Source organism: Cynocephalus volans, chromosome 2 (genome assembly GCF_027409185.1).
Source record: "Cynocephalus volans isolate mCynVol1 chromosome 2, mCynVol1.pri, whole genome shotgun sequence".
Taxonomy (NCBI): domain Eukaryota; kingdom Metazoa; phylum Chordata; class Mammalia; order Dermoptera; family Cynocephalidae; genus Cynocephalus; species Cynocephalus volans.
This window is the reverse complement of record NC_084461.1, coordinates 209,907,485-210,049,732: the sequence shown is the minus strand read 5'-3', so window position 1 is coordinate 210,049,732 and position 142,248 is coordinate 209,907,485. Positions and strand designations below refer to the sequence as shown.

Below are 142,248 nucleotides of genomic sequence, written 5' to 3'. Positions count from 1 at the left end.
CCCAAGGGGCTTCCAGTCCTTCTAGGATTTCTAGGTGTTCTTTGGTGGCGTTAGACCTATACCAGTTAATATCAAAGTTTGTCTCTGATCTGTGAGTATGTTCTGTGTTGGATTATTTGCTGTTCCCACCACTTAAACTGCACTGGAACTAATTTGTTGTCCTTTGCTTACTTCTAAAATGCAGGACCTTCCTGTGGGGACCATTACTTAAGCCCTGTTGTTGAGCTAAATTGCTTCTTTGCTGCTGATTCTCTGGGGAAGGCTTTTTGTGCAACTCAGGTTTTAATGGTTGGCCTTGTATGTACTTCCTGGTCTTGTGAAGTCTGATACACCTGGGTTGTGTGGAAACTCTGGTCTGGGCCTGAGTCTTTTCAGTAAACTGCACCCCCTGCAGTTCTATATTCCTGACCAGTCCCCACTGAGTGGGCCTGTGCTGATGGGCAGATCAGCCATCCTTGCTATGCCCCAATGTTCCCCTGGTGGGCCTGTCTCCCTCAGCCCCTGCACTCCAAACACTTCCCATGGGATGGGCCATGCACCAGTCCCTTGTGATGACTCACCGGCCTCTGAGTGACTTTTTTCTGTTGTCTGTGGCCCTTGCTCCTATGTGGGCCCACAGGAACCCTGTTAGTGGTCTTGCTGGCCTGGGGGCCACCAAGGCCCTCTTTTCCCCTGCAGCCTCCAAGCAACATCATATGAAGGGCACAGCTGTGGCTTTTGCCAGCTCCCATGTGCTCACTAGGGCCAGCCCTGAAGTGGCTGGGGCTTGAAATGGTGGGAGTGGTCCTTTCCCTTTCTCATTGTGGCTTCTCCTGTCTTCATGAACTCTCTAGGTCTTTCCTCCTCTTCCCCTGAGCTCTGGCAGCCCCAGCTTGGCTGTCGTTTTTTAATAGTTGTCAATTGGTCGATTGTCGGAGAGAGTGATGCTGGGGACTGCCTATTCTGTCATCTTGATCAGAAGTCCACCTGTATTCGGTTCTAGAAGATAATGCCAACAGGCTTTCCACGTGGTATTACCATGCACACTTCTGTCCGTAGCAGCTTCCATGACTCTAATCCTGGCTGACATTTCTGGGAACTTGCCTGCCTCACAGGGTGATGTACGTGCACTTGGCACAATTAGCTTGTGCAAATCGGGTTGCCAAAGCGCCCGTGATGCTTTCCCTCCTCTACCGGGTGGGTGCAGCTGCTCCCATGAGTACCGAGAGTTCTGGACTCTTGCTGGTCTGGCGGGAATACGGTTCTCTCTCACTGTGGTTTAAATTGCGTTTCTCTACTGTTGGGTTGGGTGTCTTACGTGTTTATCAACTATTCATGTTTCTTCTGTAAAATGTCTATTTTGTCTTTCGTCAATTTTTTCAATCTCTATTATTGATTTCTACTTCAATTCCTATGTAGCCAGAGAAGTATTGTTTGATTTCAGTCCTTTCCCATTTGTCGCACTTGTTATTGGACCCAGGTGTGGTTTTATTCGATGTTCCACATACGTGTCTTCCACCATGTTTTCAGGGAATGTTCTAAAAATCCCAGCCAGGTCAGCGGTTGACAGTGTTGCTCAGGTCTTCTGGATCCTTGCTGATCTGTCTACGTTTTCTAGTGACTCCTGCGAGGGGAGGGTTGATGTCACCCGTTCTTCTCCCAGCTCTGTCCGCTGTTGCTTTATATGCTTTAAAGCTCTGTGGGGTCACGGTTAGGGCTCTTCTGTCCTTTCGGTGGAAGGCTCCTTCTCACGTAATAATGTCCCTCTTCATCCCTGGTAACTTTCCACATTTTAAAGTCTACTTTTTCCAATAACAGCACAGCCACTCCAGCTTTTTTTCTGGATAGTATTTGCATGATCCATGTTTTTCCATCCTTTATTTTAACCTTTCTTGTGTTACTATATATGAACTGGGTTTGCTGTAGACATGTAACCACCGCCCCAGCCAGTTGTAGAACATTTCCATCACCCCAGAAAGCACCTCCGTGTCCCTCTGTAGTCCATACCTTCTGCACCTCAGGAAACCACTGACCTGATCTCTGTCTCTGCAGTTACTCTGCACGTGAATGAAACATGCCTTCATGTAAGGCCCGTTGTCCAGCATGCTGTGGATATGCACCCACCATGTTGTATGTATGTAATTCACTCATTTTTATGAATATGCTACAGTTAACCCATTCCTTGATGGGCACCAGGGTGGTTTCCAGTTTGAAGCTGTGTGGAGAAGGCTGCGTGAACATTCATGGACAGGTTGTTGTGGGAACATCTATTTTCATTTCTTTGGGGCAAATACCTAGCAGTGGAATTGCTGGGTCCAGGAAACCTGTCCCTTGTCTCTGGGAGGAACCGCTCTCTAACGTGACTGTGCCACTCCCACTCCTGGCACTGTGCTCGCCCGTGCCTGGTAGTTCCAGTCTTTCTGACATGAGCCACCCCAGTGAGCACGTGGTTTCAATTTGCACTTCCCTGGTGACTAGTGATGTTGGCACCTTTCCAGTTGCTTCCGAGCCATGCACACGTCTTCTCCTATGAAGTGTCTGTTGAAATATTTTGCCCATTACTTTATCAGATTGTCTTCTTTTAATGTGTGGGGGAGTTATTTATGTGTTCTGGATATAAGACCTTTATCAGGTATATGTGGCAGGACTGTTTCCTCTCTGAGACTATGATGGTGTCTTTTGAAAAAAAGCTTTTAATTTTGATGAAGTGTCATTTATTTTTTCTCTTTATGGTTATTGCTTTATACATCCTGTTCAAGAAATCTTTGCCTACCCCAAGGCTGTGAATGCATTCTTCTATTTTTCCTTCTAGAAAGTATAGTTTTAACTTTTATGATTAGGTTCAAATATTCTTTTGAATTGACTTTTGTGTGTGGCATGAGATAAGGGTGGAGGCCCAGCACTGTCTGTTGGAAAAACTACTCTTTCCTGTTGAAATGCCTAGAAACAGCCTCACCATGTTTTGCTCAACTTTACAGTTGTTTTTGGTCCAGGATTAGTCATACCATCATGGCTAGAGGCAGACAGCCATATCTTGTCTTTTAATGCAATTTGCAAAATTCATCTTTTTTTTTTTTTTTTTAAAGATGACTGGTGAGGGGATCTCAACCCTTGTCTTGGTGTTGTCAGCACCACGCTCAGCCAGTGAGCCAACCGGCCATCCCTATATAGGATCCGAACCTGTGGCCTTGGTGTTATCAGCACCACACTCTCCCGAGTGAGCCATGGGCCAGCCCCCAAAATTCATCTTTTAATAAGTGGAACTCATTTATATTTATTGTAATTTCTTTCCTTGGGATATACTTAGGCCATCTCTCTTCCATGGGAGAAAACTTGATCTAGTAACTGCTCTGCTGGCTGCTCCTAACTTAAAATAAATATTTATGTTTTTCAAGAGCTTAGTAAATTGATCTGAAAAATATCTGTCCTGCCCCCTATCTCCAAACAAAACCAGTGTCTTAGCCTTTCTGCAGGAATTCCACCCTTCCACATACCAGCCTTCTTGGAATGATCTAGAATTTTAGTCCTAAATTGCTACAGACATGATTTGTCTGGGGTGGGTGGCTTGATCATTCAGTCCATAGTGAACTTTACTAAGTTTTTTACTAACCATGGGATTTTCCTGTGTATCTGCTATAATTTCTGGTTGTTTTCCTTTTCTGCAAATATTTCCTTCATCAGTGTATTAGTCTGTTTATATTGCTTATAACAAAATACCTCAAAGTGGGTAATTTATGAAGAAAACAAAATTTATTGCTTACCGTTTCTGAGGCTGGGAAGTCCAAAGTCCACCTGGTGGTGGCGACAGTGACCCAGGGGTCTCACATTGCAAGACGGTGGAAGCAGAGAGAGCAAGAGGGACAGACTCTCCTCAGAACCACGCCCCTGACCGCCATTTTTAATCCATTCACTACTGCACAGTCCTACAATCCAATCACCTCTTCAAGGCCCCACCTTTCAATTACCATAATAGGATTTCCCACCCTCTTAACAGTCACAGTGAGGGGCTAAGTTTTTAATACATAAAACGTGAGGGACACAATTCAAGCATCAATGAGTTTTGGGGGGATGTAATTCAATCCACTACAAACAAGATTTTCAAGAAGGATCTTGTGAGTTACCTTTCTGAAGCTTGGTGGGCTTCAGAATATAGTTTTGCCCTGTTCACATAAGTGGTAATGCTGCCGGACAGAACATTTGAGTATTTTTAATTCGACATGCTAAAGCCACCGGCCTCCCACCTCCTACCGTCAACCTGATCCTTACTCTTCCTTAGCTAGGCTGGATTTCCCCCTGGAAAGATTTTCTAAAGAATTGCTCACTGTCTTCATTATGTGTTGTGTTAATGAATCTGTCCCATCTGGCACTGTGAGCCCTTTTAATCTGAGATCTTACATCTTTTGCCAGTTCTCACATCTTCAAAAACTAGTTATTGAAGTTTCCTTCTTCTTGGAGACCTCACATGTGGCTGCTAATGCTGGAATTTTCTGTCTTTATCCTTTCTTGATCACTTCTCAGCCTTTTGGCTAAACCAAGTGTATCCTTTCTTGAAGCCTCTTGGAGACTTCTCAAGCCTGGTCACAGAGCTCACTGACAGGTGCCGCTGTGTCCACTGAGTTCTCTCTCCTTTTATGTTCAAACACACGCTGTATCTCTGCTGGTTTTCCTTTATGCCTGTTAATTCTGGCTTCATGTTATTAATACCGCTCCTTGCCTCTGTGGAGATACTATGATTTTCTTGTGCGGCACAGATCGTCGGCATGTCTCCCTCCATGCTCTCGCTCCTCAGGTGTCTCATTTTCCCCATTAGTACATCCTCTGAACCTGTGTGTGTGTGAGCATACATGTGTGTGTGTTTGCAAATGCATGTGTCATGTAGGTATTTGGGGGGACAGTTAATTGTCATGTAATGGCTTCTTGTGGACGACGGTCTCTCTCACACACACACACACACACACACACACACATACACACACACACACACACACACACACACACACACACACACACACACACACACACACACCGTGGCCCCAGCTTCTCACAGATTTCATGCTGAGCTCTTAGACTTGCGAAGCCCCCCTCCTTGGCATCTCCAGGCCGGGTTCATGGAAGAGCAGGAGCCTCTATCAGGTGGCCGTCTTGTGGTCGGGGTCTTGGGGGGCTCTTCTAGAAATGCACGTGTCTTCCCTCCACGGTGTGGTCCTCAGCAGGTCCTCTTCATCGGTGCCTGCATCCTGCTCCTGCTCCTGACTCTGTTGGTGCTTCTCCATGTCCTTCTCCATGTGTGGCTGGCCATAGCTAGTTGCCTTCCTCCCCCTGAGTCCAGGATCCACGCTGCCCTCCTACCTCAGGGAAAAGCCCTTGGATTTTGTCCAGGCTCACCGCCACCCAGAAGAGATGCCATCCCTGTCCCCCTCAGGTGGGTTTGGCCATGTGACTGATGCCTGGCCAAGGGGCGGTAGCTAAAGATAGCAAAGACTCTTTTGGGGATGGTCCTTCCAGGTCAAGGCCAGACCGTCTCTTGCCCTTTTCTCTTTCCTGTGGTCTGAATGTGATCAGACAGCTGGAAGGAGGGCAGGTGTGCTGTGTCAAGTGGAACCTGCGTGGGGGACGCAGATCGTAGCTGGAAGGATGCACGGCAGCCCTCGCCACTCCCTGCACCTCTGAGGGCACGAGAACCAACTCCCATCTCGTCAGAGTCACTGCTGTTCTTACTGTCACCTGAAGCCACATCTAGTCCTATAGGATGCATTCAGTTTCTGTTGGAGGTGATAATGTGTTCAGCTAGAACCTCTATTTTCTAAGGAGAGTGCAGTCTTTGTCCCTGGACACAAGCAGAAGTCTCTCAAGTGAGACTCACATTAGCACTCCTGTTTTTCTAAATATAGAAAAGGTGGCTTAACTGGCATGACCCCTGCCCCTGCCCCCAAGGGGGCTGTGGTTTCTGGAGCAGCAGCAGCCATCTTGTAGTAAAGAAGAGCAGCCACATGCTGAGGATGGTCAAACAGCCTGGGTCCCTACAAGTGTCCATTTCAGCCCTTAGGACTTTACGTTCGATGGCAAAAATCCTATTTGGTTAAGACACTGCAGTCAGGTGCATTTAATTAAATGCAGCTAAGCACAGTCCTAGCAAGTACATGCTTCCTAAAGGTCTGTTTTCCACTATTTAAAATTTTTTGAGGTGGAGTCTGATGTGGATTGAATATCCCCCCAAAACTCACTGAAGCTTAACCCCCATTGTAACAGTGCTAAGAGGGTGGGAAGTCCTATGGTATTTGAAAGGTGGGGCCTTTAAGAGGTGATCGGATTGTGAGGACTGTGCCCTAGTGAAGGGATTGATCCATTCATGGAGTGATGGGTGTGGTTCCGATGGCTTTATAAGGAGGGTGAGTGAGCAGGTTAGCTCTCTCTTGCTCAGCCCATTTCTCTTGCCATGTGACATTCTGCATCACCGTAGAGTCACCACCAACAAGAAGGCCCTCACCAGATGTTCCCTGGACTTTAGACCTCCCAGTCTCCAAACTGTAAGAAATAAATTTTATTTCTTTATAAATTACCCAGTTTCAGGTATTCTGTTATAAGAAACAGAAAACAGACTACTTCAAAAAATTGGTACCAAGAAGTGGGGTTGTTGCTCATAATGAAAATCTGAAAATGTGGAAGCACCTTTGGAACTGGGTGATGGTCAGAAGCTGGAAGAATTTGGAGGAGCAGGTTAGAGAAAGCCTCGATTCTGGTGAGGGCCTAGAAGACAAGAAGACCAGGGAAAGTTTGGAATGTCTTAGAGACTGGCTAAATGGTGGTGACCAGAATGCTGATAGAAATATGGACAGTAAGGGCCATTCTGAGGAGGTCTGAGATGGAAATGAGGAAGAGCTTACTGGAAACTGGGACAAAGATCACCCTTGTAATGAACTAGCAAAGAACTTGGCTGAATTGTGTCCATGCTGGAGGGCTTTATAGAATATGGAACTTAAAAGTGATGAATCAGTTATTCGGTGGAAGAAGTTTCTAAGCAGCAAAGCATTCAGGCAGCTGTGTGGATACTTGCAACAGCCTGTGCTGAGTTATGGCAGAAAAGGCATGAAGTAAAGCCAGAATTTGTAAGTCAAAAGAAAGCAGAGGGCAAAAAATTGGAAAACTCTCAGCTTGGCCACAAAGAGTGAAAAAACAAGCTCAGTAGAGAAAACTAATGGTGTACCCCAGTAACTGTTTGTTAAAATTAGTACAGAAGGAAGGGATTATCAAGAGAATGGAAGAAAGACCCTAAAGACATATCAGAGATCTTCGAGGCTGCAGTCCCATCATGGGCCCAGAGACCTAGGGAGACAGAATGGTCTTGGAGAACAGGCCTGAGGCACCCTCCATGGGCTCACTGCCCAGGGCCACCTTGGGAAGCTGCTCCCCTCACCCTGGCTGCTCCAGCTATGGTTAAATGGGCCACAGGTGCTGCTGGACCTGCAGCTTTGGAAGATACAAGCCAGAAGACTTGGCAGCATCCTTGTGGTGTTAGGTCTGTCTGCAGGCTCACAGAATGTCAGAGCTATGGAGGCTTGGGGGCCTCCACCCTGATTTCAATGTATGTATGGAAAAGCCTGGGGGTCCAGGAAGAGATCTGTCACAGGGGCAGAGTCACCACATAAGGCCTTCATTAGAGCGATGCTGGAAGAAATGTGGGGTTGGAGTTACAGCAGAAAACCCCCACCAAGGCCATGACTAGTGGAGCCATGGGAGTGGGACCACCATGGAGACCCCAGAATTGTAGAGCTACCAGTGTGCAACACTGGCCTGCAAAAGCTGAAGCATAGCCTGAGAGCAGGAAAGCCAGAGGAGCAGAGCTGCCCCAGGACTTGGGGACCCAACCTCTGCAACAGCATGCAGAGGATGCCAGACATGAAGTCAAGGTAGATGATTTACCAGCTTTGAGATTTGATGCCTGCCCTGCTAGGTTTTGGACTTGTTTGGGACCTGTTACCCTTGTTTTTTGGCCTATTTCTCCATCTAGGCATGAGAATTTCATCTTATGCCTGTCCCACCATTGCATCTTTGCAGATGGCCTCACCCCCAAGCTCTCCTGTGAGTAAGAGGGAGCAGGGAGGGGCATTACCAGGAATCCATCGCTCTGCCCGCAGAGGCACACAGGCTGCAGGGAGCAGCAGCCTGGCTCGGTCCCCATGGGTTCCTGGGTGGAGGTGACTGAGTCTGCCAGTGCTTGGGCCAGTCAGAGGGCTGCTGGGAGATTTGCAGCTTGGCAGGGAACTTAGGGCATGACTGGGTGCTCCGGGCAGCTGCCTTCACATAAAATGGGGAGCCAGGCATGTGTGGGGTGCTTCTGGGGGCTGCTCCACTGCACAAACCAGCTGGGGAGGGTGAGGAGCCTTAGGGGCCTGTCCCCAAGCTGTCCAGTACCACCCAGCTGCTGCCCTTGCTGTGCTATTTTAAGTGGTCTCTAACATAAAATCGGTTTCCTAAAGACACTAGGACTTACGTTTTGAGACTGAAAGCACTATCATTGACATCAGAGGAGTAGGTAGAGAGGCTGGGGGAGGCAGGGTGGGGATGAGGCTGACCTGTCCCCTGTGGCGCCCCAGGCTGCCTCCTCCAGCTGCCAGCTTGCTCTGTGATCTGCTTGGGCCCCAGCCCCAGAGGGAGAGCCCCATGACAAAGCCCATTCAGACACCCTCACTCTGCTGCTCAAGGAGCCTTCTCCATTCACCAGGGGACATTTAATTCCCTATGGTAGAGAAATGGAGTGGCCTGACCAAGCCGAGTCACTGATCACACAGTCTGGAGCTGGCTCCACACCTGGCGTCCTTCCTGGAGGACATGGGGCCAGCTTAGGAGGGGCTCCCACACCTGCACTTATGGCTACGACTCTTCCCCATTGCGGCTGGAGCCGCACCTCTACTTCGGCCGTGTGCTTTGGGAGAACCCATCTTAAGCTGCTCTGACTCCTCTGACCTGTGACTTGTCTGTGCATCTGTTCACAAACCTGTGAGAATTTCTGGCGGTTGCTTCTGTCTGTTGCGTAGTGATGGGAGCTGGCGTCTGGGCTGCTCACCGGCCTCGAGCGGGCGCATCTCCGCGTGGTGTAGGCGTTCTCTTCCATGTCAACGCTGCCTGTCATTCCGTTTGGTCCCCATGTTTGGGTTGTTTTGGAACAGGTGAGGAATCCTCCATGACAGTGAGTCAAGCCCTTGGCTGTGAGGCTGCCATGCTCTCACCTGTGCGTGTCCATGTCACTGCTGCTGTCTCAGCAAACGATCCTGTCATCAGCATCAGGGGGGTCTCTCCCAGCTCCTCCTCAATATGTTTCATTCTGCTTCCCCCAGTGATGTAGTGGGATGAGTGAACGAGGGTCCCTCCTGTCCCTGGCCCCTTTCTTGCTCAGCGCACAAAGGGAACAGTGCACCAGTTACTGGACGTTTGTTTGGAAAAGGAAGTGGAGGTTCCTGCTACTCCCAGCGGCCACCCCCCATGCTGTTTCAGACCCCTGTCCGGGACTTTGGCGGGGATACAGTGGAGAGGTCCAGGCTCACAGAGCATCCATGAGGGTCAGGGGAGAGACCCGGGGGCAGAGGCGCCACAGAGCACGGCAGTGTCGGGAGGGACAGTCTTGCTCTGAGACCCAAGGGCAAGGGGCTGGTGGCGTTCCCACATGGGGAACCCAGCACAGAGGCTGGCAAGTAAGGGACAGTCACTCCCATTCAAGGATCTGACTCCTTCCTGGGCTGGGGACAGAGGGGGTGATGAGGCCGTGGTGGTGCAAAGGGGTCAACAGAGATGTTCCAGGGCTGGTGGGGTGCTGCTCTGAGGGGGCACAGCAGGTGACAGTGACACCTGGGGAGGAGCCACCAGCAGGGGCACAGTGTGTGCAGAGGCCCTGGGGTGGAAGTGGCAGGAAACGTGCTGGGTCTTGGGGCAAGTAGGGAGGGGTCTGGGACTCGCTGCTGTACAGGCGAGGCGGGTGAGGGCGAGGGCAGCACAACAAGGGCTGTGTGTGAGCAGAGGCGAGGGACTGTCTGCAGCGAACTTTTATGTCTGCCCTGCTCCACCTGGGGTCATGGCTCCCAAGGGAGGAGGGGAGCTACAAAGTAGCAGGGAGCAGGGCAGAGACAGCCCTCCCCAGTAATGAGCAGCCACCTCACGTTGACTGATGAGCACCCAGTGGTTTATCTGAATGTGGAAATGCTGAAGAGAGAGGGGCTGTGGGGTCTGCCAAGGCTCCTTCGCTGCCCTCTCCTTCCATCTTCAGGTTCTTCCTGAGGTTTTCGGTTCCGGCTTCTTCAGGACACAGTGGCTCGTGGTGTCCACACAAACCCAGGGGGGCAGGTGCAGGTCACTTGGGGCAGCACGGGAAATGTCCCAGGAGAGGAGGGCAGACAGGTCTGGGCGCAGCCTTGGACAGCTGGCTGCCAGTTAAGGAAGCAGCAGCCCAGCTCATGTCCTGCTGGGTGCCAGCAGAGCCCAAGAGCAGAGAGAAGCATCTCCAGCTGGTCTGCTGAGCAGGGCGAGGTCTCTAACTTGGCCCTGGGCTCTAACCTCATCCACCTATTCCCTCCCCTCAGGAGCCCCCCCACCCGTCCACATGCCATGCCCACCCGTGCCCTGTTCCCAACCAGCCCTCTCAGGTGAGTCTGCACACAGGGGCTACCTGCTCGGGGCTCCTGAAGAAAGGCAGAAGTCATCTGCAGCCACAATCTCGACCCCCTAACCCCACTCTCTCACCCATACCCCCAGACCTCCCAGGAGCCCTCCCATGGCCCTGTGTACATCCCACATCTGTGCGGGTGTCCACAGGGTTGCATACCTGACTCTCCCCTCCCTGCTGTGCTAACCCATCAGGGCCTCTCCTGCCCTCGCTGGGCTCCTCCATGGCCCATGAGCCTCACACACGCCCACTGCACCGACCAACACTCCACAGCCCCTCTGTGTTCTGCTGCCCCAGTCCAGGGTCTGCTGGTCGACCTGCCTCCCCAGCACCTCCAGCGCCTGCCTACCTGCTGCCCTGAGCTCCTCCCACCCCACGTGCTCCTCCTTCCCCCGTGCCCCCAGGGCGCACGTGGATGGGACTCACCAGCTCCTCACAGAGGTCCTGGAGGCGGGCTCCCCTGTGGCCTAGGGCTGTCCCTCTGACTGGGGGCTCCAGGCTCACCTGGTGCAGGGGAGATGTGCTAGGGCCAAGGGTGTGGTAGCAATGGCTTTTGTTTCTCAGTGGTCCTGTTCTGACCAGTGAGGAAGGTGGGATCTGGGCCCCCCAGCATCCAGTCCTTCGGTTGAGGCTGGAAGCTCGTGGGCTGTGATGTGGTGGGTCCCTGAGCCCCCAACAGGGGCCTTATCATTGGCTCAGCAGTCGGTGTAGTGGAGATGGAGGGCCAGGAGGGGGGTGCAGGGTGGGGGCCTCGTGACCCTTGTCTAGATGGGGGTGCAATGGGGACACTGATCCTTGAGGACGTGATGCTTGTGGGGGGTGGCACGTGGGGGGAGGTAGAGGGGTGGGGAGGGTGGCAGGCAGCTCTTGTTTCCTGGGAGACTGGGTAAGTGGCTGCCTTGGACCCCAGGAGGCCAGGCAGCCTCCGATTCTCCTGCCACTGGGAGGGTGGGCGGTGCCTCCAATCAAGGACTGCGTGGCCAACACAGTGCGAGGCCCCACCCAGCCCCAGGGCCAGGGCAAAGCTGCACCTCTGTCCTTGCTGTGCTGGCCAGGAGGCCCCAGAGGCCCAGGCCTGCCTGGCTTCTTCTTTTCCTCCACGATGGGCATTGGGGGCCTGGCGTTCTCGTGGAGGAAGGAGTCGAGCCTCAGCACGTGTGCTGCAGGAGATGAGGCGTCAGCAGCTGGGCAAGCGTGGGCACGAGGCCTGTGGAGCCACGTGGGTCTCTGAGCAAAGGTGGGGGCGGGCGAAGCCGGGGCATGGGCCTCACTCACTCTGGATGGCAGACTCACAGGCCTGGCTCACCAGCTGGTACATGGAGGTGAGGGATGGCGGCTCGCCCTGGAGGGCAGATGGGTCGGCTCTGGGACCCACACAGCTGAGTGCCAGACCAGCCACCCGGTGCCATCCCCTGAAATGCCCGACCTCCAGACTGAGTCAAAGACCCCAGACTTGGCCTCACCTACCTTCTCTCCTTGCTCCCCTTTGGGCCCCAGCAGCCCCTGTTGCAGGAGGAAAAGGAGAAAAGCACATGGGGCAGAGGTGGGGGGTGGAGGGTGGTCTGTGACCCAGCAGGGCAGGCACAGAGCAGGCAATGAGAGGTTCTGTCGTGGTGGTCTCTACCAGCTGGTATACTGCCCAGAGGAGGAGACCCTCCCCCCAGCCTAGAGCCAGACACCCCAGGCCCAGAAGCCAGGCTTGTGCCTGCCACCTGCTGCCTTCCTCCACCTCCCCAGCTCCCGCAGGATCCTGGGGCCCACTCAAAGGAGCCCTATGGAGCTGTCGAAGCCCCCCTTGCTTGTAGGCCAAGGTGGTCTCCCAGGGGTGCCAGCCCCCAAGAAGGAGCTGCTGCCACCTCTCCAAGGTCTGTCCCCCCCATTGCCCTCCAAGGAGCCTGCAGCCCCACTCCCTCCCCCTCCACCCAGTTCTGTCCTGCAGAATCAGCCCCAGCTCCACTCCGACCTGCACAAGTTCCAAGATGGAGCCCTGAGCAGCTGACTCTGCTCACACAGTTCTTTCTCTGCCGCTGGCTGGTGAGTAAGGAGGGGACTTTCCATGGGCCCCACAGCCCCTGGAGATCCTTGCTCCCCACTGGTGCCTCTGGCCCCTGCCATGCCCTGGAACCCCTGCAAAGATGCAGAAGTTGAGGCTTGACTTGAACCCCCAGTGAGTCTGCCCCTGCAGCCCTGTCTCCCGGCTGGGGCCCCATTGCCCAGACCCAGGCAAGACCCCTAGAGTCCCAACCTCCCTCAGGCCATTCCTCCTACGTGGGGTGCCTCAACGCCCACCTTCCCAACCTGGTCCCCACCCTGTCCACCCCCCCAGCTGTCAGCCAGTGCTCATTCTGTCCCCTTGCTGAGCTCCAGCTGCCCTGAGTGTGACCACGAAGTGGCCCCCCACCCAGGTGGCCCTTGCATGAGGGGCTGCCCAGCTGCCCACACCCAGGCACTGAGTTCAAAGCACAGACCCCTGAGAGGCAGAAGGGAAAGTGGGAAGGAAGTTACTTTCGAGGTGTGCAAAGGGGGTGTGGGGGGAGCTGCCCCTTCCTGTCCTGCTGCTGGGCTCTGACAACCCCAGAAGCAAAGAGGAAGAAGTTCTAACAGGATAGAGTGAAGCCCCTGCCCAGGCCCAACCGGGCACCCAGCCCCTGCCTGCCCCATGGATGGGGGTGCAGGTGTGTGGGGGGCTGTACAAGTGCTGCATTTCCACACGAACCTGCCCCATGGGGCAAGAAAGAGCTTCAGCAGGACGCTCCTGTGCACAGATGCTCGTGTGCCTGCAGAGCCCTGCGGAAGGGTCCAGCAAGCTGCCTGGGGTTATCTGCACAGTGGCGGGCGGTGTTCAGTCCATTCTTCCCAGACCGACCCTCCCCAGCCCCAAGGAACCGCAGGCTCACAGGCTCATGAGGAGGTGGTGCCTACCCTGGGGCCGGGGGCTCAGGGCAGACCAGCTGTCCCCTCCAGTCCTCTCATTCCCTGTCGGGCAAAGAAAAGGATGAGCGAGGGCGGCGGCTTGTACCCACACGTGCTCCTCCCACAGTGATCACCCCCCCCCCCCGCAGCACCCAGACAAGCAGCGTCACAGCAGTGTCTGTCGTGTGCTCTTGAGAGCATCTGTGGACTGCACGTGGTTCCGGTAACCACACCACTGGATTTTAGAGTAAATGGACAAGTGGATTCTGCAGTTCACTGGACAATGAACTGAGCAAGGAAAGCCAGGGAAGTTCTGGGGGGAAGGTGAAAGAATACCCCCTCCTGGATGTCGAAATTTTAAACGAGTCTGGACTAACATAGGTAGCGTGTCCTTGCCTGTAAACAGACAGATGAGCCAGAGGAACAGACAAGAGAGCCTGGAAAAGATGGAATGCTTGAGTGGCCCGGGGTAGGCACTCCTGCGTGCATGAGAAAATGACATGAGGAGGCACTAGTGACTTGCAAAGGGTGCCCAAGCCACTTGCAAGAGCCACGCGGACGAGCGGGACATGGTGCGCGTCCACCTGCAGGACCGCCCTAGCCGTGGGTGCACAGGGCTCGTCACTGGGGAGGGTGCCACGCCCGGCCCCAGGGGGCAGTTCGGGGGCACCCATGCTCAGCACAGGTGCCTTTGCCTTCAACCCATTATACTCAAACGCACTCAAATTCCAGCCACATTCGCGCATGCAGGGAGAGCTTCTCAGCGCTGTTGGCAATGGTGGGGACCGCACTGCAGCGCTTTGCTGACGGAGGGCAAGACCGCGGCTGCAGAGGGCAGACCAGCTCGCCTGCACAACACGCAGCTGTCCTGCCAGGCGCTGTGCCATGACCAGCCCGCACAGGACAGTGGGCAGCCGAGCTTACGGGCACACAGAGCTCCCTGGAGGACTGCCCGGGGGAGGTGGGCGGCTCACAGCACGTGTCAGACACGTGCAGTGTTGTGCCGCACTGTCCTTAGATGCCACCCACAGAGCCAGACCCTGCCCCCACACACCCACACACCCCCAAGCAGGCCACAAGTACCCTGAGGCTAAAGGCGTTTGAAAATGCTTTGCAAACGTAGTCTCCTCCATGCAGGCATACAAAAACATTCACATGTGTCTAGAGTGAGACAGGCCCAGGCCACCGACTGGACAGGTGACCTCGCTTCTCCAAGCCTCAGTTTCCCCACCTGTGTTATTGGGATGATCCAACCTATTCGGGGAGGCCAGAACCTGCCCTGATTTCATGGTGTATTGGGGTCCCCGCCTGTCTGCAGCTTAGGAAGACCCTGGCTGGGGAGGGTGACGTGCAGCTCCTGCTTTCTCATGAATGTGCTGGGGGCGTCTTCTCCCGGCAGGTGACATCCAGGACCCCACTCCCCAGGACTTCCCAAGTCTTACCCTGGGCCCTGGGAAGCCCTGCTCTCCTGGGGTGCCAGTCCTCCCAGGGGGGCCCTGTGGAAGCACAAACAGGGCTGAGCCCAAGCACCCCTACTGAGGGGCACAAACTAGCCCCTTGCCTTGTCCTGATCCTGCCCCAGTCTGCCCCCAGCCCCGCCCTGGTCCCTGGCCCCTGCTGTTGGGTGGAAGGGGAAGAGGCTTCCCAGGGCAAGGACACCCTGGCCTTTCTTACCTGTCACAGCTGGGCATGGGCTGCATTCAGGCAGATCTGGGTTCAAGCCCTGGCCCCCCCATGAAAAGTCTGTGGACCACCAAGCTCAGAGTAAGTGCTCTTGACCAGCGTTCCTGCCTGAGCTGGCCCTGGAAGCTCTGGCCCCAGGCTGCAGGGCAGGTCCTGGAGCCTTGGGGCTGGCAGAGGTGGATCCAGCCACAATGTTCATAGCATCTTCTTAGGACCTGTCCCATGGTGTGGTCCAGGGCCTGGACAGCAGCCTCCCTGGGGGTCCGAAGGACCCCTGTATCACCTGCAGCAGGTGAGTTGGGCCTAGGCAGAAGGGCCCCTGTATCACCTGTGGCAGGTGAGTTGAGCCTGGGCAGAAGAGCTCCTGTAGCACCTGCAGAAGGCGAGCTGAGTGGCCACAGCCCAAGATATCCAGGACAGAGGCCCCTGCATGGCTGTGACTCCCAGAGACCAGCTGGGCCTGGGATCCTCTCCCAATAGAACCACTGGAAAAATGCTGGATTCCATGCCAGAGAGGGAGTCAGCACCCCACCCATGAAGGGAAGGTCAGGGCTTGAGGGAGGGAGGCCCAGCCAGTGAGAAGGGGCTTAGCCAGGGCTCCGTCTCATGGGCTGCTGGTGGGCCTGGACTCTTGCTGGTTAAGGGGCATGTGGCTCCACAGGGCTCCACACCTGCTAATGGCAGCAATATGTTGGCCAGAAGTCCCTGGCCACCCCCTAGGGGAGCAGCTGCTGGACTCACTGGAGGGGACCTGGGGGTCTCTGAGGAACAGGTGTAGGCAGAAGGGAAGGTGGGGCATGTCTCTTCATCCCTCTGGAAGAAGAGACTCCCAGCTAAGTGGGCCTCTCCCTCGCTCTTGTCCGACCACGAGCTCACATAGCCAGGGACACCTGGGTTCTAGGGAGACCTCCAGACCCACACTGGGAGGCAGGGGGAGGGCAGGTCCTGGGCGCAGGCTGCTACCCTCCCGCATGCACAGCTGGGCCCAGTGCCCGGTACCCAGGGAGTCAGGATCCTGTGGAGACCCTCAGGATTGAGGAGCCTCTTCTGGCTGTCTGGATGTACCCCTTCCTAGCCTGTCTGTCCCCAAACTGGGCCCCGAGGACACAGCAGCTGCCATCCCTGCATCAGGGGCTTCTTGGCCTGCCCCAGGGCGTCCAGGACTATCCCATCCAGCCACCCTGGGCTCACCCTCTGCACCCTCAGGCAGCCTCCTCCAGGAAGCCTGCCCTGATTTCACAGCAGAGCCACGATCCAGACGGGCCCATTCACCCTGGACTCCGTGGTGCCTGGTGGGCACTCATCCTTCCCTCCTCGTACAGGACGAGGGCTGCAGCTGCGCTGCCACCTGCCATCATAGGGAGCTTGCAGCACCTGTCCTCGTCCGCCCAGGTGTCACTGCACACGATCTGCAGCGTCTGGAACTGGAACTGTGGGGCCGGGGGATGAGGTCAGCCAGGCTCGAGGCTCAGAGCCTCCGCCAGCCCCTGACAGGCCAGCCTGGCCCAGCAGGGCAAGAGCCAGGCTTACCGTGGCCGAGCTGCTCCAGGGGCCCCTGGCCTTGGCCAGCCTCCCTAGTGTGACAAAGCCAGTGGCAGGTGGGCTCCCTACCTACCCAATGGGCCTCTCAGCCACCCTCCTGCAGTCCACATAGGGCCCGACTTTGGAGCAGCTGACAGCCACATGTACCTGCACAGATAGCACAAGAAGGTCCCTCAGAGCCCAGTCTAGGACCAGAATAGGGGAGCAAGTGTCATCACCTGGGGCCTGAGTGCACAATCCTGACTGCACCCCACAGCTCATGGGATGCTAGGAAAACCTACCCACTGGGCCTCAGCTTTCCCTTTGTAGAATGGGCCAAAGGACACCGGCTGCAGGCACCTCCCAGGGATTGTGGGGCCTGAAGACAAGGGCCTGGATACTCTTTATCTGAGTTAAGATGGGAACAACCGGGGCAAAGAGATGGCAGGACAGAGGCCCCAGACAGGCCAACATTTACTCTCCAGGCAAGTTCAGGTGTTTTGGGGGAGGAAGCCACATGGAGATGGGCACAGCCTGCGTCAGGAGGCCACAGGTGGGGCGCATGCTGCAGCATTTCCAGAACCTTGTGGAAGCTCCCAAAGAACAGCCTCTTCACTTCCTGCAGGTTGAAGGTGACTTCTTGCAGGGCAGCCCTGGCGTCGTGGTGGAAGTAGGTCAGCGACTTCCTGCTGGCTGCTGAGGAGTGGTGAGGAGCAGGTAAGAACAGACCCTGGGTCAAACAATGGAGAAAGACAGAGTGTGGGACTTGGAGGACCTGTGGCCACACCACGCCCATGGTGGGCAGGGAGCAGTGCTGAGGACACAAAGCCAGAGGTGCCCCTCCATGTGGAAGGCGGCCCCCACTTGGGACACCTGCCCCCACCAAGGGTGGGCACCACCGCCCTGCTGTCTGAGGAGCCCCACGGGCCTGGCCCGGCTTTGCGGCTGAGCTTCCTCAGCCACCCACATGCCACAGGGCTCAAAGGGCCTCCTCCCTTCCGACTATTGAGTGATAGGGGCCCAGGCCACCATCCAGCAGAACCCCAAGGGTGGGCTAGAAGTCCTCCGCTGTCATCTGCCACAACATGAAGGCCTCACGGGGAGTCTCTGGGAGAAGGTGCAGGAGGAAGACAGTGGTGTACTATGGTGGGAAGGTGGCTGGGTAGATGTCACTGTGGGGGTGTGGGGCAAGAGTCGGCTGCTCTGAGGCTGCTCTGCCGGCCATGGTGGACCCCTGCACTTGCACCTCCTTGCCAGCTACACCCTGAGTGTGGAGGCCATTGGCCCCCCTGGGCCTGGACTGGTGAGGCTGCAGAGCCGGGATCTGTGAGGCCAAGCTGAGATCTCCCTGCCTTGGATTCCCCATGAGTAACAAGGACTATGTAAAGGACAGAATCCCCTCCCAGGCTGTCATGGGATTCGACAGGAAGTGCTCAGAGGCGAGGCACCTGGCCCGGGCACTGTCCTTTCTGACTCCCCTGAGGCCGGGCCAGGACTGCACTGAAAGTCATCCTGCTGGAGTAAGCAGGACTGAGGCCATGGGGACCTAAAAACTTCTGGACTGAAAGAAATTTTAAAAAGACAAGTACTGGCCTGTGGCTCACTTGGGAGACTGTGGTGCTGATAACACCAAGGCCACGGGTTCAGATCCCTACATAGGGATGGCCTGTTAGCTCGCTTGGGAGAGCGTGGTGCTGACGACACCAAGTCAAGGGTTAAGATCCCCTTACCGGTCATCTTTTTAAATAAATAAATAAATAAATAAATAGGATTTTTTGTAGCGTGCATTTCTCTGAGTTTCCTTTTTTCCATTGTTATTTGATATTTTGAATCTTGGTTATGGGGCAAGATGACATTATTTACATAAATGTAAAGTTGTTTTCCAGCCAGCCAGGAGCTGCAGATGTGCAGACACCAAGAAGCGTGTCACATGTCACCAAGTGACACTGTGCTGATCCCACCCCTCCAGCAGGACCCTGATGTAATAGCAAGGACAGGAGCAGAAACCAGACAGAGCCTCGGTGAGACCTTGCACCTGGCCCCGTGCATGTCCCCCTCCCTCCTGCTTTTCATATCCCACGTTCCATTCCCTCAGCCCCCTCTATAAAACCCCTCAGTAAATCTGAGTGTGAGATGGCTTTAGTCTGGCCATTCTCCTCAGGTTTACTGGAGAGGTGGGTTAGCCTAACATCTCTCTCTAGGTCACTGGTGTTCCTGAATAAAGCTGACTTCTGTTTTCACCAACATGTGACTTTTGAGTGGTTTATTTTTCAAAGGGGGCAGGCAGCCGGGCCTGTGTGCCCAGTAACAAACCCAAGACGCATCCTAGACTATCCCAGCAAGGGCTCTCCAAGACCCGTGTTTCTCTGCGTGGGTGAAGCAGGTACTGGTCCAGGAAGCCCCAGTGGGAGGGTCCCTGGGTCACTCCTGGGGGTCAGGAGCCCACAAGCCCCAAAACAGCTCTGCCCTTGGGAGTGGCTGGCACTGACCCACACATGTCCAGTGCTCAGACGGGTGGCCAGTGCGGGCCAGTGCTGGTGTCCACCCAGGCTCACTCAGGGATACATGAGGGGCAGGGAGCAGGGTCTTGGGTCACCCAGTAAGATTGTTCCCAGTGGCCTGCAACCTCCCTATTTTGCTTTCATCTGCTCTTAGGATAAAAACCAAGAGCCAGAAAGACGCAGCCCAGCTGCGTTCCTGCAATCCTTTAACACGCTGACCCTGGCCTTGGTGCCCACCCTCCTTCTTCCTGCGCGCCCCTCCCAAATCTTTTCCTGTCTGCTGCCTCCTCAGAGAGCCTTCCTCACCCCATCACAGAGAAGGACCCCTTCTACTTAGTGGCCCAAGTCCTCTTCATGGCAACTATCATGGTGGGGGCCACACCTGTGCTGGACGAGCACACCTGTGCCGAGTGGACACACTGTGCTGAGTGGACACACCTGCGATGGGTGGCCACACCTGGAGTGACTGAACACACCTGCGATGGGTGGCCACACCTGGAGTGACTGAACACACCTGTGCTGGGTGGACACACCTGGAGTGACTGAACACAACTGTGCTGGGTGACCATACCTGTGCTAGGTGAGCACACCTGGGATAGGTGGACACACCTGTGCCAGGTGGCCACATCTATGCTGGGTGAACATACTTGTGCTGAGTGGACACACCGGCGCTGGGTGGACACACCTGTGCTGGGTGAGCACATCTGTGCTGGTGGCCACACCTGCAGAACATCTGCCCCCACCTCTCGGGCCATGAACTCCAGAGGACAAGCAGGCCAGCGCAAAGCCCCCATTCACACTGTGAGGGCTCCGGGAGAAGTCAGTCATTTGAGAAAAGGACAATTACAGGAAATGATCACTGTGGCATTTAACAACTTTGGTTGCGTGATCTGCGTGGGGTTTGCTGTGAAAGTGAAGCCGGGGGTGAGAAGTAGAGAGAGGGGCACATGAATGGGTCCTTGGCTGCCCGGGGCTCCAGCACTGAGAGCACCCACCTCACCCACCTCAATCAAGCACAGCCAGACTGGACGTGGGGGCTGAAGCCCTGAGCAGAGATAGGCCCAACACCTGCACCAACAGCGAGGTGTCTCTGCTGCCTTAAGAAGAAATTAGAGCAGGAACAGACTGCGGGGGGACATTTGCCGCAAAGATCAGGGTGAAGGAAGTGGACGGTGAAGGAGATCGAGGGACGGTCACTTCATTCAGCTGTGAAGGTGCCGAGCAGGACAGGGGGACCAGACGTGCTCAAGACACAGCTGAGCACAACATGCACGGGTGGAGACACCCGTCTGTCTTAGTAGTGCCGGGTGGGATTTTAAATATAAGTGCACATGAGGGCACTTCAATAAATTCATGGAAAACAAAACTGAAAGTTGATACGAATCTTTCCACTACCTTTTTGAAGACCCCTCATATATTTTTGAAGTTTAAAAATTTCTTTTTCAGAGTGTGACCTATGTTTACAGTTTTAAACATTTTGACTTAAGAAAAAATTAGGCAGCATAGATCGCAGTCCGGGTTTGTGGTCAAAGGCATCTTTAAAAACAAGGCGTGGTGGCTGTTAGATATCAGGAATCACCACAAATCTTTCATGGCTATTCATAAGGCCATCATTTCTCATAAATCTAGGATACTGGCAGATTTGCTTAATCAAGTTAAAAGAGTGAATGGGAGGGAGAGATGTCACGGGAGGTAAGCGAGGGGGCTGCAGGCCAGAGTGCTGCAAGTGTGAGCAGTCCTTGGCCCCTCAGGAAAAAGACCCCTGCTCGGTCGCAAAACTGTGCCGGGGGGTCTCGTTCCACCCGCGTGCGAGTGCATCCATTCGTAAAATGCAACTCCTGGAGCGCACCTGCTGAGGCCCATCTGTGGTCACCAACATGGCATTTAGGGGCCCCATAAGCCACTGGGCCTGGGGCACGTCCACCTCACACAGCTTTCCAGGTGGGGTTGGAGTGGGGTGGGATGGGGTTGGGGTGGGGACGTGTTTGGTCTCCTCCCCGTGCCCACCTTGTGCCTCCCGATCCCAGCTCCACCCCACCCCTCGCACCTGGCCCTGCGCATCAGCTGGGTGTCCTTGAACAGTGTGAAGGTCCAGGTTGCACCCAGTGCCGAGGGCTCCATGGCCACACCTCTAATGGAGGCGTGCTCCTTCACCAGGCCGAAGGCACCATCAGGTCAAACCCTAGAGACCAAGGGAGAGGATCAGAGTTGGGAAGTGGGGAAGGGAGAGGCCGGAGCAGAGAGCTTCACACAGAGACAGAGGGGAGGCAGGAGATGGGAGGGGGCCTGGCTGGGGCCTCCCAAGGAGAATCCTCACTGGCCATGCCCGCTCCCACCGCAAGCCACGCCATCCCCTTGTCCCTCAGCTCCAGTGCTGACACTGGGGAAATACCCTAGCTTAGGAGGCCCAGAGATGGACAGGGCTGGACCCCTGGCACCCAGCCCTGCACATCGAGCCCCCGGCAAGCAGAGCCCCGCAGTGCCTACTCTGCTGCCACCCCAGCCCTCGAGGTTTGTTTTTCTCTCCAAGGAAGATTCCGCTAATGAGTTCCTCTCATGGCACCGCAGCCTCAGGTGGGCCCTTCTGTTCCACGCAGTCTGAGGACACACGATGGCCCCAGTTATCCACCAGCCTCACGTGCCTGGGCCAGCAGAGCCGCAGGGGCCAGCGGCCAGTCCTCAAAGCGCCCAGCTCCTCCTCCAGAATTAATTGGTACAAAGTGAAGGGTGAAGTCCATTTACACTGGTGCTTAGCACTGCCAGCAGGCACCGGGGCAGGAGGTGGCAGAGGCGCCAGCCCTTTCAAGGCCTGTTTCAAGACAACAGCCCCACTGGCCCTGCCTGCCCTGCCTACCCCACTGTCCCCACTGTCCCTATAGTCCCCACGGTCCCCACAGTCCCCACCTTCCCGACCATCCCGTCTCCACCTGCCCCACAATGGGCTCAGAGAAGCCCCACAGGGGCCTCACTGATTGCTGGGGGCCCCAGGTGAGACTCACAGCCTTGAAGATGGCTGAGCCTGCCTGTTCACTCGGGGTGCCGTCCCCTGCTCAGGACATAGTTCCCTGGTCACATCCCTAGTCCCTCCAGCCAAGTGTCCACCTCTCAACCCCTCTCTCTGGGGAGGGCCTTGGTTCTCCCACAGCAGGTGTGAGGAGCCCTCACAGCTCGGCACCTCACAGCACCCAGCTCCTGGTCAGCAGGGAGCCTCACACGGGCACTGGAAAAGGGCCCCTAGCTCTGCCTCTGCTGTGCCACATCCTGGCAGTCACCTTGGACAAGCCTCAGTTCCCCCAACTGTGAAGCAGGAATAAAACCGCCCTGCCAACCTTGTGGGGACCGTCCTGTAAAGGTGCAAACCCTGCCTGAGCACCCTCTAACGTCCCCATGGTCTGGTCCCAGGCCACGACCCCCTTGGTCCCCACACCCCAGGAACAGCTCAAGAGACAGTGAGGCAGGCATGGGGGCAAGTGAGGGAGGGACAGCGACTGTCAGCCTAGAGCAGGATCCCCTGGGAGGGAGCTGTCTGGGTGGAGGGCCAGGCAGGCTGCTGGGAGGACACAGAGAGACCAGGTGAGTGGGGGGTGGCCTGGGCCTCTCTGTGCCTGACTGGACCACTGGGAGGGGCGGCTTCATGAACACTGCACTGCAACCCAGAGAAGGGTCCATGCCGCACCTGTCTGCCTGCCCCCAGCTGGCCCTCGAGGCCTGTGGTCCCCACATCTCCAGTAGGGGAAAGTGGACACGGGTGGCCTGCCACCTCTGGAATCTCACTGAGTGAGCAGGTGCCCCTAGGCCCACCCCTGGGGAAGACAGAGCACAGTGGGGTCCAGGGCCAACCAGGGGCTCCCACTGGGGGTCACACCCTGAGAGGGTACCAGCCACAGACGTGCCATCAGATGGAGGGCTGAGGAGAGCCTGGGTGTGTGTCTGAGCAGACTCAGGGGCATGCACCATCCTGGGGCCTGGGGATGGCTTGCTCCGCAGCCAGATGCAGCAGGTGCAGCATGCATGGCCACGGGAAGGCAGGAATGGCCCCCTGCCAGGAGAAGCAGCTCCCCCCTCACATGGGAAAGGCACCTAGCTGCAGAGCTGTCCACTGACTAGCGGGGACCCATCCCCAAGGCACTCAAGCCTAAACCAGAGGTCCCCATGGCGGGCACCAGAGGGAAGCTGGGGTGGTCGGGCTGAACAGCCTCTAGGGACCTCCTGCTCTGAGCATCTGCAGTTATCTGAGGAAACCGGCGTAAACAACAAGCAGCAGTCCCTCTCGGCTGCACCCCGGCCTTGGAGTGGACCCCAAGGATGGCTGAGACCCCGTCCACGTCCTTGGAGCAGCCAGGGTGAGGCCAGCTGGGATTCTCCTGAGTTATCTCTGACTGCCCGTGACCACTGCCCGCCCTCCACATCTGTGATCCGCATCCACTTGCTTGCTCCTGTGGGCTGGGCATCCGCAAGGAGGGGACAGCTAGCTGCTGGCCTGCGGGAGTGTTTAGTTTATTTGGCTGTGGTCTCAACCCTTAAACTAGGGGTCAGCATTCTAGAATGGGAAGGTTTCATGGGAAAACCCTGCTCTCCTGTTGCTTTGCCTCCCATGGATATGTCACGCCTCTTCCCCTGGATGACGGAGTCGAGCTGCAAAGGATTACTCAAAGCCCATCTCTTTCGAGCAGTGAGAAGCCCTGGAGGGGATAATCTCCCAGAACCCTCAAGAGAGAGGTATTCCTTCCATTTGAGAAATTAACCCCAATTTGGGGTTCTCTTCCCACATTTATTCTCCAGACCAGGAAGTTACAGGAAGAGAACATAGGTGGGGTTTTTGCTAAGTATAGTTTAACAAGTTTAACAATAGAAGCTGGTAACATTCAGTAAAACAAGCAAGATGACATTCTATAATGTAATTTGCAAGATGTTAAGTCGATCCACCAACAAAAGCTTGATCTTAGCAAACATTGTCTCTCCTTACAGCAATTTCCCAGTATCTTTACATATCAATCAGTAACCTGTCTGTCCTTTGAGGCATCAACCTTGCTGTGTCACAATTCTTTATCTTACAACAGAGACTATAGCCTGGGGAAAATTTCCTGTCTTTTGCAAGGTCAACATTTTATACGTACTTTTAAGAAGGTAAGCTAAACCTGAAATTACAGGAAACTAGGCCCTGTGAAATATATTTGCTTTAAAAATGTAAATACACTCCACACTCTCCCTCCTCTTAGGTTCTGCAGTGCTGGGCCGAGTGTGGGGAGTGAGCAGTGATCACCCCCAATACACACAGGCCCCAAGCCCCTTTCCCCATGTCCCCACTGTGTCCAGCTGGGTGGCCCCACAGGTCTGGGCTTCTGGAGGGCTGGCTGGGGCTGGTACCTGGTGGGTCTGGGGTCTGGCTGGGGCTGGGAGCCTGGCTAGGTCTGGGGTCCAGCTGAATCTGGGGTCCTGGTGGGTCTGGGGTCCTGGTGTGTTTGGGGTCCTGGTGGGTCTGGCAGGGCCTGCTGGATCTAGGGTCCTGGTGCCCACTCACCTGTCTGGCCCATGATAGACACTGTCATGCTCTCCCCCACTGCATAGATAGCTGAGACCAGGACCCTGTACTTGGTGGCCACCAGCAGGTTGGGGATACTCAGGGCTCTAGGCCCAGAAGCTGGGGCGTGTGAGGGGGTCTCCTCTGAAGGACAAGCCCACCACTCTCCCCCAACACCTCGTGGGCTTTCCCCTCTCCCAGGGTTGTCCACTTGATCTGGTAGACCAGCATGCCAGATGAGGTCGCCCATGTCACCGAGAGCTGGCTCAGATTGGGGGCTTTCTCTGAGAAATTGTTGTAAGATCACTTAACTGTCTTATGGAATGTCATTGACTTGTTTCACTGAAAGTTACCAGCCTATATTGTTAAACTATAACCCCACCTATGTTCTCTTCCTGTAACTTCTTGGTCTGGAAAATAAATGCCGGAGAAAACCCCAATTTAGGGTTAATTTCCCGAGGAAGGGATGCCTCTTGCTGGAGGGTCCCGGGAAGATTAACCACTTCGGGGTCTCTCACTGCTCAGAAGAGATGGGCTTTGAGTAATCCTTTGTGTCTCCGTCACCCAGGGGAAGTGGGGTGACAAATCTGTGGGGGGCGAAGCAACACAAAGCAACACTCCCTCCATCGCAGACACAGAGGCTGAGGCCCAGAGGCCAAGTACCCACACTGTCGTCCAGCTGAGAGGGCTGAAGCCAGGATGTAAACTTCCCTCTGTGGCCCGGAGCCCGCCCAGGCCATGAAACTCACCCACAGCGAACATGTCAACACCCAGGTGCCTGAGGACGCGGGCAGCCATGTGCGCACCATCCTGGGACTTGCCGTCCGTCACCAGAATCACCACTTTGGCCACCTCCAGACAGAGACCTGCTGCTGGCTTCAGGTTCTGTCCCAGCATGTGGGTCAGGGCGAGGCCTTGGGGCAGCAGGATTAAAATGATAGGTGACTATGAGTCCCCTCCTCAGGGCACCCTCCCCAGGCATGGCTGCTCTGCTGGCGCTTGGCCCCAGTGCTCTCTGTCTGCCCAAGCCAGTCCTGCCCCTCCAGGCTGGGGGCATCAGGGGTCTGCCTGCGAAGCCCACAGAGCAGGGGCTGCCTCCAGGAAGGCCACGCCCAGTCCCCAGGTAGGCCCCACCCACAAGGCCAGCAGCCCAGCTGGGCAGGGGCATGGACCCAAGCAACAGCTGCTATTGGTCAGAGGAGCCACTCGGTCCAGCAAGACTGCCTGGCAGAGGCCCACATCTCTGCCAAGGACGGACAAGGGGCAGCCCCGCCCTTCTCACACGAGGCTCTGCATCCACAGCCCCACTTGAAGCATTGTCTGTACACAGGTCTTGAGTGGGAGGGCGTGCAGGGAGGCCAACTAGAGGAGGGTGAGGCGGGGCAGATGCAGGGCAGACCTCCCCCTGCAGGCCATGCCAGCCACACCTGTGAGCGCATTCCCTCCCTTGGCGCAGTGGCCAGCACCTCCTCCTTGGTGCTGAAGGAGTTCAGGTCCCACTCGGTCTGGGGGGTCTCCACTGTACTGAGTCAGGCCTGTTGGGGGAGCATGGCGTGGCCGTGGGTCTGTCTCTGTGTCCTCCATGGAGCCCCGCACAGGCCAGGAGCTGCCACTCTGCACACAGATGGCTGCCTGTCCCCAGGGAGAGGCATGAGTTTGCAAAGCCCAGGGCTTCCACACAGAGGAGCCACCAGACACCCCCACTTGGGGACAGCTGCTCCACCAGACCAGGTCAGGAGCCATGCCCCCATCCCCACCCCTGCCCTAGCCCACGCGGGGAACTTAGTGACTCAGACCACAGCAACCACAGCGAGGGGAGGTCTCTCGTCCCATTTGCGCTGGAGGAGCCGGCTGTCCCTCAGCTTGTAAGGAAGTATGAGGATCAGCATCCAGGTGGGGCTGACGTGGTGGGGGTGGGGTGGGCGATGGTACCCACCTACTTGGACTTTATTGGGCCCTATTTTAAGGAGTTCAATGACACTGGCCAGGAAGTCTTTGACCTGCTGGAAGTGACTGTGGCCAATACTCCAGGACCCGTCCACCAGGAAGACCATGTTGGCAGGCTTGGGGGTGTGCAGCAGAACTGGGGGCCAGCTGAGGCAGGCAGGGAGGGGGTGAGGTGCTGGTGAGGCCTTTTGGTGCTACAAGACCCCCAAGTTGCCCCGCCTGGCCCCTGCCCCCTGAGGTTGGTGGAGGGGGGGGGACACAGCATTCCAGCCTCAAGAGTGGGGTGGCCGGGGTGAGTGTGTGGGTGCAGAAGGGACTCTGAGAACCCAGTTCTCACCAGACCTGGACAATTTCGCACAGGCCCCTTCAGTGGTCTCAGCCCTTCTAAGCCCTTCCAGAGGAGGTTGATAAAAATGGCTGAAATGGCCACCCAGTTCTTGGGGCTGCTTCTGCCCTCTGAAGGCCGGGCAGTGCTGGCTGCTGTGCGTGGTTGTCTACGTGGGAGTCTGCCTTCCTCGCCGGACTGGTGGGGTCAGCACCACGGACAGCTCCAGGCAGCACCTCAGAGGGAGAACGGACTTTGGGCTGACCTTGGCTGCTTTGGGCTGGGGCCTCACTGTCCTTACCAGCCGGCAGTTCTCTGGAGACAAACTCCCCTCTCACCTGCTGGCCTCCCAGCATGGTCTGCACAGTGATACCACCATAGGCTGAGACTCCCAGTCTAATGGGAGAGGCACAGTCCCACCCGCCCTGCACTGGTGGGGAAGACCCCATCCTAGCGGCCCCAAGTCCACTGCGGAGACATGGCAGGGCCCTGTACAAGGAGGGGAGGATGGGGACCTGGACCTGAGGACCCCACCTGAGGAGGTGTGCCTAGTCTGAGGAGGGGCTACTTCCTTCAGCTCCAGGTCTGGTGGGGCAGGAAGAGGCCTCCCTTTGAAGACCCCAGTTTGACTGGGAGACAAAGTCACAGGCATCCAGCTCATGGGGAAACTAAGCCCAGCCTGCGGGGCCTTGTGGACTCTGTCTGTGCCCTGCCTGCGCCCCCCGCCCTGTCACAGAGCAGCCCCTCCCCCTTGCCCAGCCTCTCTCTCCCTCCAGCGGAGGCCATGGTGTAGCTCTGCCTCTCAGAGCCTGGGGTTGGCTGGGCAGGGGACTGGCCCCCGGTTCCCCTGGACTGGCTCTGCTCAGGCTCCTCCTGATCCCTGCTGGGCACTCCTGGGGTGGGAGTCACAGCCATCACCTCTCACCTCCCAGACCCAGGCTGGGGGTCCCTGAGGGGTTCAGAGGTGGTGTGACCACCTGCCCCCAGTGGCCTGGGTTTGAGTGAATCCAGGAGCATGACCGTCAAGCTTAAGTTGAAGCTAGAGAGTGAGTGGTCAAATATGAGGAAGAACTTCCCCACACAGTGAGAAATGCCCGAAGCTGAAGGTTGGTCCCTCTCCCGGTAACTTACTCTCACTCCTCGTTGACCCACCGAACATGGGCGGGTCTTGGCTTAGGGCAAAGGCAACCGGGGGTTCAGAATTCAGCTCAGGGTCTGGGCTGCCCACATGGGCAGGGGTGGGCTCTAGGCCTGCCCCAAGAGGCCTCTGGCTGCTCCTGCTTAGCTAGTTACACTTCAGATCCTCAGCTGCAGAGAGACACAAGAGGCCATCAGGACCCCTCCCTCCAGGGAGGGAGCAGTGGGCCTGGGGCTGGGGGCCCACACATACCCCTTCCCTCAAGGGAACATCATTGGGTTCCATGGACCCCTGGCCCCCGTGTGGGTGAGACAGAACTTGGACCCAGGCCTGGCCCCCTGCCCAGAGATGTCTCACAACCCCCCCAGGGCTGGCATCCAGCGTGGAGGACGGTGGACATATCACAAACTACTTCCGGGCCAGCAGGACAGCCCCAGAACCAGTGAGCTGGAAGATCTGCAAGGTGTACCCCTTAGAGGGACTCAGGCCTGCCACCGTGGCCTTGGGGGTCTTGGTGGTCAGCATTACCTCCTGCTCCGAGTCCCCTGGTTGAAGGGGTGAAAGAGTTACAGAGGCCACTGCAGTGGGCATGTGAGCGTGTGTGTGTGATTGTGCACATATGTGTCTGTGCCTTTGTATACACATGTGCGAGTGCGTGTACATGCATTACATGCATGGGTGTGTGTGCGTGTTGGCTGGGGAGGGGAATGAAGTCCTCCAGGCTCCCCTCAGTCCCTCCTCTTGAGGCCAGGGAGACACGGGGGCCAGGATGTGATCGGAGGGACAGACCCTCCTGGGTAACAACTTGAGAATGCATCTTTGTGGCAGTGAAAAGAAAATGTCCTTTATGAAGCCTCTGCAGAAGAATTTAGCACGATGAGATTCCACAAACCTTCAGGGTGCCTGGCCACGACAGCCTCGGGACACCCTCAAGTGTGGAGACAGGGGCTGCTCAGGGAGAGGGGACAGAAGAACCAGGACCCACCCCCCATCGACCGGCCTGTACGTATGTCCTGCTGTGTGACTCGATGAGTCTGAAGCTAGGGCTGGAGTTCACGCACGCGTAATGTTTTGGACTGACCGCAAATACGGTGGTGGTCCCATACGATGATAAAGGAGCTGAAAAATTCCTATTGCCTAGTGACATTGTGGCCATTGTAACATCTTAGCACAACACATGACTCTCGTAAGAGCCACGGGCCATGCCATGCAGCCCAGGTGTGGTTTGTGTAAGCATACTCTATGATATTTGCACAACGATGCATTTCTCAGAATGTATCCCCATTGTTAAGTGACACATGACTATTAAAAATGAACAATTCCAAAGGGTACAGTGTCACAGTGTCAGAGGAAGGAGCCACAAAAAACAGCCTTGAAATAGAGGTGGGGAGACAGCAATCAGGCTTGAAGAAGTACTGGGTGATTGGGTAACTCTCTGCATCTCAAATGCTAGGAAGGGGAGAGGGGAGAAAGGAAAGAGACCAGAGCATGGTCCTTCTTGTACAGAGGACAGTCCCCCACAGCCCCACGCCCACCCTGGAAGAGAGAGACAGGGAAACTGTTTTAGATGAAATAGTTTAGATGAAAATTACTTGAGACATAAGAACCAAATAAAATGCGTGGACTCTGTTGGGATCCCAGTTCAGACAATCAGTTGTAAAAGATTTTCATCAGACTAGTGAGAATATTTGAACACCCTAGATATTTAATAATAGCTCTGAAATATTTTACATTTTTGGTCATGCTAATGGTACTGGAGTTATTTTCGAGTGCTTCCTTTTAGAGAAACATGCTGAAATATTTATAGACAGACATATGATGTCTGGGATTTGCTTTACAATAATACAGTATATGGTGGGGATTGAGGCAAGAGACATGAACCCGTGTTGGCCAGATGTTGAAGAGCAATGAAGCTAAATCACAGGACCATGCAGCTGCATTATGCCAGGCTCACTTCCTTTGCATGTGTTCAAATTAAAAAATCAGTCCAAAAGAAGAGAGAATAAAAATTTATGATAAGTACAACAAAAAGAAAGCAAATAGGAAGAATATAGATTTAAACCCAAATATATCAGTACTTTTATTAAATATAAATAGACAGAATATTTCAACTAAAAGACAAAGATTCTTGCACTGGATAAAAACAATACCCAATTGTATGCTGCTTAGAAGACATATCTAAAAGGCTAGGGAAAGGTTAAGAGTAAAAGAATGGGAAAAGATATTTAATGCAAACACTACGTGGTGAAATGATATTGATATCACAAAAAGCAGAATGTAAGGGAAAAACCCTACTCCAGAGATAACAAGGAACACTTCACTGTGAAAAAGCTTCACTACACCAGGGAGATACAATAACTCTAAGTTCGTATGCACCTAGTAACAGAGGCTCAATATGTAAAACAAGGATCAGTGAGACGACCACAAAAAAGACATACCTACAATCATAGTGGGGGATATGAAATACTTCTGTCAGTAACTAATAGGATAGGTAGACAGACAAACAAACAAACAAACGAAAACTCAGCAAAGATATAAAAGTTTTGAAAAATGAGGTAAATAAATTTGGCTTAATTAGAACATTACAAAAATACACCTAACAACTGCAAATTGCATGTACTTTCAAGGTCACGTGGAACATTTGCTAAAATTGGCCGCATGTTGGACCAAAATGCAAGTTACTTTTGAAAGGATAGAAATCACATCATACATTTCTGACCACAATGCAATTAAGCATGAAATCCAAAACAAAAAGTAAGTAGAAAATTCCCCATGTTTTAAAACTAAGAAATACACTTTTAAGTAGCCTACAGGTCAAATAAAAATATCACAACAAAAATTAGGAGACATTTAAAACTGAATGATAATGAAACTACTGATATCTGCAACAAGAACAAGTTTCAAATGTACCATCCTGATGGAAAAGAGTCAAACCTCAAAGGCTGTGAACTGCACGACTCCATTGTGTGACATTCTGGGAAAGGCAGGACAAACAGAAAACAGTGTGGTGATTGCCAGGGTCTGAGAAGGGCTGGCTCTGGGGTGAGGGTGTCCTCCGCGTTGACTGCGCAGTGGTTATACACTGAATGCACGTGTTAAAACTCGTAGAATCAAACTCCAAAAGGTGAATGTCTGTGCATGTCAATCACACTGCAATAAAGAAACACACAAGATACTGCTAAACTTCCACCAGAATGGCTTAAACTAATGGTACCCCGCATCGGAGGGAAGCTGAGTGAAGGGAACTCCCGTGCACTGTTGGTGGGAGCATGAATCGGTACGAGCACTTTGGAAAATAGTTAGGCCTTCACCACTAACGCTGAAAGTGCAAACACCCCGTGACCCGGTCCTCTTCTCCTCGGTTATACTCAACAGGAACACATGCACATGGACACAGAAAACACGTGTGCGATTGGTACTAGCAGCATTCTTCACAACAGCCCTGAGCTGGAACAACCCAGACGTCCACCCACAGCAGGACGAGTCAGGGCAGTGTGGGAGACTCACACAGTGGAACTCTACACAGCAAAGAAAACGGGCTGCTCTTATGCCCAACACGGATGGACCCGCAAAATGCTGCACCAAAGACGGATGTGGAAGAGTACACGTGGTAGGTACGATTCCGTCAGTGGAAGGCTTTGAGACAGGCGGAACTAGCCTGTGCTGTTAGGGTCTTGGGGGCTGAGAGGGCAGACTTGGGAAGGGCACGGGGGCTGCCCAGGTGGTCTTTCTTTGCCCTGGGAGGTGCCCATGTTGAAGCCACGTTGTGCTACTTCATACAACTGCACGTTTACATTTGTGTGCTTCTCTGCGTGGGCTGGACCTCAGTTTCTGACGTGCTTTGGAGTTGGCAGCCACTGCTGTGGTGGGCGTGCTCTGTGGCTTGGGCCTGGGATGAGCGGGCACCACCCTGACCCCACTCCTGCAGAACAAGGGCGAGTGTACCAGGGACCAGTGCTCTTCCTGGCCCTCCTTGGCCCTGCAGTGCACCGGCTGCAGAGTCCAGGCCCTTGAGGCTCTAAGACTCATTCTGAGGAGGGAGTCACTGTTTCTTCAAAGAATTTGTGTGGAGTGTCTTCTGCAGGTGCTGCGTGCCGGGGGCACAGCGGTGGGGGCTGCAGAGGTTTGCCCCATTGTGTACCCTCCGTGTCAGTGGAGGCAGAAAACAGAGACTGCGTCCAGCAGAGGCACCAACCCAAGGCTGCACAGAACACCCCCTCACCAGGCCTAACGGGACAGGAGCAGAGGAGGAGCTGGTGCAGCGTCTCACCTGCCATGGGCTTCACCTGCACCAGGTAGCCAAGACCACTGCCCTCTGTCTCTCTCCACTTCATCTCTAGCCAGTCCTCGGGCAGCACAGCCAGCCTCAGGAGGCCACTCACTGCAGAGACAGGATGGGGTGGCCAGGAATGACCCCTGTGACCTGCCCACCTCCTCCTCCATCTGACCAGCTGCAAGGGGACCAAGCAGGACCTGCTCTGAGAGGTTTGAGGGGGACAAGTCTCCATCCTGGGTGACTCTGAAGAGTCACAGTCTCACCCTGTGTGTCTGAGGGGGACCCAGCCCCATGGCAGGGAATCCTAGGAAGATGAGACCCTGCCTGGGGGCTAAGGAGAACCTGGTCCTCTTAGGGGTGAGAGGAAGTCTAGTCCCACCAAGGGAGTCCCAGCCTGTCTCTCCCAGGGGTGCCCCCCACCCCAGGGGAGGCTCAGGCCAGCATCTGGGAGGGCAGAGACTGCCTGGCTGGTGACCAGAGTCACTGAGCCAACACAGCAGCTGCCAATCTGCCAGGGCCTTGCAGCTGCCTCAAATTTCCCAGCCATGAGTCCAGACCACAGGAGCAGCTATGCAGTGGCAGAGCCCCCCCAACCCCCCACCACCAAGGCCGCTGCTAGGCTGACACGTCCCTTGGGGGGCCGTTTGAGTGGAGAATCCCAAACTGGAAGCATGCGCACACGTGTGCGTGCACGTGTGTGTGTGTGGGCATGTGTGTGTGCATGTGTGCATGCATATGCCTGTGTGCTGCCTCAGCCCTTGTGCTTGGGGTTGGTCTCTGGGGTTGCCCACGGCTGTCTGGAAGGCAGAGAGGATAGTGGGGGCTTGGGCCAACCTCCTGGGATCTCCAAACAGCATTGGTGCTCCCCAGAAGCTTCCGGGGCTCTGTGACGGGGGTGGCTGTTTTTGGAAAATGGGACAGAGACAGGCTTCTTCTGGCTGCCCCACTGAGAGCTGGGGCATGGAACGGAACGAAGGGCAGAGGCTAGGGGGTGCCTGGGGCAGCCACAATGACCCATTCAGAACAGGAAGCAGCTGAGCTGGGCTTCCAGGTGGGGACCAGCAGCTCCAGAGTGTCAACTGAAAGGCCAGAGGGGGTCAAGGATGAGGTGGGGGCTCTGGAGAGCCACCTGTGAGCAGGGGTTCCCCTCTGCTCATGAAGAGCCTCCTGTTTCTCCACAGTGCCTGAGACAAGGTCCCTTCTTGGGGGACAGCACTGTCGGGGGTCCCTCTGGGCAGACGGCGGGGCCAGTGGGAAGGCCCCAACCCTCAACCACAGCTAAACCTTGCCAGGACCACTCGGGGCAGGGTGGCCCTGATGTGTGGGTTCCCCCTCCCTGGCCCTCCCTGGCCTGTGGACCTGGCAGGGACTTTGTGAGGTGCATCACATTGTGCAAGTCCTGAACTGGATGGAGCAAAACACCTGCCTTCGCCTGCACTCAGCTGCTTTTGAGAATCATGTAGCGACCTGGCTCAAATGACACTGGGGTTTCCTTCTAACTAAATCTCAGCCTACCCTGGCCCCAGCTTGGGTTTTCCTCCATGACCCGAGGGGACTAGGGACCCGCACATGTGACAGCCTTCGACCAGCATCTACGTCAAACTGAGCCCCTCGGTGGAGCGAGAAGGCAGCTGCGGTGCTCCACGCTGGGCCTGGGCACTGCAGATGTTCCTGCCCAGACAGGGTCAGGCCTGGTGGCAGTCTGGTAAACGCAGGTTCTGACAGTGACGACAGGCTACCTCTTGCTTTTCACAGTGGCCAAGAATAAAATCTTTGTCACTGGGGGGGAGGCAGGAACAAGCCCAGCAGGGTGCCCGGAGAGGGCCTGCAGGTGCCCAGCCAAGGGAGTGAGCGCTCAAGATGCTGTCCTTTGACACAGAATTTCACCTCCTAAACTCCAGTTCTTACCAGGGAAATGCCTCTCAGCACGGAGGTGCTCCCCACAGCATCCTCTGCCGCTTCCCCTCGGGTGTCACGACCAACACTGCAACCAGCGCTACCCCAAAAGGGAAACAACGTGAATGCCAGGCAGGAAGGGGCCATGTGAGGCAGCCCTCGGTGTGGCCACAGATGGCGTGCCCTGGACTCGCCTAGAGGGCAGCAGATGGGCGGAGCTTTCCTAGGGGAGGGAGGGGCTGAGGGTCTTCGCCGTCCACTCCAGATCTGTGCTGTTTGAGGGTCTTACACTGAAAAGGCGCTCGGGGAATACCTCCATGCAAAACACTGATATAACAGAGAATTAAATGCACAGTGTGTTAATAAAACATAGAAAAACAGAAAACACAGTAAAGCATCCCCAAGGCAAAGTTGGAAAGATCACAAGGCCAAAGGTCAAACCAAAAGCTCAAAGTGGGGATTTGGGCAGGTGCACCCTGTCTGTCCTGTCTTCTGGTTTTAATCATTGGAAATGCTCTTAATTAAGCACATGTTCAATTTAGGAGAAAAACGGCTATTGGGGAAGGCAGAGGGCTCATCCTGTAGTGGGCGCTGCCCTGGGCAGGTGTGGCCTGGGGGAAGGGGGTGACGTCCACAAGAAGCCCCCCATGTCCTTACCTTGTCACTGCCCACCTCCCAGGGCAACGCCGAGCCACAGCCAGAGGTAGAAGCTGAGGTAGGGGCACATGTGAGAGCCCATGGTGTGCAGCCTGTGGGAGAGGCCGTGGCCATTCAGCTATCTGCCTGTCCATCTGTCCATCCCTTGCCTGACCAAAAAGCAAGAGCTTCTCTGTCCATGGCCTCATGGCTGAGCAGCCAGAGGCCCCCAGACACCCGAGGCTGGTAGATCTGGGGCCAGAGCTGGGGCCATACTGGGAGGGCTGCCCCCACCCCCACCGCCATCCTGGCATTGACATCCACACATCTGGGCGCTGCTGAGAGTGACAACAGAAGCTTGATCCCCAGCGCCCCACGCCCAGCACAGGCAGTGACCAGGACAGGCATGTCCCTGGACTCCTGCTCATGGGTGTCCTCAGGCTGCGGGGGCTGAGGTCGTGCGTGCGTTTTGCAGGCACTGTCCAATCACTGGACACATGTGGAGTCCCTGCCAGCCCCAGCCTGGCTCTAACTGCAGAAGAGACATTGAGACCCTGTTGAGGTGAGCAGGAGCTGACTCACTCGAAGGGGTTGGGAGTCAAGGTTAGACTCAGAATGCTCAGAGGAGGGGCCGATGGGGACACGGAGGAGGCCGGGGTGACCCAGGACAGGTGCCCAAAGGTACCACTTGGAGAGGCAGGGAGGGTGGGGGTGCAGCTGAAGGAGAAACGCTGAGGCAGGCGGCTGCCTCCAGATGGGGCGCACCTGCCCGCGCTTGCTCACATGGGGCCCTCGGCCCAGCACACTCCGCAACTGGGCCCTACACCCCTCAGTGCTGAGCTGGGGGTGATGAGTGCAGCCCCTGCCCACCTCTGAGCTCCAGCCCCCCACATGGTGGGCTCCAGGGTCCTCCTTCCAGGCTCCTGAGCGATCCAGACCCTCCTGCACCCCCAGCTGAACAGAGGACCTCCCACCGCACGTCCTCTCCCAGTGCGTGCTCAGGGGTGTTCTCATGCGGGGACCAGCTCCTCCCTGAGGGGATGACCCACTGACAGCTGATACACCCCTGCCCCATATCTGTTCCCTTCCAGGGAGTTTGAATCCAGGACCCCCAACCTGGCCCAGTGACAGGCCATCCAAGGCAGAGACCCAGGCACTGGCAGCCTGGCCGCCCTGAGCTGACCACAGAGGCAGCAGGTGGACAGCCCCAAGAGCTCTCCTGGGTCCCTGCACCCTCCTGATCCACGCTCCGAAGCCAGATACCACCCTCCACCTCCCCACCAAACCCAGAAACCTGCCCTGACTCAGTGGGACCCCTCCTAGGGCCACGGTGGTCACAGCCATGAACGCAGCCCCTTTCTGTTCCCCCCTCCAGGAGATACAAGAACCTGGGCAGCCCAGGTCTCTAGGCTCCACCTGGTCCTATCCAGCCACAGCCCAACCTTCTACATCGAGTTCTGCCATTCCCGCAGGAGCCCAGCTCCCAACCTGACTTTTCTGACAGGCCCGGGTCCTCCTCAGATTATGGACCTAAGTGGGTCCTCAAGTGGCTCCCAGACTGTGGCGAGTCACTGACCTTCCTACTCCAAGGACAATGTCCCTCATTCCCCCGGTGCTCTGGTGCGCTCTAGTCCTGCTGCGGCCACAGGAAGGCCGAGCTTATGAAAGGCCCCTCCCCTGGGATGTCACCACCCCAGCCCACCCTGGCCTCCCCCTCCCCACGACCTCCCCCTCCCATCTGCTGCCTGGGGCGTCACTCCAAGAAAGTGGGCACAGAGGTCCCAGGATGAAGAACCCCATTGCAGGTGGCCGACACGTTTTTTCCTCCTCCGAGGGGGCCTGTCCTACAGGGGTCTCGCAGGGAAGAGCACTCAGGGACAGAGGCCACCATGTGTGGCCGTGGGCACTGAGCTGGTGGGAGCTGAGCACAGGGGGTCTCTGGTAGCCTGTCTGGTGGGAGCAGGCTGGAGCAGCATCTGGACCCCATGTGGCCATGAGGGGAGGGGCCAGGCCAGCCTCCAGCCCCTCCCCCCTCCAGTACCCCCACCAAGACCACCCTTGACATGAGGTGCCTGGATAGTCACACAGGCTGCCTAGGCCAGTGACTGCAGCTTCGCTGCGTGACCCCCAGTGCAATTCATTCTCTAGAGCTCACTCTGGACCAGGCCAAGGTGCCTGCTTCTGACACCCTCCCAAGAGCACCCAAATCCCCACCCAGCTTCTGCCTTTAGAGATCCCGACCTAAGACCCAGCATCCACAGGTACTTGGGAGTCACTGGAGGCCGTTGTCAGGCCTGGGAGCCCAATTCCCAAGCCCCTGCCTCCTGTGAACCCAGAGCACAGCACCAGAGGGGTGAGGGCAGGATGAGGTGCCCCCATGGCCCCTACACACCCCCACACCCCCAAGAAACTGATGGCCCTGGTCTGGTCAGCCTGGGGAGGCAGCAGCTGCCTTGGCAGAGGCTAGCACAGCACAGGACCCTCAGTGCCCTGCAGGGTGGAGGCGGCCACAGCGGGAGGAGTGATGCCCGCTGGAGGCAACGAATGGGGGCTGATGCTGCTGGAGGGGTGGGGCAACCTCCTGGGCAGGTACAGCCCTCTCCCGGCCCTCACTCCTGCAGCCAGACTCCAGCAAGCCAAGGGCCTCAGACCCACTGCCCCCTGGATCCCAGGGGCACTCAGCCTGGGTGCTGGGTCCCTGCAAACTTGAGCCAAGAATGGCTGACAGCACCTGGCCTGTAGGACAGTCACTGGGCGCGTGCAGGTGACACCTAGGGCAGGCACACACAGTCACGTCCCATGCACACAGGCCAGCCTCGGGGTCCTCCCAAACCCTGCGGCCAAGTTCTCAGCACTCCTGGCTCACTGGACTGGGAGCTCTGTGAAGGTGACCCCTCAGCGCCCCTCAGACCGCCTAGCAGTGTGGGGCACAGACAGGGCAACCGAACTGCCCAGGGTCACAGCTGAGAAAGGGGCAGGATAGAGCTGGGGCTGGCCACTCCCCTTCCCAGGGCACAGCGTCCTCCTCCAGGCCCTGGCCTTACAGATTCTGGTGTGGGAGCCCCATAAAATCCACCACCAAATGGGGGTCCTAAGCTCAGAGGCCCCACTTGCCCCAGCCCCAGCAATGAGGGCTGAGCCGTGAACATGAGGCATAACACCCATCCCGGCTTCTGCGCGGGACTTTGGAAGCCACGAGAGATGGTGCTTACGAATGCTCTCTGGGACATCGTCGAGGTTATGTTTCAGAAATAGTCACAAGTAGCAATGAAGACGGTACTCAGAATGGACACTGGTAGCTAACTGTGATTGCAAGTGCATTTACTGGTATCAGACAGCAGGAAATTTCAGGAAATAAGTCCTCATGGGTGGGGGATAAACACATGCACTAAAAAGATTTACTTGCGGGCTGGCCCGTGGCTCACTCGGGAGAGTACGGTGCTGATAACACCAAGGCCCCGGGTTCGGATCCCATATATGGATGGCCGTTCGCTCACTGGCTGAGCGTGGTGCTGACAACACCAAGTCAAGGGTTAAGATCCCCTTACCAGTCATCTTTAAAAAAAAAAAAAAAAAAAAAAAAAGATTTACTTGCTATTTTCATCATATCGTCTGATAAAACTGCCAGTGAGTTGACAGTTACTGAAGATAAATCAGTGCCTTTGCAAGTGCATGGCAGGAGAGGCAGGTTTGAGAAAGGAGCTCTGTTCCAATCACTGTTGCCTCCTGCCCTTCCCTCGCCTGGCACGGGTGCCACATCCTCTGGACGCTTCCCTACCACTTTTACTGCTCACGGTCATCACTATGGTGGAGAAGGAAGGACACGTCCCCCAGCATGGCTCTTCCAGGCACCTGCATGCTCTCCAAATGCATGGGGAGGAGGCCCCCTTTCTAGCATTTCTTCCCAGTAGATTTGTTTGATTTTAGTTGAGAGGTTTTCTTTTCTTACCAGCTGATGTTCTCACACCTCTCGTGTGAGTGTTGTCATTGGGAGAGTACCCGATGCGTCGGATTGCATGTGCCATTTTCATAACACGTGCTGCACAGAACAACTGGAACCAGGCCTGCACACAGACAGCGGGCCACCCCCAGGGCTGTCCTCAGAGGGGTGGCTCGTGGAGACAACCTGATAACCACTAAACTCACTGAAACTGGGTTTCTCTCCAGTATGGTTTTTCTATTGTTGATCTTGGTAGTAAATACAAATGCTTTTATTTCTTTTGTTTTGTGCTCACAGAGAAAATAGGTAACAAATTCAGAACTCATTTTAGTGCCCACTAAATTTTTTTTTTTTTTTTTTTTTGGTGGAGGATACGGGTTTTGAGTCCTGCCTCTCTTTTTTTTGCTGTCCCTACATGAGCCACCTTATAGCGTTCTTGGAGTAGGAAGAGCACCCACCTGCTGGTTCCCTGTGCTCCTTTCCCTTCCACCCTGGGGCCCGGAGCTGCAGCTCCTGGTGCTAAGGCGTTCTTTGAATACCTCTAGTTATTCGTACCACTCAGCCATGATGCATTTTAAAAGCATTTATATTAAAAATGCATAGGTATTTATTGTAATTTACATAAAGGCCCAGATCAAAATATCTACCAAAATCGGGCCGACCCCGTGGCGCACTCGGGAGAGTGCGGCTCTAGGAGTGCAGCAGTGCTCCCGCCGCGGGTTCGGATCCTATATAAGGGTGGCCGGTGCGCCCGCGGTGCGGCCGGTCACAAAAAGACAAAAACAAAACAAACAAACAAACAAACAAACAAAATATCTACCAAAATGGACTGTGGTTTGCTGCTTAGTTTGGCTATTATAGCAACTGTGATTCAGAGAAAAATCTAAATTCTGGTGTGTACAGGTCACCCCACAGTAGGCTGAGGTGTTTTGGCTGAAAGAATGGTTTAACTGGGTCCTCTTTGGTATTAGATGTTTTTGTTGGGAGTGGCGAGATACCGGCGAGAGGAGGAGACCTGCTGCTGTGCCAATGTGAAGATAGAAGGTCCAGCTGTCTCTACTGCAAACTCAATTCAGAATGTACTTGTGTGGATGTCGTTTCGGAGGGCATGTAGCCAAAGCCTTGACATCTGAATAAAATGTTCCTTCTTTGACCCCAGAGCTGCATTTTTATTTATTAACTACTCTCATCTTGTTTTATGGGTTTAACCAAAATTCAGGTATTTAGAACACAAGTCTCAGTGTCCTCATTTTGATACCAGAGAAGGTCGGCGGGGAGGCCTGATGGCCAGCCTCGACCCACTCCATCCTCTATCAAGTTCTTGACTCCACCAAAGGAAAGAATTCAAGAGCAGAGTCACAGTAGGAAATGAAAACAGGTTTAAGGTAAGGAATAAGAAATACAGACTTCACAGGGAAAGTGAGGCCTAACTCCAGAGACTTGAGTGGCAGCCACAGCAAGTTTAATACAAAAGAAATCCACACACACTTCACAAAGTGCAGGCTGGATCCAGAGTGAACAGCAGCCTGCTTTCTTCAGGGACTCAACTTTTATAGCCCGGCTATTTAAACATATGAGTGCTGTCTAATGAATATTCAACTGAGGGGGTGGTTCCCAGTTACGTAACACAGCCCTGCAATGCTCAGTTGGTCTCTCTGGAGCATGCTCGTTGCTCAAATTCCATCACATGCACGGAATACACTTAGAATATTCTGGGTGCTCTCTAGTGCCTCCAGCAGATGGTCATCTATAGGATAAACTCTCTACTGAGCATGCATACCTACTGGAATTACACAAGTCTGCCTCCTGTGGCCTCAGTCTCCACAGGCTGATACTGCAAATAGGTGGTACAAGCAGCAGCACCTTGGAACTCAGCCCAAGTCCCCAGGGAGTGGTTTGAGATGCATGGGAGTGGCCTGAAACCTAACCCCAGGGAAACTGAGCACTTCCTGTCTCAGTTCCATCTCGCCCAAAGCACAGGTTAAACAGTTTATCAGTGGTGAATCAAGAATGTTTTTCTCTATCATTTTCTTACTAATTTAATATGCAGAATTTCAGACAGCAAAGTAGAAAAAGTTGTATGATAGACATCTGAAGTTTTCACCACCTAGATGCAACAATTTTTACACACACATTTCCTAATATTGTGTTGATTGACATTTACTTATGTCACTTCAGTGTCAGATAGGATTTATCATTTTTATTTATTTGTTTACTAATTATTTTAATTAATGTCACTAAAAATCTGATTGTCACTGAGCAACTAGTTGCTAATGACTGAGCTGTAGAAAGGATGTAAAATAGTGCCTTGTACTGAAAGGTACACACTGAATTGTAAGCAGTGTCTGCCCTCATGGAATTTACAGTCTAAATGGAGTTAAGACTATTGCACACAAATGTGTAATGAACAAGTAAGTTAGTCCAGAGAGAGAAAAGATTATTTCCTGCCAGAGGGATCCAGGAAGGAATTTTGCAGAAGAGTTGGGCATGTTCCAGAACATGCGGATTAGATAGGCTGTGGCACGATGGCGCGTCTCTTGAGCCACTGGTGCCCACCTGCAGGGAGCAGGTGATGGGGCTGCCTCCCAAGGCTGGGTGTTGGGCATCTGCATCCCTCCCTAGGCTTTGTGATTCTCTGAGCACTTCTTTCTTCCACGTGGGCACAGCTCCCTGGGGGTCAGTCCTCTTCTGGTCAAGCCCCCACATGGGTGGCAAATTCACGCATGTTGCCTGGTTGATGAAAATGGTCTTGAAAACCTCGCATTATGTATCAGCCTTCTCTCAAGTGTCCTCTGTGACACTATTTTATTTTGTAAATAGCACTCAAGTCCTGAGAGGGGGAACACTGAGGGGGAGGCCACTTTGCTAGATCCTAACCCTGCCACCTCAGGGCAGGGTCCCCCAATGGCCCTGCAATAGAATAAGGTTGCTATTGTTGGATTAGTTTATGGTTCTCTAATGGGCTTTGCTTGCAAGTGAAAAAATTTAGGGTACCTGGAAAAACTGTTTTTAAATTTCATCATCCTAAAGCTTTCATATGCATATGTTTACCACAGACTTTGAGTACGGGGTATAAGTATACTGTCAAGGATTTTATGTTGTCATAATCTGCAGTTTTAACATATATAATTAGACAAAACCAAAACCCTGCACATCACGTACAGAGGGACTAGTACCGTGGGTGGTGTGCCACGTTTTTCTGTTGATTTCCTCACATGTAACTCTTCCTTTTCTCTTGGAAGTCCAGGAATCTTCCTTAAATATAAGCAGTGTGTCGTCCCCACACACTGAAGAGGACTTCTCTCTGCTTTTCTTTTTAAACAACACTAGCAGGTGCCTATGGAGCACTCCCTGGGTGCCGTGCGCCAGGCCCACAGCGGGGCCCTGGGACTGTCTTCTGTGTTCACATTGCTAACACTTAACCCGCCTTTTTCTTCAAGCAGCATCAAGGCGTTGGCCTTATTTATTTTATTTCTTTTTAAAATAAAGTTTAAAAAGTTTATCCAAGTAATGAGCATACACATTCATTTAAAACATCAGAACATAATCCCCACCCAGAGGCAAACCCTGTTAGCTGTTTTCTTTCTAGAAGGCATCGCTATATTTTGAAAGAATATGTTTATGCTGTTTTTTATTGATGTATCAATGTGGGGCAGTTTTATTGACTTCCTGGTGTGGCTTCAGTGCGTCCTTGTCACGCAGCAAGGCCTGTCTCCACTGGTCTGCTCTCCTCGCCCAGGTTGTCTGAAGGTAGCACAGTTTTTATAGAATGAAGTCAGCGCTCATAGCATCATGGCTGTATAAACACTGCTCACGACAAAGCTCAGTCACATGCGTGTGGACCTGAGTCTGGACATGGTGCACTGGTTCTCTGGTTTGCTGGTCCCTCTGTGCCCCGGGCCTTGTTGTCTTAACTAGAGACCCTAGGGGAGGTCAGGATGCTGGGAAGCCTAGGGCCCCCTGCGGATTTTCTTTTTCAGTGATTTTCTGGCTCTTCTTTCATGTTTGTTCTTCCATGCAAACTTAAGAAGCAACTTGCTCAACTCCCTAAAAAGAGCTCATCGGGATATTTATTGGGAATGCAGTGGATTTATGAATCAACCCGGGGAAAACCGACATGTAAAGGATAGTGATGCATCCTACCCAGGCAGGGAGCATCTCTCCATTTGTTCAGTCTACTTCTGTGTTTTCCAGGGGAGTTTTGATAAACTTCCATGTCTGAGCTTCATACATTCGTACATTTCGTGTTAGGTTTATTCCTATGCATTTAATCTTTGATGCTTTATAACTGGAGTTTTCTTTGCCATGGTGTCCTCTGTTTATTGTTTGTGTACATAAGGCTACTGATTTTTGTAAGCTAGTTTTAGGTCCGGCTGATTCAGTGCATTCTTCACATTCAAAAGCAGGGGTCCAGGCTGGTGGGTTGGGGGGTGCTTTAAGCAGGAATATGACTTAGTGAAAGAGTTTGGATATGTTGTCCCCACCAAAACTCATGTGGAAATCTGATCCCCAGTGTGACAGTTTGAGTCACAGGGGCAGATCCCTCATGAATGGATTAATGCTCTCCCTAGGTGGGGGGAGTAATGAGTGAGTTCTCGCTCTATTAGTTCTCTCTCTCTCTCTCTCCCGCTTCCTCTCACCATGTGATCTGCTTGTACCCACCAGCTGCCTGCCGCTTTTCCACCATGAGTAGAAGCAGCCTGAGGTGCATGCCAGATGCATCTGTCCCAGACTCGTAAGCCAAATAAGCCATTCTTTAGAAATCACCCAGTTTTGGGTATTTTGTTATAAGCAACACAAAAACGGACTAAAACACTGAGCAAGGGAGGGGAAGTTTGTTTCTTACTCTGTCTTCTTTTTAACTCTTCCCTGTTGCTGCTGTGTGCATTGCAGGTACCTTCATTTCAGCAAATTATCTCTTCTCCAAGTCCAAATAATGTTTTCAAAATGATCCTATGCTATGATTCTGAGAAACACTTTGACATCACAGTGGCAGCCTCATGTGACTTAGTGTTTCTATGTGATGCTTTACTTGTTTATCTCATGGGCTCTTCGCAGTAGTTCTCAACAAATACTCGTGGAATGAGTGAGTGAAGTTTCACAACCACCCTATAAAGTAGTAATTGTCCAGTTTTATAGATGGAGAAACTTGGAGTCACACGTCCAGGGCCACACAGCTACTAAATGCCAACTCAGAGTAAAGGATGGAGGAAGTGTTCTATGCATTCCCTTGAGTCCCTGATAAGTTTCTTAATTTCTTGTCCCGCAAAAGGCCCGGTACAAGCAGAGCCTTAATCCAACTGTGGACAAAGTTAATAAGCTTTGCGTGGCGCCAGGAGGAGCAGGTCCTCTTCCACTACAATGGCCACGGGGTGCCCAGGCCTATGAGGAACAGTCGGGGTCTTCAACAAGGTGGGTGTGCCTTTAAAATTCCTTTCTCTTTCTGCCAAAAAACTTGAGAGTGCTGGTGGTTGGCTGCAGGTATTGTTCATCTATAGCTTCTGTTGAACCATTGATGTTTAATTTGCTTTAACAAACCAAAATGCAGCAAGATAGAATGGGGACAGTGGGCTAGTTATCTGATGAGAAGTTTTGGAATCACTTCTATTTTGGTGATAAAAGTTAAAAGATAATCAGGCTTGTAGTGGATTGAATTATGTTCCCCCCAAACTCATTGAAGCTTGAATTGAATCCCCCACAATTAATGAATTAGAAACTTAGTCCCTAGGGCCGGCCCATGGCTCACTCAGGAGAGTGCAGTGTTGATAACACCAAGGCCACAGGTTCAGATCCGTATATAGGGATGTCCAGTTCGCTCACTTGGGAGAGCGTGGTGCTGACAACACCAAGTCAAGGGTTAAGATCCCCTTACCCGTCATCTTTATAAAAAAAAAAAGCTAACCGGTAAGGGGATCTTAACCCTTGATTTGGTGTTGTCAGCACCACGCTCTCCCAAGTGAGCCAACTGGCCATCCCTATACAGTGATCTGAACCCGTGGCCTTGGTGTTATCAACACTGCACTCTCCTGAGTGAGCCACGGGATGGCCCTTTGGTCATCTTTATTTTTTAAAAAAAAGGAAAGAAAGAAACTTAGCCCCCACTGTGACTGTTAAGAGGGTGGGAGATCCTATTATGATAATTGAAAGGTAGAGCCTTGACAAGGTGATTGGATTGTAGGACTGTGCAGTAGTGAATGGATTAAAAATGGTGGTCAGGGGTGTGGTTCTGAGGGCTTTAAAAGAAGCCCTCTTGCTTTCTCTGCTCTCTCTGCTTCCACCATCTTGCAATGTGAGACCCCTGGGTCACTGTCGACATCACCAGATGGACTTTGGACTTTCCAGCCTCAGAAACTGTAAGCAGTAAATTTCATTTTCTTTATAAATCACCCAGTTTCAGGTATTCTGTTATAGCAACTCAAAATGGACTAATATAAGGCTCAAGGAGTTGTTTCTGTTGCAAAACACGTTAACAAAATGACTTTCTTGATGTACAGATACTATATCCTGATAAACCCATCGTAAGTCGAAAATATCCTAAGCTTACAGTGCATTCTCTGGACTTAATCCCATCATAAGTTTGGGAGCACACTGAATGCATTATCACTCACACACCCTTGTAAAGTTGAAAAATAATTAGGTCAGGGACTTAATTAATTAATTAATTAATTATGCATGTGTGGTTTATTTTCCCCTCTAAGAATAGGAGTTGTTTGTAGTTCTTTGAGTAAAGACCTCAAGAATATCTGCCTTCTAGTTTGAACAATAACAAGATTTCTCAATTTTGTTGGAATCTTCCTTTAAGAATCAGAGATTTTCTTAGAAAGTAGAATGCTTTAAGTATTCTCAAGAGCTAATACCAAGCCGTCATGCAGGTGCAGTCTCAGCTCTTCCCACCCTAAGTCAAAATTGCTGGCCCCTCACAGTTCCTTGAGCAAACAGTAGATGCATGTGGGGTGCAGGTGACACCCCTTCCACAAGAGCATGTCTGTGAGTGGTGAGCTTCATTCTCTGTCCCCCAGCTCAGGAGCAAGTCTCTCGCCACACTCTGCATGAGAGGCGGTTCTTGGGGGTGTGCAGCAGCCCCCCTTATGTACTTGGCATGTATAAGAGAGTGTCGATTTGGGGATCCTGCAGGCTTGATTTCAGATTTCAGCTGTGCCACTTATTAGCTTTAAGACCATGGACAGATGATTAACCTCCCTGGCCTCTGTTTCCTCATTAGAGAGAATCGTAAGAAGTGTAACACATAAAGTACCTAACTGTTGCTTTGTGTTGCTTTGCCCCCCATGGATTTGTCATCCCTCTTCCCCTGGGTGACAGAGACACAAAGGATTATGCAAAGCCCATCTCTTCTGAGCAGTGAGAAGCCCCGAAGTGGTTAACTTCCCTGGGAATGCTCCAGCGAGAGGTAACCCTTCCTTGGGAAATTAACCCTGAATTGGGGTTCTTTTCCTGAACTTATTTTCCAGACCAGGAAATTACAGGAAGAGACATAGGTGGGGTTATAGTTTAACAGTATAGGCTGGTAACTTTCAGTGAAACAAGTCAGATGACATTCCAGTAAGGCTATCAACAAAAGCTTGATCTTAGCAAACATTCCTTCTTACAGCTATTTCTCAGTATCTTTTCATAACAATCAGTAACTTGTGTGTCCTTGAGCCAGCAACCTTGCTGTGCCACAAATCTTTATCTTACACCAGAGACTTTATAGCCTGAGGGAAATTTCCAGTCCTCTGCAAGGTCAATATTTGAAACTGCAAGACTTTGGAAAACCAGGCCCTGTGAGGTACATGTGCTTTATAGTATATTCCACAGCTAACAAACCACTAGTTTCTTCCAAATAGTGAACTCTCAGTAGATGCCCACTGTCTTGTTTTCTCTGCTAGTATCTGACACAGGTGGTGGCACAGTGAGGGTGGATTCCACAGTCAAGAGGCCCTGGTGGGCTTTGAGACCTAGCCCACAAATGAGAACAAGCAGGGAAGGTAGGAAGGTGTAGACCCAGCTCCTACATCAGGGTAGGACATTTCTGCCTTGTGTGTATCCAGATACCAAATTCGTTTTAATTATTTTTATTAGATATTGATAAGATTCAAAACTGTAATTGTGTAAGAAGCAGAATTAAAAGAAACATGATATGACAAACCACCAGGTACCCACAGACAGCTCAGAGAAGGGCCTTCCCAGGCCCTGGTGTGTCTTCCTCGACCCCTCCCCCGCCCCTTCCCCACCCCTCCCCCGCGGTAGCTGGCACAGGGAACTTAGAGCTTTTCACTGCCTGGCTTTCCTTGTAGGCTCTCCACGTGTGTCTGGAGCTCCAGTCACGATAGTTTTGGGTGTTGGTGTGACTGGGATCATGCTGAGCATGGTCTTCCGCACTCTTTGCTCTCTCAGCGTTACACTGTGAAGGCTCGTTCCCTGTGGCCTGCAGCTGTTTGTCTTTACTCTTGGCACCGTCGTCGGGTGTTGTCTTATGTCACTATTGGTCTCCTCTCAGTGCCTTCTGCGCAGGTAGACATTGGGCTGTCTGAGGATACAGTAGAAAACCTAACTCAGTTTCTCCTGTAAAACTCTCACTCAACAGCCAATGCAGAAGACTTCAATGACCATATGTGTGGGGTCCCCCCACTGTCCACACACACACCCAGCAAGCAGTGAATTCTGCAGGGGACACCACCTGGGCATGTCCAAATCAATTCGATTCTGACACCATCTACCTGGAGGGAGTGTCAAATCCCACACACTCAGGGCTCAGTCCCTGAACTGCCCCCTCCGTCCCGCCAATTTTATGCCAGTCACAAACTGCAGGTTGTCTTCCCTGTGCTTGTGACTGGCCGGGCATAGATCAGGGTCCCAGGTCCCCTTCTTGGGTTCAATTAATTTGCTAGATCAGCTCACAAAACTCAAGGAAACACATTTACTGGTTTATAATAAAGATACTACAAAGGATACAGATGAAGAGATGTGTAGGGCGAGGTGTGGATGCAGGAGTGCAGCGCTTCCATGCCCTTCCCGGGCCCACCACCCTCTTCCAGGAATCTCCATGTGTTCAGCTGTCTGGTTTTTATGGAAGCTTCATTACGCAGGCATGATCGATTAAATCCTTGGCCATTGGTGATCAAGTCAACCTTCAGCCCTTCTCTCCTCCTCAGAGTTTGGGGGTGGGATTGCAAAGTCCCAACCCTCTGACCCTGCTTTGGTCTTCCCAGTGACCAGCCCCAACCCTGAGGCTTCCTAGGGCTGCCAGCCTCTGGCTGTCTCCTTAGCATGCAGAAAGACACAGCACTTTAGAGATTCCAAGGATTTTAGGAGTTGTATTGACAGGAAACAGGGATGAAACCAAATATATGTTTTACAGGGTCACAGGTTGGTCTCTGTTGTTTTCTTGTTCTAAGCTGCACGAGAGTCTCAGTTGCCCAGCATCCTCACCAACATCAGGAGCCGTCAGAATTTTCTTTTTATTATTTGTATCCATTTGGTGGGTATGAAAATGACAGATTTTGGCTTAATTTGAATGTTCCTGACAACTATTAGGGTTGGGCCCCTTCTGATGCACGTGTGGGCCTCTTCTGTGGAGGGCTTGTCTGTCTTCGTCGTTTCACTTGGCTGCTTGCCCTTCTCCTGTTGGTTTGAGGGCTTTCTCTGTCTTCCAGACAGACTATCATTTTCATAAGTCGTGACGGTCTTGTCTGAATTTATAACTTGGGTTTTTGTTTTTTCCATCTTCTTTATGGTGCCCCTCGATGGACAGGAGTTGTTTAGTTGGAAGTTGTTGGGAAAATAAAATAGTTTAATCAGGCCCCCTCGCCTGCTCATCCAGTTGGGGGTGGTGTGGCACATTCTTTGTAAGCAAATTGTGTGTGGGGGTGGAGTGAGTGCGCATGGGCGGAGCCGTCACCCTGGCTTGCATCTACTGCCTCAGGCGTCTGCAGCACGTGGCCATGCTCTCCAACCTATGACTTCCAAGGACCTTTTGGCTGGTTACCTAGCTCATAGACCTGTGTGTGAGGGGTCTGGTGACCCAGTCTGGTGTGTGAGGGGTTTGTGACCCAGTCTGTGAATGGGCTTGAGGGGTCTGTGAGCTCCAGATCCAGGCCTAGCTCGGAATTGGCCCAGTCGACAGGATTATGGGCAGGTAAAAGAGCTCAACAGAAGTGGTCACACTCATCAGTCTTTCCTTTATGGTGCAGATTTTTTGTATCTTACTTAAGAAGACTTTCCTTACACCACGGTTATAATATTCTGCTATATGTTCTCCCAAAAGTGTTTTATCTGTTATACTTAGGTCTTTACCTGGAAATGATTTTTATATATAGTGTTAGATAGGGTCCCAAATGCATTATTTTACAATTGAATACTTATCTGTTCCATTACTACTTAATGCCAGCTTTGAAATAAACCAAGTTTCCGTGCTGTGTGGGTGTGTTTCTTAGCCTTCTGTTCTGCTCCATGGGTTCATCTCTTTGCAGTCCTCTGTCCCCAGGAGTCTGGGTTTTCAGAGGTTCTTGGTATTTGAGAAGGCAAGTCCCTTCTCTGTAGTCCTTCAGTGGTGTCTTGGCTGTTCTTCACCCTTTGACCTTTTGTGCAGATATTGACTCAAGATGCTCAGTTTCACGAGAATACCTTTTGGAACTGTGTTACATCAATAGATTAATCTGGGGAGAGTAAACATCTTTACAATATTGAGTCTTCCAAATTAGGCTCTTTTTAAGTATCTGCCAATACAGGTTTATAATTTTCTTCATAAAGGTTTTGGCTATCATTTCTGGGACTTATTCCTAGGTACTTTATATGTTTGATGCTATTATAAATGTTTACATAAAATTTCATTTTGTAAGTTTTTATTGGGGTGTATGGAAAGGAAGTTGATTTTTGTACACGTATGCTGTATCTACCAACCTTGCTAACCTTTCTTATTGATTCTGATAACTTATCTGAATGTACTTTTGGGTTTTCTTGATAGGCTACAGTGTCATCTGCAAATAATGAGTTTTATTCCTTCCTTTCCAATTTGTGCCTTTTATTTATTGTTCTTGTCTTACTGTGCTGGCTGACACCTTGGTGGAGTGAAGTGCAGGCTTGGACATCTTCGTCCCTCTGCCATTTCAGAGGAAGTGCTTCCCGTGTTGCAGAGTGCAACACTCGCTGTAGGCTTTTTGTTTAAAAAATCCTTTATCAGATTTAAAATGTTCCATTCCTAGTTTGATTTTTTAAAAAATCATGAACAGATGTTGATTTCTCTCAAGCCATCATTTTTGTGTCTATTAAGATGGTCGTATGTTTTCTTCTTTAAGCTGGTAATGCATTGAACGGTATTATATGACTTTCTAATATGCTATTTGTCATTATAAATCATCTGTTTCATATATGTCTTATTTCAGTTTGCTGGTATTTTGTTTAATATATTACATCTGTGTTCATGAGCAGGTTTGCCTGGGATTTTTCTTTCTCTGTCTTTGCCTCATCTGAGTAATCAACATAAATGTGGCCTTAGAAAATAAGTTGGGGGGCTCGGCCCTGTGGCTCACTCGGAAGAGTGCGGTGCTGGTAGCACTGAGGCCGTGGGGTTCGGATCCTATATAGGGTTGGCCATTGTGCTCAGTGGCTGAGCGTGGTGCAGAGCACATCGTGCCAAGCGTTGCGACCCCCTTACCAGTCAAAAAAAAGAAAAAAGAAAAGAAAAGAAGTTGGGGCATGTTCCTTCCTTTTATATGAATTTTAAAAGTTTTTGTAAGATTTAAAGTATTTGTTGTCTGAGCATTTGGTGGGACTTACAAATAAAGCTTCTGGGGTGGTGTTCTGTTTGTGGAGAGATCTTCGATCACTTTGTTTCTTTCATGGTTAAGAAGCAATTCAGGTTTTTCTATTTCTTCTTGAGCCAACTTTGCTAAATTACTTTCGCAGAAATTTGTCCATTTCAACTGAGCTTTCAAATTTGTTGACATAAACTGGCTCATAATGTCCCCTTATTAACTTACCAATGTCTGGGATATCTGTAATGATGTTCTTTTTTCATTCTTGGTCCTGATTATATATGCCTTCTCTCTTTTCTTGTTGATGCTTGTGCTGTTCCTGTCTATGCAAAAAATTGCTTTAATTTAGATCACATGGATGGAAAGTCAGTCCAAAATAGAGAAAATTCAGAATTAAGAAAATTTTTTAAAAATGTACATTTTATGGTATAAACTAGAAAACAAGAGACTGGTCTAGTTTTGTCCCTGCAATAACTTGATCTTGGGTAAGTCACTTATCTGTCAGATAAGAGGACTGGGATATCTGCAGAACTGAGCAAGCTGATTATTTCTAAGATCCCTCTTAACTGTAAAACTCAATAAACTCTATGATATGCTTACAGAATACACACTAGGCTGTTTGTTTCTAAGAAGAGAGCCCATCAGACCTTTTTGAAAAATGAACATGTGACAACTATTTGTAATTAGTCTGTAATCATTTTTCATATATGTGCTGCTAGGCTAGATAGTTTTGGTTTTAATAAATGGGCTAAATGTTTGCTCTAGTCATAATCTCATGTATACTATCAGTTGGCTTAGAACCTCACACTCTTCTGTTGAGGTATACAATTTCCTTACAGCCCTGTTCTGCGATGATTGCCACTGATTTAATATCATCAAATTAATATTGTATGTGTATACATATATATTACGAGGCAAAAGCATCATCGTGTCATTAGGCTTTCTTTTGTTGAAATTTTGACACCTTCTAGGGAAAAGTATTGTTTTAAAAATAATTTAAATAAAAGATAAAAGCTTTTTTGCTATTAAAAAAAAGCTCCTTTCAGCTCAGGAATGGAGCCAAGATTCAGCTTCAGGATCTGTGGGGTACGTCATGGGGCCTCGAAGTGGCTGAGACTCTGGCAGAGGGAGCAAGGCCAGAGAGGGTGGTAAGCCAGGGAGCACAGGGACTCCTGGACCTGGGGTCACCTTCATCCCCGTCTCTCAAGCTCCTCTGACTTTCAAACTCCAAACATTGTCTCCCCTGGAGATGATAGCCAATGAACATCTTCTCAGCTTTTTCAGCTTCCAGCTCTTTGTCTTTCTCCTGGCCTTTCCAGAATTCTGTTCAAGGCCATCCAAAGATTTGAGGGGAGTTTATCGCTTCAGGCTCCTCACCTGCTGTGGTTCCACACTTCCCAGCATTTCCCCCCGGATTTTCAGCTGCAGTGAACCTGTGACTTCCTGTTTGAGTTCTAGCTGGCTTTTTGTCTCTCTCCAGAGCCTCCAGACAGATGTTTTTTTTTTGTTTGTTTGTTTGTTTGTTTTTGTGTGTGTGTGCATATTTCATAATGCACAAAGATTCTGAAATTATTGAAAGTGTTAACTCTACCTTTTGATTTTTAATTTTTTTTGGCGGCGGCCGGTATGGGGATCTGAACCCATGACCTTGGTGTTTTAAGGCTGCGCTCTAACTAACTGAGCTAACTAGTCAGCCCTACCTTTTGATTTTTGAACCTATAACTATATCACCTATTCAAAAGTGAACTTTTTTTGGCGGCTGGCCAGTATGGGGATCCAAACCCTTGACCAACAAGTGAATTATTAGAAAGTTCTGGTCAAGATAGTGGAATAGACAGTCCCCAACATCACTCTCTCCCCCAAATCAATTTACAACTACAAAAATGTAACATCAGCCAAGCTGGGACCGCTGGAGCTCAGGGGAAGAGGAGGAGAGACCTACGGAGTTCATGAAGGCAGGAGAAGCCACGATGAGAGAAAGAAAAACTTCTCTGGAGCATTTCGGGCCGCAGCCACGTTAAAGCTGGAGCTGCTGAGAACATGGAGCAGGAGCTGGCAGAAGCCGCAGCTGTGCCCTTTGGATGCAGTTGCTTGGAGGTGGCAGGGGAGAAGAGGGCCTTGGTGGCCCACAGGACAGCAAGATCACTAACGGGGTTCCTGTGGACCCACACAGGAGTGAGGAGCCAGAACAGCTGGAAAAGGGGAGCCATTCAGAGGCAGGTGAGTCAATACAAGGGACTGGCACAGGGCCCATCCCATGGGAAGTGTTTGGAGCGTGGGTGTTGGGGGAGATGGGCCCACTGGGAGAACACTGGGACACAGCAAGGACAGCCAATCTGCCCCTCAATCAGCGCAGGACCACTCAGAGGAGAATGGTCAGGAATGCAGAATTGCATGAGGTGCAGTTTGATGAAAAGATTCAGGCCCAGATCAGAGTTTCTACACAACCCAGGTGCACTGGATCTCTGGAGAGCTGGAAGTACCTATAAGGTCAACCATTAAACCCTGAGCTGCACAAAAAGTCTTCCCTAGGGAAACATCAGCAAAGCAGCAATTTAAACAACCACACAGCTCAAGTACTGGTTTCCGCAGGAAGTTCCCCCATTTTAGAAGTAAGCAAAGGACAAAAAATTAGTTCCCGCCCAGGCGCACCACCAGTGCCTTGGACCCACCCGGGGACCTGAGGCTTAGAGCCAGGGACTGGTCCCCCTCTGCCCACAACAAGGCACACCACCAGCACCAAGGAGCATGCCAAAAAAGCACTTCCATGTGAGTGGCCCACCACAGCCACCACAATAACCATGGCTGCCACAAAAGTGGTTAGACGTCACAGCCACCATGCAGATGGTCCGCCAGCCACTGGAGTGCACTGACACAAGGAGAGTCACCAGCAGAGACCAAAGAAAAGAAGAGGATGTCTCTCTCCACAAAGCCCATTCCAGAGTGACAGAAGAAGCATCTGCTCCCGGATAATACTGGGAGACCTGAACACACCTCTCAGCATTGGACAAATCATCTAGGAAACAAATCAACAGAGTAACCATTACTCTTTCAGAAGGAGAGAAGAAATCTAGGGTTATCAAAGGTGGGAGGGAGAGGGGGATGGGGAGAGATTGAACAAGGAGCATAAAGAATAAGTACGATTTGTAACAATATATATATTAGTAATATTGATTTGATCAAAATATGTCAACATTGAATCCCTAAAATATGCATAATCAATTATAATTCAATAAAAAGAAAAGTGAACTATTAAAACACAGCAAACAAAGAAAACTAAACATTAAGACCTACTGTAAAGGCAGATTGTTCTCAGTCATTTAAGTCAGAGGACGCCTTTTAAGTCGGTGTGTGCTCACCCGGCAGAACGTGCCCACAGGCCCCGCCCCAGTCTCCCGCCACGCCCCCTCGAGCGCTCCCGTTTCTGTGGCGACGAGGCGCCAGGCCGGGCAGCCTGACCAGTGAGCGGACGTGCAGCAGGAGCAGAGGCAGCGGGAAAGGTGGCGGCGGCGACATGAGCGCGGCGGGGGTGGCAGCTGGGGCGCGGCCCCTCAGCTCGGCGATCCCGGGTTCCCGGGGCACTTCGCGCCCGCGCCAGCGCCCGCCCGCGAGCCACCAGTACCTGGGGTCTCACAACCCGCAGCTCGGGCACAGCGAGGCTCAGAAGCGGGTCCTGGACCTGGAGAAGAGCCTGCAGTTCCTGCAGCAGCAGCACTCGGAGACGCTGGTCAAACTCCACGAGGAGATCGAGCACCTGAAGCGGGAGAACAAGGGTGAGTCCGGGGTCCAGGTCCGAGAGAGACGCAGCCCTGACTCCCCTGGTGCCCTGAAACAGACACACACACAGCGCATTAACTCCAGAACACGCTTGGGCTTTCGGGAGGACACAGGGCAGCAAGCCGCACACGGGATTCTGCCACCTGGGCTCGTTCCCCTGACTCGGGCCAGAAACCCTGGCAGTCGGGGGTGGTGTCCTTCCTGTCCACCCATCCCCCCTGGGGCGCCATTTCAGACGTTCACCCCTGCCAGCCCTCTCCTCTCTAGGCAGGATCAGGCCCACCTCATTGTTAAAAAAAAACTTTTTGTAGAAGTCAAACATACCCAAGAAAGTACAAGTGTACAGTTCAGTGACTCACAAACTGCACACTCCCAGGTCAAGGGCAGACATGTGGACCACTACCCCGGACCCCTCTGTCCTTTGCCCACAAGGCTCCTCAGGGAGGGACTTCCCAACTTTGCACCTCCGCCCCGTTTCCCCCTTGCCCCCCCCCCCCCCCCCCCCCCCCCCCCCCCCCCCGCCGTGGGCCATGCCTGGCGCAGAACTCTGTTCTTCACTGCAGCCTGACAGAGGCCTGCCTGTTTCTCCCTCCCACCTTTCTGGTGCTGCCTTCACCTGGAGTGCCAACTGTTCAATCACCGGACATCTATTTTATCAGTCCCCCCTCTCCAGGCCTTCTTGAGTCTCACTCCAGTTCCTGATGCCCCGGGCACCACTTGATCACACACTGGCCACGCTCGCTCATCCAGACAGGAGCTGCTGGAAGGCTGGGTCATCCCGACTCACCTCTGTACCTCTAGAGCCCAGGCTGGCAGAGTGGGCACCCTGTGCACATCTGGGAGGGGGGAATGACAGGCTGAGTGTCTAGGTGGGGCTCTGCATAGGGCTCTCAGGGCTCAGCAGGGAGGGGTGGGCAGAGCAGGCCAAGCTGCTTCTCAGAGTGGCTGTGGCTTGGAAAATGACGAGGGGAGCATTGCTTGCTTTCAGATCTCCACTACAAGCTAATAATGAATCAGAAGCCACAGAAGAAAGGTAAGACTGAGGCCCTTGGGTGGCTGATGGGAATTACCGCCAGCCAGAGCAGCCTTTCCAGACTGTTCATGCTCACTGGTTGCACTGGCCCCTGTGTGCTCAGTGGAGACGGGTTCTGAGGGACATGGAGAAATGCCATTGCCCCCCAGCCATGGCTGGGTGGCTTTATGCACTGAAGCACAGCAGGTGCTGCTCTCAGGGAGCCTAAGACCTGAGGTCTGTGCAGTAGGGACTGTGCACAGAGCAGCTGGGTGGGGGTAGGGGGCCATCCAGACCCTCCCTCATCTGAGCAGAGCTCTTGCAATGGGAGGTGGCCCTGGAACAGCCCCTTGCCCTCCTGGGTCTCATTGACCTGGTGGATTCTTTCATCAGATTGCTGTTACGGCCGGTCCCAGGCTCCCAACCCTGTGCCTCTAAATCCCTTGTGTCCTAGGAGAGGTGGCTCTGGGCCCACTCCTTCTGGGGATCCTTCCTGCCATTTCTGTAGCAACTGTGGAGACTGGGAGGGGGGAAGGAAGTAGAGACTTAGATCTGCAGCCACTTGTCCAAGGTACTTCCTCATCCCAGTGGTGACCCACTCACTTTGCCTGTCCCTAGCCCAGCCCAGGGATGCTGCTGGGATTGAGTTTTTGGGCTCACTATTGCACTTATCTTTGGGGCCAGGTGTATCAGGAGGTGCTCTGACTAGTGAATGGTACCAGACTGGGAATGTCCCAGACCAGGTGATGTCCAGGGCTCTCTCTTCCTGGGAGACAGGTAGAGAATGGGATGGTGAGAGGACCCTTCTGCAAGGTGAAGCAGTCCCAGTGAGCTGTTCTGAGCAAAGCGTGGCTTAAGTTAGTGGCCTCAGCCCTGCAGTGGCTCGGAACCCTGACAGGACACTGGGAGAGGCCGTCCCCTCATTCAGGACCTGCTGTTTCTTTGATCCCATGTGTCCCTGCTTTCTGGATTAGGGTGACAAAGAGAACCTTTCTGGTGGCCTCTGCTCCCTTGAGTGCTCAGCTGGGTCTGGGGCTGCCTCAACGGAGTGTGAGGTACAGCAGGGAGGACACAGCCCTGCCAGGCTGGGGGTGGACTTTATGAGATTGCACAGTGCCAGGGCCTGCAAAGGCCAGGAAGTGGCACAGGCGGGCTCATGGGTGGAAGCCACTGCCATCTTGGGCCAACCCCTGCGCATTCTCCTGCAGGCAGCCTCTCCACTTCGAGCTTTCAGTCCATCAAGTCCATTTCGAATTCGACGGTGTCAGGTGAGCGGGCCAGTATCCTCCGTGTGCTCAGAGGAAGGCAAGTGTCCTGCTGGGATACCAGGCCTGGGTGGCCAGCTAGGGATACTGACAGGGGAGCTGAAGGCCCACAGTGGCCCTATTGGGAAGACCTGGGGACAGTACCTGTGGATTTGGGGTTGGGTTGAGGAAGCAGCTGAAGGGAGCTAAGGAGCCCTGGTGCCCGACAAGCTGAAACCAGGAGGGGGCTTAGGTGGGGCAGGACAGGATTATGGGCCGGCCAGAGGGAGGTCTTGAGGTGAGGCTACAAAAGCAGGACATGGCCTAGCTGTCAACGTGGGCAGTAAGGTCCCACAGCAGGCCCACCCTGCGGTGGGGCAGCAAGCACACAGGCTCACAGACGAAGGGGCCTCTGAGCACCCACGAGACTCCCTGGGTGGTCTTCCAGGCAGAAGCCCTGCTTGGCCTCTGTCCCCCAAGCAGGAAAGTTGCAGGTGGGATGGCCCTGCCCATGGATCTCTGTGCTCATGGAATCTTTTGCGGATCAAGGGGATCTCTTCTCCCCCCCTCAGCCTCCTCCAAGAGGCTGGGCATCCTCACCAGCAGGGTGGGCCTTGTCCCTGGAGAGTAAACCTGAGGCTGGGTCCCAGGCCTCTCAGTTTCATTTTACCCAAAATGGGAGCCAACTTCCACTGTTGATTGTTCTAGAGCATTCATCAGGCACCACCCACAGGCTTCACCCTCAGAGGAGGAAACTGAGGCAGGAGCAGGGGCTTCTTGGGTGCATGCAGCCCATCTGGGAGGACTTGGGCTGCAGCTCTTGATGCCTGCAGTGACTGGCCCTGTCGGGTCTGACCCGCAGCCAGCTCTCAAAACAAGGCCAGACCTCAGCCCAGCTCCTTCAAGAAGCAAGACTTGAAAGCTGACGTCCCCCAGAAAACAGACCTGGAGGAAGAGCCCTTTAGTGCTGCCCTGTTTCACCACAGCAAGCTGGACAGAGTCCCTGGGGCACAGAGGCAGGCCAAGTAAGGCTCACCTACACCCCACAGGCCCCAGCGTTGCATTTCATAGGTTCCCACCCTGGAACCAGCACACTGGTTTGCCACTTGCACCATGGGCCTGTCTCCAGTGTGAACTGAGGCGCATGGAAGCAGACAACTAGGCTCCGACTGCCCATCTGATAGGCGCTAACTTCCTCCCCTTTCCTGGGGTGCCTGCAGGGTCCCGGTGCTGACCTGAGCCCACAAGAGGGAACTGTAGCCCCTAAATCACTTTCTTCTCAGAGAAGAAAAAGTAATTTGGCCTCCAAATTAGTTTGCTTTTTAACCAAGAAAACCAGTGAGTCGGGTTCCTTGGCCTGATCAGAAGGGAGCTGGTTGGGCGCCTGCTGCTGTGGCTGCAGCCCGCCTTTGGAAAGCAATGATCCAGCAGGACAGAGCAGGCTCAGGTGGCATCCGCATTTCTGGGATTTCCCCGGGACGTCGCAGAGTGCACACCTTGGGTAGTGCAACCAGCAGGACCGGTGTCTCTGCATAATCCTAAGATTCCTCTGAGACCAGCATTAAAGCGAGAAGCCCCCCTGGGTGTGGGATCAGGACCAAGGGCAGCCTGGCAGATAGCTGGTCACCCCCTGAACCACATCTGACCCTCAGTGCACCTTGAGAGGGGAGGAGGAGGTGGGCCCAGGTCACAGCTGGCTCCAGAGACCCTCCACCTGGCAACCAGAGCAGAAGGGAGCCAGGACCCTGTGGAAGAAAGCTGTGTAGATGGCCCTCTTCCCCATACTGGCCCCACATTGGCCTGGGGAGGGGTGGTGGTGAGCAGGCAGACCAATCCGGGCAGGTCACCTCTGGGCTGCTGCAGTGATTGTTTCAGAGACGAGGAAACAGAGACCTCTAATCCAGGAGCTGCCTTGGTGGGGGGCAGCCAGGTGCCAGGGGCACCTCGATCAGCGAGCTTGCCCCCGCACCTGCGCAAGCCCACCACGCTGCAGCAGTGCGAGGTGGTCATCCGCCAGCTGTGGAACGTCAACCTCCTGCAGGCCCAAGAGGTAAGGCCCTGCACGGTTGGGGCAGCCCAGTGCCTCTGCAGGCCCTTCCATGCCTCTTCTCCCTGCCTTTCAGCTGCAGCACCTCAAGTCCCTCCTGGAAGGGAACCAAAGGCCCAAGGCTGCCCCCGAGGAGACTGGGCCCAGCTTTCCCAAGTGAGTGCCCCGGCGCCCACCCTAACCCAGCAGGGCCTGGTCAACTGGGACTCACTGCTGACTCTTCCTTCACCCAGGGACCAGGAGGCCATGCAGTTACCCAAGGTTGCCAACAAGGGACTCTCTAAGAAATGGTGAGTCCCACTGGCCCAGGGAGAGTGGGGCAGCCCACAGCCATGTGCTTGCAGGGAGGAAGGTGGGCCATGGCCTCATTGGGTGCTGGTTAGGGCTGGGCAAGCCTCACTCTCAGCAGTCTCCACTCCTGAGGCGACTTGCCATGACCGTTCCTCTACCTGCCCCAGCCTGATTCTGAGCCCAGTGCCTGTGGCGGAGCGCTCCATCCTGCCTGCACTGAAGCGGAGCCTGAAAAGCAACTTTGCTGAGCGGCAGAAAAGGCTGCAGGTAGTACAGAGCCGGCGCCTGCACCGCTCGGTGCTCTGAACCCTGCTGGACCGCCATGTGGCTCGGCAGCGGCAACCAGCTCTCTCTATAGCATTTCAAGAGTTCTAATACTTTTAAGCCAAGCTAAATTCTGAGATAAACAATATTGGACAGATAAAGTACTTGATCTCAAAACTGAGAAACTGTTTATTTTCTTGCTATTATTTCTATTCTGCATTTACACAGAAGCACATGAAATAAGTATTAACTCTACCTGTTGAAGACTGAAAATAAAGCTTGTTTCTCCAAGTCATGAGTCTCATTCCTCACTAGTCATCAGATGTCCCTTCTCAGCCATCTGTCCCTAACCCAGCTCCCTGCTGGTCCAGAAGGGACCTGAGAGTCTTGTTCATCCCAGATGTGGCAGCTGCCCTGGAAGAGAAGTGCTGGCAAAACCACACACACCCTTCCTGGTTCCCATGGCTAGGCTGGGAGATGCCTTACAGGCACATGGTCACTCTGGGTCTCCTGTGCAGACTCGACACTCGTTGGGATAAAGTGCTGTCCTCTACTGCCTTGACACTCAACACTGCTGGTGAGTGATCTGGCCAAGACTGCCGTCCTCCTGGGAGAGCCACAGCATGGGAGAAGCATCCTCTCCAGAACGCTGTAGCCCCCACCCTCATGATGGCCCACACCTAAGCCATGTCACACGTAAGCATCAGAGCAGCTACCTCCATTGACTGGGGTGGCTAGCTTAGTGCCCACCCTCTCTGGGCAGCAAGTCCTCCCTGCGCCGCTGCCCATTTCCTCGGCATTAATCTCAGCCTCTTTCTACTTCAGGGAGCAGGAACTTTGCGGGGAACCCGGGGGATGAACCATGTCAGATGAGGGGAGCTAAGGTCTGGGGTGTCCAGAGCCAGACGGGACACTGTCACCTCCAAGGTGACAGCATCCCACACTCAGAGAAGGGGACGCAGGGATGTACTGACAAACACAGGAATAATAAATTTATTATAAGAACCACAGATGACAGGGTAGTGCACATACAAAAGGGGGGACTTATCGTCACCAGAGGGCTGCCGGCCAATGCCCAATCATGTGGAGGCGCTGTGTGGCCATGTCCCGGTAGGGAGCCTGCATTCTCTGTAGCGGCGTAGAATATTGTTGCTCTGAGGACGCTGGGTCCTGAGGACAGTGCCCGGCTGGTCACTCTTCATCCTTCACAGCAGGGACATGGCACCCTGATCGGAGAATGGCACAAAGGTGCCAGGGACAGGATCTTCAGATGTCCTGCTCCCTGGGCACTCCCACAGTGCTGAGCAGGAACGCCATGAGGTCTGAGGCCCAGCTGGTGGCAGGAGACCTGCAGCCACTCACATGCCAGCCTTCCCTGCAAGATGCAGCCTGTGCCCGGGACCCAGGAACTTCCCTGTGGTATGCCCTACATGCCAAAAGCGGCACAGCCTAAATCCAAAACCGTGATCAGATAATTGTGTGTGTGTTTGAAGGGTTTCCTATGTGCTCCATGATCTCATATGGAAATGAGCAAAAGTGTTTCCTAGCACACACACAAGATGCTCTAGCAGGACCCTGAGTCTCCCAACCACTGCTGAGAATGGACACAGGCCCTGCAGAGGCTGTGGGGAGGACATCCTGAGGGGTGGGGGCCCAGGGTGCTGTCTGACTCCCAGGAGGAAATTGCATAGAGAATCTTCTCTAAGACAACGGCCAACCCCCACACACAGTCAGCTCCACAGACACTTGTCCCAGGTTCTGTACAAGTATGGGAAAATGTTTGGCAGGTCCCCAAGGCAGAAGATAAAAGCAGGAAAGCTAACCTAACCCCAGGCTTTCTTAGGAAGCCAACACCTAGATGTGTCCAACAGGAGGCAGTGTGTCCACAGCCCCGATAAAGCTGTTGGCTGTCCCTGCTGGCTGGGCTAGGCGGCTGAGAGGCAGGCCTGGTGGATGCTCTGTGCCCAGGTGTTGAGCAGGGCCGTGACCGAGTGCTTGTCAGGGAGCTGCAGCAGCCTTGAGGTCATGCACCGGTGCACCGACTGCAGGAAGGGGTTGGCGTCTGCAACAGAGCAGCAGGCCCTGAGCACCATGCCCTTCATGAGGCAGTCAGCCTGCACCCAAGCAAGCAACTCTCCAGAAAAGGGCAACCCTAGGCACGCGGCTGGTGTGCCAGGATGTGATCCATACACTGCCCAGCACTTGGACTTGTTCCCAGGAGCTGTGGGCTGAGCCCTAACCTCCCATAGGACCCAGTCCTGGCTGGCCGTGCTGTGTCCAGCTCTGAGCTTCAGAAGGGCTGTCCCCTATCAACAGGGCTCTCTCCAGAGCCATGTCACCCAGATGGGTCCCCATGAGCCTAAGGTCCTGGCGGTGCCCCCACGTCAGCCCTGCAGAGTTCCCCAGTGGCTGCTGGGAGCACTGGGACTGTCCTTGAGCCATGGGCTCACTCACCCCTCACTCACTGAACATGGCTGCCCTGGAGCGGCAGGATGGAGGGTGAAGGGACTCAATGAGGGGCAGAGACTCCTCTCACCAGGTGACCTACTCTTGTCTGTGCAGGGGGAGCAAGAAGAGGAGAGGGAGTGGCCTCAGCTGGGGGGATGGAAGGGGGAACACGGAGGCTGTCCCTGCTGCACAGGAAACTCTGGTTGCCCAGAGCTGACCCCGCCTGTCCTAGGCCCCCAGATGGCTTCCCTCAGTTTACCCACCATACTGCCACTGCCGGTCGATCCACAGCGGGCTCTGGGCAGGGTAGTCGGCGGGCACGCTGAGCTCCAGTGGTGGTACACTTGGGAGGTCCTTGTCATCTGCAACACAGAAGGCTATACCTGTAACTTGGCCCAAATCCTAGCCTGCCCTGTTTCACAGCCCTGCTCCTGAACAGGCTCTTTATAGCCTGGAAGGTTCTGGTGAGGCTTGCTGCAAAGCCTGGATTCTCTCGGGTCCCCAAACCCACAGCCAGGGAGTGTCCTGTGTAGGTGGATGCCCCAGGGTCCTGCCCACCGTCTCCCCAGGGCCTGAGGCAGGTAGAGTCACATCTGTGTCAGGGAGGCAAGAGGGCATGAGCTAAGCCTCGGGGCAAGGGGCTGAGGCACGGCTAGGATGCCCTGGGCCAGCCCTCGGTATGAGCCTCATTCCAGGTACGTGAGGATCAGGGAGTGAGGACAGAGGGAAGCTTAGCAGGGCCAAGTGGTGCAGGGCAGGTGGGGGCGGCAGGGGGAGCAGGCTTGGTAGTAGTAGGTGTGCGTAGTAGGCTTGGGCATGTGGGCAGCAGAGCCTCAGGGCTACGGTTCAGGGATCGCTCTCCAATGCCAGCCCCTCCCTCCTGGGCCACTCACCCAGCTTGCATATCAGATGGACGGTGCCATTGTTACTGCAGTGAGAAGGGTCCAAGTTCACCAGGAATTTGGGGTCTAATCTGGCCACCTCCCCTTGCAGCACGTTGGGGATGCTCTGCCGCTCATCCTCCTCAAACTTGCGCTTCCGGGTGCACAATACAGGTGCCCTGAGGAGGAGGCCATGATGACCACACCGGCCACACATAGCCCACAGCCTGCTGTCCACTGCAAGGCCCAGCCCTGGCTGTACGTACGTGATGGGTGGGCCATGGATGGCAGTCATGGCTGGCACAAACGTGCGGTACAGGGAATGGTTGAAGACAGGTGAGCGGATATTGGCCAGGACTGCATCCAGGAGCGGCTGGCACAGGTACTGCTGCTTGGTTGGTGGCACTGGGGGTGGTGGAGGCGTGGGCTGGGGACAGGATGGGTGGGGTCAGCATTTGGGGCTGGCGGCCTCACCATACCTAGGAAGCCTTCCAGACCCCAAGGCCCTCATCCTCACTTATAGTCAGATGTCTGAGGCTTCTCCACAACCTCCACCCCGTGCAGACAATGCTGGCTGACCCTGGACTCAATCCCCCACCCCCACAGCCTTGCTCCCACTTGGGTCCCCTCTGCCCAGGCCAAAGCTTTATGATGGGCTGGCAGAAGCACCTGTGGGGCTGTAACTTCTCCCAAGTTCCTACCCCCACAGCAGACTCCACCTAAAAGAAGCCTCCTGGGCAGTCCCAGTCCCAGGCTGGGCAATGTGCCCCACACAAAAGCCCCTGACCAGGAAGACTTCTTCTGGCATGTTCTCAGGAGCTGTAGGTTGAGCCTTGGCCTTCCCAGAGGTGCCTGGCACTCCACTCACCACTGCCATGTCATTCTTGAGTTTCTCCAGGGCAATCTCACATTTCTGCAGGGTCTTCAGGGGACACCTGTGGGGAAAGGGAATGTGGGCTGTCCCTCCATGTTGGAGGGCCAGGGGAACTGGTGGCTGTCAGGTGCTGATCCTGACCACTGCTTGCCTGGTCTCCTGGGGCCTCAGCCATCAGAAGCCCCTGCCGGAACCTCAGCCAGTCAGCCAGCAGAACAAGGCAGTGCAATGGTCAAGGAGAGGGACAGAGGCCAGGCCCCTAACCAGGCTGGGCAGGCCTCAGTTTCATCTAGGCCAGTTCCTGCTCTCCTTGGCCCTATAATCCCAATGAAGGATCAACCCAAGAGGGCCTAGAGAGCCGCCCAGCTCAGACAGGCCCCTGTTCAGCAGTGACCGGCATTCTACTAGATAGCCGAACAGGAAGAACCTTCTAGAAGGAAGGTACAGTCTGAGCAGAGGTGCCAAGATGAGGGGGAAGTAACACAAAAGACCGTCCATGTGCAGTTCTGTGATGCTGCCTAGGCTTGGCGCTCTCAGCAGCCCATGGCTGGTGGGACGGGGAAGGAGCCAAGAACCTGGCAGGCCACTGCCTTCCATGTGCTTCTTGTAGGAACCATCTTGTTTCATTTTCACAGCTGGCCTTTCTGCAAATGGGGTAACTGAGACACAGTTGCCTGCCCAAGGTCACCACAAGTCAGGGGCAGAGCTGAAGGTCAGACTGAGGCCCACCATGGCCAGGTGATGGTGAAGCCACTGCAAGCTAGGACCCTGCCAGTGGCCTGATGAGGCCTGGAGTAGGGAAAAGCTGGGCACAGGCAAAGGTGAAGTCTGGGCTTGAAGCCCCAGCACACACACCTGAGTGGAGCCTCCAGGGCCTCTGGCTAGGGCCCAAAGAGCTGCCAGGCCCCTTCACTAAACTCACATTGACACCAAGCACCCATCCAAGGCTGGGCCAGCCAAGCCCCTGGTGACCCTCCATAAGCCATGGATGCAGCAATGTCCTTCCCCAGGAACCTGGGGGCAAATCTCACCGCTTAGAGGGGTCGGTCAGAATGTCCAGAAGGCTCTTCATCTTACTCAGATCCTTTTTCCTGTCTGAGATAGAAGAGGGGACACTGAGACCTAGGCCCTGGGATGCCATTAGGGCTCCTACCCCTACCCGGTCCTGGTGCCCACCTTCGTTCTTGTCGATCTTGTTGATCATGCGGCGCAGGGGCTCAATGTACTTGGACAGCTGTTTCAGCTTGTCCAAGTACTGTTGCTCCTCGGCCTGGCTGGAGCTGGCTGGGCTCATGACAGAGCTGGGGTTTACTGCAGGACACAGCCGGGTGAGGCCTTGGCCCCACTCACAGGGATGGACCCCTCAAACCCTCCGGTGGGGTGCTCAGCTCTGAGGGGTCCCAAGAGCTTGCGTGCCCATGGAGCTGAGGCCTTGTGAAGGTGAGGGGCAACTCTCGGCCCCTCAACTCTCAGGGCCATGTACGGATCCCACAGGGGGACTCAGTACATCAGGCCTCACCCACTCCAGCCCCAGACTTGACTTACCAGGGGTGTTTAAAGGTCCAGGTGAGGGGACGCTGAAGTTCTGCGGGGTGCGCGCTGTCACTGGGCTCTGGGAAGGCTGTGGGGAGGGGCTGGGCAGGAAGCTACTAGGGGATGGGGCAGGACCGGAGCTGCAGCCAAGTGAAAGGAAGCAGGTCTGAGCTGGGGCCCTCAGGTAGGGCCTATGCCAGACAGGTGGGGAGGGACCCCCCCCACCAGGCCTACCTGACATTGGAGTTGGGCTGTGAGCTGGGCTGGCCGGGTTGTGGGGATGGCTGTGGGGGAGGTGGCATTGACTGCGGGGTCTGCACCTGCTGGCTGGGCGATGGTGAGGACAGCATGGGGAGGCTGCTCTGACCGACCTGGAAGTGGAGGGGTTCAGCCAGCTCGCTGCCACACGTGCCTGCCTGCCTCCATGCCACTTGCCCAGCACCACGGCACTCACAAGCCCTGCTCCCTGACAACCTCCCCACACCCTGTCTTCTTTCAGATGACGCCTGGTACACCCCCAGGCACACAACCCTGCATATGGTGACTGTGGGGCTGGCAGGAAGGCCAGGTGGGACGGCCTTGGCTCCTCAGACGGGGGCCATGAGGACCACGGGCTTCTGGGCTAGCACAGGTCATGGCTGTGCCCTCCTTCTCGGCTGTGGGAGTGTGAGGAGGAGAGTGGCCTGGGAAGGTGAAGGCCCTAGCTGGCACCAGCTTGGCCTTTCCTGCCATGTCTTGCCTGGCCTGTGACGCTCTCCTCTGTGCATCAGTAAGGACTCTGCTCTGCTGACTGGTGGGACCATCTTCCTGCAAGCTTCTACGATCCCCATCAGCCTCCCAGGCTGACTGCACTGAGGACAAGTCCAGCCACACAAATACAGCCTGCCTGATAGGTGCAGGTGGCCCCTCCCCACCTGACCAGCTGCAGGTCAGAGGGATCACTGTGTCTTACACTGTGTCCCACCTGGACCTGCTTAATTGGAGTGAGATAGCCTGAGGAGCTACATGCATACCCACAGTGCACCCATGTCAGCCCTCACCAGTGTCCCTGGCTTTAACCAGTGACCCCTTGATTGGGTTGGCAGAACCCACTAGGAAAGGTGAGTGACTCAGTGTCACAGATGGCTGGGCTCAGAGCTTGGTTCTGCCACGCAGGTGTATGCACCTGGAACTCCAGGGGCCTGGCCCTTGTCTGCAGAGTGGGGCTGCTCTCTGCTCCCCAGTCCTTGATGGGAACAACACAAATGGGGTCAACTGCACCACTGTCAGCACCAGGAACACCAAGATCTTCGTCTGTGAACTCCAAGGGATGAAACCACAGTGCCCAAGCATCAGAGAAAAGGATGTGTGGAATACCCACCCCTTCTAGGGAAGGTGCACAAATGGCAGTTCCAGATGGGGAGGATGACTGCCTGCCAGCCCCGGTGCTAGCCTCCCCTGGAAGGAGCCTCAGCAGAGAGTGCCTCGCCCAGTGCTGGTGACAGAGGCATCAAGGCCTGGCCCCTCACCACATGGGACCACCCTGAAGGCCCTGTCAGCTTCAGAGGTCCCCATGGGTCCTTGGTAGCATCTCCCACATCCCAGTCATGCTGAGCATCTCTCCTTATGGCTTCCTGGGAGCCCAGCCCACACACCCTTGCCCAGCTACTGAACCATCCAGTTCAGACTGGCTCAAGTGCTTCCTCCACAGCACTCTGGATAGTGACACCTGTCCAAGGCCATGGCCTCATGCCTCCCTCCCACATGTGCCTCTGCCACAGCACTGTGAGTACTGAGTTAGGATTTCTCTGAGCAGGTTGCTGCTTTCTCAGCTCTTTGAATGGGAAACAGGCCCAACTCCCGCTGGGGAACAGGACGCTTGCAGGAAGGGCTTGGGGCCCTGCCCTTTCCTTAGTACCACCTGCATTGAACTCACAGAGTGAATGTTCCCTCTGTCTTCGGCTGCCCTACCCCTTCCCACTGGGTGTGCCAGAAGTGCTACACAGGACGCCAGGGGGAGGCTACCTCCTGGGCCACATGCGCAGGGGTAGTGAGGGCACTGAGGCACAGGGTGCCACCCATATCATGGCACTTCCCACAGAGCTGGGTCAGAGGCCCCAAACCAAAGCCACTGGTCCAGTGAGACAGCAACGGATGGAACAGACTGTTTCCACCACTTTGTGACTAAGACACTCCTGGCAGGGCAGAGGAGGGACAAGAGTGCACAGTGGAGCAAAATTGTTCAAGGTGGTTCACATTGATGTTAGCAAAGTCAGAAACAGGGACTGGTCCGACTTTGTTTGTTAAATGCTGAGTTGAACAGATGCAGGTTTCTCCTATGCAGATCCTGTGTATTCACAGTGCTGGAGTGTACTGAGTCCTGGGAGGCCAGCGTGGGTGGTGTGAAAACATGCTCTAGAAGCAACCCAGGTGGCTAACAAAATCCCAGGACCAAAAGATTTCACACAGAGGATGACAGATGGTGCAGAGGAGTGAGCAGGAAGCACAGTCCCAGGGGGCCCCGAAGTCAGCCCGGTCCTGTCAGCACGAACCCCTCACTGAAGGGGTTCCCCTCCCTAAAGCCCCACCCCCAGGACCCCTCTCCCTTTCCCTGGCCTGTGCCTGACCTGCTGCCGCTCTCCACCTGTGCTCCTGGAAGCTGCCTGAGCTTACTCCACTTTCTGCCCAAAGGTCAACCCCCCTCACCTCACCTCTCCCTGACTGCCCCTCCTGCCCCTCGGCCTCTGCTCGAGCAGGTGTCCCTTCTAGGAGATGGTCAGTTCTGTCTGTGGCCTAAAGCTTGGTGCTTCTCTGGGGGACAAGGCACCGCCGGGTGTCATGGCTGGGCATGGGCCACTGCACAGCTCACATTCCCATCTGAATGTTTAAAAAGGCCCCCTCAGCACTCAGAGCACAGGGAAAGAATCACATGCTGCTGACACCCTCTGGTCTCAGTGAGGGCAGGGTGGGGTTCCACTGTCTAAGACACAATGAAGAGTGGTGGGCGTCCAGTGGCCAGAGAAGCCTCCAGGGGAGGCAGAACAGCCAGGCCCAGCCCAGGGGGTCACCTGCTCTGTTGGGGAGGACGAGGGCCTCTCACTCCTGTCTCCAGGAGGCCCTTCCCTCCAGTGACCCCCGGTGTGGGGAGTATATGCAGCGTGCTGGGCACAGCAGCTTCTCTCTCTGTGACTCCTCTCTGTCACTTCTAGGAAGCGAGTCCCCACCACGACCTGCCCCTCCTGTCCTTAATGTGCCTAAGAGCTGGCCCCCAAAGTGCCATGATTCTTCTCTCACCTAATGGAACCTGAAATCTTCCTCCTAAACACCCTCCAGGATCCAGGTTCCTTGGCTGGCCTGGCTGGGCACACTGGCCTGCTCAGGGTTGAGGCCTTCCCCACCTAGGCCTGGGCAGCTGGTCTACCCCTCTGAATCTGAGCAAACCTCACTGGGGCTGGGTGCCCCACAGAAAACCCCAGCACCTGTGCTTCGGCCCCTGTATCAGTGGTCTTACAGGTTGTATCTGTGGGGCCACCGGGTGCCCACCCAACACATGGGTCCTTCTTGGCTCTTCAGCTGCTCCAGAGCGGGGCAGCGTGGCCAGCAGACCCCAGAGGATGGGAGCTGGTTAGTCTAAGTCCCAAATACCAAGTAACCCTAGACACACCTGGGACAGAGAGCAGCCCATAAATACCCAGGTCAGGGCAGAACTAGGCTAGCGAGACAGCCAGCAAGGCGAGAAAGCAATCTCCCAGCTTCAGGCTTATGCCAGGCCTGGCCTTGGAGCAGAGAAGGGAGAGTTGGACAGTGTTGATCCACAGTGAGGGAGTGAGCCCGCGTGGCAAAGTGGTGAGGATCCAGGGGAACGCTGTTTCACATGCTTTTGGATTGTGTGCTGCCAGTGGCCTAGGTGTTGGTCAGTCACAGCTGCCAGCAAAAGCCACAGGATGAGCTCCTGAGTGCCTGCCACCTGCATGTCACAGGTGAGAACATGGGGACTCAAAGGGAGGTGACTTGCTCAAGGTCACACAACTAGAGTGTGGCAGGGGCGCCCCAGCACACTAAATGTCAACATCTCAGCAACAGTCTGTGTTCCTGGGAGAGGTACCCTGCCTGACAGCCAGACAGCCTGCACAGGGAGGCCCCTCCCAGGCCCCAGCATAAGGGAGGCAATGGGGGCTGCTTAGAGAGGCCAGGGGTCAGAAGGCAGGGAGGATGCAGACAGAGAGTGGGTGATGACAGGAGTTGGGGGGACAGAAACGAGCAAAGCGGCCATACCGTACGGGCAGCAGAGCAGATAGGCTGGTCCAGGGAGCTTCATCCTACATAGAAACCTCAGGAAAGGCTTGGTAGTACCAAGCCTGATCTCAAGATCACCCATGCCGTCCGACCTACCCGGAACTGCCCCTTTCTCCCGTCCCCAGCACTCAGTGTCCCATGGAGTCACCCCCCAGAGCACAGCAGAACATGGGTCCCATTGTGGCACCACCTGCTTACACCCAACAAAGGAAAGTGGTGGGCACTGTATCCAGCACAGAATCCTGCTTCGTCACGGTTGTTCGGGTCCATGTCGTGTCCTCACCATGACACAAAGATGCAGTCACAGGACATCAGGACTGAGGTGGGGGCTAGGAGGGAGGCTGAGACACAAGAGCCCTGGCTCAAGAAGGGACGACAGAACACTTACATTTCCACTCTATATTCTACCTGTTTTCTTGGACTCAATTTGCGGCCACAAGGAAAGAACAAAACCAGACAGGCAATGAGGATGCTGAATGGCGTCCTACTGAGGGCAGGTGCAGGTGGCTGGGGGAAGACAGCAGCCACAAGACGCAGCACATGGCCATGTACAGGCCGGTAGGTTTCAGTTGGATTCACTGCTGGATCAACAACGAGCCACTTCCCAGCTAGGGTTTAAAGATACATTCCTAGGATAAGGTAGATTAGAAAGAAGCTGACACAAAAGCAGCTGCACACCGTTTCTGGAACCAGCTCGTGGCCAGATGAATGCCCTTGGTGTCTGGGACCCAGGGCGCCTTCCAAGGCCTCTAGATGTGGGTCAGGGCTCCTCCATCCCCAAGCCCTCCACTGGCTTTTCTCCCTTCTCGAAGTGTTTACAGGAACTCCTTCCTCTCAGCTGGCGAGATGAATGAGTCTGCTTTAAAAAATAAACCTAAACAAAACCAGAACCTTGCCCAAGTTCTGTGCCTTCCTTCCTCTTTCCAGAAACCCTCTGGCTTTAGTTAACTGCTGGGACAAGGAGTATTTCCTACATGCTGCTATACTTGTCCTTAGCACACGACCCCAAAGCTTCACGGCACACCACCTCACCGCTAGCACTGATGGGTGGAACCTGGGGAATAAATCTGCATGCAGTTTCTCCAGCGAAGGCTCTCTTTCACCCCATGAAACGCGACAAGGATGAACCAGAGTTCTCCATGACATTTACTTCAGGCACTAACTATATTTTGCCTTCATCTAATTTTTTATCTTTCCTCCCCTCCACCTAATTTCCTTGCCTTTTAGATTGGGAGGTGTGATAGATAGTAAGCAAGACCTATTTAGCTGGCACAACTCGGAGATGGACTTGATGTGGAGGGGCCTGGGGAAGGCTGGGGAGGGAGAGAAGGAGTAGGCTTGGGGTGGTTGGCAGTGAGGGAGGGGTGCCTTTGAGAAACCCAGGTGGACTTCAGCAGCTGGGTGTATGGGGAATGGCCATTCCATAGCAGAGCATGGGCAGGGCAAGGCAAGGCCCAGGGCAGAACCTGGCGCTCCAGGGGAGTGTGGGAGGGCCAGTCAACCAGTAGGAGGGGCAAGGCCATCAACTAAGCAGAAGAGGGGTTTCCAGAAGAATCCTGCTGGGAGGCCAAGGTATGTGGGCTGAAACTTTGAAGCCTGGGCTGAGGGTTTCATTTGAGCCCTTGATTCTCAACGCAGCGGCTCCCTGGGGAAAAAGGAGCTGCGGTACCTCCTGCCTGTCTCATGGGGCTGCTGGGGAACTACCCCAGGATGCTCAGCTACTAAATGCTTGAACTATGACTGGCTGCAGTGACAATGAATGAGATTCTGCACAAGAACTTAGCTTGAGGCCTGGCAGGTACCACAGACTCAAAATGTTGGGAATGTCTTTGCTTTCAAAAAAATCAGTCGTACTTGCTGCTGCTAAAGTCATTCCACCCCCAACCCCCCAACCCAACTTTTTCTCTGACCTCTGTGAATTCAATGGATTCTGAGCCAGGGGCTATGGAAGAGGAGAACAAACAGCTCTAGCTCCCAGAGCTGAGCATCCAAAGGGACCCAGGCATGGAGATGTGCACTCTCAACGTGTGAGCAGTGGCCTGGGCGGGACCCAGCCCTGGAACAGTGCTGAGCTGTGGGCCCTGCGCAGCCTCCAGGCCATGGGAGCTGCACCCCGGGCTCTGCCAACCCTGCCCTCCTGGCACCCTGACCACACAGCCTGCTTCCTCTGCCCCCAGTTTCTGCTCCTCTGGCCTTCTTACCAGCAGATTCCAGCCACTCCCTCCTCGTACAACCCAACAATGACCAAAAGGGAGGGCAATGCCAAAGAACTGTTCCAATCAGTGACAAACTGTAAATGGCACATGTGGGGTGGCCCTGGGGATCAGGATGCAAGGAGGGTGGCAACTGAACATGTCCCCAGTGGCAATGCCTCACCCTAAAGAGGGACCTGGCCACTCCCAGCAGTGTGAGGTGGTGTGGTGCAGAGCTTGGGGCCAGCAGGCCCAGGCCACCTGGCTCAGCCACCACACATGGGCTCTCAGGGAAGAGCAGGGACTACTGTCTGCTAGGATTATAGATGCATTTCCCAAATGACAGAAACTGAATTTTAAAAGTCTTTTGGCAAATTTGAAGTTTTCACAATAAACTCTCCAAAATGGAAAACTCATATGAATAGAGAACTTTAGCACCATTTTATTCTCAGAATCTCAGAACAGTGCCTGGCACATAGAATGCATACACTCTTTAGACAAATGAATACACCATGGAATAATTCCAAATTTTATACAGTAATGGAAAACCAGGAATTCATATCCCTCAAAAGCACAGAGTACACAGAAGTGTACATCTACCTAGAAAGGTGTGTGCGCACATGTATGTATATAGCAAATTCTACACTCTACAGAATACACTCTAGAACAGCACATTTCAACATGACTTTTGGCCACAAAAGCCATGTTCTGTAACCTGTGCTGTTTTGTGTGGTAGCCACTAGCTTTCCTTCACGGCTCCTGAGCACTTGAAATGTAACTGGTGCATCCAAGGAACTAAATTTTTAGTTTTATTTAATTTTAATTAATTTAAATGTAAATAGCCAGACAGCACAGTCCTAGAAAGCAAAACTATTTGCTTTAGCTTCTGTTTTATTTTATCACAAAAATGACAGCAGCATAACTATTTTAACTTTAAAAAAAAAAAAAAGCCCCAGATATTTATTTGTATCCCCTCAAGAAACAAAAGCTAAGCTTAACCTCATGACAAACAAAATAAAAAAGTGACACTTGATTTGGCACTCTGAAAGCCATGAAGGACGTCACTGATGATGCAAGGTACGCTTTACAAAGGCGCTCAGAGGAACCCCGAGCTCCCGGCCATGAGCTGGGGGCTGCCCCGTAAATACCTGTGCTGTGGGCTGTCCGCCCAAAGGGATGGAGCTTGACGGGACGGCAGACACAGCGGTGGTGGGCGGGAACCGGGCTCTTACGTGCATCCCGCCTTGGGCCAAGGCATCGGTGATCATCTTTGAGGACAGAGGGACAACAGACAAGGTGATTGCAACAAAGAAACGCAGTGCACGGGCAGGTGGAAGGGGTGTATGCAGGTTCCACGACAAGGAGTGCCAGGTGAGGGGCTCTTGGGTGGCTGGAGCAGCCTGGAGGAGGGGAGGCTTGCAGACACGTTCAAGCCCGCAGCACCTGTAGCACCATCCAGGCACTGGGAATCTGGAAGAGTTGCCAGGAATGCTGTTTTGCTGCTTCCAGACCTGTCTATCCTATTGGCCTTTCTCCTTCGCTGGTTGTCCTGAACACACCTCTGAACTGCTGACAGATCAGAATCCTGTGGCCCACAGAGTTGTCAGAATCAGACCTCGAGGGCCAGGACTGGTGTTTCTGGGAGACCAGGCTCCTGGAGACAGACTTCAAAAGATTACAATCCACCAAAGCTTGCTCCCAAGAAGAGTCGAAATGTCAACAGTGGATGAGCTCAGGTAAGTTTGCTCACAGCATCTTTCCTTCTCAGCGTCATGTCTCCTAGGGCCCACACCCAAGCCAACCTCATTTCCGCCAGGCCTCTGTGAGGCTGCTGGTCCTGGTATCTACTGAGGGACTAGTTTTCTTCCTTAACTAAAAACAGAGGAAGGTGGGCAAGAGAAGCCTGGGCCTCCACCTGGTGGGCCTCATCCCTTGTGAGGAACTTCCCTCCGCAGGGATGCGAGGCAGGTCTGTTCTTAAACACGCACAGATGACTGCACAGTCAGGAGCTCCAGCACGAGCCGGGACTATGCCTTTATCAATTTACACTTCTGGAACTATAAAGGCAGCAAGGTGGGCTGAGTACTATCATGGGTCTGGACTTGGCCACCTCACTCAGGGCTCTGAGTTGGGGGATGGAGCCCCAGTCTGGTTCCTGAAGAACAGGGCCTGCATATGTTCAGAACTAGTACAAACTAGAACAGAACAACATGGCCAGGTTCAGACAGAAAGCAGAACAGACCCACGGAAAAACAAAACATCCAATGGCGGGAGGCTATAGGCCATGAGATCAGGGTGGCACTGCTGGCATTCAGTCCATGTTGCGAGGGGTGCTAGGGACAGGGTTCCAGAGCAGGAGAAAGGCTGTAGGAAGACCTGTAGCACTACACAAGTGTCCCATGCTCACCCACAGGCAAATGCAGCAGGCAGTGCAATCCAGGAGTGACACAGCAGTAGCAGATGCCAACCAGAATCTTGCAATGGCCATGGAACTGGGGCAGCCCTCAGCCAGACCAGATCTTCCTGAGGGTGGGGATGGGAACTGGGGGTGGTAGGTGAGGTAAGAGTATCCATTTGCATCTAGCTGCTATACTCAGAGGAGCGCATCTGAGAGCACAGTGGCACCTCAAAAGTGATTCTACCAGAAGGGAGAAAAGCCTACAAATAAGTCAGATGGAATGAGAGGTGCCAACTTTTTTCCAGGAAGAAAAAAATAAAAAGGAATGAAAAGCTTAAATATAATTTGCTGCTGAATGATTTTCTTAAACTGAGAACTCCTGATAAAGAAAGCTCACTTTCTTTTAACGATAAATCGCAATGAAAACACACCAGTGATGTTTACTGGACTGGAGGAGCCAGGCAGCCACCAACTAGTAGCTCACTGTCAAGTGACTACATTTCACTACTTCCCAAAAGCCGGAAAGGAATTCAAAGGCACTCCAGAACCCTGTCTCCCCTCCCCCCCGCCACTCCACTGTCGGGCTGCAGGCCTGACTCTCCTGCTAAGGTCACTGTGCAGAAGGGCCCAGAGGGAGGAGAGAGGGGTCCTCCCAGGCCAGCCATGGCTCAATCAGAGAGCAACTGGAAATCAATTGTCACATGCACATCCATAATGGAAGTCTTTGATAACAAATCTTGTAACTCGTAAATTATAGGTAAGTTTTCATACACTAAAAGAAGGGAAGTAAAAAGAAAAGCATAGGGATTGTTTGAAAATGGACACTACTCTGTTCTGGCTTTATAGGAGAGAAAGAGAAGTCCATTGCGTCCTAGTAAATACCAGTGCATGTGACATCACCATTCTCAGCTGGATGAGTAACTTCGGAACATTGCCAGGCTAAAGCGGGTTTCTTATAAGGGGAAAAAAAAAAAAAAAAAAAAAAAAGCGAGCCAGGCATACACAGCACAGAACTGATCGATTTTCCTAGACTACTCACTCTCAAGTAGAGAGCCTGGCTACCTATCACCATGGCACCAGCAAGTGCTCAATGGGGCAGCTCTTGGTAGAATTGAGAAACAAGGCTTGGAGGACTTCTTGTTTGGGTCCCCCAATCCCAGCATTTCTTTCATGGAACTGGTGGCATATGTCCCTGCAGTGTGCAGCAGCTCACATAAACAAAGTTGCAACATGTGGTCACTGCACCCTGATGTCAAATGTGTAAGCACCACACAGGGAGTTCCAGTCTGCAACTTTGACCTCCTGAGAGACGACTGGCTGACACAATTCGAGGGCCCTCAAAATGACCTAGTAAGTCACTTTTGAGAAGCTCCAGGAACAATCTAGAACTTGGCCATGCATCAAGAGCTGCATAACTAGTGACAGTGAAATTAGAAATAATTTCCAGATCTGAGAATAAAATGGTAATTAAGGACAGCAGGAGCCATTCATAGGGGAATATTACAAAGTCATTCAATGTTGACCACAGGTTTTCTAAGTACAGGAGGGTATTTCACCTCTGTGCCAATGTGGAAGACACTACATATGAAACCCCATGGATAGTCTGTCCTTTTCTATGTAAGAGAACCAGAAAGGACACCAAACTGTTTCTTCCTCACTGGAATGTTTCTCTTACTTATATTTCCTCCCACTTTCTATCTTTTACAGTTACAACACATTTAAAAAATTTTTGGATCAGAGTACTGTAGCCACGCCTTGTCCACTGTGCCAACGCAGCCTTCCATAGGAGGTCAGGACAATGCAGTGAGGTGGGCTAACCAGCCTCCACGAAACTGTACTGCCTGTAACATAGCAAGACTGAGCACTGAGAGAAAACCAGCAGAACGAGAGGCACCCAATCTCAAGGTGTCGTGTCTGGACTGAAAAGCACACCATAGGTGCCACCATACAGTCCTGAGCTTCGAGAGCCTACCAGGCTCCTCTGCCACCAGCGTCAGGGGACCCCACTGCATGGCAGTGCATGGTGGGCAGATGGACAACTGAAGGTGCACACCTCTTAATACCAAACCCACTCCAAGATAAACAGAAGTGGTAACCACTCTCCATTTTCCCTAGCTACCAGAGAACCCTGCAATCTTTCCAGTCCCCACCTGAAGAGAAAAGTCCTGAGCTCTCTTTAGCTCTACTTGCCATTAACCCATTGAGCTCCACTGGGGAGGAAAGCACGTTAACAATCTAGGTTACTCTAGAGATGACCATGCCCTTGGCCAAGCTCCCAGGCTAGTTGGATGAGGACCTCCACCAGAAGCCAGGGGTGGAAGAAGTGGCGGGGAGCACCGCACTCTGCACAGGCCCAGTGTGGGGCACTGAGCACACACAGCTGCCATCCTGCTTCTGGAACACGTGAGATGCGCATGAAGCTGCAGGGCAGATCTTCCTCAAGCTAGAAGCCTATGGACAGATCAGCAAACGGCCCACACCAGCTGCACGCGTCAACTGTTCTGACTGCTCACTTTCCAGATACCAAGAAATGGGTGAAAACAGAAGTTCTCACTTTCCTACAGTGCTGGACCCGAGGTGCAGGAGTTTCTGTTAAGTGTGATCCCGGGATGGGGGCACGAGGGTCACAAAGTGGTATCACAACATGGCATCGCAACGCGGCAAGGGCTGCTGGCTGGATAGTCACTATGTGCCACCACTGAGCCAGCTGTGTACACACACCATGTCCTTTCTCTGCACATGAGACCAAGAGGAAGGAGCCTCCTGGCAGACCTGAGGACACACCAAGTCACAAAGCAGTGGTGGCAGAGAAAGATTCCAACCTCGTCACACAGGGCGGTCATCCTCCCCCAACCAAAGACGTGAAGTCTGTGGTGTGCTTTGCACGAGGCCACATCTGAGCTAGCAGGTAACATAAGAATCCTGGGCCCAGGTCACCTGGTTCAGTGACAAGAGAGGCTGTTGGGTCAGATCAGCAGCCAATGAATGCTTCAGATTCCCTCCATAGGTACTCTTTCTCCTCACGTGGCTTCCTAGGGGCCTGACCAACATAGTGGAGACCAGGAAGGACCATTATTTAGCCCCCCACTGTGAAATGGTGCCTGACACACAGCACTGTGACCGTGCTCTGCAGGCTCTCAGGCAAACTAGAAAGGCAGGAACTTGGCTAATGCCCTCAGACAGGGCTGGCACCCAGCAATAGCCTTTCCACATCAACTAGCACATTCTGACTCTAAAGCAAGCGCTCCCTTCTGTGTCAGGACTAACAATACTTCCACTACCTGTGGAGACAGGAAGAATCAAAGCCCCAGACTGGACATCGTTCCCAGCACAAGGGTGAGGTTGGTCTATCAGAAGTCATGGGACCCCCAGGTCTCTAATCCCCAGACATTAGGAAAGCCTAGGTGTGGCCTCCTGCATCCCAGCAACATTCAACAGGCAGAGAATGGGCAGGAGCCAGCTCAGCTCAGCTCAGCTCTCACTGCGCAGCACAGGCGAGCACCAGGACACCCTATCCCATGCTCCCGCTGCAGCGCACGCCTGCTCGTGGCTCTGGAGCGAGGCGTCCACTGCTGCTCTTGCCCTCCTGCTAGTCTCTAGAGAGCTGCTTTCCACCCCAGTCAGCTCTGTACTCAGATGCTCAAATGGAAACCGAGGCGCTCTCCTCTCCAAAGCATGCTTTCAGTCTCTCAGAGTGATAGAGAGAAGATAAAAGATGCCCGAGCCAAGGTGGGAATGACACACCCTATGCAGCCAGTGGGATTCCAGATGTGACTGACCAGAGCAGGCCACCCCAAGGACCCAGGGGGGTGTCATCCAGAGTGCAAGGGAGAGAGGAGTCTGTGCTTCACTAACTCAGCCCCTCATCCACCAGGACCCTTGTTATAGCACTCCATGCACAGGTGGACATGCACCTGCTAGCGACTACAGAAGCCTTCGGCTCCCAAGGCCCTCACCTGGACTCCAGAAGCCACCATCTGGGCAGCCTGAGCTGTCTGCACCACTGTCTGCTGCTGCACCTGGGGCTGCACCTGCTGCACCTGGGGCTGCACCTGCGGCTGCTGCACCACCATCGGAGCTCGGACCTTGAGATTGGGAGAGAGAATGTGATTTGGAGGCTCCTGGGGCAGACAGCAGGTACGCACTGCTTCTGTGGGAGCTTTGAAAATTGAGCCTTTCTTGAGATGGAGGATGTGATTTGCATGACTTCACAGGCTATGACGTCACCTTACTGGCTGTCCCAGATCCCACTAGCTCCTCAGGAATGTCCCACACCAGCTTGGCTCTGAGTTGGCATGGCTGAGTCCCACCTCTGACTCTGGCAAGAAGCATCACAGCCTTCCCATTAGGATGATTCCGTACACCCGCCACCACCAGCTAACGCTGCAATCAAAGCAACAGGTTCCTAAGCCCAGTGCCCAGCCCAGCCCACTCATCTTCTGGGCCCAGCACACTGATGTTCCATGAGGGTGCGACTCAGAGCCCCAACTCCTGCAAGGAAACCAGGGCTGGGCAAGCAGCGGGCACAGCTGGAAAGGCAGGCTTAGGCAACAGAGCCATGGAGGCAAAACAGGACAACTGTGGGACCAGCAGGTGAAGAAACCTCCAGGCCTGGACCAGACCCAGACAGGCAACTTGCCCTTAGATATCTCCAAGCTGCCAGACCCCACCCCAACAGGGCACACCCCACCAAGGGACACACAGGGTTCAGGTTCGCATGTCCCAGCGGCTAGGCAGTGGACTGGCTCCCAGGTGACAGGTGAGTGACCCTATCACTCCTCATAACCCTCTCAGCTTGCCTATTCTGTAGGGCCTCCTATTCACTCCTACACTCAGCTTAGGTGTAGCCCCTGTCCCCCACTCCATTCAATAAATCACAAATAGAAAAGGCCACAAAAACAAAGTGAGCTGATGGGATGTTCAAATGGACCCTTGATGTAGCTCCTCCACCTTGGTGGCAATATTCTGTACTCTGTGTAAATGTCACTGACTGGATTTGCTTTACACAGAGATGCACAATGAGACTGAAAATAGCAGTATTTAATATAAATTTCCCCCTCAAAAATATGGTAATGACGGGGCTAAAAGACCTTTGCCTAGCAGACCACTGAGGACACCCAGTGGAGCCCACACATTCCCCACATGGTGGGAATAGGTGTGGTGCTTGTCAATCTAATCATCTACAAGTTCAAAGTGCCCACAGACACTGCTGAAATCGGCCACGCTGCCTGGAAGATGAACTGCTGTCCCAACAACAGTGGCTCCCCATATAACATGCAGAAGCAGATCTCGGAACTCACGATCCCTCACTGAGCCTTGCTATGGAGCTGGACACGGGGCCAGCATGAGGAAGGGCTGTCTGAGTCTCAGTTCTTAAAGAAAAGGACATGCTGCTGGTAACCAAAGAGCCTGAGACCGCTGCTGACAGAGACACCGGCCACATGCACCACCATGAGAAAGAGCTGTACATGCTGACATGGGCTGCAGGTACTCACAAATTTCAGCTGCTGTTGGGCATACAACATCTGTCCAGGGAGGGCTTGAGCCTGTGATACCAAAGGCTGGGACTGGGACTGTGGTGGGAGTTGCGATGGTTGGTTCTGAGCAACTGGTGGCTGCTGGGCCTGTGGTGGCGGCTGATGGTGCTGTGGGTGATGCATCTGCTGCAGCTGCTGGGGCAGGGCCTGTGAGGGTGGGGGCTGTGGCTGCTGCATTGGGGGCTGCTGTATAGGAGGCTGAGCCTGCAAAGTCTGCTGCTGCTGCTGTTGCAGCTGTAGCTGTGCCATCCGCTGTAGCTGCTGCTGCTGCTGCTGTATCTAGGGACACAATGAGCAGCACTCAGTTACCACCCATCAGCCTCTGGGGTGCTGGCTCCTCCCTGTGCCAGTCCTGGCCCCAGGTAGCCCACGTGGGCGACAGCATAGCCTTCAAGGAGGCCTGCCTGGGCTCACCTCTTACATGGGGACGGGGAGCACCTCCAACAGAAGGGCTCTGGGCCCCCGAGGCCAAGCCTGCTGTCTTCCTGACATACCAAGTGTGTACCTGTGCCCTGGCCACCAGAGGCTGGTCCAACCCTAGGATAGGTCAAGAATATTATCTAGAGGGTCTAGCAAGGGGTGACAAAGAATAGGTGCAGCCCCATAGAGATAGCAGCTCAGGTAACTACAGATTTCTGAAGCCTCTCCAATAACACGTGTTTTGTCCCCATAATGGTCAGCAATACAAGCCTCACAATGATGGCCAGTGCCTGCTTTTCAGAACAAGGAGGAAAAGTGGGGCTGAAGGTTCACTGTCACCTCTGGGAGAGGAGCCACCAAGATCCAGCCAATACCTGGAGCGAGTGGGAAAGTGGAGAGGCTCCCTCAGGACCTCCCTCCCTCAACCAAGACCTACCAGAAGAACAGATGCTTAACACATCTAGATTCTGACTTTAAGCCATGGGAGGACAACGGCTTTTGAGAGGCAGGGCTTCTGATGTGATGTCACCATTCCCTTATAGAACACTAGCTGGCAGTTGATTAACACTACATCTAGACACCAATACAGAGGGACAAAGACAAGGGGCGAAAGTCCTCAAAAGAAATGCACCCACAGGACAGTTTGAGCATTCCCAGGTCCTGGAGGGCTTGTCTCACTTCTTCCTTCGGTTAACTCCTGTATGAACTGCTTATAGCTCCACAGCACACAGCAGACTCGTGGCCAGATACCCCAGGCCTGGCTGAGAGGACCTCCTAGTGCAATCGTAGCACCTTTCTGACAAGTCAGGACCTGTTTCTCTAGCCTGTCCCAGACTTTTCGGGAAGCACACAGAGGAGGGAGGCACCATGCGTGTCATGAGGACCCTTGGCTGGCTCTGGGTCTCTGGGCCTCTGGGTCCCTGCACCCAGCATCGTGGCTGGCACATGTCCAGGGCTCAAGGACTGTAGGAGGGAAGCTGAGTGTGGGAACAGGGGAACCTGGTACCTGTTGCTGGTTTTGATGATGCAATTTAATCAGGTGCTGCTGCTGCTGCTGCTGTTGCTGGAGCTGCTGCTGCTGCTGCTGCACCACTGCCTGGAATTGTTGCTGCATGGCATTCTGCTGAGCTTGGAACTGCTGTTGCTGCTGTTGCTGCTGTTGCTGCAGTGCTGCCTGCTGCTGCTGGAACTGCTGCTGTTGCTGCTGCTGCTGCTGCTGCAGTGCCACCTGTTGGAGCTGCAGCTGGGCTGGAGAGGAGACCAGAGTTAGGCCCATGCCGCCCCAAGGGCCACCCTGTCTCTAAGCCTCCACGGGGCTGTACAGGGAAGCAACAGCAAGCAAAGGCTCCACTGCCACCACTGCTGGGCAGACAGGAAGCTCTCAGGCAGAGTCCCCAGCCTGAGCCACTGCAGGAATCTGAACACTCCACTTACTAGAGACAGACAGACAGGATCAGAAGTAGCATTTGTGTTGATTATGGAACTTACCATTATGAATTACTCTATAATATCCAAAGGGAAAAAAGAAGGGCCAACTAAGTCTTTTGGATGGACAAGAAGCTCAGCCTCTGGCAACCATTAATCTACTTTCTTTCTCTATGGATCTACTGTGGACATTTTATATAAATGGCATTAGACATTATGTGCTCCTTTGTGATTGGCTTCCTTCACTTAGCATAATATTTACAAAATTCACCCATGCTGTAGCATGTATGAGCTTTGTTTGTATTATTTTTAGTGCCAAATAATATTCCACTATACGCATTTCCTACATTTTGTCCAGCTGATAGACACTTGGGTTGTTTTTGCTGTTTGGTTATTATGAATACTGCTGATATAAACAGTCACAAGATTTTCTGTGGTGAGGTTCCTTTTGGAATGATGAAAATGTGGTGATGGCCATACTAAAAATCCCTGAACAGTGTGCACTTTAAATGGGTGACTTGGGGCTGGCTGGAGAGCATGATGCTGATAACACCAAGATTAAGGGTTCAGATTTCTGTACCTGTAATGGCCAGCCACCAAAACAAAAAATAAACAAACAAATAAATAAATGGGTGAACTGTAGGCTAATGAGAACTATATCTAAATAAAGATATTTATTAAAAAAAAGAAATAATACAGAGAAATTCTTTGTACACCTTGCCCATTTCCCCCCAAATGGTAACATTCTGTAAAATTACAACATATCACAACCGGAATTTGTGCTCCTCTGTGTGCATGTGTATACTAATTTCAATACAATTTTATCACCTGGGTAGGTTCAGCCACCATAATAGTCAAGACACTGAACAATTCCAGCACCTCAGTGATCTCCCATGTTGCCACCTTCCTTCAGCAACCTCACCCCTCAAGCCCTGGCAACCACTGTGGTGTCCTCCATTTCTAAAATTTTGTCATTTCTAAAATGTTATAGAGACTTTCGATCAAAATGGCAAAATAGTCCCCAGCATCACCCTCTCCCACAATCAACCAATTTACAACTATTAAAAAGCAAAGACTGCCAAGCTGGCGCTGCTAGAGCTCAGGGGAAGAGAAGGAGAGACCTACAGAGTTCATGAAGGCAGGAGAAGCCATGATGAGAGAAAGAAAGGAAAGCTTCAACCGTTTCGAGCCTGACCACTTCAAGTCTGGCCCTGGTGAGCACACGGAGCAAGAGCTGGCAAAAGCTGCTGTTTGTATGAAGTTGCTTGGAGGCTGCAGGGGACAGGAGGGCTTAGGTGTCCTTCTGGTCAGCAAGACCACAGACAGGGTTTCCCGCGGACCCACATACGAGTAAGGGGCCACAGACAATGGAAAAAAGGATCCATTCAGAGGCCAGTGAGTCACTGCAAGGGACCAGCGCATGACCCATCCCACAGGAAGTGTTTGGAATGTGGGGGGGTAGGGGAGATGGGCCCACTGGGGGAACACTGGGGCACAGCATGGACAGCTGATCCGTCCTCCAATCAGCACAAGCCAACTCAGTGGAGACTGGTCAGGAATATAGGAGTGCAGGGTGTAGTCTGCTGAAAAGACTCAGGCCTAGACCAGAGTTTCCATGCAACCCAGGTGTACAGGACCTCACAAGACCCAAAAGTACTTGCAAGGTCAACAACTGAAATCTGTGCTGCACAAAAGCCTTCCCCAGAGAATCAGCAGCAAAGCAGCAATTTAGTTCAACAACTCAAGTGCTGTTCCCCATAGGAAGTTCCCTTGTTTTAGAAGTAAGCAAAGAATAACAAATTAGTTCCAGTGCAGAATTTAAGTGCTGGGAATAGTGAATAATTCAACACAGAACCGAAAGAAAAAACAAAAAACCCACAGATCAAAGTTTTGATATTAACCAATAAAGGTCTAATGCTACCAAAGAACAACTATAAAACATAGGACTAGAAGCCCCCCGGGCTCCCAAGCTAGGGTGGGGGAACCAAGGGCCTCAGCCATGCCACCCCAATGTCCACATCCAGCCCAGCAATGATGACAGAAGCTGATGCCAGAAATGCCCCTGGGCTCCCAAGCAGGGGTGGTGGGGGGCTGAGGGCCTCAGTCATCTGACATCTACATCCCGCCCAGAGATGACCACCAAGCTGCTGCCAGAAGTGCTCCAGGCTCCTGGGGTGGAGATGGGGGTGCTGACGGCCTCAGCCATGCCCCTGCCTGAAGTCTGCATCCAGCCCAGCCATGACTGAGCCGCTGGAAGCCCCCTGGACTCCCCTGTCAGAATGAAGGAGGTGCTATGGACCTCGACCACACCCCCCTTTCCTCCTCCTACCCCTCTATTCCCCACCCCTTTCCCCTCTTCCCCCCAACTGCTCCACAACATCTTAGAATGTAAAATAATAATAATAATAAACAAGCAAACCAATAAACCAAAAATGTTATATATAAATAGAACCATATAGTATAAACCCTGTTAGGATTGGCTTTCTTTTTTTCTTTTTTGTAAAAAGATGACTGGTAAAAGGATCTTAACCCTTGACTTGGTGTTGTCAGCACCACACTCTCCCAAGTGAGCCATGGGTTGTCCCAGGATTGGCTTTCTTTATTCAGCATAATTCTCTGAAGATCACCTAGGCTGTAGTGATAGCAATAAGTTCTTTCCTTTTATTGCCAAGTAGTATTCCATGGTATGGATATCTCAGTTTAATGATTCACATGATGAAGGACATCTGGGGTGATTGCAGATTTGGAATATTACAAATAAAGCTGCTACAAACATTTGTGCATAGGTTTTTATGTGAATGAAGTTTTCATTTCTCTGGGATAAATGCCCAAGAGTGTGACTGCTGAGTTGCATGTTCAGTTCTTTTAAATAGCAGTGCCATTTTACATTCCCAGCAGCAATATATGAGCGATTCAGTTTCTCCGTCACTAGCATGTGATGTTGTCACTATTTATTTTAGCCAACCTGATAGGTCTAAGAATTTTTAAATTTATCTTTTTGTTACAGACTTCTAACTGTGACATTCAGAAAACACATATATGACAATACTTTTGAAATTGTTGAGGTTTGCTTTATGGATTATTTTTGTAAACCTATTTGTTCCATCATGTGCTTCAAGAAGTCGTTTGTCACATTGTTCAAATCTTCTCTAAATGTATCATTTTTTGTCCCCTTAACTATCAATAAGCAAGACAATTGAGGTAATTGCCCAATAAATCTTTGTTCATCATGAATCTTTCTGCATCTAGTATTGTAGGTGTATGCCTGAAAAGGATAATTAAATGTTCCTTTCATTTCCATTTAGCAGGAAAAGTTTAGTCCATTCCCATTTATTATGATTACTTATTTTTCAACTTATTTCTATTTGTCTTCCCTTTTATTTCTTTTTTTGTATTTTATTTTTTTATCTTCCCTTTTCTAAGAGTCTTTTTGTCCTTTTTTGAATTGCATTTTGTTGGATGGCTGGATGGGATTTTATATGTTTGGATCTTCGTTTTTTCGTTGTTTTTTTCCTTATTCCATTTTTTACTTGGTTTGAAATTTATAAATTATTTCTATTCTTTTAGCAATTATTTTCCAATTTTATGATAATATTTAACTTAAAGCTTATTAATATCTTAACCTCTTTCCCAAATTTAATTACTATTATTATTATTATTATTATTTATTTTTTTTTTTTTGTCGTTTTTTCGTGACCGGCACTCAGCCAGTGAGTGCACCAGTCATCCCTATATAGGATCCGAACCCACGGCGGGAGCGTCGCCGCGCTCCCAGCGCAGCACTCTACCGAGTGCGCCACGGGCTCGGCCCCCAAATTTAATTATTTTTTAAAGTAGGTTTTACATGTACATGATGGACCTAGTATTCATGATATAGCTCTCTCCTGACCTCCATGGGTTTCATTTCTTGTTCATCTTCTCAATCCTTCACAGGAGACATTCTGTTAAGAGGCAGGATAGAGTAATAGCTAGGGATATGGCTTCTGAGGTAGACTGCCTGGACTCAAATCCAACTTTTACTGCTCATTGCCTCAGTTTCCTCTTCTGTTAGAAAAGAGGCAATAACGTACCTACCCACATGGACTAAGAATTGAATAATGTATTATAACAACTCAAAATAGTGCTTGAAATGTGGCAAGTCTGTATGGAGGTTAGAGAGTTATTATTTTACAGAGGCAATTTTGTTTACACCGAGGATTCTTATCCTTGTCACTTCTGCCACTCTGGCCCAGATAATTCTATATTGTGAGGGGCTGTCCTGTACTTGTAAGATGTTTAGCAGCATCTCTGGCCTCTACCCATTATTATATGCCAATAGCACACTCACAATTGTGACACCCAAAAATGTCTCCAGACATTGTCAAATGTCCCCAATGGTGCAAATGACCAAGGGGTGAGAATCAGTGGTTTAGATTTACATATATTTACTATCTTCTATGTTCAACATCTCTTCTCCCATTTTATAGCCTGCATCTCAAAAGGATGGTCTGAGAGGGAAAAGGAAATGGTGAGCAAATAAAAGAATATGTCCTTTAGAAAACCTTTTAGTGATGATCTCTTAGGCTTTATCTGTAACTGCCTTGCTTCCCCTAGTCCTTCAGAGTGTTGCTGGTACACAGCTGTGATTGGCAGCTCTATTCTCAATGCTTCAACCACATTTTACTATTGTTCTGACTCCATTGCTGAGTCTACTTATTGCTCCTTTCCAGAAACTGGTTGTTTCTCAGATATTCTTCTGGCCTTTGGTGCTCTACAGTTTCACAGCAGTACATTAAAGTAGATGCCCTTTAATTAACTTGCTTGGAATCAGCTGAGTTTTCTCAGCCATTACCTCCTCACATACTGTTTTACTCCCTTTCTCTCCATGTGGCCCTTTTGGGGCTTTGACTAGATGCTGGTCAGACTTTCTGATCTTATCCGCAGTGTTTCTTACCCTTGCTTTCCTATTTTCTATGTCTTCTCTGCTACATTCTAGGTAATTTCTTCAAATGTATCTTCTAGTTCACAAATTCTTTCTTTAGCTCTATCTACTATGCTACTTACTCATCCACACTTTCCTTCTTTCAATAAATATATTTCTCATTTCTACAAGTTCCATTTGTTTACTTTTCAAATCTGGTTAGTCGCTTCTGATAGTGCTTTTTCATCTGGAATTCTATCCTTTATTTCTTTACACACATTGAGCCTGCATTCCATATCTAACAATTCCTGTATGTGTGGTCCCTGATGTGTCTATTATCTGTTTATTGTCTCTGTTCTCCCACATAGGGTCTCTGCTTCCCTTCATGCCTGGTAATCTTTGACTGTGTGCTCACTGCTTCCCCTTAATCTGTGCAATTCTTACCTGGCCTAAACTGGGGGTGTTTTCCTCCAATCTGCACCTGCTTCTTGGGGAACAGAGGACAGGGAGTCTGCCAAAGGCCCCAGCACAAATTCTGGCTAGATGGCTTGCCTTCCCCCATCCTGCAGCAGGCCAAGGCAAAGAGCACCCCCTACCTTTTGAAGCCAGCAATCCAAAGTGCACCCTAACCAGGACCTAGTTATCCAAAAGGTGGAGGGATCCTCAGCATGCAGTCTGTCATACAGCTGGCAGTAGGAGTTATTTTCAAAGTCTTAATTAAGTCTCACTTCCAACTCTATACCAGAGCCCCCAGCCATATGCAGTCAGCAGTTTCAGCATTTTCTGACTAACCCAGGTCACCTGAAAGACCATCACAGCATCCTCTGGCCTGTCCTTTGAGAGCCTCTGGCAAAACCTGTGACCCAGGCTATGCCCTCTTTGAGGCACTGAAGAGCTGAATTGGTCTTAATTATGCAGTGGTGTGTGGAGAAGGCATAAGGAAGGGATATCAAATGCCCATTGGGCAATACGACCTATATCAGGCAGACCAGGGCGGCAAGGGGTCAAGGGCAGGGAGGGGAGTGTCTCTGACAGGTGTAGCAGCAGGATGCAGAGATAGAGAACCACTTCAACTTTCAAGTTGTGCCACACAGCAGACTAAGTCCCTTGGAAGCTGAAAACAGGATGTGGGCCAAGTTCAGACTGGAGAGGGTGTGGGCAGGATACCAAAGCCTCATCACCAAACTTTTGACAGATAACTGCTTTGAGACAAAGTCTTAGGAGTGGGATTACAAGGCAAATCATGTGAGCATTTTAGATTCATACATTTAAAAACTATTTCTTATAAAATATAAGCTTATGATAAAAAGAAATTCAACCAGTACACAAGAGTATAATGTCAAAAGGATCCAGAGCTGGCACTTCTGTGTGTCCTCCCATAAACCCAACCTGTGTGTGTATCAGGTGTGTTGCTAAGAAAGAAGAGGAGACAGGAGCCCAGGGCGAAGAACCAGATGGAGATTGTTTTAGAATGAAGAATCAGAATGTGGTAAGAGTTAGATGGCAAGAAGTAAGAACAGAGTGAAGATATGAAGGGGATGGGAATGGAGGAAGGTTCCAGAGCAGCAGTGGATGGGAATGAGGATGCCGGTAGCCTGTGAGAAGAGAAATCCTGACACAGGACGGGAGGCATAAGGGTGAAGGGGGCACAGGGTCAGGCAGTGGTTTCCATCCCAGCTCAGGTCTTGCCTTGGGGTGTGACTCAAGTTCTCAGCTATGGCTGCCTCACTGATAAAGCAGGGGTGGCCACCCTGTCCTCTTCATGGGGCTATTGTGAGGGATGTGTGACAAAAATACACCAAAAGACCAAAACCTGTACACAGATGTCCACAGCAGCTTTACTTGTAATAACCAAAACCCGGAAACAACCCAGATATCCTTCAAGGGCGAAAGGATAAGCAAACTGTGGAACGCCCATTCCATAGAATGCTACTCAGCAGTGAAAAGGAATGAATTCCTGATACAACATGGATGGATCTCATGGTACCACGCCGAGTAATAAAGCCCATCTCGAAAAGTCACACATTGTATGATTCTGTTTATGGAACATTCACAGTGACACAACTATAGAGATGAAGAACAGATCCCTGCTGCCATGGCTTAGGGTTGGAGAGAGGGTGTGATTTTAATACGTAATACAAGAGAGTTTGCTGGTGGTGATGAAACAATCCCTATATGCTGATTGTGGTGATGGTTACCTGATCCTACATGTACTAAAATCTCATAGAACTACACTTACACATATGCACATGCCCAAAAATTCATATAAAAACTGATGAAGTGTAAATGAAGTCTCTACCTGAGTGACAGTATTGCCCCAATATTAATTTCTTGGTTCTGACAATGTACTAAGTAAGATATCTTTGGGAGCAGCTGGGTGAAGGACACATGGGAACTCTCTGTGCTATTCTATAACTTCTTGTGACACTTACACTACCTCAAAAATGACAAATTATATAAACGGGAAAAAAAGTACTGAAGCACTTTGCAGTGGGCACAGCACATTCCAATTACTGAATAAGAGTTTAGGGGAATCAAAGGTATATCAAGACAGGCCCTGGAAAGAAGATGAAGAAGGTTCTTTGTTTCCCCTTGAGAGCAGCTCTGCTCCACCTGGAACACATGCCTACAGCCCTCTCCTGGCCAGGGAAGCTGTGTGGAGGGGACAAGGGGCTGTGTCTGCACACAGAGGACAAAGCACCTCCTTCAAGGAAGGGGAAGCACACAGAGACACACAGAGGACACACAGGAAGAGGAGCTTGATGAAGAAGTGGCTGCAAGCCACAACTAGGACTGAGCAAGGGACAAGAACAGCACTAGAAAAGACAGCTTCCAACTCGGGGCAGACCATGGGGTCATGGGGCACTGACACAGCACTGCTTCACAGCTGAGACCTCCCTGAAACATGCTGTTTCTATATCAGTGACAACACACAACCCCCTGGATGGAGTCACAGGTCATCCCCAAACTCCTATGAGTCCTCTCCTCCTGTCTGGGGCTAGGAGGGTCTGGTATCACTTAATCCTCCTGGTAGCTCAAAGGTGGCTTGGAGCTTTTACTTTCCATACACAAGGATAAAAAGAGCTATTTGGAGCTTCTCCATGCTTTTCTCAATACCACTGTGAGCAAAGAAATAAAATGTGTTGTCGCCTCTGAGCAAAGTGGCACATTCTCTAGGATATATGATACTCACTCTGCGGAGCTGATGAAGACACAACAGCCATGCCGTGAGGCGCCATCCCCGAGGTCCCAGGGGGAGGCTGCCCCGAGAGGGGCATCGGCTGTCCCATGGCACCAAGGCCACCCATCCCACCCAGGGACTGTCCTGGGCCTCGAGGAGGCATGCTGATTCCAGCTGCTCCTGCGGCAGGTCCACCAGTGAGGCTCTGCAGTGCATTCATAGGATCTGTGGAAACACAAGGACACAATGTCTCAGGAATATGCCCACTGAACTGGGAGAGGCTCAAAAGGTGTGAGGCTCACGGAACACAGACCTCCTCCCACCTACAGGCTCAACCCTCCCAAATGCCAGGGGCAAGGACACTAGGTGTTGTCAGTCACTGCTCCTGGGATGTGAGCCCCTCGAAAGCAAGGAGCATGCCCCACACTCCTAGCCTGGCCTGTGCCAAGGTCCTTATGTTGAGGGACAAACGACCCCCTGATGCCTGAAGGTGAAGTGAAGACAGCTTAAGGCCATGAGCGCAGCTGGTGCCCCCTTCCCCTTCTTGGCTGTCTAGGCTTTTCGCTGTAAGCCCACAGCTGGAACTCCAGAGACAATGAAGTATGATGGCCCTTCTATACAGCAAGCGGGAGTGTGGTGGCCACATCAGAGGAATCAGAGGCAGCCAGGTGGATGCTGTCCCAGGGAGGGCACAAATCTGCTGACACTTCAGAACTTCACCTCTGCTGCCAAAACCAGCTAAGGGATGCAGGGGGCTCCACAGAGCACTGAGGGACAAGGCAATGCTCACCAAGCCTGCCAGGTCAGCAGACTCAGCTCAGTAAGCAATGATGCCGTGACCAAGGACAAAGAGTCCATTGCTATTGTCACAGGAGTGTGGATTCATGGCAAAAAGCTACCTGCAAACAGGTGTGGTCTGGCAGGATCACCTTGCCACAGAGCTAGGTGGTACCCAAGGGACCTATGCTCCAATGCTAAGGTGCCCAGCTGTTCTCCTGGCCCCCAGATCTTGACCCCACCTGGCCCTGGTTGGCTAACATCCTTGCACTAGTTAAGGTGGGGCCGACCCGGGCAGGGGCAGCTGGCATGGCTGAGGCAAGCGTGGGCACCGCAGTATTCACAGCTCTGCTGCCCAGGGTGGAACAAACAGCCGTATAGTCTGTGATGCCAGCTCTCTCTCTTCCTGACAGGTGGGAGGTATGTTGGCTAGCTTGGACTGGCTAAACTCCTTCACTGGCAGCTTAGTCAGCAGATACCAGGGCTGAACTGACAGGATTCCCCTTATGGGATAAGACATGAATTTTAAAAAATAAAGATTTCTGAACTTACAAAGAAACTCTGTTCACTTAAGAAAGTGAATCCATTTATTCTAAGAAATGCTGCTACAGATTATTATACTGAATATACCATAATAGTTCTCTCCCAGAGAGCTCAAAAGTTTTAGATAATATCTTAATAACTTTTTGAGTTTTCATAATCATTTTGCTGGGGAAAAAACAGTATTTGAGTGAAACAGGATGTGGCGGCACTGTCGGACTTCAGTCTGCAGGAAGGCGAAGGGTGCAGGTGAGGGTGGGCAGGGCTTGTCAGCCTTCGCCCTGCCAGAGTTCTTCTTTCTGTGAACATTCGCCTCTGGTGATAGGTTAACCCAGGCACACAAAGCATGCACTATTTCATTCCTGCTGCCCAAATCTGAGGCTGGGAAAAAATTTAATTCGAAAAGAAAAATTCTTACCACTGACAGAAGCTTGAGATTTCTTATTATCTATATAGAAACACAAACAAAAAAAAAGTAAATAATTTCATATAACTACAGATTTCCATGGGTAAATCAGTTTTGGAGGCATTTGACCAGAGGTCATTTGCAACTGACCCTGCCTGGAAAGGAAACAGAACAGACCTGGGACCTTCAAACCTTAACTTGCAAGGAGCTCCTGGTACTCCTGGCAGCCTGGGGAGGGGGTGACCTCTCCTGACAGTGCTGAATATGTAGGGGGCCTGGGGGCAGAGGACACAGAACCTGCTGGGCCAACTTGGCGAACTGACCCCAAGCCTGAGGCAGGCTGGGGTGGGGTCTGGCCTACTCAGACTTTTCTTTCTTCCAGGTCCAGGGTCTCAGCTCAGCCCTGAGCAACAAGTAAAAAGAGCTACTGGAACCCACGATGCGCCTAGAATTTGATGCTGAGAACTCGAGGACACCTCCATTTTCAGCCTACTCTGTGAGGCAGTATCTCAACTTAGGTAAGGAAACTGAGGCTGGCTAGAAGCCAGGTCTAGCTGGCCCCAGCACGTAGTAGAGACGGCCTCAACAGCTGGTGACCCAGAGCCTCCTGCTTGGCGCCTGCCTCATGAGCCCATGAGACCCACAGGACTGTATGCCCCTCCGAGCCACTGTTCCGACAAGCAGAGCACAGGGAGTCCTCGCCAGGATGAAGAGGCCACTCCTTCCCCAGGCTCCTGGTTCCTTCTCTTCTCCTATATTTCCCAGGACCCTCCCAACAGTGCAAAGTGAGCCCCAGTGAAGGTCACTTGCTGGCCATTCTGGTGAAGTTAGTGTGGAAAGAAGCAAAACCTACTGGGTTTTTAATGTCTCCCTTTGCCCTGAGTGATGGCACTCAAGCTGCAGCTACCTCTATAACCCATGTTATGACTATCGTTAAACTATGGGGAACAGAGACAAGATTTGCCAGACCCATGCTTCAAGGACATGTCAAGAGGAACTCATCTCCAGTGGTTACACAACCATGGTGGGTAGGAGGTGCTGTTGGCTGAAACCAGAGGATCCCCAGCACCAGTTTCCCTTACAGGCTGTGGCCATCTAGGAACACTCAATGTCTACATGCTTCCATGTAACTCATGAAAGTACTAAGACCCCTGGCCCCAGGATGCAATGACAACTTGCTTCTGTAGAGTCAGGGCTACTGCCTGGCCTTGCTGACAGAACCACAGTGGGGCACTCCAATCAGAGAAGGCACAACATGAGGTGGACCTTCACCAGGGCAGGAATCCAGGGGTGGGGACTTAGAAAATCTACCTCAGAAGCTTCCAGTCTGGTGTGAACACACATTTAGGTCAGGCCTCAATGGGCCAATAAACCAGCTATGAGGGAAGAAAGTTTCTGTTCCAGGGTAAACTGCTTATTTAAGAACTGCTCAGAGGTAAAAGCAATAGTCCTGTAGAAAAGGAAATTAAATGGACAAATGAAAATCTCAGTTCAGTTTAGACCACTTTGAGGCCAACATTTCCTTTATGCCAGAAATAGCACTTCTGAGGCCCAGGCTCTGGCAGGACGGGAAATCCATAGTCTAATGCAATGCAGTGAAGAACTTTCCAGAAGCAGGCGAGTTGACACAGACATTCTCACTCAGGCCAGAAGCCTCCTACACTAAGGCAGTGACAGAGCTGGCCCCTCACAGAGATCACAACCACCCAGAAATGCATAATCTTACTTACGAATGTCTCGAAAATGGATAATGAGCCTGGCCACGAGAGAAAGGTATTCGTCCTAAAAGTAAAAACAGGAAGCAGTTTAATCCCAGCTGGAGAGTTACAGCTGTGTGACCCCCTTGCCACCCCCTCTCTCTGCCTGGCCACAGCTAAAGCTCTTCCTGAGAGGCCACTGGACTCTGAGGCCGACTTGGGTAGCTGCGGACGCCTGGCCCTGGCTCAGCCTCCTCTGGAATCCGTCTGTCAGAGGAGAGCTGTCTCAGCTCTGCGTGCCAATAAAAGGTACAAAGAAACAAAGAAACAAGGTGGGTGCAGAGAGCCTTCAAACTGCTGCTCGTCCTCCCTGAGAGCCCCCAGCTGAAAGAGCCCGAGCTCCTTTTCACAGGGGGCAAGGAGCTGCCTGAAGTCACAAGGCCTTTGCACCGTTTGTACAGAAGTGCTTTCGCTTTTAATGTGCAGCTTGTTGCTGCCTTTTACTGCTGACTTGGTATCGGCATGCAAATCTGGATGGTGCACCCCTGGCTGTGCTTTCTGGGAATCTGTGTTCATCTGATTTTACTGCACAGACAAGGGAGGGAGTGCAGAGACACTCAAAGATCGCAGGTGAAGGCGACTCCTGCCGAAGCCCTTTGTCCAGGCTGCCATGTTTCTGCAAATTCCCAGCAGGGCCTGCCGTCCACTGACTATCCTCTTTGCAGGGCCACTCACTCCTAGATATTCCAAGGAAATCACTATTGTGAGTTTGATCTGTGACCAACAAAGGGATGTCTGAGCTAAAATCTTATTTCAGAGAAGCACCTTTCCCTTCCACCGAGATACCCATCCTTCAGGCATGGCAGTCTGGAGAGGGAAAAGCTCTCGCTCTCTGCCCTGCTCACACTACCTTCCCCTTAAGTCACCATAGTACTGAGAGTCTACTAGACAGCAGACTGACAAGACAGCAGGGGACAGGGAGAGAAAATGAAAAGTGGTCTCAAATGAGTATAAAAACATAAAGACACTTTCTAAATCCTTATTATCCCTCACCTATCTCCAAACTCTACGCCCTTGCTTTTTTCTCAGCTAGGGTATCGGCACAGGATAACATGAAGGGGAAAGGCCCAGCAGAGGAGAATCTGGGAAGAACTGCCACCAAGGGGGCAGGGTCAACAGAAAGAGGGACAGTGAGGCACTGCTGGAGCAAGGGGACACTGAGGAAGTTCTATCAACACTCCCGACTGCCCCATCAAATTCTGGTAGGAAAGACAATGTGCTGGGGATGAAGGGGTCCCCCCTAGTCAGTCACCCACCAAGGTCTGGTCATTGAAGGACAGTGGCATGGTGAGTGGGGAACAGTGGAGGTGTGGGGGCCAATGGAAGCTTGGGAACAGAGACGAGGTGGCCAAGCACTGGGAAAAGAGGGCCTGGGAGCAGCCAGGACAACGCCTGACATCTTCCTTCAGGCCCTGGATTATCCTTGAAGTCCGTGACACTTTAAAAGAATTTGTTTTCTCCACTTCTATAAAAGGTGAAACAAGAGAAAGTGGGTTTCAAAAGCAACAAGATACTTTTACTTAGACAAAAGACACACTAAATGAGGGTCGGGGGCATGTCCCCAAAGCCCTTCTGCACAGAACCAGGACCAAGTGGGACCCACTGCCAGCCCAGTGCATGGAGCACGGTGGGCAGATGTCACGCTGCAGTGCCCAGTGCTACTCCTGGCCCAGAGTGGGGACAACTTGTGCTGTCTACACTGGCTCTCAAGACCAGCATGAGGGAGCCTGAGGGGGAGGGAGGAATGGGATGCCTGACGGGAGAAGAGGGTACAGGAAGCAGTCAGTCACACTGCCAGCCAAGGGGCTTTCTATGGGGGTAAACACATTTCCTACATTCTTCCAAATGCAGGTTGTCCAGGACCACTGGGGGCTCAGTGCTGTGGGCCAGCTGCAACAGCTCCCTTCCTCAGAAGAAAACCCCAGAATCTGAAACTGCACCTCTGACCCCTCGGGGCTTGGCTGTCTTTCTCCCCTGGCTCCCCACTATCTTCACTGACCTCAAGTGTGAGAATTCCAAGTCCCCATCCAGACAAACAGTTTATGGTATCTCTGTCTGCTCCATAGCACCCCAACTCTCCCTGAACTGCTTCAGAAAAAAGGCTACAGAGCATGCAATCTCCCTTATTTTCACTCAATCTGTACCATCTCTCCTGCTTGGTATGGAAAGTTTAAGTGTCCGGGCTGCACCCAAGGCTGGCAATCACCAGACCATAAATGATAACTACCAAAACAATAACAGTTAACACTTGGTCATGTGGGCAGTGCCAGGCACAGCTGTAAACACATCACATCTATTATTGCCTTGAATTCTCCCAACCATCCAATGAGGCAGGTAACACTAACACACCTGGTTTATAGACGGGAAAACAGAATTTTTTAAAAAAGCTTCACAGAGTTTCAACACTCATTAGATGTGTACAAGTTTTACACAAATGTTCCAGACACGCATGGAGTGAGCACCAGAAGGAGAAAGTCAGAGGGAAACACGCACCCTCCATATAAAACATCGCACATCACACACTCTTCTCTACACTCTGCCTTTTGTATAAGAGCTGGAAAATCTGAACACACATCTTTACTCAAATCTACTGAAAGAAATACTGAAAGGATAAACCAAAATCACAGATCAACAGTTACCCGAGGAGTATCAGGCACCAGATTGAAGATGAGCCTTCTTCGAACCTACTATGTTACTGGTTTTTGCTTTGGAAGCCTGTATGTCTTTTACCATTAAGAAGATAAAACCAAATCAAAAGAAAAAGGTACAATCCCTAAAAATTCAAAATAAACTGAAACAAATGAGCTACATATCAAATTGGTGGTGAATCATCTACAGAGAAAAATTCTTTTGCATGGTCTTTGTTATTTTTTAAAAAAAGGAAACAAAAAACTGCATGTTCTCAATAGAAGAGATATATTTTAAGAACAGAGCTGTGAAACAATCAGACTTTCAGCCCACACTTTGTTATTTGTGGTAATATTAAGTTGTTTATTCTGAAGCTATTTTAAAGTAAGTAATTATGCTAATGATATCAGAAACCAAGATATAATAACAGAAAAGACACGTTTAATATGAAAGAAGTAAAAACCGTGTAAGGTTAAATTTGAGTTGGAAATATCTGTGCGAAATTACGGTGTTTTTTTTGTTTTTTTTTTAAAGTTATTGTTATTTCAAAAACATGTTATTTCAGGCTGGCCAGCTAGCTCACCTGGTTAGAGCTCAGCCTTATAACACCAAGGTCATGGGGTCCTGATCCCTGTACCAGCCAGCCACCAAAAAAACCCCACAAACAAAAACATGTTATTTCTTAGTTCATTAAAAGGCACAAAGCAATGAGCAGACCAGCGCCCACACCGCATGTTCTGAGTGCCTTTTCACCCTCAAAAAGTACCTGGTTACTCAGGGGAAGGGTCATTTCTGGGCCTACATGCCAGCAAGCTACTAAAGAGTGACAGAGGGCGCTTGGGACCTCCCACTGGGCAAGGATAGGACCATGTAAGCCTCAAAATTAATGAATGCAATGCACTGAAACACATCGGATATACAACCCTGAGCTCCATATGTTACTCAAAGGAAGAGATCCCATCTGTGACCCCTTGGGGGTACTCCTTGAGCTGGAAAGATCAATTCCTGGTGGTCCTGAATGCTGAACAGGCGGTGTTTCAAACAACCAAGCAGCCTGGATGACAAAAGAAAACTCCTCCTGATAGAAAAATCCCATACAATAAAAGTGGGAGAAAAGTTGGAATTAAGGACAATTACCATTTTGGAATCCCTACTTAAATGATGGAGCCACTGGATGACAATGGGGACCTGTACAAAGGACGAGAGAGGCTGTCATTCTCCAAATCCCCAAACAACCGGAGCCTCGTGGGAACAAGGCACCCAGAAATACACATATAAGGCACCAACTCAGATGTATTCTTGTTAACAAGACAGCGGCACCCTCCGCTGTTTTGGTCTAGCACCCAGCTCGCGAGAAATAAGTGGCAGGCCGGAGTGAGTTGGGCAACAGCTCAGCAGGCGGCTCCATGTGGAGGGAAGGTCCACTGAGCTGTTCCTTTAACAGGCTGTGAGTGGCCTGAGGGGAGAAAAGACTGTTAGTTGCATCCTGATCCAAATATGCCAACTATCAGGAAAAAAGTGTTGAAGGAGGGCTTCCCATTGACCAACTGTAAGCTGATACTAATGAAGCTGTGTCGTCAGCTGGGGCCCTGGCACACATCTATGGTGTGGAGACACACTCTGCTATGCGCAGGGACACAGTATTCTGAGGTCTGGGGTCTGCCCTAAACACTTTAGGAGGGACATAGAGATGGATGAGGGAAGGACCACCAAACTGCAGCGACTGCTGACTCTGGAAGTCATTAGAGGAAGATAATGCCTCTGTGCTTTTACGTCTCTCTGAAAGTTTTTCTAATAGATTTAAAGATATCAAATCCCAGAGAGGGCGCTCCTGAGCCAGTGTCCTTGGCTCCCTGGGATCTTGGCCCCAGGCCAGACCATCAGAAACCAAGGCAGACCCAGCAGTGCCCCCCACCTGTCCCCACCCAAGGAAACCCCACTGGAGACAGGCATGTTCTCTATCACTTCCACTGATTCCATTTAAAATATATATAATGCTTATATAATGTTTGAAACACAATTCACACACCACAAAATTCATGCATTTAAAATGTACCATCACAGTTTTTAGTATATTCAGAATTGTGCAGCATTACCACAATTTTAGAACATTTTCATCACTCCAAAAGGAAATCCTATGTCCCCTATAGCACCCTCAGCTCTAGGCGACCACTAATCAACTTTCTATATGTAGTAGGCTAAATAAGAGACCCCAAAGACATTAAGTGGGAAAAAAAAAAGACCCCAAAAATATAAGGGCCTATTCCCTGGAACCTGTAAATGTTACCTTATTTAGGAAAAGGGTTTTTGCAGGTGTGATTAAGTTAAGGATCTTGAGATGGAAGGATTATCCTGGATTATCCAGGCAGTCTCTAAATGTAATCAGATGTATCCTCATAAAAGGGAGTGTTTTAGTCTGTTTTGTGTTGCTATAACAGAAATACCTGAGACTGGGTAATTTATAAAGAACAGAGGTTTATTTGGCTTACGATTATGGGACAGCTGCATCTGGCACGGGCCTCAGGCTGCTTCTACTCATGGCAGAAAGTGGCAGACAGCTGGTGGGTACAAGCAGATCACATAGCGAGAGGAAGCAAGAGAGAGAAGCAAGAGAGAAAGAGAAGGTGCCAGGGTCTTTTTAAGCAACGAGCTCTCGCGGGAACTAATCGAGCGAGAACTAACTCATTAATCCCCCTTCCCCCAGGGACAGCATTAATCCATTCGTGAGGGATCCACCCCCATGACTCAGTTTCCAACACTGCCACATTGGAGATCATTTCCATGAGTTTTGGAGGGGACAACACATCCAAACCCCATCAGGGAGGCAGAAGGAAATTTCACACACACAAAGAAGGTGATGTGAAGATGGAACAGAGAGAGATTTCACACTATGATGTTGGCCTTGAAGATTGGAGTGATACAGCCACAAGCCAAGGAATACCAGCAGCTACCAGAAGCTGGAAGATGCAAGGGAACAGACTCTCCCCTAGAGCCTCCAGGAGTGCAGCCCTGCTGACACTGATTTTGGCCCAGTGATACTGATTTTGAACTTCTGGCCTTGAGAACTATGAGAGACTAAACTTCTTGTTTTTTAAAGCAACCCAGTTTGCAGTAAATTGTTACAGCAGTCAAATGAAACAAGCACAGAAGGATTGGGTGCCTAAAATGTGGCAGTGGCTTTGGAACTGGATAATGAGAAGAGGTTGGTAGAAGTTTGAGAAGCATGACAGAAAAGGTCTAAATTGCCTTGAACAGACTGTTGGTAGAAATATGGACATTAAAGACTCTGCCACCCAAACTCTGCCTCCGAGGAAGTGAGGAACCTGGTAGAGAAAGCTTGTATTATCTTTGAGGATACATATACCATCAAAAATGGAATGTTGGCAGAAACATGAATGCTAAAGGTGATTCTGGGAAGGGCTCAGAGGAAATGAGGAACATGTTATTGAGAACTAGAGCAAAGAGTATCCTTGTTATACAGTAGCAGAAGTTTAGCTGGATTGTGTCCTATAGTTGTGAGGAAGGCAGAACTGTAAGCACTGAACTTGCATATTTGGCTGAATAGACTTCCAAGCAAAGCACTGAAGATTCAGCCTAGTTTCTTCTCACTGCTTACAGTAAAACGCAAGAGGAAAGAGAGAAATTGAGGGAAGAAGTCTTAAGCAAAAAGGAACCTGGACTTGATTTGGGAAATTCTCAGGCTACTCAGATTGGGAAAAACAAACAGAATGTTAAAATTAGGGGATTCACTGTTAGGAAAGAGGAAAGAGTGTTCTGGGAAGAAGGCTGAGGGTGTGGTTGGACAAATTTTACTAATGCTGAAGAGACCAGGCATGTGATTCATGAATGCTCTCAATCATTTCAGGGAAATCAGGAATAGGGATGGAATTATCTAGGAAAGGTCTGTAGAGAAATCTCTTGTCTAATGACATGAATACCATAACACTCACAGGGGAACCACGAGGTTTGTGAGAATGTTTATACTAGCAGAAACACTGCCAGCTTGGACTGAAAGGTTCAGAGACTGGACAAAATCAAAGAAGGATATTGGTATGCTACCCCTCAAGAAAAAGAGAGAATGACCACAAAGGCAGAACCATGGACTCAGAGATTGGAGCCTCTGTGTTTGTGATAATTTGTTATAGCAGCCACAGGAAACTAAAACACTACATAAATTTGCCTGTTCTGGAAATTTCATAAAAATGTAATCGTACAACATGTGGTCTTTTGTGACTGCTTTAATTCATTTATAGAATGTTTTTAAGGTCCATCCACATTGCAGCATTTATCAATACTTTGTTCCTTTAAATGGCCAAATAATATTCCATTGTATGAATATACCACATTCAGTTTATCCACTCATCATCTGTTGACAGACATTCAAGTTGTATCCACTTTTTAGCTATTATAAATGATGCTATGAACATTTGTATACAAGTTTATGGGTGAACATGTTTTCATTTCTCTTGGGTATATACCTAGGAGTGGAACTGCCAGGTCATATGGTAACTCTACATTTAATTTTTTGAGGAATCACCATACTGTTTTCCATAATGGCTGTACCATTTTACATTCCCTCTAGCAATGTATGAGGGCTTCAATTTCTCTCCATCTTCACCAAGACCTCTTATTGTCTATCTTTGTTTTATCACAGCCATCATAATAGGTGTGAAATAATATTTCATTGTGGTTTTGATTTGCAATTTCCTAAAGACTAGTGATATTGGGCATCTTTACACGCATGTACTGTCCATTTGTATTCCTTTGGAGAAATATCTATTCAAGTCCTTTGCCCATTTTTAAATTGTTTTGTGTGTTGCTGAGTTGTAGTTGTTCTTTATATATTCAAATATTAAACCCTTATCAGATATATGATTTGCAAATATTTTCTCCCATTCCATGGGTTGTCTTTTCATTCTCTTGACTGTGTCCTATGATACGCAAATGTTTTTAATTTTGATGAAGTCAAATTTATTTATGTTTTCTTTTGTTGCTTGGGTTTTGACATCATATCTAAGAAACCGTTGTCTAATCCAAAGTCAGGAAGATTTATGCCCATATTTTCGTCTAAGACCTTTACAGTTTTAGATCTTAAATTTAAATTTTTGTCCTATTTTGAGTTAATTTTTGTATATGTTGTGAAGCTGGGGTCCAATCTCAGTATTTTGTATTTGACTATCCAGTTGCCCCATCACCACTTGCTTGAAAGGACTATTCTTCACTGAATTCTTTTGGTGCCCATGTTGAAAAATCAGTTGACTAGTAAGTAGGAGGGTTTATTTCTGGATTCTCAATTCTAGTCCATTAATCTACATGCTTATCCTTACGCCAGATCCACTTAGTCTTGATTGCTGACTACAGCTTTGTAATACCTTTTGAAATTGGGAAATGTGAGTCCTCCAACTTTGCTCTATTTCAAGACTGTTTTGGCTATTCTGAGTCCTCAGGATCACCTTGTCAGTTTCTGCATAGTCTGTTCGAAAGTTTTTCTAATATATTAAAAAACATAGCAGACTTGATTAGAGAGTGGTGGTAATAACACCAAGGTCAAGAGTTCATATCCCCTTACCAGTCAGCCGCCAAAAAAAACCCCTAAAAATATATCAAATCCCAGAGTGAGTGCTCGAGAGCCAGTGTTCTTGCCTCCCTGAGACTTTTGATATGTATTACATTGTGATTCACGTATTTTAATTTTTTAAAATTTTATACATCATAAAATACTTTAGACATCCAAAAAATGAATAATAAAGTAAATGCCAATGGGCTCTTTGATCAGCTTAAATTTAAAAATAATACTGACAAAAAGAAAGAGAAAGAGAAAGAAAGAAAAAAGAAAAAAAAAAATTCCCATGCTTCCTTTGACTTCCTCTGCACCTTAGTTTCTCCACAGGTAAACTGGAGAAAATGTCACAAGGATTAGAGAGTGTTTGTAAAGTACTTCTCTCAGTGCCTCAATATATGCATAATATAGCTACTGAAAACCAATTAGAATTTAAAATTAGGCTATGAACAAGTATGGTTTATTAAGGGTAGTGCAGGAGTCCTGACAGTTGCCTATTTAGATAGAGCGGAGCAGAGGAGCACCACCTACTGGTAGTAATGACACTGGACCGTTGTTCTGAACCAGCAGTGCCCAGCACAACTCAGGCCTTTCTAGTGGATCTCAATAGTTGTTAATAAAACACTAATCTTTTCGCCTATTCACATCTTTTAATGTACACATCGAGCTTTTCTCAGCTCTAAGACTTAGTGCTTTTGAAGCCTGAATTCAGGTTGGCGGGTTAGCTCAGTTGTTTAGAGCACCACCTTACAACATCAAGGTCAAGGGTTTGGATATCCCTACTGGCCAGCCACCAGAAAAAAAATCTTAAAAATTTTTTAAAAATTGAAGCCTGAACTCTTGGGTAAGTAACTGTCCTTGATAAAAACAGGAATAACGGAACCTGTATTCAGATTCAGTCAACAGCTGGACCTTGGGCTTGTGAAGTCCCTTAAAAAGGCTGAAGGTAGGAAAGTGTCTCCTTTTATCAGATGCATACTGGCATCCTCCTTCTTTTGCTACCTGCAGGGAACACGGTTCCACCTGACCATCTTTCCTAGACTGTGTTCTTGCCTATTTATTCCAGCTGGTTGGTTGCTCAGCTCAGGGCCTCCTCTCTGATCAGTCCCAAGGTAGCTTCCCAGTTGTGGTGCTCAAAGTTTCACCTTAGCCTCCCAGTCAGGGTTCAGTTCTCTACCAGTCATTCCTAAACTGCAAACCAAAAACATGTACTACTTTTGCATAATACTATGTTAAGTGCAAAACAGGTAGTGTGTGTTTAACATATAAGGCTAATTTTAAAAGGCCAAGTAAACCAATGTTCAGAAATACACCCAACTCTAGTAAGCACCCCTCCACACTATCCCTATAGGTGCCAACACAGAGGTGCCAGGGCCCCTTCTCATTCAGTGGATTCACCTTCAGGAAGCTGGTTGGAGTGTTTGGAGTTGCCATTATCACTATCACCCACAGCTATTTTTGTTTCCCTCTGCTTCCTTTAGGTAGGGAATAGTCTCACCTGTAGGAATTAAGGTCTTAAGGAATTAAAATGGGTGTTTGGGTGTCTTTTGCTTTGATAGATCAGAGTCAGGAAGAGACATGGCTAAGAGTATGGTCTCTGACACCAGACCTCCAGGGTTTGTGTCCCTGCTCTACCTCTAACCAGCAGAGGGACATCCTGAGTCAGTCAATGAGCATCTGTACGCCTGTGTTTCCTTGTCTGTAAATTGGGAAGAGTGGTACTCTACCCACTACAGCAGGCTGAGTGGGGATCAAATGAGTTCAACAGGGCCTTCCAAGGGGACATCAATTCAGAGTGTGCAAACGGGGTCTAGCTGTGAGACCTGGAGCCAGCCAATGACGGGTGGGGGGGCGCTTTAACTTGGGGTGCTAACACCCACACTAGATAGGGGCCCACTCCAGGCAATTTGGTGAATTCCTCTAGACAAGAGCATTCCTGGCTTTCCTTGCCTTGGGGTATGCACTAGACAGCCAGAGGTACCCATGAGTGCCCAGTTTCCTTCAGGGTGGGCATCTCTGGACCCATAAGCTTGCCAGAATTCCGAAGGAAGGTCATCCCCCTCCTCCATGACCCACGTCCTCCCAGCCCCACCTGGAGTCCAGAAACAGAGAAATCACTCTTTCCATCCTTGACCCAACGCCGGGATCCTACCTTTTAAATTTGTTCAGTTGTTCTAATAGAGTCTCAGGCAGCAGGAGCAGGTAAGAAGTGTGCTCGCACTTCCATCTTGACCTGGAGAGTGTTCCCATGGTTCCAGCTGTTGGGAAGGCCCTCACTGCACTAACTGGCATCCTCTCTCATGTGAAGCTTGGGCAGTAAGTACAAAGATGGGCATCAGACAACAGTACCCAAGATGTCTATCTCTCTAAAAGCGACATAGGAAATTTCCAACCCAGCTGTTACAAATACTTCTCTTCCAATTAGTATGGGACTCCTCCTGGAGTTAGAGATTTATAATCAGCTTAATCAAAGAGAGTGAACTTAAATTATTACAGCGCAGCATGTGGGCTGCAGTATTTCGGAGAACAAGGCAGAGTGAACTGTGAGGGCGAGGGACTATCATGCTGTTAGGTGCCTCCTCCAGGATGAAAGGCTTATTCCTCAGCTGCTGGGAGGGTCTCTGCAGTACCTAGCCTTCAAGATGCCCCCCTAATAATCACTGGCTTCCCAACAAGGTCTACATTTCAAAAGCTGAGATAGTCAGTTCAATAGGCCTTCATCAAAATTCTTTTATTTTTTTGGTGGCTGGCCCATAAGGGGATCCAAACACTTGACCTTGTTGTTATCAGCACCATGCTCTACTGAGTTAACCAGCCAGCCCAAAGTCCTTTTAATTGTAAGAAAATATAAACAAAAATAATCACAGGCTGCTGCTCACATCAAAATGGTGGAGGCGATTTCCCCTCCTTTGAATCTGCACTTGTCTTAGGACGTGCCATATCCGAGTGATGTTCCAGGACCTCTGAGGAATGGGAGTTTCCACTTCCTCCTCTTGGAAGCCAGCCACCATGCTGTAAGGACATCTGGGCTATACTGCTATAGACACTATGTGGAGGCCACATAGGGAAAACTGATGTGTAGCCATGTGATGTAGGAAATTGTAGGGGAATTGTAGAAAAATATAACTTTAATATACGCAGTTTTGTAACAAATGCTTGCTAAAAACATTTTAAGTAAAGCAGCTTCTAAGGGGCCATACAAAGGTCAGGCAGGCCCGAGCACACTAAACATTCCAGGAAGGGAATGACCCCCACCCGGTTCCAGGAACTGACTAGTTCCTTATCTAAAAGCCACCTGGCCAGACCCCGGGGAGGATAAACGACTGAGAAATGCACTGTTCCTTATCGGGGTACCAGCCTGCTAAAGCCCACCTGTAAATCTAAAGGTGCCACAGATAACCAACAACTCATCCTGTCACAAAGATCTGTTCAGAAAAACTGTATAAAAGGTGTTTGTGCTATAAACTCGGGGTCACTTCTGTCCAGGAGACTAAGTGACCCCAGCATGCTGGAATAAAACTCCTCTTGCCTGATTGCAACGGTCTCTGTCTCATGGTCTTTGTGAGGTGAGCCATCCTGGAGTGTGTGTGGGATTTGTGCATGGAGCACAGGTCTTACATTTTTGGGGGCTCGTCCAGGATGAAGCTCGCTCTCTCCGGGACCAGAGACTAGAGAACGGAGGATTGCTCAAGCAGCAGGTACCGCGGTTGTCTCTGTCTGTCTGCTGTGTCTGTCTAAGAGTCTTCTTGTTGTTTACTGTAATCTGGTTTCAGATTTTCTGAGGCTCCAAGGCGGAGCCATCGGTCTGTAGTGGTCATAGCGGCGGGTAGACGTACCGACACATCATGGCCACAGGAATCCTGGAGGACGCTCCAGATTCCTCTGTGGGAGACGAACAAGTTCGGCTCCATGGGAGATCTCTAAGAAGGAGACCCCTCCCGAGTTCTCTGATAATCTGGTTGTGGCGCCCGTGGCAGGGGCACGTCAGTGTTTTGTTTTTTGTTTGTCTGGTTGCGTGTGTGTGGGGACTGACTATTTTCTGGGGCGACATGGAGCAGATTGTCTCAACCCCTTTAAGTCTGATTCTAAAATACTGGACTGATGTAAAGGACAGAGCTAATAATTTGTCTGTGCAGGTTAGAAGGAATAAATGGGCCACACTGTGTTCTTCGGAGTGGCCAGATTTCCAACTCAGCTGGCCCGCTGAAGATTCCTTCTCTCCGCCATTGATTACAGCAGTAAAAAGGAAAATTTTCAGTTCTGAAAGTCACCCAGACCAGATACCTTATATCATTGTCTGGGAAGATCTAGTCACGGATCCTCCTCCGTGGGTCCATCCCTTTGTTCCCTTAACAGGTCCAATGGCTGTATTTGCTCTTCGAGAAATAAAAAAGAAACCAGAGGTCCTGCTGTCCACCGACCCGAACTGTCTTCTTTCTGATCCTCCTCCCCCTCCCTATCCTCCTTCTCTCCGATCACAGGCAGCCTGGCCGTCAGATCCACCGGAGGACCCACCAGAAAATGAATCTGAGGGAGGGCCTGCTCAAGGGACACGCAGTAAATGAGTGCCCTCCCCAGAGGCAATCCATATCTTCCCCCTGCGGGCTTATGGCCCTCCTGATGAAGAGGGCAACCAGCCCTTACATTACTGGCCTTTCTCCTCTTCCGATCTTTACAACTGAAAAACTCAAAATCCCCCTTTCTCTGAAAACCCCCAAAGTCTCACTAACCTTGTAGAATCCCTTCTCTTTACTCATCAGCCCATCTGGGATGCCTGTCAGCAGCTCCTCCAGGTCCTGTTCACCACCGAGGAGAAACAACGGATCCTCCTGGGGGCTTGAAAGAATGTTCCAGGAGCCGATGGGCGACCCACCCTCCTCCCTGATGTTATAGATGCAGGATTCCCGTTGATCAGACCAAACTGGGATTTCAACTCAGCAGACGGTAGGGAGCACCTAAAGGTCTATCGCCAGGCTCTAATGGCAGGTCTCCGAGGGGTGGCAAAACGCCCCACCAATTTGACTAAGGTAAGAGAGGTGATCCAGGGGCCCAATGAGTCTCCATCAGCATTTCTGGAAAGACTCATGGAGGCATTCCGTCAGTTTACCCCATATGATCCTGGTAGTGAAGAGCACAAAGCTACTGTGACAGTTGCTTTTATTGATCAGTCTAGCAGAGACATCAGAAAGAAACTGCAGAAGCTTGAAGGGTTACAAGATAAGTCATTGAGGGAATTAGTGCAGGTGGCTGAAAAGGTTTATCATAATAGAGAGTCAGAGGAAGAAAAAGAAATAGAGAGAAAAGCGCCAAGAAAAAAATTTTCACAAAATTCTGGCCACTGTAGTCAGGGAAACTAGGGAGCCTAATGAGACAGTACCGGGCACTGAGGACGTAGCAGTGATCTCAAGGGACTCTAATAACTACTTTGATCAGGAAAAAGGGCATTGGCATGCAGTGTCAGGCAAGCCTATCTTGCCACAAGAACAAGCCCGCGCCGTGATCAAACAAATGCACCAATGGACTCATCTGGGAGTAAACAAATTGGCCCAGACTGCCCTGAGGACAGAATATCATATCATAGGGCTAAAACAATTAGCCGAGCAGATAGTTAAAAGCTGTGTACCTTGTCAAAAAGTAAATATCTGCAAAAATACGGCGGGACCTGGCAAGAGACTCAGGGGAGACAGACCAGGGGTATATTGGGAAGTAGATTTTACAGAGGTTAAGCCAGGCAGATACGGTTACAAGTATCTCCTAGTTTTTATAGACACCTTCTCCGGATGGGTGGAAGCATTCCCAGCAAAACAAGAAACAGCCACCATCGTGGTCAAGAAAATCCTGGAAGAAATCTTCCTGCGCTTCAGGGTGCCCAAGGTAATCGGGTCCGACAATGGACCTGCTTTTGTTGCCAAGGTAAGTCAGGGAGTGGCCAGACACCTAGGGGCCAATTGGAAATTACATTGTATCTACAGACCCCAGAGTTCAGGGCAAGTAGAAAGGATGAACAGAACTCTAAAAGAGACCCTGACTAAATTAACCATGGAGACTGGCGTAGACTGGGTGATGCTCCTTCCCTTGGCCTTATTCAGAGCTAGGAACACCCCCTCCCGGTTCAACCTGACCCCCTTTGAAATTCTCTATGAACCCACTTGCCACAGTAACAGTGACTTATATGCCAGGTTGAAAGGACTACAAGCGGTGCAGAAAGAAGTCTGGACACAGCTGGTGGCCGCCTATGAGCCTGGGACCCCCGAAGTTTCTCACCAGTTCCAGGTTGGAGACACAGTCTATGTGAGACGGCATCACTCTCAGACCCTGGAGCCCCACTGGAAAGGACCTTACCTAGTGCTTTTAACAACCCCAACGGCTGTAAAGGTAGACGGAATCTCCGCTTAGATCCACGCCTCGCACATAAAACCTGCATCACCAGAGGACCAAGGACTGAGAGACGCCGCCTGGAGAGTCCAGAGCTCCAAGGAGCACCCCTTAAGACTTAAAATTGTTCGGGCGCCTAAGGTGTTATAAGATGAGGGCCCTTCTATTCCTCCTGTGCCTGGGGGTCTTTTCCCTAAACCGGGGAGCGTCCAGCCCACATGCCCCTAGAAAGTTAACTTGGTGTATTATAAATGGGGTAGGAGATACAATCTGGAGTCAATCCAAGGTAACTATAGGAGGATGGTGGCCTGACTTATTTCCAGATGTGTGTAAACTAGCTTTAGGACCCCCACCTAATTGGGATTTACTAGAATACTTTGATAGCCATAAACCCCCTGCCACCCCGAGCCGACTTGGGATATCGCCAGGGGTAAGTTGTGCTGCCCCTTATAGGAGGAGTCGGCTGAGTGCTCTCACCTTCTATGTATGCCCTTGGTTCCACCGCGACCGGAAACTCAGTTCCCAGTGTGGAGGGATAGCAGATTATTTCTGCAAAAGCTGGGGGTGCGAAACCACGGGAGACACATATTGGAGTCCATCGTCATCCTGGGATTATATAAAGGTAACTGCTAATTATATCCACCAAAACTACCAAAAAACTGCCCCTGCTAGGGGAGATGGTGCCACCCCCTCCGAATGTCCTTCACGGATTCAGGAAAAAAGGCCATTGGATGGAAAAAGGGATTTACATGGGGGTTAAGGTTCTATAGAGAAGGATATGATGATGGGCTGTTGTTTACCATCAAGCTCAAAGTAGAAACCCAGTATACTGCTGTGGACCCAAATAAATATTTAGCCCCAGTGGGGCCTACAATGGTCAAACTACAAACTACCTCAGCACCCCCGGGTACCCCACCAGAGTCCTCAGCACCCGTTAGAAGGTCAAAGGCCAGGGCACCAAAGAAAATGTCTAAACCTTCTAAACCTAGGCTTCAAAAACAATCTGGGATATTCCACTTAATCTCTGAAGCCTTTCAGGTCTTAAATAGTACCAACCCCAATGCTACCCGTTCCTGCTGGCTTTGTTATGATGTTGCTCCCCCATATTATGAAGAAATAGCCTTTAGAAATGAAATTAAAACTGCAACTGATGTCTCTAACTGTCGTTGGCAGCAACGACAGGTCAAACTCACTCTGTCAGCTGTTACAGGGCAAGGAACATGTGTGGGAAAGATCCCCTCCTCACACAGCCAGCTGTGCAATCAGACACTTAACTTGACTGAGTGGTCTGGTGACACATATCTGTTGCCCCCTCCGGGGGGATGGTGGGCTTGCGCCACAGGGATTACACCCTGCGTAAGCTCAAAGGTCCTAAAAGAAACCCAGGATTTCTGTATCCTGGTTCAGTTGCTACCTCGGCTCGTTTATCATCCTTACGAAGAACTATTATCATATTGGGATAAAAATAATGAAAACTACCGAACTAAAAGAGAGCCCCTAAGTGTCACGCTCTCTGTCCTCTTAGGCTTAGGATTGGGAGCAGCTGGGGCAGCTACAGGAGCCTCAGCTCTAGTTACTCAACATCAGAATTACCAAAGTTTGCAGACAGCCATAGATGCTGATATTAAAGAAATAGAAAATTCAATTACTAAGTTACAAGAGTCCCTCACCTCTCTTTCTGAGGTGGTCTTGCAAAATAGAAGGGGGTTAGATCTCTTGTTCTTTCAGCAGGGGGGAGCTCTGCGCTGCATTAAAAGAAGAATGTTGTTTTTACATTGATCACTCAGGAGTAGTTAAAGACTCCATGGCTAAAATTAGGGAAGGCTTACCCAAAAGAAAAGGAGAAAGAGATCAAAATCAGGGATGGTTTGAATCATGGTTCAACTCCTCCCCATGGCTCACGACCCTCGACCCTCGACCCTCGTGTCTACTCTGCTAGGACCATTAGTTATTTTAATGTTGCTTTTGACCTTTGGTCCCTGCATTTTAAATCACTTAGTAGCTTTTGTAAGGCAACGTGTTAGTACTGTCCAGATTATGATGTTAAGACAACAATATCAGGAAGTAAACCAACAAGAAACAAGTATTTCATGATTGAAATACACACAAGAAAAAGGGGGGAAATTGTAGGGGAATTGTAGAAAAACAAATGCTTGCTAAAAACATTTTAAGTAAAGCAGCTTCTAAGGGGCCATACAAAGGTCAGGCAGGCCCGAGCACACTAAACATTCCAGGAAGGGAATGACCCCCACCCAGTTCCAGGAACTGACTAGTTCCTTATCTAAAAGCCACCTGGCCAGACCCCGGGGAAGATAAACAACTGAGAAATGCACTGTTCCTTATCGGGGTACCAGCCTGCTAAAGCCCACCTGTAAATCTAAAGGCGCCACAAATCTATCAGGGTACCAGCCTGCTAAAGTCTACCCATAAATCTAAAGGCGCCACAGATAACCAACAACTCATCCTGTCACAAAGATCTGTTCAGAAAAACTGTATAGGGCCGGCCCGTGGCTCACTCGGTAGAGTGCGGTGCTGATAACACCAAGGCCCTGGGTTCGGATCCCATATACGGATGGCCGGTTCGCTCACTGGCTGAGCGTGGTGCTGACAACACCAAGTCAAGGGTTAAGATCCCCTTACCAGTCATCTTTTAAAAAAAAAAAAAAAAAAAAAAAAAAAAAGAAAAACTGTATAAAAGGTGTTTGTGCTGTAAACTTGGGGTCACTTCTGTCCAGGAGACTCAGTGACCCAGCATGCTGGAATAAAACTCCTCTTGCCTGATTGCAACGGTCTCTGTCTCACGGTCTTTGTGAGGTGAGCCATCCTGAAGTGTGTGTGGGATTTGTGCATGGAGCACAGGTCTTACAGTGACTGAAGCTTTTACGGACCTTCTAAGCCCACCCTGGCTGCCAGCTGAAAACAGCCATATGAGATGTCACAGTGAGACCAGCAGAATGGTCCAGCCAGTCAATTCCAACTGCCCCAACTCCTGATCTACAGAATCAGGAAAAATAACAACTCATTGCTTTAAGCCACTAAGTTTCCAGGTGGTTTGTTACAAACTAATAGGTAACAAACAATGCTGAACCAATAAGGTCTATATTTCAAAACCTGAGATAGTTTAATAAGCCCTTATCAAAGTTCTTTCAACTGTAAGAAAATACAAACTAACAAAAACAATAAAGACACCCCATCCCTGAAAATATTTGCAAATAATATATCTAATAAAAGATTTATATCCAAGTACATGAACAACTATTACAACCCAACAATAAACAGACCAACAACCCAATTAAAAAAGGGGCAAAGGACTTAGACAGTTCTCCAAAGAATCTGCACATCAAAAGGTACTCAACATCTTTAGAAATGGCAAACGCAAATCAAAACCACAAAGAGATACCACTTCACAGCCATTATGATGGCTATAATAAAAAAGACAATAAATAATGAGTGTTGAAGAGAATGGGGAGGAATTGGAGCCTTGTAAACTGCTGGTGGGAATTTAAAATGGTAAAGCCGCTTTGGAAAACAGTCTGGCAGTTCCTCAAATGGTGAAATACAAAATTACCATATGGTCCAGCAATTCCACCCCTAGGTATATACCCAAGAGAAATGGAAACTAAGTCCACACAAAAACTTGTACGTGAATGTTTCTAGCAGCACCATTCATAATAGCCAAAAAGTAGAAACAATCCAAATGTCCATCAATTAATAGATATATAAAATGTGATATATCAATCCATAAAGAGAATGTATTCGACAACAAAAAGAAATAAAGTACATGCTACAACATGCTTCATGGATGAACCCTGAAAATATTATGCCAAGTAAAAGAATGTTGCAAAAAACATATATTGTATGACCGTATTTATATGGAAAGTTCAGAACAGGCAAATCCACAGCAACATAATGTAGATAAGTGGTTGCCAAGAGCTGAGGGATGAGGGAAAATGGGGTGTGTCTGCTAATGGGTATGTTGCTTCTTTTAGAAAATGTTCTAAAATTAGATTATGGTGATGGTTGCAAAACTGTGAATATCCTAAAGACCACTGAATTGTTCACCTTAAACAGGTGAATTGTAAAGTATATGTATTAGTCCATTTCTGTCTCTGCCATATTGTGAAAACATATATTTGGTCTTCATCCCAGTCTCCTGACATACAACTCCTAAAATCCTTAGAATCTCCAAGGTGATAAGTCTTTTTATACGCTAATGATGGCTAACAGCCCCTAGGTAATTTCAGGACAGGGGGCTGGTCGGGACAGGAAAGACCAAGGTTGGTCCCACCCCCCAATCTTCCAGGTAGGGGAGAGGGGCTGAAGGCTAAGTTGATCACCAGTAGCCAGTGATTTAATAAGTCTTGCCTATGTAATAAAGCTTCCACAAAAACCCAAGAATCCTGGGTTCAGAGAGCTTCCGGATATGTGGAGGTTCCTGGAGGATGGCATGCCTGGGAAGGACATGGAAGCTCCACACCCCTTCTCACATACCTTGCCCTATGTGTCCCTTCATCTGTATCCTTTGTAATATTCTTTATAATAAACTGATAAACCTAAGTACGTGTTTCCCTGGTTCTGTGAGCTGCTCAAACAAACTAGTCGAACCCAAGGAAGGGTTGTGGGAACCCCGATTCATAGCTGGTTGGTCAGAAGTTATAGAGGCCTGGATTTGCTACTGGCATCTGAAGTGGGGGGCAGTCTTAAGGACAGAGCCCTCAACCTGTGGGATCTGATGCTATTTCCAGGTAGATAGTGCCAGAATTGAATTGACTCAGAGGATACCCAGCTGGTGTCTACTGGAGAACTGCTGGCTTGCTTGCTGGTGGGGAGAAATCTCAACACACTGGGACACAGAAGTCAGTCTTCTGTGTCTGTTGCTTGTTGTTGAGTAAGAGCATAGAGGGAAAAAAAGGGAAAAACACTACACTGTGTATTTTTCCCATACCAATAGTTGCTTATAATGGAAATATTTGAAATATAAATTAGAAATAGAAAAAGAAATTATTTCTTACAGTTTCAGAGGCTGGGAACACATCTGGTTAGGGCCTTGGTAGTATCTCTACAGCAATGCAAGGTATCCCATGGTGAGAGTGACGGGAGCAAGAGAGAGCTAACTCCTCACTTGCTGTCCTTTTAAAGCCATCAGAACCAAGCCCATTACTCCAGGAATGGAAGGCACAATCCTCACAATCTAACCATCTCTTAAAGGCCCCACCTTTCGATTACCATAATACGATTTCCCACCCTCTTAACATAGTTACAATGGGGATTGAGCTTCAGTGAGCTGTGGGGGGACATTAAATCCACAGTAGTATATGAATTAGATCTCAATAAAACTCTTAAAAAAGGAAAAGGGCTGACTAGTTAGCTCAGTTGGTTAGAGCGCAGCCTTATAACACCAAGGTCAAGGGTTCAGCCACCAAAAAAGAAAATGCTGATACCCACAGTTCAGAGCCCACCCCCACCCCACCTCAGTGTGTGTGCTCTTGGTGCTCTTCCTTGCACAAACGTGTGCTCACAAACACACGTTTTTTTCATTTTCATTAAATTTCATTTCATTTCTATCATTTTGCTTCACTTCTACTAAAATGGCTTTGCCCCAGGGAGCACACACGTATGAAGGGAGGTGGTCACATGAATCCCAAGAGCCCAGGCAGCAGAAATCCTTCTCCGTACTCCACCTGTGATGTTCAAGGCCTCAACCTCAATGAGCATCACCTTCCTCACTTAATAAAGGGGACAGGAACCCTTCTCATCCCACACGTCAGGGCCCTGTGGGGCTCAGGAGGGCTGAGGCTGGGGACAGAGCCAGTTTTTACCCTCAGCATTCTTCTCTTCCACAGGGGCACTGGGGGCCTGAGTGAGTGCCCTGCAGGATTCATGGGGGCTGAGCAAAGGTGCTGGCAGTGAGGTCTGTGGCTGGAAGCTGGCCCTGTACCATGGACACACAGGAGTACCCAGAGTGCTGCAGGCAAAGCTGACCATGCCCATGAACAGTCAGTAAGCAAGCACCCTGCCCCCACTCCCCAGGAGTTTCCCAGAGTTGGCCACGCTCCCCTCCAGGAGCCTCTCTGCCAGGGAAACTCCACCTACCAGGGCCTTACCCGGGTCTTGGCCTTCAGGAACACATGGCTCTCCATGTCCTTGCTAGATTTACTGTGGGCCACACCAGCTTTCCTCATGGCATCCTCACTGAAACACAAAAGAAGAAACATTTACACACACCAGCAAGTCCATTGCTGCAGGGACCCTGGCCAGTAGCCGCCCCTGGGTGGACAAGGTGCTGTTCCTGGCACACCAGCCTGGCTGAGATCCAGGAGAGGGGTGCTCAGCAGAACAACAACAGGCAACTGAGCAAGGGAGTAGTCAGGCAGGGCCATGAGAAGGAAGGAATAGGAATGGTGGTCACCGTGAAGCAAAAGAGGGAGCTCCGGGCAGGAGGAGACAGGGGGCCAGCCCCTAGAGATCATTCACATCCAGCACAAAATCAGTATGCAGTAGACCATGGGGTGGCCAGCTCGCTGGCTGGCCTCTATTTCCTGCCCTCTGAGTTGCCTACATTCCTACTCAACTCTGACATTAAGAGCACGGTGGGACCCCAGGTCCAGATTTCTCCTCTATAAAATTAAGGGGCCACACGAAGTCATCTCTCAGTCCCTCCCCAGTGCAAGGACTTCTCCTAAAGGGACCAAAGAGACAAGCCCCAACTTCAATAACTTCTAGCTGGGGATAGGAGACAGAACATATAAATATGAAAAATAATTTAAAAACACATTTGCCAACACACATAAAAGAGATGGAATACTTTTAAAGGTTTTTCATTACACTGATGCTCCGTGGGATAGAGCTGTGAACATCAGCTAGGCCTGAGCTCCCCTTGAATGGTGATAGAACACGCTTCCACACAAAAAAATAGAAAGGAAGTGGCACATAAGTCTTGGGCCCCAAGGTCTGGCCTGTGTCCCCCAGGGGACTGGATGCTCTGGTCTGCTCACAGCCTGCATTCGTCCCCCTACGATGGACCTCCTCCCTGCCTGTCTCCCCAGCACTGGGCTTGCTGATAAACAAATAAATGAACAAGCCTGTCAGGGCTCTTGGGCCTCATCTCTGAGTGAATTAAACAAGCCCTGTCTAGCTGGTGCTGGAAATCATTCCGACCGCTCCAAACACAAACCAACCAGTCCCAGGGTACTGGAAGAATGTGCACATGGGACTGCAGCATCACGTTTGCGACCCCTAAAGAAATCACAGAAAGGAGGCTTAACGCTAAGAGATATTTAAATTTGTCCTAATGTAAGAAGAAAAATAAAATGACACGGACCTGTCACATTGCTTAGATAATTCACTCAACAAACATGTTTGGAGCTCCTATCTCTCTGTCTGCTTCCTGAAGCCTGAACTGAGGCAAGGGGCAGCAACAAGTTCCTGCCAACAGCGCATCCAACAGCAGACGAGGGGAGAGGTCACTAGGGCCACAAGAGACATGAGAGGAGTGATGCAGGAGTATAACTCAAGAACCAGCCCATGAGCAGTGCAGGATCAGACTCAGGATAAAACCCATGAGGAATAGAGACACAGGCACAGGCAGGCTGGGAGGCTGGCCCGGGAGGACCTGGAGTGCATGTGCTGAGGCTGGCGCGGGGCAAGTGTTCCACATGTGGAGGCTGAGACATCACCTGGCAGGCACTAAGAAGTCACTAAACATTTTTGACAAGAGAAGTGATAGAGCAGACCTGTTTTTAGAAGGTTGCCTCACCTGTGCCCATCCTACCCAAGACCGTACCTGTTCCTCTTCCCACCTTCTGACAGCAGTGTGTAAAGGGGACTGGGAGGCAAATCCTGCCACAAAGAGTGGGAGGGCGAGGGGTGGCAGGTGCAGCCAGGAGCCACAGTGTGAAGAAAGAGGAAGACAGGGGTGCTGAAGAATCTGTGGATGAGAGATGGTTACACAGAGGGGCTCTGTGCCCAAGAGCAGCAATCACTGTGGGCTAAACCAGGCACCTAATAAGCAGTCCTCCTGAGCCACTGGCGGCCACTTTCGATAGGGTCAGCAGACTAGCAGGCCCCAGATGCTGTGTGTCTTGACTGCAGCAAAGACTCCTGGCATATGCACAGGGACAAGACCCAGAACATGGCTTAGTTCAATACCTTCAAAGTAGTGGGAAGACCAGGTCGAAGAAAAGGGCTTGGTGAGCCAAGGGCAAAGTGGCGCCAGATGTGAGGGGATGTGCTGGAGGACCAGCCCTGCCCAGTCCTGGCCCAAGGCAATGTCACAGATGACCTGGACAGTGTGGGTACCAACTGTAAGTAACTCAGAGCCAGAAGAACATCAACCACACTGGAGGCCAGAAACAGGCATAACTTGACAAGCTAGAACACTCCCTCAACAACAGGAAACGGAATTCAGGTAAATGTCCAGTTGTGCCATGAGCTGTGGAAGGGGCAGTGAGTACGTCAGAGCTGAAGGGGAGGGTGCTCCTCCAGCCAGGTGCCAGGGATGAGAGGTAGCACCAGGCTGTCTCACTCCCACATCCCTTCCATGGTGCCTGCCCCAAGAGCCCTCTCAGGTTTGGTAGCTGAAGAATAAACAAAGATGCCCTGAGCACTGTTTTCAGCTCTGTGAACCACATTTATTTATTTATTTACCTTTATTTATTTATTTATTTTTATTGAATCATAATTGATTATATTTTTGGGATTCAATGTTGACATATGTTGATCAAATCAATATTATTAGTATGTATATTGTTACAAATTGTACTTATTCTTTATGCCCCTTGTCCAATCTCTCCCCACCCCCCTCTCCCTCCCCCCTCCCACCACTGATAACCCTAAATTTCTTCTCACCCTCCAAAAGAGTAATGGTTATTCTGTTGATTTGTTGCCTAGATGACCTGTCATATGCTGAGAGGTGTGTTCAGATCCCCCAATATTATAGAGCAGATGCTTCTTCTGTCACTCTGGAATGGGCTTTGTGGAGAGAGACATCCTATTCTTTTCTTTGGTCTCTACCAGTGATTCTCCTTGTGTCAGTGCACTCCAGTGGCTGGTGGACCATCTGCGTGGTAGTTGTGATGTCTAGCCACTTTCGTGGCAGCCATGGTTACTGTGGTGGCTGTGGTGGGCCACCCACAGGGAGGTGATATTTTTAGCATGCTCCTTGGCTCTAGTGGTGTTCCTGGGTGTGGGCAGGGTGTCCGTCCCCAGCTCCAAGGCCCGGGCCCCTGGGCGGGGCCCATGGCATTGGTGGTATACCTCAGAGCGGGAGTGGGGTCCAATCCCTGGCTACACACTTCAGGTCCCCTGGTGGGCCCCAAGGCACTGGCAGTGTGTCTGGGCCAGAACTAATTTTTTGTTCTTTGCTACTTCGAAAATGGGGGAACTTCCTGTGGGAACCAGTACTTGAGCTGTGTTACTGAGCTAAATTGCTGCTTTGCTGCTGTTTCCCCCACTTTTTGTGCAGCTCAGGGTTTAATGGCTGATCTCATAGGTACTTCCGGCTCCTGCGCTGTGCAGAAACTCTGATCTGGGCCTGAATCTTTTCATCAAACTGTACCCCATGCAATTCTGCATTCCCAACTATTCTCCTCTGAGTGGTCTTGTGCTGACTGGGGGGCGGATCAGCTGTCCTTGCTGTATCCCAGTGTTTTCCTGGTGGGCCCGTCTCCCCCACCGCCTGTGCTCCAAACACTTCCCATGGGACAGGCCCTGTGCTGGTCCCTTGCGATGACTCACTGGCCTCTGAACAGCTCCCCTTTTTCATCTGTTCTGGCTCCTCACTTCTGTGTGGGTCCACGGGAGCCCTATTAGTGGTCTTGCTGTCCTGGGGGCCACTAAGGCTCTCTTCTCCCCTGCCGACTCCAAGCAACTCCATCTGAAGGGCACAGCTGCTGCTTCTGCCAGCTCCTGCTCCATGTGCCCGGCAGTTCCAGCCTTAAAGCGGCTGCAGCCTGAAACACTCTGAGCAGTTTTTTCCTTCTCTCATCGAGGCTTCTCCCCCTTCATGAACTCCGTAGGTCTCTCCTCCTCGTCCCCTGTGCTCTAGCAGCTCCATTTTGGCTGTTGTTACATTTTTATAGTTATAAATCAGTTGATTGTGGGAGAGAGTGATGCTGGGGACCGCTATTCCGCCATCTTGACTGGAACTCCTGCAAACCATATTTTTGTGGGTTTTGCTCCTGTTTCTAGTCTGAAGATCATGCTCCATAAAATAAAAGACAAAGCAAGAAAGAACCCAGGCAGCTCTGCTCTCTGTTAATATCCCACATTTCCTTGGCAGAGGCCTGCCCTTCCTTCTCCATTGGCTCAGTGTTTGTTCAGAGGCACCCGTTCTTGGGCACTAACTACATGTGGGCACATTTCACAGTTGGGCTTAGGTTGGGTCTCCCTCCTTCCTCCCTCTGGGACCTAATGAGCTTACTGTGTCAGATTGTGGTCAGGACCCAGTCCCACCTTTGGAGCAGCACAGGCTGCTCTCCAAAGTCCCATTCTGCTCTCCCTGAGCTGGGCTTTGCTGCAATCCCCAGAATGCCTTCCTGAGCGGCTGGATCTGAACAGCCACTCCTGTCTCTGTCTCTTGAAAACAAAACTCTTCCAGAAACTGTCACTAAATGAACATAAATGAAGGTAAACTATGGTACAAGGAGAAAGCCCCCAAAGTGGAGCAGAGAGTATGGCTTCAGAGGAGTAAGGGAGAACCAACATATTATAGCAAGCTTCACCCCCACACACGAAAGCCTGAAGGTCTGTGTTGTAAAGATGACGGCTTGCCCAGCCAAGGGAGGACAGGGAGCAAACTGTGTCAGCTCACAAGTGTGGCCTCTACACTGCTGTCCTGTCACAGCCCTGTCCAATATAAGCAATGTGCTCACAGAAGGGTAGAGACCTATGAAGTGGCCATTGAAGATCCCAAAGCTTCCAGGGTAATGTTAGCACCAGCTGAAGGAGTACTTGGCCACTTCCCAAGTACAACCAGTCACCTGTCTAAGAAGATGGATGTGAGGATTGACACCAGCTCAGATCACATGGCCCTTTGCTGTATCCCAGGCTCCACAAGCTCTTCCTTGGGCATGGTCTAGCTTCCTCCTGTTGCCATGGGTATGCCTGTCCACCCAGTCAGAACTCAACTGGTATCTGGTTTAGACCAGACTGCAGCCTCCCTCAGACTGATCAATCATTTACAGGTCCTCTGAGCTCCCCCATCAGGGGAGGCCAAGGATGCCCTTTTTATCCAGACCTGCCCCTAGAACATGGTGTATTTTAAAGGCATTGCCTGACCCGGCCTGAGCAGCCAGCAGTGACACACCAAGAAAACCTTTTGATATCATCATCTCCCCTCACTAAGTGCCCATGCCAGAAACCTGGGAACCCCCCTTCACTCCCCAATCACCTCTGATTCCCTAAAATTCAAATCCTTGCACCATCTCCCACTGCAACTATGGTGATCCTTCCCAATGGGCCTCTGTTTCCTGTTCCTGTTCCTGACCCCACCAACTCCACCAGCTACCTAAGTCACACAACAACCAGTAAGCAAGCATGGGAAGCAAGCCCGGGCTATGACCCTGCCTGCATCAACAGTCTGGTGCCTCACTCCTTACTAGCAAGGCAGGCAGCCTGCTGCTGAGGACCCCAGGACTCTGGGGGATGCTGTCTGACCATCCCACCAGCCCTGCTGGGCCTCTCACCCTGTTCCCACCTGGTCACTCCTGCAGTCTGCTTCATGGAAACCCTGCAGCCACCTGGACCACACCTGTGACATCTCCTGTAGAAATCACTGGTTCCTGTCTGTCAGCTCAACTGGACTATGAACACCCTGAGAGCAGAAACATCCACCTCTGTAGCAGGAACTGATAATCAGTTTTAGACAAAATAATTGGCTATTTTTAACCCAAGGAGCGGTACCATCATGCATTTTGATGGGACATGATGTGCAGAACTGAGAATCAGTGTGGCAGGCACAGGGGGAAACGAAGCCTCAAACAAGTGCATGCAAGTGGTGGAGGCCAGGGTGACCAGGGATGTGCTGGGGTGGGTGGAGGCACTGGACAGCTGGGCATGGCGGGAAATTGACAGAGGAGGAAGGGCCTGGGCTCAAATTCCAACTTGGCCGCTTGCCAGCCCTGGGTCTTGGGAGAGGCACTCCATCTGCTTAAGCGTGTCCTCTTCATAAAGGAGTGCTCTGAAAGGCTGTGGCAGGATGAAGGTGCACAGAAGGGGTCAGAGTGTAAGGGCGTGCCCAGTGTTGGCCAGGCCTGTATACCTCCTTTCCAGCATGGGCCTACAGTTCCTCACTTCTCCCCTGTACCCAAATTGGGAAACTCAATTTATCAACAGGAGTCTAGTCCCAGTCCTTGTAATCTGAATCGGTGTAGGATACAGCAAAAAAATGGCAAATGGGGTATCCTTGGAAAGATATGTGTGAACGCCAAGCTCAGAGTGTAGTAAAGTGCGCAAGACCTGTTGTGAGCTGGGCCCCGCTTCTGAGATGGGCAGGCTGCCCCAGACTGCCACTGTGTCCTCCCGGCAAAGGGAGGGCAGTGACAGTGCCAACCTCACGGGTTGTTCTGAGGACAGCATTAGTTATTATCATAAAGCACTGGACACACAGGAAGCACCAAGTATGTGCTAAAGAAATAAATCAGAGGGGGCTGATTTAGCTCAGTTGGTTAGAGCGTAGCACTGATAACACCAAAGTCAAGAGTTTAGATCACCATACCAACCAGCTGCTAAAAAAAAAAATCAGAGAACAACCTGCCTAACTGCACAGTAAGACAGCATCCCAAAATACTTCCACTGCACGCTGATGTATGTTGCCCCCTTCCTGGGGAGTGATGGAGCAGTGAGTGTGTGGCTCCCTCAGGCAGAGCTGTTCTCTTGCTGGAACTCTGAGTCACCAGAGTGTACTCCTCAATGCCAACTCCACAGCCCTCGCAGGAAGGGCATCCACACAGGCTTGTTGATGAGAAGCAGTAACTGGCCTCCCCTGCTCCCGCTACCTGACCCTTCCTTTCTTGCCCTCTTCTGAAGGGCTCTGGTTTCCACCCAAGGGCCCTCTCGCAATGAGGACTCTCCAAACCCCACCCTCTTCTCTACTGCCCCCTAGCACTGCCAGGACCCCTTCCCTGGTCTTTCTTTTCCAATACTGAATGCATGCACGAAGCCCCAGGAGAGTTAACACATCTGGTCTCTGGGTGATGTCTAAGGCAGGAAGGTTCTTTCCTCCCTGGGTCACAGATTAACCCTCCTGACTTCAGGGGAACAGGATGCTTCCTCCCATCTGTTTGCACAACAGACTTACATTCTGCCCAAAGGAAACTCCTGTGTATTTCTTCTAATTTTGAGAATCATCACAACACCATCAATCAAGTAACCCCTTGTGGGGCAAGAGGCATTTTGCCAGTTTCCCTTTACCACACACATGAAGCCTCCTGGTAAATTGCCTCCTGTGTGTGCAGTCTGCTCACCCATCTGGGACAGGAGCCTGCAGATTGTATATGTAACCCTTTAACTTATGTGTGTAAAAACCCAAATTATAAAGTACCAGAAGACAACAGAAGAATAGTTATACAGTATCAGGATGATGGAGTTTGGATGTGTTGTCCCCTCCAAAACTCATGTGGAAATTTGATCTCCAATGTGGCAGTGTTGGAAACTGATTGAGTCATGGGGGCGGATCCTTCATGAATGCTCTCCCTGGGGGAGGAGGGGTAGCGAGTGAGTTCTCACTCTATTAGTTCCCGCGAGACCTGATTGTTTAAAGGACCCTGGCACCTCCTCTCTCTCTTGCCATGGGATCTGCTTGTACCCACTGGCTACCTGCCACTTTCCGCCATGAGAAGAAGCAGTCTGAGGCCCATGCCAGATGCAGCTGTCCCAGAATTGTAAGCCAAATAAACCTCTTTTCCTTATATATTACCCAGTCTCAGGTTCTTTTTTTTTTTTTTTTTTTTTAAAAAGATGACCGGTAAGGGATCTTAACCCTTGGCTTCGTGTTGTAAGTACCATGCTCAGCCAGTGAGCGAACCGGCCATCCCTAAATAGGGATCCGAAGCCGTGGCCTTGGTGTTATCAGTACCGCACTCTCCTGAGTGAGCCACGGGCCGGCCCCAGTATCAGGTATTTCTGTTATAGCCACACAAAACAGACTAAAACACAGGATGACAAAAGTTTTCCTAAACATGTCATCAGAAGTAGCACCATAAAGGGAAGAAGATTCTGCCATATTAAAAAAGAGTTCTACAGCCAGGTGCCAAAAAAAAAAAAAAAAGAATTCTACCATATTTTTACCAGCCATCTACCACAGAAATAAGGGAAAGGCATTCCTGATACCCCATGCCTTCAGCAGCTCAACTCCAACCCCAGCATTCAGGGGTAAGGTTCTGGCAGCCCAGTTTCCTTACCTGGGTTCTCAGGGCAAGGCCCCATCCTCACCACAGGCCTATGCACTGGCCCTACATGTTTTGCGGAGTGCTGCTGGCCTTTGTGGCAGAGACCGGGGATGCTATATGTTAGGTAAACACAGCTAGTCCAAAACAACAAAGAATGGTCCCATCCTTCCTAAATGCCAGCCACACTCCCACTGAGAGACACCAAGGATCCCCAGCACCCTGAGGCAGGGCTCAGGCACAAAGATGATGTGTCTGCCTGCTCCAGCACCAAGAAGTCCTGTGAAGCCCCTCCAGGAGCACCACCAGAAACAAGCAGGGAGGCAGACCACACCACTGGCCCTGGGACTGACTCTCATCACATCTACTGGGTTTCATATTTTCAATTCAGAAAGGACCTATTTTTCACTCTATAATTTTGGATTGCTTTTAAAAAAATATTACACTCTCTAGGAGCCAAATTTTTTAAAAATCAGGAATTTATTTGGAGAAAAGGATGATAAAAGATCAGTCAGAATGAAAAACATACATATTCCAAATGTAATGCTCTGGTCCTGTGAAAAAAAGAAACCCTATCTGCAAATGAACAAAGCCATATGATGGTGAAGCTGACTTAAGTGACAATCCAAACAAATACATTCCCATTTGTATTGGTCTGTTTTTGTGTTGCTGTAACAGAGGACCCAAGACTGGGTAATTTGTAAAGAAAGAAGGTTTATTTGGCTCACCACTCTGGGAAGCTGCAAGATCACATGGCGTGAGGAAGCAAGAAAAGGAGGGGAAGTGCCAGGGTCTTTTAAACAACCAGCTCTCACGGGAACTATGGAGAGAGAATTCACTCACTGCTCCTCCCCCAGGGCATTAATCTATTCCTGAGGGATCTGCCCAAATGACCCAAACAGCTGCCAGCAGAATTCAACATTGAGCTTTGTGGGAGACAAACATATCCAAACTATACCAAACGTCATTTCTAAAATAAAACTGAGATATGAACCTCCAGGTTGGAATGAGGGACTGAACCTGCATACCTAATTTCGTTCCATACTAAAACCCAACTAAAACCACAGAAAAAGGGGTTGTTTTTCTTTAACACAAACTCACAAAGACAGAAAGAATGGAAATGGGGCCTCAACAACAACATTTTACAACTAGAGAGCTGATGGCCCAGCGGTAACAGACACAGCAAGCTGACCAAGATAGCAGAGTCCTAACTAAATAAGTAACAGTGAAGGTATCAGCCCACTTGATGACAGCCTTATATCCTTGCCAGGCTCAGGCCAGCCATACCCGTGTTCATGAGGGTAAAAGCTGTCCCGGCACCTCTTCCCCACTTCACACCATGGGTAACCACTGCTCCACCAGGATACCACTGGAGGTTTACTCTCTGGAAAAGCATAAACTGGAGTGTCAAGCATAGACTGAGGAATCAACCCACCCAGCTGAAATGGCATGGGTACTGAGAGAGGTGAACTAAATAGCCATCTGTGCTCTGATCTAAGTAACTAGATCCACACTAACCACTAAGACCCGTCTGCCTAGCTGCCCTTAGCCTCCTCCAGCCCAACACGCAGCAGGCTGGCAGCCCGGCCTTCACCCTGCAGCTGTGCTGCAGGAAGACCATGCTCTGGAGGAAGGTTCCAGAGAACCTGCAGCCAGATGCACATCTAGCAAAGCTCCTACTTGACAAGCCACACCTGCTCAGAGAGACCACTAGGCTTTGGAGTGCCCCTCTCATAAAATGAGCAGCTACCCTAACAGGGCAGATAAAGACCCCACAAGAAAAGAATAATTTGGAAGTAAAAGAAACTCAGCAAGAAGAAAATGTAGAAACTATATTATCCATAAACATAGGATACTGCATTGAATGCATTTAAGAGGAATAGATGATATAAAAAGGGAAAAGTCAGATTACAAAAAAGAAAAAAAAGGAGTTCTTAGAAATAAAAGCACGTTAGCATTGAAAGGTCAGAGATAAAATTGAGGAAATCTCCCCAAACCTTCCAGTCACCAAAACAAAACATAACAAAAAACTAAAGAAATCACTCACACAGAAAAGCTAAAAGACAAAGAAACTGATAATAGAAGATAAGAGGTAAAGAAAATTAGAAGAGGGTCCAAAGGACCAACATTTAAACACTTGAGCACAGGAAGTGGAGGGAATGAGACTCCACTGAAAAGATTCACAGGAACTTTCCCTGCAGGGCCACAGCAGAGAAGCACTCCTCCAGGAAGCAAGTCCCACACCTAGGAGTCTAGATACACCCAAATTGGTATGGTCTCCAGAGAGTTAACTTCCATGGCCCTGCAATCAGAGTCTGGAGTTGGTAGGAACCTTGGGGCTGGCAGTGCCAATGACCAATGGCAAAGCAGTCCCTCCCCCTCCTGCACACCTGAGAAGTGCCTTCTGGCTGCAGTTCCCAAGCCTTACCACACCTGCAGCCAGAAAATCCCCTTCCCTGTCCTCCACTAGTGCAGGGCTGCTTCTCATCTAGCCTTCTGACCTTCGCTCAGTCTTCAGATAGCTACAGCGCAGCTTGGTCTTCTGATCGTGCAGCTGGTTTACAGCCCCAGTGCCCAGGTGGTTTCACCTCTGAGGCAGGAAATGACAAGACACTGATTGTTCAGTCACCAACAGTAACCAAAGCAAACAGCTGGCCTCAACCTCACAGGTACCTGGAAGTATGTTTGCCAAACTACACCCCCCAAAAGACTGCAACTTTTCCTTTCCTTTGTTAACAAACTTCTGCATTCTGGTTCTTTGACTTTTTAAAAGAAACATAAAAGTGTTTTTTAACAAGATAAAAACATGTATTTCAGAATTTAACTACCCACCCACACATAGGAATGGGTATTTCAGTCTCTCAGAAAGAAATTTTCTAATTATATCTGTACAAGAGACCTGAAACACTTTCTCTTCACACTCTTCTCAGTTGCTTAAGCTCTCCTACTTCTGCTCAAGATCTCTCAACTCCCAACGCACGAGAGCAATAAAAGAACTATCCTGAAGAACAGACTTCTGCCCTTCAAATGGCACGTTGTTATCTGAGCTAGTTCAGACTAGACAAGCTTCCTTCCTTTACTCCAGTTTGTTGGTTTGACTTCAAAAGACACGGGATGGCTGGAAAGACTTCATGATCCCTGTCCCAGTGCTGGCCTGGGGGCCCCCCCGCTCCAGCCCAAGTGTGTCCCACTCATCACCAGGCAAGCATGTGGCATGAATGCATTCTACCTACTCGAGACATTATGAAAGTGCTTATCTCACATGGTTTTATGGTATTAGTGGGGGGGAGGATATCTTTTAAAGATCTGTACTCAACTGTACTCAAGCATTTGCAGTTGAAATCATATGGTGTCTGGGATGTGATTTAAAATAGTCCAGGAGGGGGTAGGGAGGGGAGAGTGAAACCACACTGGCCATATGTTGCTAACTCTCAAAGTGCTTGGGAGACCATTTTTCTATAATCTGTACTGGGAATGAATGCTTGGAAAAGTCCATAATGGAACTTAAAAAAAAAAAAAAAGAAAAGTTGAAAGCTTATCTCAAGCCCATGGGACTATGGTGCATGGTCCACACCTCACATAAACCTGGCTGTGGTCACCAGGTCCCGGCCTGAGTCTACCCAGGGAAAGAACACCCCCTAAACTATAAAGAACCCACAGCTCAAAGTTACAGCCTAGCACCACTTAAGTACATGTGTATATTTATTTGCATTTTTAAAATACATACACATAAAGTTATAAGCACAAACAGGACTGGAGGTAATACAAGGGATCTATCTTCAGAAAATTCATGGAAGGATTAGTATTATCTTTCAACTCTATTTTTCCATGAGCTTCCTGAAGTATCCTCATATATCAATATGTCAGTAACAGCCAGCTCTGGGCAGAGATTAAGGAAAACACCTTCCTGTTTTTCAATCCTCTACAATGTTATCTGGAAGAGAATGAAGTACTACACCCTCAAGTCCTGAACTTACTGACCAAAACAGGAGGGAGAGACAGGGCTAAGGCTGCAGCAACTTGTTTGAAGCTTGTTTGAAGCTGATGGCTCAGCTTTATTGTGCCACATCTACTCATACCACAGTCTTCCTCCAGATCTGCTCTGCCCACCACAGCCCTCCTCTAGGGCCCTCTGCCATCCCCACTCAGGCAGATGTGCTTCACCCCGGCCTCCAAGATGGCCCACCCACTTGCTCCTGCTGCAGACTGCTCTTCCAGGTTTGCTTCATGTGTCTCCCACTGGCTGCTGGACATTTCTCCTCAGAAGGATGGGCACCTTCACATAACCCCTATATTATCATCTTGTACCCACCCCTCAGACTCAGTAGAGTCAGGGCTCCTCTCCTTTGTGGGGTGCATACCTGTGTCTTCCTCCTCCAAACTTGAATGTGCATGCACAAACACACACATACACAAGCAAGCACAAGCACACACACAATCATCGAATCTTACAGCTTTTTTTCTTACAGGCTCTCTCTCTCCTAAATCATCCTCCTTTTCATTCCTACTGACACTGCACCCAGTGGGTATCAAATTTGAGTGTGCATTCAAAATCAACAAGGGTGCTTCTTATAAAGGCAGGTACCTTGACAATGCCAGGTGTTGGCAAGGACGTCTAGCAAATGGAACTCCCCTAACTTGCTGGTGGGAATGTAAATTGGTACCACTTGGGAAAACTGTTCAGCAGAACATGCTAGAGTCCACATCCTCTCACCCAGCCCTCCACTCAACTCCTAGGTGCACAGCCCAGATAGTTAATAGCATATATTCATCGGAAGACATGACCAAAACCATTCCTGGTGCTGCCTTCATGTAGCCAACAACTGGAACTAACTCCAACGTCCATTAAGCACAGAAAAGAAAAGTAATCTGGGGTAGAGTCAGGCAATGGAATAATACATGTCACAATGAGAACTGCTGCCCATGAGGATGAATTTCACAGACATGACACTGAGTGAAAGAAGCCAGACACAAGATCGCATAGAGTGGAATTCTGGTGACAGGAAGTTCAAGAACAGGTCAAATGTTTCCCTGTGTAAGGAAGTCAGAAGAGTGGCGCAGGGTTGTCCCTGGCTGAAGCACAGGCAGGAGTTTGCTGGGTGTTAGGCCTGTTCAATGTGCAGACCTGGGTGGAGGCTACAGGGACATTTACATGCGTGAATGGTCATTGGGCAGCATGTTCAAGATTGGAGTTGTTGTGTCATCCACTGTAGTAGGTATGTTACAACTCAATATAAATATTACACAAAATAAGCTCCTCTGAGCCGCAGGCCCCAGAACCCTGCCCATCCTCTGGTTTGGACTTGAATGGCCTCTTGCCTGAATCCCTACTACAGAGCATTTGGCAGGGATTTCTCCCTAGCATGAATCGCAGCAGACTGACAGCACTCGAAGGGCCTATGGTGATCCGTCAGGGCTTCTGAGGGCAAACCCTGAGTCCTTTCTACTTCACAACAGGGGCTCCATCCCACACAGCAGCCAGATCACTTCCTCAAAGGTCACCTCTGGTGAGGACTGAAAAAGAGCTGGGAAGAAGGAAGAGAACAGAAAGGCAGTGAGGATGTGGGAGGAGTCATCTCTTAACCAACAAGCACTGCCTCCCCCCACCCCCAACACAGGAAGGAGCAAAGGGTACACAGGTTGGGAAACGCAGGAGCCCCAGAAGTGGGGGCCTTTCTTGTCCCAGCCCTTGGCCCAGATGCCCCACAGCCCGCTTGCCATCCCTCTCCCAGACTGGACACAAGCGGCTCAGCTCAAAGGCTACCCTGCAGCCCCATCACACCTCATTCCTGCTCCCCACCCACCCCCAACCTAGGGCAGATTCCCAGGCAGAGAGCTCAGAGTAGCCTGTGGGGCCAAGGCCTAAAAGAGAACAGGGCCCAGAAGGAGAAGGAGGAGGTCCCTAGGAAGCAAGACAGCACTCAGCTGGGAAAGGGGATAAAAGTGAGAGTGAGCCAGTGAATCCCAGGGAGAGGGACACCTGAGTACTTTTACTATCCCTGTGACTCTCTGAACATTTAAAATATTATCGGAATAAAAATCTCGAAATAAGGAGACTTGGGCTGGCCAGTTAGCTCAGTTGGTTAGAGCATGGTGTTATAACACCAAGGTTCAGGGTTCAGATCTTGTACCAGCCAGCTGCCCAAAACAACAAAAACAAACAAAAAATAATAAGGAGACTTGGGATTTAGAGACAAGGGCAAGTGTCTTCTCCAAGGACTGCCCTAAGTGACAGTTATTCCACCTCAAGATACTTAATTCATTCAATCATAAGACTTTTATGAATAGCTACACACCTAGGTTAGAGAGAGATTCATCATTAAAGTTGAGGTGAGCATCTGACTTACGGGGTGCTCGTTTAGAGGTGATTATATCTTGGCTCCTATTTTGTTTCCTTTTGTTCTCCAGGATAATGAACTGATTTTCTCATCTATTAAATAGAACCATCTAGTAATAGCCTGTACTCCCCTTTATCTTACCACCTCAATCAAAAAAATAAAAATCTCAAAAGGAGAAGTGGCTCACAGTTTAAGTAGCACTCATGGCCAAAACTCTGGCAGGCTGTAAGAGAAGCCAGCACTGCTTTCCATAACCCTACATGCAGTTGTTATGCACCTCATCCAAGCCAAGGCACCACGCGAGGTGCTACACAAGATGCGGAGCTATATGAATAGGTCCCACACTCAAGGAATTTCTAATACTGTTGGTGGGGTAAAAAATAATAATAAATGTAAAAATAGCAAAAACAGTTAATCTATTCAGTTCATGTCAGGATACACCCAATGAGGTGGATGAGTTCAAGAGGAAGGAGGAACCACAATGGGCTGAGCCATCAAAGGTCATCAGATGGGGATGAGGCCAAGGTCAAAGCTTCATCAGGGAAGAGGGTGAATGGCCACAGGAGACAGCCACAGGAGACAGCCACAACAACATCCAAAGAGGACGCAGTGTGGCACAGGTTTCTTGTGCCAGTATGACAGAGAGTCAATTGGAAGGACAGTTTCAAATTGAAAGGAAAAGAACCTCAAGCTCCTTCAGAGGGGTAGAAAAGATGCAATCATCTTAGGAAGATTGATCCAGCACTGGGGGCGCAGGTGAGGGAGGGCACCCACCCTGAATGCAGAATACATGGTGACTTTCCACCTCAGGTAGTCACCTGTGATGGCCATCTCACTTGCAGACAGGATCTACCTCAACAAAAGATTTCTAATTACAAAAGGAATATATGCTCATTCTTGACAAAAATATACATGCACATATATGGACTAGAAATTACAAAGAAAATCAAAATCACTCATAACCGGCTAAAGACATCTGTTTAACAAAACCCAGCCTGTGCCACACATCCTGCTTGGCAATCAGTTCTTGTCAATGTTGATGCATTATGGAGGTCTCCCAGGGCATTGTCAACAGCAGCACAGAACCTATCACCTGCAGCTATGACAACAACTTTAACCAAGCTCCCGCTGCTGGTATGTTTCAAATGTCCCACTCCTGAAATGATGTGGGAATGAACATCATCATTATGGCTTCAAGCCATTGGGCTTTGAACACTCCTGATTAGATCCCTGGAGGAAATGCCTAGGGAAAGGGACATTTTAAGGTTGCTGGGATAAACAGTATTGCCAAACTGCCTTCCAGAAAAACAGCCCTAAATTATGTGCTCCCCACACCCTGCCCCCAGATGAATTGTTTCGCCGGCACTTTTGCCTGGTGTTACTGCTGTCTATCCCTGAACGCGTGCATCAGGTTAGCTCCCATCACCATAGCACCTGAATGGGCCCCCAGTGGTGCTCAGGAAACCTGTGTGCTACAGCACTCCTGGCAAAAACAGAAATGGACTCTGATTCAATGCTCATGGTGTTCCTGCCCTGAAGAGGTCAGACTAGGCCTTTAGCAAACTGGCAACTCCTCCCTCAGGTGTGGGAAGAGCAGGGAGAGGGAGACCCAGTCTCCTAAGAAAAGGCTGCACAACACAGCTCAGCCCTGGGAAGAACGGGTGTTTCAGGCAGAGCAGCTAAGGGCTGCTGGGCTCAGGTGGGCGCAGGCAGGTGGGGGAAGGATCAAGACTCAAGAGTTGAATCCACAGGCAGTGGCTAGCCACTAAAACATTCCGAGATCAAGGGCCGGCCCGTGGCTCACTCGGGAGAGTGCGGTGCTGATAACACCAAGGCCCCGGGTTCGGATCCCATATACGGATGGCCGGTTCGCTCACTGGCTGAGCGTGGTGCTCACAACACCAAGTCAAGGGTTAAGATCCCCTTACCGGTCATCTTTAAAAAAAAAAAAAAAAAAAACATTCCGAGATCAAAAGAATTAGGCAAAGAAGGTCAAGTATATGAAACAAGAATTAATAACTGCTGAGGCTGAGTGGAGGGTACATGGACATGGGGTCTTTAAACTACTTTACTTGATTTCATGATTTAAATGTTCCTTCTTGAATTTTAAAATATTCATCGGAATTCCTTAAAATTTTTACCCTTTGGGTATTTAACTGAAATTATTTTCCCACGGAATGCTTTAAAGGCAGTAGGTACTCCCTGGCCCTGCCATGACAGTGGCATGCAGTAATCATGTGGTCATAGTCTCTCCCACCTGGGAATGCCCAGCACAGGTCCTTCACTAGCCACAGCCATGTTGTCACAAACAGCACTAAAAACCAAAAGGCCTCTGTTCAGGACTGGATGTAAGGGCATGCACTGTGGTGAGTAGGTAAGTTTGATTACAAAAAAGGGGCGGGGGGGGCTGGCTGCAGCCTGTGGCAGAGGCCAAAGATCAATGAGGACTTGTTGGCTGGCTCTTACTCTGCTCTTTGGGGTCCAGTGACCCATGGGGAGTTGCTAAAATTATAAATAGGATGCCCACCAGCAGCAGGCCCCTCTACCTGGGTCTCCCAGTGCACTTGGCTTGGGTTAACTTTGGGCTGCCCCCCACCCCCGGTCACCAAAAAAGGGTACAATCTTTCTTTGTGAGATTAAAAGGTGGTTGCCTCTCTTGTCCTGCTGTGGTTCAGCAAGCACTCATTTATAACACACAGAGCAACTACAAGCAGCAGTGACATATTCCCCTAGGCTTCAGTCTCCTTGTCTTGAAAATGAGAGTAATAAGTGCTTCTACTGACAGAGCAAGCATGAAGAGGTGAGGAGTCAATGTATGTCAGCTCCTGCAACAGGGCTTGGCGCAGCATGCCCACTGCTTGTGCTGCTGTTGAGAAAGCCCCAGACTCCTGAGCAGATGACTGAGGGTTCAAGTCCCCTCAATCACTGTCACTACTTGGTCTAGAGGCTCAACAATCACATTCCACCTGCCCATCAGGAACAGCCCTATCAGAGCACTGGGGCTATGGAGGTGAGCAGAGAGATGCACAGAGCAGCCTAGCCTCAGGGAGTGGACATTCTAGCAACAGGTTATACACAGACATCTATAAGCCAGCATGGTTGCCTAGACAACAACAGGGATATGAAGAAAGCAACAGGGCTCAGCAGCTTCCCCTCTGAGAACAAGGGTTAGGATGGCACCAGGAAGGCATAGGGCTGTTGGGAGGCCTGAGTGATGAAAGCCACAGGAGCAGCTCAGCCAAGACTTGCTGGCTTCTGCCTGTGGAAAGAACCATGACCTACAGGCACAATCTGGACTTACAAGTTTATGGGCACTCTCCAGATCCCTAGAAGTTGCTGTTTGGTTGTTTGTTTCGTTTTGTTCCTTCTGTTGTTTTCTTTCATTTTGTTTCTGGCTAAAGAGCACTTCACTTTCTCTTTGTGATCTAGTCCAAACTCTCCGTATCTCCTTGGTCCTGGATCTGGAGCTCACCATCTCCCTGGGGGCTTCATCAAGAGGTGGCTGACCTGTCTGCCCTGGTTCTGCTCTATGCTCCCCCTGAGTTCCTCCTGGCACTTCACCAAAGACCTTCCCCACTTAATTCTCCTCCCCTCTGCATTCTGTTCAGTCCAATGGACACTTATTTATTACATCCTACATGTACAATCTGCAAGAATAAGATGGCAGAAAAATTAAAAAGAACTCAGAGAAAATGACTGATGAAGTCCTTTCATTCATTGACTGCTTAAATATTTTCTGCAAATCTACTCTATGATAGGTACAGTGCTACTCACTATGGACACACACTTGTTCTCCATGAGTCTGAGAAACTGCAAGTCTCCTGCAGTTTCTGTGGGGAGAGTGGGTGTTCAATGAAGAGCCAATCTGAACCTACCAATACTATCCCAACTACCCTCCCTACAGGCTACTTTAAGTGTCATCAATTCACCTTATCAAGCTTGGTGTATCACCTTCTCTATACAAGGTTTCAGAATCTCCTATTACCTTACCATGAGGGGACAGAAGGAGACTTCAGGGAGCTCATCACTGAGTCCCGAGACCTCTTTGAGGCCTTGTACAGAGGTCTTTTCATCTTCCCTCCTACCACCCCTGTAAGACAGTTTGGACTCCAACCATGTCATATGTAAGGGATACAATTCAGAAAGGTCAAGTATCCTGCCCAAGATTACTCTGCTAACACGCGGAAAAAGTGGGGGCTCCAGAGCTTCACGATACACAATGGCCCAGGTAGAGAATGCCACTGTAGTACGAGCCACCAAGAAAATATTTACTCTTGCACTCTTCAACAAGTGTCTTATATGCCAGGTGACATGCTTCACAGGACTAGGGTCCTATGGGAAACTAAAAAGGGCTGAGATAAAGCATATCAGAGGTGGTGACCCACTTAGGCATGGTGGACAGGGAAGGATCATGTGCATATTTGACACTGAAGCAGATACTTGCAGGAAGAGAAGGAGCTGGTCATGAATATGGTAGGGGGAACTCTACCTATTTATGAATACCTTAAATAGTTGATAATAAATTGTTTAAAAAGAGATAACTAATAGGTACCCAACTATGCTATCTACCCTAAGTGAATCACTGTGCATATATGCATGTATTGAAATAACACACCATACCCCATAATTACAAATATAAATAAAATTTAAAAAATAAAAAGAGAGAACAAAGGAAGAGCTTGGAATCTTCAAGAAGCTGAAAGACTGGAGACGCTAGAATAGGGTTGGGAGTAGAGAAGAGGCAGCCAGGCCAGGCCAGGTTGAGGGACTGGAAGGATGGGACATCTGGAGTTTTATTCTAATGCTAAGGGAAGTCACTGATGGGTTTGCAGCAGGGCACTGGTATGATCCCCTCAGGCTACACATCACTGTACTCTCACTGCATTGTTGGGGAGGAAGGACTGAGAGGAGAGCAAGCGGAGGCAGCAGTTCAGGATGGACTCTGATGAGGAAGAGGCAGTGGAGGGTGAAGAGGAGGCTGAAATAGAGTCACCGCAAGGGCTGTTCAAAATTGCTTTATTTTTCACTGGGAGCTGGGAAATTAGATTAGCCTATGCTCTGAGGCACTGTTCCCTAGGCTCTTCGTAGATACTCAAGAACCAGGAGAGTGAGTTAAGGATCAGATGCTTTCCCCTCCATCGAAACCTCCCAGTTCGCTGCTGCGCTTTCTGTATTCCCTCAGCAACTATAAATTACCCGTGTTCAAACCATTTCCCCAAACAACAGCATAAACACCGGAGGAAGTTAGAATTAAAGATAATGTCAAGTATCTGAACACAAATCTTCTTTTTTAACTGTGAACACAATAAATCAGGGCACCAAGAGTCATGACTTTCATAGTGAACCCTAGAAAGAAAACAGACAAATCTGAGAACTGAGAATACCCACATCATGTTAGGAATGCACCCTTTGAAACTGCTCATCCCAGCTGTAGTAGAAGAATACTCCCCTCCCCCAAGGATATCCACATCCCAATCCCTGGAACCTGCAAATATGCTATATTACATGGCAAAAGGGACTTTGCAGATGTAATTAAAGTTACAGACTTTAAAATAAGATTATCCTGGATTATCTGAGTGGGTCCAATCTAATCTTAGTCCTGAAAAGCAGAAAATTTCCTCTAGCTGAAGTCAGAGAGATGTAGCAGAAGAACCGGCCCTTGCTCACGGGGGCCACACAGAAAGCATGAAAAGAAATGCAGACAGCCTGTAGGAACAAAGAATGACTACTGGCTAAAAGCCATGAGGGAAGAAGACACCCAAGTCCTACAAATGCAAGGAACTGAACTTAGCCAGCAACATGAATGAATGGGCTTGGAAACAGATTCTACACCAGAACCTGCCGTAAAAAATACACCCTGCCAACATCTTGTGGAACCTTGTAAGAACCTAAGCAGAAGACCCAGTGGAGCCTACCTAAACCTCTGGCTTACGGAAGTTTACCAGATTATAAATTTGTGTTCTTTTAAGATGTTAAATTTGTGGTGATTTGTTATAGTAGCAATAGAAAAATAATACACAAGCAGCAATCTCTCAAAAAAAGAGAAGAACCCAGTTCTGGAAACAAAAGAATCCGGTTCTCCAAGAAGCAAAAGGAAGCTGAATCATGAAGTCAGTCTCAAAACCCAGAAATTCTTCAATCATTCTCCCAGCCCTCTGACACTTCCCCTGCCCTCTGCATTTCCTTTGATGACAACATATTCTTTCAGTTCTTAAATTCTGGGCTTTCGCAAAGAGAAATCCTTGCCCTTGGAAGATTTTCTTGCAGGAGCCCTTAAGTGGGCTATCCCTCAAGATTTCACCTATAGATAACTTGAGTGCATCAACAAAATGCTGTTCACTGATTCTTCAATCTCTGCAGAAATGTCCCAAGACTATTGCCAGACAGTGCCCAGAGCCACTAACTCTACAGTCCCCACTCCTTCCACTGTACTAAGAGGTTTTCTGGCATTCAGCCTAGCTTCCTTCTTTCCACACTGCTTCACCCCACCCTCTCCATCCAGTTAATCATCAAGGATTGTCCACACTCTCCCCTTTCTCTGGAATTTGTCTTTCTCTTTCAATTGCTACCACTGTCTAATGCAGGCCTTTATAATCTCTCACCTAACTAGGTCATTTTACAACCATTTTATGGAGAATGCGATAGGCAGTGATCTAGCAATGGGAAAACAAAGATGAAAAAGGACAATTCCCCACCCCTCAAGAGCTCAAAACTCTCTTAATAGCCTAACTGGACTCTCTTCTTTGTCCTTGATCTATCTTCGGGGACTTGGGGGATCTTCCCAGCACTGGCATTTCACTACCTCAAAGGAGGCCACACGCCAAATATAGGCTCAACTCCTTAGCACAACATCCCCACCACAAACGTGCCAGCACCTGCTCACCCTCATTCCATTTCTCCTGAACTTCCTTACTCTTCAAACCCCAGAACTCTCAGCTTACAAGGTTCTCCATGCAGTAAACGCTCACACTTCCTGACTCCTTGGCTTGGAATGGTGGCTATTCACACTCCTACTTGTTTTTCTAGGACTCAATTTATTCCCCGTTTACTCTGCAAGGCTGCTCCTGACCTGCTCGAGCTAAATGCCACTTCGCAGGAAGCCCGTGCAGTATCCATAACATTATGGAACACTGGTAAGATTGCACTGGGAGTGTTCCTTTACCTACAACGCTATCCCCCAGGTAAGAGGCAGGGTCTCCGGCAAATTTGTGGCAAACAATACACCAATAAGCTCATTAAAAACTGCTAAGTGTAGGGCCGGCCCGTGGCTCACTTGGGAGAGTGTGGTGCTGATAACACCAAGGCCACGGGTTCGGATCCTATATAGGGATGGCCGGTTAGCTCACTGGCTGAGCATGGTGCTGACAACACCAAGGGTTAAGATCCCCTTACCGGTCATCTTTAAGGGAAAAAAAAAAAAAAAAAAAAGTTAAGTGAAACAAGCAGTCTGTGGTGAGGGGCTAGAGTTCCTTGGAGGGTGGGGGTTCCTCCAGAACCGATGATCCGCATCCTGACAGCCGCTTCCTGCCACACTTCGGCCAAGTCCACAGTCCGTCGGAGGGGGGTGAGGGGTGAGGTGTGTGTGTGTGTGTGTCACTCTTAGATTCTCCGTCCCCACCGCCCACAGTCCAAACCTACCCTCCCAACCTCATCTTCCATCCACTCTCCTCCAATCTCTCTCTCAACCTGATGCGCTTTTCTGGAAGAGAAACCACCAAGCACTCAACCCTGCTAAACCCCCTACGGTCCGCCTCTTTCCCTTCCGTATTCAGTGTGATTCAAAGCTGGGGAAAGTCTGCACCCAAAGCACACAAATGACGAATGAGAAAGCTCAGGAGGATGACTCATAAGCCAGGGCTCGTTGGTTTGCAGAGCTCGGCCCAAGGAAAGCTAACGAGCAGTTCGTGTCGTCCAAGAACGAAGGAGGCAGCCGGGGAAGGTCCGTGCCCTGGGATCCACACGGGTCCCCTGCACCTTCATTCTCCCGGCGCCCTCGGGCCCCCACGGGTCGGACCCCGGCCTCGCCCACCTCGCGAGGGAGGAAGGTCAGCGATCCCGCCCCCCGCACCGGCCCCCACTCACATTTGGCTGATCAGCTTCTGCCGGAAAGCGGCGCTCCGCCAGTCGGTCTCCTGCCCCGAAACGTCCATGCCGTTTCCCCACTCCCGTCAACCGCGTCCCACTCGGTCGCCGCCACCGCCTCAACCGCAGCGCCAGGCCCAAACCCGGAAGCCTTTCACGGCGCCTCAGCCGCGCCGGAAGTGGAGGGGGAATTGTGGGAAAGAGTCGTGCGCGCGCGGGACTGTGGGAAATGGAGTTCCTCGGCAGTGCGTGGGGTTGTCTCGGTCTCCCAAGTCACCCGGTGTTACGGGAGCCGGCACCTCTGTCGCTCGAGGCTAGGACCCCAAAATCACCGGGTTGGGGAGACTGGTGGCTGCGTGGGGTTCTTGGTGCTGCCCACAGCAGACCCGCGCCTGGCCGCCTGCACTTCCTGCGACCCTGCTGTGTGATGGTCTCATCAAGTCACTGAGCTCCGGACCCCTCGGGAAACCTGGGCCAAACTGTTAGCTATCTACAACGATGCTAGGGAGAGAGTGGTTATCAAATTTTTTTTTTAAATTTTATTTTGTCGATATACATTGTGGCTGATTATTGCTCCCCATCACCAAAACCTCCCTCCCTTCTCCCTCCCCCCTCCCCCCCAACAATGTCCTTTCTGTTTGCTTGTTGTATCAACTTCAAGTAATTGTGGTTGTTATATCTTCTTCCCCCCCCGTTTTTTTATTTGTGTGTGTGTGTGTGTGTGTGTGTGTGTGTGTGAATTTATATATTAATTTTTAGCTCCCACCAATAAGTGAGAACATGTGGTATTTCTCTTTCTGTGCCTGACTTGTTTCACTTAATATAATTCTCTCAAGGTCCATCCATGTTGTTGCAAATGGCAGTATTTCATTCGTTTTTACAGCTGAGTAGTATTCCATTGTGTAGATGTACCACATTTTCCGTATCCACTCATCTGATGATGGACATTTGGGCTGGTTCCAACTCTTGGCTATTGTAAAGAGTGCTGCGATGAACATTGGGGAACAGGTTATCAAATATTTTTGAGCACCTACTGTGTGCCAGGGATTGTGCCAGTGGAACATGATCCAGGCCTTGCTTTCCTATGAAAGTAGTGCCCGCCAGCACTACTTCTGAAGAGTGACCAAGTAGACTCTCATCACCGATTCTCTCCGTTAGACTTTTGGTATCAAAGATCCCACCAGTGGCTGTATTTTGTAGGTGCCGGGGGTGTGAAGAACCTAAACCACATTTATTAATTTTTAGACGTGGGCTTTCGCAAAGCCAGCAGCTATATCCCCTTCATGGAGAACACAGCCCAGAAGGTTGCTGAAGGCTGTAAGTCAGACAAACTTGCTTAGGGGAGGCAAGCCAGCTGGATGCGGATGGCAGGTTGCCAGGGTCTGAGGATACTTTTAGGCCAGTAAAAGTTCTGCCTCATTGGACCTGTGGGGCCTCTGTGCTTCTGAGAAGGGAGAAGAGGTGAGGTGATGTAAATCTTGAGCCAAAGTGGTCCACAAGCACCCAGGTGGACAAAGGCCAATACAGGCCTCAGAGAGTATAGCGTGCCACCTACCAATGCCTACTAAGTGACAGGCCCCTACTGGGCTGGATACCCCCTCCTTGTCTGGTGCCCCAGGCAGGAACTTGGGGTGGCAGTGGGGGAACTAGGAGAAAAGAGAGTGAGCAGATTCCCCAAAGGGGCCCCTCTTGCCAACAGAGTTTCAGATCTTTTGCTGATGTGAGAGCTATTCACATCTTCAAACTTTTTGCTCTCATTTTCCCAACATTAATTTTTTAAAACTCTGTACTGTGCGAGGAGAGGGTTCGAATATAATACTCTCTGAACTGAGAAGGAACTTTAAGACCAAAGAGGGAGGCCAGCAAATTTATACAAAGATTTTTATTAAAAGGGTAACATATACAGGAAAGGGTCCACACAGTGAAGAATCAGATGTCTACAGCAGATGAAATCTCTCTCTCTCTCTGGCTTTTAGGCAAGGCTTACATAGCATAACTTAAAAAAAATAGTTTAAGGGCCGGCCCGTGGCTCACTCGGGAGAGTACGGTGCTGATAACACCAAGGCCCCGGGTTCGGATCCCATATACGGATGGCCGGTTTGCTCACTGGCTGAGCGTGGTGCTCACAACACCAAGTCAAGGGTTAAGATCCCCTTACCGGTCAGCTTTTAAAAAAAAAAAAAAAAAAAAAAAAAAAAAAGGTTTCCTGTGATTTATGAAGCTGGGAGCTTGTGACACTTGTGCACAGACCAGATGACAGCAGGAGTTGCGGTAAGTCACCTATTCCCCAAACCTTAGGTTCCTGTTAGGCTTGCCCTAAAGTTAATCTATAACTGATACATGAAACAAAGGAATGAAGTTAAATAGGAGTCAACATGGTAGGTGGGGCACAAGATAGCATTGGTCCTGTTCACCCTTTAACACCCCATCCTGATATCTCTTGTGGCCCACACATTCTTATCTGCCAATGTTCCATGATGACCCTAGGGCCAGATGTCAGGTGGTGACTTGCATCCCTATCCAGACACAGCAATACAAGCAACAACAGGAGTATAATATCCCTATTAAGCAGAGACAGATACTGAGAACTGTAGTTCCCCATTTCCCAGAGAGAGAAGTAAGCCATCTAGTAAAAGCATCTGCAAAGGAAAGATGGTCTACATGATGAATGGCCTTTCTCATATGAGAAAACAGATTAGTTACATAAGCCTCATAGAAAGGAATGTAACTACAACATTCTTGTCCAATCAAAGTGCGTGTTTCTCCATTAGCAGCGGTTAATATATCTAAAACCATTCTATTTTGTAACACCACTTTTCTCATTCATGTTGTTTCTTGGTTTAATAAGAAAGTGGCAGGAGTCATTCGGGGCAGCGGCAGTAAATTTGGCCAACGACTGGACTTTCAGTGTAATGATATCTGTATTAGTCTGTTCCATTTTCTTTCTTTTTTTTGGTTGGCTGGCTGGTATGGATATCTGAACCTGTGACCTTGGTGTCATAAGGCTGTGCTCTAACCAACTGAGCTAACCAGTCAGCCTGTATTAATCTGTTTCTATTGCTTGTAACAAAATACCAGGAACTGGGTAATTTATAGAAAACAAAATGCATTGCTTACAGTTTCTGAGGTGGAGAAGTCCAAAATCCAGGGAACACATGTGGTAAAGGTCTTCCTTGGTGGGTAGCTTCAGTGACACAGAGTATCACATTTAAAAAAAAAAAAATTTGTTAATATTCTTTTGCATTCTAAGACGTTGTTGTGGAGCAGTGGGGGGGTGAGGGGGGAAGAAAGTTGGCAGTGGGGGTGAGGGATGGGGCTGGCTCATGGCAAGCTCCTTTGCTGGCCTGGTTGCAGAGGGCGAGGTGGGGGGTTGGGGGGCGTGTGTGGCTGAGGGCCCCATGGGCCCCCTCCACTCTGGCTTGGGAGCCCAGGGGGTTTCTGGAAGTGGCTCAGTTGTCATGGGGCTGGATGCAAACATTGGTGGGGGTGGGTGAGGCCCTCGGGCCCCCCAACCCCAGCTCGGGGGCCCGGGGGTTTCCAGCTCCTCCAGGTTTTATAGGTGTTCTTTGGTGATGTTAGACCTTTACTGGTTAATGTCAGAACTTTATCTGTGATCTGTGGGTGTTTTGTGTTTTCTTTCAGTTCTGTGTTGGATTAGCTACCCCCGCCACTTAAACTCTGCACTGAAACTAATTTGTTGCCCTTTGCTTACTTCTAAAATGGGGGAATTTCCTGTGGGGAACCGCACTTGAGTCCTGTGGTTGAGCTAAATTGCTGCTTTGCTGCTGATTCTTTGGGGAAAGCTTTTTGTGCAGCTCAGGTTTTAATTGTTGATCTTGTAAGCACTTCCGGGTCTTGCGAGGTCCTATACACCTGGGTTGTGTGAAAACTCTGGTCTGGGCCTGAGTCTTTTCAGCAAACTGCACCCCCTGCAGTTCTATACTCCTACCAGTATCCACTGAGTGGGCCTGTGCTGATTGAAGGGCAGATTAGCTATCTATGCTGTGCCCTAGTGTTCCCCCAGTGGGCCTGTCTCCCCCACCGCCCACACTCCAAACACTTCCCATAGCACGGGCCATGTGCTGGTCCCTTGTGATAACTCACTGGTTCCTTTTTTCCATTGTGTGTGGCCCCTTGCTTGTATGTGGGTCCATGGGAACCCTTTCAGTAGTCTTGCTGGCCTAGAGGCCACCAAGGCCCTCCTCTCCCTGCAGTCTCCAAGCAACTTCACACAAAGGGCACAGCTGCAGCTTTTGCCAGCTCTTGCTCCGTGTGCTCACCAGGGCCAGGCTTGAAATGGCCAGGCTCAAAACAGTGGGAACGGTCCCTTCTTTCTCTCGTCATGGCTTCTCCTGCCTTCATGAACTCTGTAGGTCTCTCCTCCTCTTCCCCTGAGCTCTAGTGGCCCCAGCTTGGCAATCTTTGCTTTTTAAAAGTTATAAATTGGTTGATTGTGGGAGAGAGTGACGCTGGGGACTGTCTATTCCACCATCTTGATTCTTTGCCCCCAGAATACCACATTGTGAGATGGCAGAAGCAGAGAGAAACTCTCACATGCTCTCCTTTTAAAACCCTCAGAACCACTCCCCTGACCACCATTGTTAGGTTAATCCATTCACTAGGGTTAATCCAATCACCTCTTCAAGGCCCCATGTTTCAATTACCGTAATAGAATTTCCCACCCTCAACAGTTACAGTGGAGATTAAGCTTCAATGACTTTGGGAGGCCATTCAATTCACTGCAGTGTCTCACAACTGGGGAGAAAACATGGCTATTGACCATTCCCACCAGGCAAGTCTTCGGTTCTATCTGGACTTGACAGCTGGGAGATTATAAGGAACTCCAGGCTGGGCATCATATATCCTGCCCGGCAGAGGTGCAAAGCCTAAAGTGCATCAGCTGGTCGGTATGGCAGGTATTGCCAGCAGTTTGTCCCACATTTCCAAATACCATTTTTGGGTGCCAAAAAGGAACCTGTTCTAAATGTCTTGTTTTCCCTTCTGGACCACTCAGTGTCTGATCTGATGTATGACATGCAGGCAGGGGTGGTAACCACCCCATGTGTCTGTGTGTGTGTGTTGGATATGATTCATCCTTTCAATACAAAGAGGGACTACTGAGCTGAACATCCCATGTTCTGCACAGAGCCATCCCAGACCATCCCAAATGTGATAAGCAATGGGTATCTTGGAGTTGTTGGTGTGGTGCCTTACTAATGAGAACACGTACTGCTTAGTGTTATAATAGAATAATAGAGTGGGCCTCTGTATAGTATCCAGAGGGCCCAGTGCATTTTTGCTCTCTGCAGTCATCATCCCCACCCAGAGTTCCCATTCTGTCTTGTCAAAGGGCAACACGTTCCATGGCATTCCCTGAGCACTGAGCTCCAGCAGCCATCTGCATACCCAGTAGTTGGAGCAGTTGTGCACTTCAGCAAAGGTGGTGGCCCAGGACAGAAAGGCATTTCCTGATGTAGGCAGAAACCCAAAAGTGAGGAAGCTGAGGGTGATAAGATAAATGTTTCAAAGGTATCAGGTAAGGCTAGTCTTCATTTAACAATAACACAGTTGCAGTTTGATCAGCACGTGCCAGTACCACCCTCTGTTTTGGCAATTTCCCTGCTGGGCTATACCATATACTTTGGCATTTGATGCTATCAATAGGTGCAAGAATGTTATAAACAGGGACTTCTGTTGCCATCCATAATAATAGACCCACTCCTGTTCCCTGTTGTAGAGAGTATGGAGAGGTCACATGGACCAAACTTGGTCCCTCTCCTAAGTGAAAAGGAGGGCTGAGCATGATGCCAGAGGTACGGCCATCCCCCCATGAGATAAGAATACCAAGCCACCTGGGAGGGGGATACCATTTTAACTTACAATTTACTAAAGTTTCCTCAGGTGCAAGGTCCTGTAGAAATCACAGAAGAAGCTCCTCATCCCCTTGGAGTGATCTCAAACCTTCTTGTATTGGTACTTTTAAAGCTCTAGTGATTGGCATATGCTCAGCCAATTGGTC

The 142,248-nt window shown here is 50.6% G+C and overlaps 2 protein-coding genes and 1 pseudogene across 7 annotated transcripts; 1 reads left to right on the top strand and 2 right to left on the bottom strand.

Annotated features, from left to right (window-relative positions):
• Positions 1-11,320: 11,320 nt before the first annotated feature.
• Positions 11,321-35,296, bottom strand: LOC134370807 (collagen alpha-1(XX) chain-like; annotated as a pseudogene).
• Positions 35,297-54,197: 18,901 nt separating this feature from the next.
• Positions 54,198-59,360, top strand: CCDC74B (coiled-coil domain containing 74B). Of its 2 annotated transcripts, none has more exons than XM_063087536.1 (8): positions 54,198-54,456; positions 55,449-55,493; positions 56,681-56,735; positions 57,583-57,741; positions 58,592-58,766; positions 58,840-58,919; positions 58,997-59,053; positions 59,222-59,360. In XM_063087536.1, exons 1-8 carry the CDS (start codon positions 54,198-54,200, stop codon positions 59,358-59,360), a joined length of 969 nt encoding a protein of 322 aa, XP_062943606.1. The 2 variants fall into 2 exon arrangements, with proteins under 2 accessions (XP_062943606.1, XP_062943605.1); XM_063087535.1 differs by having other exon boundaries at positions 56,681-56,740; positions 57,579-57,741.
• Positions 59,361-60,285: 925 nt separating this feature from the next.
• On the bottom strand, positions 60,286-136,401 carry MED15 (mediator complex subunit 15). 5 transcript variants are annotated; one of them, XM_063086103.1, is made up of 18 exons: positions 136,230-136,401; positions 113,530-113,617; positions 92,836-92,887; positions 91,118-91,147; positions 89,395-89,607; positions 80,883-81,124; positions 79,415-79,735; positions 77,876-78,004; positions 72,670-72,789; positions 65,289-65,425; positions 65,067-65,194; positions 64,698-64,832; positions 64,553-64,616; positions 63,516-63,582; positions 62,914-63,074; positions 62,660-62,826; positions 62,030-62,128; positions 60,286-61,380 (listed from the first exon to the last, which is right to left on the bottom strand). In XM_063086103.1, exons 1-18 carry the CDS (start codon positions 136,295-136,297, stop codon positions 61,244-61,246), a joined length of 2,358 nt encoding a protein of 785 aa, XP_062942173.1. In that variant the 5' UTR covers positions 136,298-136,401; the 3' UTR covers positions 60,286-61,243. The 5 variants fall into 5 exon arrangements, with proteins under 5 accessions (XP_062942173.1, XP_062942174.1, XP_062942175.1 ...); XM_063086104.1 differs by having other exon boundaries at positions 60,286-60,544; XM_063086105.1 differs by lacking the exon at positions 72,670-72,789.
• Positions 136,402-142,248: the final 5,847 nt, after the last annotated feature.

What these genes read in the sequence shown, in the direction of transcription:
- CCDC74B (XM_063087535.1), top strand. Translation starts at nt 54,198, where the DNA reads ATGAGCGCGGCGGGGGTGGCAGCTGGGGCGCGGCCCCTCAGCTCGGCG. An exon ending in TTCGAATTCGACGGTGTCAG is followed by an intron (nt 56,741 to 57,578) that starts GTGAGCGGGCCA and finishes TCTGACCCGCAG; the next exon opens with CCAGCTCTCAAAACAAGGCC. An exon ending in ACTGGGCCCAGCTTTCCCAA is followed by an intron (nt 58,920 to 58,996) that starts GTGAGTGCCCCG and finishes TCCTTCACCCAG; the next exon opens with GGACCAGGAGGCCATGCAGT.
- MED15 (XM_063086103.1), bottom strand. Translation starts at nt 136,297, where the DNA reads ATGGACGTTTCGGGGCAGGAGACCGACTGGCGGAGCGCCGCTTTCCGG. An exon ending in ATCATCAAAACCAGCAACAG is followed by an intron (nt 79,736 to 80,882) that starts GTACCAGGTTCC and finishes TTGTGTCCCTAG; the next exon opens with ATACAGCAGCAGCAGCAGCA. An exon ending in CAGCCCAACTCCAATGTCAG is followed by an intron (nt 65,195 to 65,288) that starts GTAGGCCTGGTG and finishes ACTTGGCTGCAG; the next exon opens with CTCCGGTCCTGCCCCATCCC.